This window comes from Prunus dulcis, chromosome 2, assembly GCF_902201215.1.
Source record: "Prunus dulcis chromosome 2, ALMONDv2, whole genome shotgun sequence".
Classification (NCBI taxonomy): domain Eukaryota; kingdom Viridiplantae; phylum Streptophyta; class Magnoliopsida; order Rosales; family Rosaceae; genus Prunus; species Prunus dulcis.
In genome coordinates this window covers 20062082-20167704 of record NC_047651.1, presented here as the reverse complement: position 1 = coordinate 20167704, position 105623 = coordinate 20062082, and the positions used below count along the sequence as shown (strand labels likewise).

At 37.3% G+C, this 105623-nt stretch overlaps 15 protein-coding genes and 1 pseudogene across 18 annotated transcripts; 12 read left to right on the top strand and 4 right to left on the bottom strand.

The window, feature by feature from the left end:
* Positions 1-8203: 8203 nt before the first annotated feature.
* Positions 8204-12242, top strand: LOC117617858 (phenylalanine ammonia-lyase 1). Its single transcript, XM_034347456.1, has 2 exons — positions 8204-8838; positions 10160-12242. Exons 1-2 carry the CDS (start codon positions 8429-8431, stop codon positions 11907-11909), a joined length of 2160 nt encoding a protein of 719 aa, XP_034203347.1. The 5' UTR covers positions 8204-8428; the 3' UTR covers positions 11910-12242.
* Positions 12243-13520: 1278 nt separating this feature from the next.
* On the top strand, positions 13521-17229 carry LOC117620089 (adenosine kinase 2-like). Its single transcript, XM_034350191.1, has 12 exons — positions 13521-13705; positions 14550-14603; positions 14912-14958; positions 15103-15134; positions 15238-15339; positions 15431-15498; positions 15776-15852; positions 15958-16055; positions 16165-16235; positions 16358-16424; positions 16514-16697; positions 16842-17229. Exons 1-12 carry the CDS (start codon positions 13623-13625, stop codon positions 16982-16984), a joined length of 1026 nt encoding a protein of 341 aa, XP_034206082.1. The 5' UTR covers positions 13521-13622; the 3' UTR covers positions 16985-17229.
* Positions 17230-18196: 967 nt separating this feature from the next.
* Positions 18197-18577, bottom strand: LOC117618348 (auxin-induced protein X15-like). Its single transcript, XM_034347937.1, has one exon. It carries the CDS (start codon positions 18575-18577, stop codon positions 18197-18199), a length of 381 nt encoding a protein of 126 aa, XP_034203828.1.
* A 1620-nt stretch (positions 18578-20197) lies between these two features.
* LOC117619621 lies at positions 20198-20666 on the top strand. Its single transcript, XM_034349621.1, has one exon. The coding sequence runs from the start codon at positions 20265-20267 to the stop codon at positions 20487-20489; it is 225 nt and encodes a 74-aa protein (XP_034205512.1). The 5' UTR covers positions 20198-20264; the 3' UTR covers positions 20490-20666.
* An 819-nt stretch (positions 20667-21485) lies between these two features.
* On the top strand, positions 21486-28875 carry LOC117618482 (probable lysine-specific demethylase ELF6). The gene is made up of 8 exons (XM_034348039.1): positions 21486-21732; positions 21817-23092; positions 23312-23390; positions 23547-23614; positions 24163-24313; positions 24579-25156; positions 25903-26100; positions 26198-28875. Exons 2-8 carry the CDS (start codon positions 21931-21933, stop codon positions 28621-28623), a joined length of 4662 nt encoding a protein of 1553 aa, XP_034203930.1. The 5' UTR covers positions 21486-21732; positions 21817-21930; the 3' UTR covers positions 28624-28875.
* A 487-nt stretch (positions 28876-29362) lies between these two features.
* Positions 29363-33924, bottom strand: LOC117619529. The gene is made up of 3 exons (XM_034349509.1): positions 32204-33924; positions 31328-31767; positions 29363-31179 (listed from the first exon to the last, which is right to left on the bottom strand). Exons 1-3 carry the CDS (start codon positions 33680-33682, stop codon positions 29688-29690), a joined length of 3411 nt encoding a protein of 1136 aa, XP_034205400.1. The 5' UTR covers positions 33683-33924; the 3' UTR covers positions 29363-29687.
* Positions 33925-37055: 3131 nt separating this feature from the next.
* LOC117618727 (probable acetyltransferase NATA1-like) lies at positions 37056-38975 on the top strand. Its single transcript, XM_034348434.1, has one exon. The coding sequence runs from the start codon at positions 37125-37127 to the stop codon at positions 37842-37844; it is 720 nt and encodes a 239-aa protein (XP_034204325.1). The 5' UTR covers positions 37056-37124; the 3' UTR covers positions 37845-38975.
* A 1011-nt stretch (positions 38976-39986) lies between these two features.
* LOC117618726 (lysM domain receptor-like kinase 3) lies at positions 39987-41607 on the top strand. The gene has a single exon (XM_034348433.1). The coding sequence runs from the start codon at positions 40218-40220 to the stop codon at positions 41415-41417; it is 1200 nt and encodes a 399-aa protein (XP_034204324.1). The 5' UTR covers positions 39987-40217; the 3' UTR covers positions 41418-41607.
* A 5491-nt stretch (positions 41608-47098) lies between these two features.
* On the top strand, positions 47099-48686 carry LOC117619018 (DNL-type zinc finger protein). Its single transcript, XM_034348836.1, has 2 exons — positions 47099-47286; positions 48080-48686. Exons 1-2 carry the CDS (start codon positions 47208-47210, stop codon positions 48571-48573), a joined length of 573 nt encoding a protein of 190 aa, XP_034204727.1. The 5' UTR covers positions 47099-47207; the 3' UTR covers positions 48574-48686.
* Positions 48687-49357: 671 nt separating this feature from the next.
* Positions 49358-54185, top strand: LOC117619889 (ATPase ARSA1-like). 2 transcript variants are annotated; one of them, XM_034349944.1, is made up of 11 exons: positions 49358-49596; positions 50920-51131; positions 51256-51318; positions 51485-51595; positions 51885-51959; positions 52034-52102; positions 52195-52260; positions 52886-52960; positions 53038-53136; positions 53441-53575; positions 53910-54185. In XM_034349944.1, exons 1-11 carry the CDS (start codon positions 49401-49403, stop codon positions 54045-54047), a joined length of 1239 nt encoding a protein of 412 aa, XP_034205835.1. In that variant the 5' UTR covers positions 49358-49400; the 3' UTR covers positions 54048-54185. The 2 variants fall into 2 exon arrangements, with proteins under 2 accessions (XP_034205835.1, XP_034205836.1); XM_034349945.1 differs by lacking the exon at positions 52034-52102 and having other exon boundaries at positions 49359-49596.
* Positions 54186-59355: 5170 nt separating this feature from the next.
* LOC117618347 (lysM domain receptor-like kinase 3) lies at positions 59356-60650 on the top strand. Its single transcript, XM_034347936.1, has one exon. It carries the CDS (start codon positions 59356-59358, stop codon positions 60499-60501), a length of 1146 nt encoding a protein of 381 aa, XP_034203827.1. The 3' UTR covers positions 60502-60650.
* A 113-nt stretch (positions 60651-60763) lies between these two features.
* Positions 60764-65436, top strand: LOC117618346 (annotated as a pseudogene).
* A 3083-nt stretch (positions 65437-68519) lies between these two features.
* On the bottom strand, positions 68520-70931 carry LOC117618345 (probable pectinesterase 56). Its single transcript, XM_034347934.1, has 3 exons — positions 70625-70931; positions 69966-70445; positions 68520-69199 (listed from the first exon to the last, which is right to left on the bottom strand). The coding sequence occupies exons 1-3, from the start codon at positions 70929-70931 to the stop codon at positions 68520-68522; spliced, it is 1467 nt and encodes a 488-aa protein (XP_034203825.1).
* Positions 70932-72947: 2016 nt separating this feature from the next.
* Positions 72948-80215, bottom strand: LOC117620136 (ABC transporter G family member 28-like). 2 transcript variants are annotated; one of them, XM_034350254.1, is made up of 14 exons: positions 79584-80215; positions 79305-79381; positions 78809-79081; positions 78537-78600; positions 78296-78442; positions 78103-78137; positions 77885-77958; positions 76754-77679; positions 75945-76241; positions 74921-75415; positions 74622-74770; positions 73922-74211; positions 73692-73825; positions 72948-73455 (listed from the first exon to the last, which is right to left on the bottom strand). In XM_034350254.1, exons 1-14 carry the CDS (start codon positions 79823-79825, stop codon positions 73299-73301), a joined length of 3360 nt encoding a protein of 1119 aa, XP_034206145.1. In that variant the 5' UTR covers positions 79826-80215; the 3' UTR covers positions 72948-73298. The 2 variants fall into 2 exon arrangements, with proteins under 2 accessions (XP_034206145.1, XP_034206146.1); XM_034350255.1 differs by lacking the exon at positions 79305-79381 and having other exon boundaries at positions 79584-79667.
* A 1720-nt stretch (positions 80216-81935) lies between these two features.
* On the top strand, positions 81936-85893 carry LOC117617814 (serine/threonine-protein kinase PCRK1). Its single transcript, XM_034347377.1, has 5 exons — positions 81936-82491; positions 83130-83535; positions 84099-84359; positions 84820-84942; positions 85160-85893. Exons 2-5 carry the CDS (start codon positions 83155-83157, stop codon positions 85682-85684), a joined length of 1290 nt encoding a protein of 429 aa, XP_034203268.1. The 5' UTR covers positions 81936-82491; positions 83130-83154; the 3' UTR covers positions 85685-85893.
* A 1397-nt stretch (positions 85894-87290) lies between these two features.
* Positions 87291-91723, top strand: LOC117617813 (OVARIAN TUMOR DOMAIN-containing deubiquitinating enzyme 9). 2 transcript variants are annotated; one of them, XM_034347376.1, is made up of 11 exons: positions 87291-87452; positions 87862-88232; positions 88329-88570; positions 88820-88893; positions 89679-89733; positions 90133-90207; positions 90325-90398; positions 90491-90539; positions 91053-91137; positions 91223-91279; positions 91386-91723. In XM_034347376.1, the coding sequence occupies exons 2-11, from the start codon at positions 87893-87895 to the stop codon at positions 91433-91435; spliced, it is 1101 nt and encodes a 366-aa protein (XP_034203267.1). In that variant the 5' UTR covers positions 87291-87452; positions 87862-87892; the 3' UTR covers positions 91436-91723. The 2 variants fall into 2 exon arrangements, with proteins under 2 accessions (XP_034203267.1, XP_034203266.1); XM_034347375.1 differs by lacking the exon at positions 87291-87452 and adding an exon at positions 87498-87516.
* The last annotated feature ends 13900 nt before the right edge of the window (positions 91724-105623 follow it).

Sequence of the window (105623 nt, the reverse complement as noted above, 5' to 3'; positions counted from 1 at the left end):
TAATTATACATGTGATTTTTTGCATGCTTGGTGAGACAACGGTCATAGTTATATCAGCTAGTAAAGATAGTGTGTCCGTCTTCTTGCACCCGAGTTTGAATTGCCCTCTAACAACATTCTTCATTTAATATTTGAAGATACGATTGACCAAGAAATGTGTCCACAAATATTCTTTTTCCTTGTTTCTATCATGTTTATGCACCTATCTCAACGGAAGAAAGCAAGAATACAAATCTATAACAGCCAAGAGAAACCATGTACGTCTGCTATTGCTAAGAGCCAACTGCGTTTTACTTATCTTTATTCTTGTTCTTAGCCTTACTAAAATTGTGGACGATTTCTTCCTTCTTCTTATTTTATGCTCGATGACATTTTTTTCTTGTTTATCCAGCTTTGAAATGTTTTATTTAAAAAAGATAATTACAGTGAGACCTTGGAAGTGTTGGTTTCTTGTTAGATTAGAATTGTCTATTTCTAGGTTCGTGTTCGTGTCAATATCTGAACTCAAACAGAGCAAAATGTCTTTGTGATACAGCTTTTAGCCCATATCCAACCCAGCTCCAATCTGTGATAATATCTCTCAGCTTGGGCTTTTCATTGCCTTAGAAAATCTACAAGCTCTTCTACTCTTTGAATATGGGCTTTTGGGTTTTTAGAGAAACTGCCAAGGATTCACTTTCCCTGTATTTTGTTTTTGTTTTTCTTTTGTAAGAGCAGTTGGAAGTTGGAGCCAAGTAGTTTATCAAGTGACAAGATTCTGCAGGATCTATCATTGTCTCTGTTTTCTTCTCTCTCTTCAGACTTTCAACTTTATCTGAATCAATGTGAAAGTGCAAAGCAAGCACTGCACATTTTGACATGTTCAGACTTGTACTAGGAAATAACCCAATGGTTTCCCATCAATTTCAATATCACACAACAACAAACCAGATTGTGTCTTCATGCAAGAAAATGAGAGACTGCAATTGTCATTGGAAAAATGGAGAAGAAGAAGAAGAAGAAGAAAAAAGCTGCTTTCCACTTGAGAAAATCATGAAAGTACTTGACCCAAAAGCACCTAGAAAGCATATTGGTGCTTCCACATGATAGCTTGAATTCCTGATCACAATCATAGAATAAGATGTGGGAATTGAATTACAAGAGCAATTAAGCAAAGCAGTGCACTTAAACAAGCATTGACCCCAACACAGAATTTGGGCAGATTGAATTCAATGAACACTTAATTACTCTCTGCAACAAGTCTTTTTTTTTCTTCTTCTTCTTCTTCTTCTTATTATGTGACAGTTTTTATTTGTTAATGCAGCTTCCATTGGGCTAAATAATGTTGTAAAATGAGTGCAAATTTTACAATTGCTCTAGCTTGACCTTGACCTTGACTTTGACCTCAAGTCTACCCAGATTCTTAAGGGAGCTAATCAGACCATGCCCCTGATTAACATTTGCTTTCAAATTAATAAATTTGAAGCTCAGTTTGGTTACTTCTAGGAAAGCCGAATTTCCATTGAAGTTCTTTGTTTTTTTAGATTGGTATTTGCATTTCTTTCTTTTTATTTTTTGTTGGTCTGAGCATTTCTTTTGACTAAGAAGTTTAGGTTGGGAATGTCAGCTCTTTGACTGTGTCTCCAATTTATAATTATATTTTACTCATCATTTATGTCAACTCATAGCCAAGTCACTTCAAGTTTCATTTTTTATTTGGTGAACTCATAACTATGATTGTTGTTTGTTGCCTCCATTTTTTTTTTTCTATTTTTATTTTGCATTGTTGTTGCCTCTATTTTATTTTATTTTTATTTTTTCTATTTTTATGTAGTAGAGGCATGGCCTTAATAATTCTTGTTATAGCTAACTAGCCCCTTAATTGGTTTTTTAAAATTTTTTATTTTTATTTAGCATTAAAAAAAGATAATGCATAGTTGTGTTTCATAAATATAGGACTCATTATCTGAAAAAAAAAAAATAATAATAATTTATAATTTATAATTTTTTTAATTAAAAAATTAATTAATTTATCATATTATCTTCATTTAATTTGTATATATTGATTACTCTATTTTCACACTAATAGCTGTACTTTAATGAATTATTTTGCAAACAAAGTTGCATTATATCCACCATAATTTGTCTTAACTTCCACATAGCTAAAAAGAACACACAAAGGCCAATAGGGTATAGATTAGTTGGTTGAGCTCTTTCACCTCCACCAATATGAACAGAGTTTCAAAACCCCCACAGCAAATTAATATTTATGTAAAACTCCCTTCCCCAATCGCTTGTGCTAAAAAAAATAAAAAACAACTACATACTTCTCATCTCTAGTCTCTACTTCTAGAAGTAGACCAAAACCCAAAACCCAAACTCCTAATTTTATTTTTATATTATATATCCAAGTCGCTTGGATAAACGTCACAGTCACGAGATAATCATTCTTAATGTAATTAATTCTTCACACGGCCTAAGATTCAAAATAGAAATAGTCTAAGAGTGTATGGTGGTGGATGACCTCTTCTTTTGTATTTTTATTTGAGTTTGCTAGCCAGCTACCATATGATATGAAGCCTTCAAGTTGCTAAGAATAAATGGAGACCAAGTTAGAGCTCAAAATGACAGGTTCATAAATTAGGTTGAGATTTCAATCACATTTGCAACCACGCATTTTGCAAATGAAAAATACTTCCCTCCTTATCAAGTAAGTAGGAGTTTTTACATTCCTGGAAATAGCAGTGTAATATGTATGAAGACATTTTTCTTTTTATGTTTTTAATTAATTATTTTTGCATATGTGTCAAACTGTGATTTGCAAGAGGAGTATCTCCTTACAGATAAGGAGGTAAATAATATCCTTTGCAAATTGAGTTTACCAATCCGATCCTTCCATTTTTTAATCTCCAAATTTAGAAAATTAGGACGCAGATTATGTACCAAATTCGGCTTTGTTTGTGTTATAAATCATGAAGAATATTGAACCACCATCTCAATCCTTATTGCATTACTAATCTTATTTATAAATCATTGACTTTTTATATCGTCATGCATGCTCTGTGGTAAACATTTTTTATTTGGTTAATCAGATTCTTTTCACTAAATAAATAAACTAGTTCTACAATTAATATGCTACAAAAATTCTGCGAGCCAATTAATATAAAACTGAAACTTGTTGCTTGAGATGATCTTAATTAACGTGATGCATGTTTGCATTATGCGCATCTAGAAGGTCAGTTTGTCAATTCCCTTTCTCCAAGGGTAGACCTACAAAGGGGCTTGACTAGGTTTTAGCTCATTGCTGGTTTTGTAGTTTAATCGTAATTGTACAACAAAATCCACTATAATAAGTTTAGCCGACTTATTTTAAAGCCTATCATAGTTACCCATATCAGATTTTTTTTTTTCTTCTACTCATTAAAATCCTACCATATTATAATAAATATATAATCCTACCATATAATATTAATTAGCTCAAAAATTCCTTGTTATAAAAGATCTCCCCAAAAAATATTTGGCCCCACCCCAAGAAGAATTCATGGATCAGCTATTGCCTTTCTCGTAATTAAGGAGATTTAGAGAGAAGGAAAAAAAAAAAAAAAAGTATGTCAAAACCATTTTTTGTGGTCATAAAAAGAACTATGACAAGTAGAGGACACTCTTTAGAGTCTCATATGATTTTTTTTTCAACGATCCAAACTGTCAAAAAATTTGTTTCAGTTTTATTAATCTCATTCTGATTTCCATCTGTTTTTAGATTTTTTTATCTCATTTGGGAGGGTTTTAGAAAAAGAAAAAAAAAGAAGTGGAGAGAGAGAAGGATTTGTGAATTCCAATTAATTATAAGACCACTGAAATTGAGATGTCAACATCGATCGGGGTCCCTCTCTAAAAACTCTGGCTGTCCATATCCCATCCACCTTATCGGCGCCATTGATACAAAGCTTTTTCAAAATTGAATTATGAGTACAATGTTTCAGTTTGGATTACAAATGCCTGCTTTCTGTTCCACACCATTTGCTAGCTTCTTGAATTAGGTCACATGTAGCCGTAGATACAACAGGATCATACATTGCTAGAGAGACACGTGACACAATTTTGGGTCATTAATAAATAATGTATGTATATTTTACTAAGAAGATAATAAGTAAAAATAAATAAATGTTTCTTCATGAAAATTTTGTTTTTTGAGAGCAGAGGTATATTAAAATAATAATAATAATAGGTACATTAGTTTATACTAAAACTTAATAGGTATATTAAATGTTTTTTCATAAATTTAATATACCATTACCAAAACGTGACTTTTTAATATTTTAAATTTGATTATATAAGAAATACGATAAATAAAATTGAAGCTTCATTAGATAAACTTGTTAAGTTGGATTGTAGTTATTGGGTTTTTTTATTATAAAAATTGGATTTTATTTTATAGAAAAATAAATTGATGGGCTACATGTAAGAAAAATTAATTTTAAAGGGAAAAACTAAATTTACTATTTTTTTAAAAAAAAAACCGTTGATTGTGTGAGTCTCACACCACATCCGAGAGCATAAGCCTGTCTAATAATTTAAATAAATTTGAGTCTCTTCACTCATCGTCAATTAGTTTTGGATCAAATATTACATTCTAATATGGTATCAAATTATTCACATATTGGGTCTAATAATCACACATGCTCCCATGTCCCCGACATATCTTGTCCAGGTGGTTGAGTGTGAATTTCACATTAGAGAATGAAAACATTACCTAATAATTCAAATGTCTTGAGTCTATTCACCTAATGTCAATTGATTGTGTATTGAATACTCGCATTTTAAGCTTCAAAAAAATCTTATCCTATCAACCAATTTTGCACTAAGGGAGGTTTAATAGATGCACATTTTAGATAAATTATGTGATAAATTGTAGCATCATCAATCACATATAAAATCGAATTCTTAACTAGAAAGTGGGGGAGTTTTCTCTAGTTGTTGAGGTAGGGCATCAATTATCCTTTGTTCTTCAATTAAAAAAACCTCCTTTGTAGTTAAAATAAAAATAGAAATAGAATAAGATTTTGTTTATATGTCGTGATTATAGACATAGATGAAAAGGGGGAAGAGGGTGGTGGGGTTGGGAGGAAAAGAAGATCTAATATCACCATTTTTAGTGTGGTATTGGTCAGCCTACATATGCTTATTGCTTGCAAAACGCAAAGTGGGTTGGTGAAAACGCTTCAATACCAAACACAAAACGCATTAAATTTTTTTTTTTTTTTTTTTTTAATGTCTTGCCTGAATGGATAATGAAGTTTTTTTTTCATGCTAGTCTTGCCCCAACCTCCTAATAAGATCCTTCCTCTACACTTTTGTTAGGTGCCTCTTTTCCGCTGTTCACACCTACATGATCCTCTCTCTCTCTCTCTCTCTCTCTCTCCCATATGTCAAAGTAAACAAGGAAAAGTCTTACCCGATATCCAATAAAAAAACGTTCCATTCATTGGAATTTGGATGTTTCATTTCACAATTAAGGAAACAACTAGGAATATCACCGCAATTCACAAACTACACGTTCTATTTATTGTTTGGTTATGTCAATTTGATTGCCACAATTAGCTAATCATCGCTCTAATTTCAGTTAATTACAATACATTAAATATGCAAACACAAATTACTTCAAGTTATGAGTTTTGCTAATCACAGTCGACCCACGCACGGTGTTCGCCTAAAAACGAGTACATATAAATGTAAAGTCTTTTTCAATCTTTTAGTAGGACTCAAGTTTGAGAAATTGGTTAGAAAAAATCATGATATATGTGGAGTAAATACCTCATAAAATGTAACAAAACATGATCAATTTCTCCTTTGGTTTCTTCACCTACCCCCCAAAAAAAGAGTGAGTGGTGGTTGGTAGTCGGCATGACTTATCCAAAGAGCTCCTAAGTTTAGTTTTTAATTAATTTCTTGTTGCATAGCCATTGACGTATTACCTTTAGTATAGTTTTGTTTTTAATCTAGTTTTCTTTCCTTATTGTCTTGAGTATTACATTTTGAGGCTCCAAAGCCTTTCGATAGGCAGTGTCAGCTTTGCTTAGTCAAGGACTCAAAACAAAAATATTTTATAAGATCTTTTCTTGGTCAAATTTGCCAATTAGGTCATCAAATACCAAATCATGTTATAGGACTCAATCAGAGCAGGGTATTATTGTCTTGAATTATCTGGTTTCATGCTAAGAGATATGTATATAAGAGTCATGCAACTCTTCAATGCTCTTAACAATAACTTTCCTTCTGGGCAACTCCTTTTACCAAAACCCTGTCTGGCTTCCCATATATAATGGCGAAGCTGCCTCCATAAATTCTGCTATACAGAACACCTCATAAATAATGTGACATTAATTTGTGGAATTTAGGAAGGAATAAGATCAGTTATATAACAGCCAATGGGATCCAGGGTTTTGGCTCGAGAAGAACTTACATGTAACGGAGATGCCATCGTGGCAATATTCCGAGCGTATCAAATATTGTCATGTCGAAAAGTTAAAACACATAACAATGAATGGTTGGTTTGGGATAACGCCATAGTGATATGCCAGGTACATGTAATTTTTTATTTTTTATTCCTGTCGGCTGAGCTTTTTCCTCTCAAGCAATTAATGCAATGTCTTAGCAATTAATGCTTTAATAACTTTTTAAATAATAATAACAATATCAAGGGTATTGTTGAAAAAATTATAGTCCTTAGACTATAGCTTTTACTAAAAAAAGAAGATAGATTAATTCATGGCAACAATTAATAAGGTGTGGAATTTGAGGAATATAAAAAGGCCACCATAGACTCCATGCCAAAATCCCACAAAACACAACCAAATAAATTAGAGGGATGGGGTTGGTAGGTTTTCCACTAACAACTGATGCATAAAAAGAAAGAATAAGTGGTCCTAAATTTGGAAATTTCATGCAACATAAGATTCAAACATACTCAGACCAAAAAAAAAATATTCAAATATATGCTAGAAATGAATAAAAGAGGAGAAAAAAAAAGTAAGAAATCAAGGAGAAACAATAATAATAAAATGGGTCATGTTAGGGAGACGAACTTTAGATACCAACTTGTGTACCATCTCTCTAATAGAGCGTGGAACCCATTGTATTGATGGGCTCCACCTCTATTAGAAAGATGATACACAAGTTGATTTCTAAAATTTATCTCCCTAGTATTTTCCTAATAAAATTATTCAATCACCTAGGTTCGATTGAAGCAAAATCACCCAATCATGTTTTCATTTATCTTCTTTTAGTTTTTGGGTTCGGTTTCCACTAGAAATGTCAAGCTAATAAAGCATGCAAAAGTAACTGAAGGCCCTGTCATATATATATATTAGAGATGATCAATAGTAGGTGAATAATCGTCTAATACAGCAACTATTAAGTGGGATATATTCTTTAGTTACATGACATGGAGGCATTTTAAGATCGAAAAAAACTTCACACATAAATTTTAATATGAAGTTAAGTTGAGAATAATATTGATATTACACGAAGCTGTATCACATAAACTGTAATAAGTTATATTTATAGTTATAAGGATATTATTTTCTTAAATGTAAATAGAGTTACCTTGTTTTCTACAATTAGTAATTTCAGTAAAGTTTTATATCTTTGTTTTCCACAACAGTGTATTGGGTAAAGATCCTCTTGCTAGATATTCAGAATCTATTATATGTTAATGTCATAAAACCATAAATCTTCACCATACAATAAAAATAAACCAAATTGATATATTCACAATTTAACAAAATAACATATTAAAATTGTACGAGATTACCTTATACATAAATAACCAACAATTTATTTTTACAATTTAACAACATAACATAGCAAAACCTGTATTGCTGACCTTCCGTTGTACCCAAAACTACTAGTCATTTTTACAAATAGTTTTGCAGGGAATTAAGGATGACGTGCTGCTTTCGTGCCCTCTCTCACAGCCTGCTCACCAACCCCCTTCCTTCCAGTTATCATTGACAAGTAAAAGCCCGCGTTTTTGAACCCCACCTAAACTACACATGTTGTTCACAAACACACAAATTCTCCACGTGTCGCGCTGTCAACCGTTCAAGATCATGAAGATCCAAGGGCCACCTGCAGTTTTCAACTAACCCATCGGCCTACCAACCCCAGAACTCTATGCAGGAAGGCCCCTATATAAACAAGGCGAATATGGGTGAACCAACTCAGGAAAATTTTCACTCCTCATACTTAGAAAATTTTCCATCCAAATTCATCACCCTCTTCCTTTCCCATTCTCTCTTTCCATTCCCATATTTTCTTTCCATTTTTTGAGTTATAAAAAAAACCCTTTTGCCCTTTGTGCCATTTTGTAATTTGTCCCCTTGTCAAATTGTGACATTTTTCCTCATCCGGCTCGTCAAGTTTGGCATTGTTTGTGATCTGGGAAGCAATGGAAATCGGCAATAAGGATCAAAACGGCAATGGGTTGGAGTCGTTTTGCGTGGGGCATGATCAGCTACATGGGACACAGGACCCATTGAACTGGGGCATGGCTGCTGAGTCTCTGAAAGGGAGCCACCTGGACGAGGTCAAACGGATGGTCAACGAGTACAGGAAGCCAGTTGTCAGGCTGGGTGGAGAGAGCCTGACCATAGCTCAGGTGGCTGCAATTGCAAACCACGACAGTGGAGTCCACGTGGAGCTCTCTGAGGAAGCCAGAGCTGGGGTGAAGGCCAGCAGCGACTGGGTTATGGATAGCATGAGCAAGGGCACAGACAGCTATGGTGTAACCACTGGTTTTGGTGCAACCTCACACAGGAGAACCAAGCAAGGTGGAGCCCTCCAGAGGGAGCTAATTAGGTAATTAACTCTAATTAATTCATCCATTCAACATATCAAATCATCTTGCTTTCACGTTCTCATGAGATGGTTTAGGAATTCCATTATAAATGCGAGTAGATACTCGTTATCTCGCCTGATCATAACAAGTAACAAATTGATAGGGACTTTTCTCTGTTATGATGGTTTTTGTTTTTTTTCTTTTATGAATATGCTTGAATTCCCTGGTGGGAGTTTAATATGATTGAATTGAATAAGGATAGGGTGTAGCCATAATTTTTGATATATTTTTCTTATGCCACCAGCTATTTTTAGGTGAAAATTGGTGACTGTCAGTGTCTCACCTTATGTACTTATTGATGGCGGTATAGGTAGGTGAAGTCTTTTGAAATGGCCTTACCACCACCCCCCAAAAAAAAGAAAAAAAGAAAAAAAAAAGGGAAAATAATCTAGAGAAGGAGAATGACCATTTCACCAAAAAATTATAATAATTTTTTTTATTTTTAAATACATTTATATAATTTTTCTTTTTATAAGATTTTATTTGTCCAAACGTGAGTCATCATGTGATTGAGTCTTTCACCTGAGAATATAAATTCACTCTCCAAACCAAATAAAATAAATATTTTTATGTATTTACTACTATAACTGGTTTTTATTTATTTATTATTATTTATAAATATTTATATTCAGAGTAGGTTGAGTTTTCTATTTAATAGCTCAATTCTCCGTTTACATTTACTCAACCGTAGTTGTTTTTACAAACGAGGATAGCACTCCCTTGCTATTAAAAAGATGAATAAAAACAATTTCTATTTGTCAAAACATTTTGATAGTCTTGTGATTTAATAAGGATAAAGTAACTAATATTGATAATAAAATAATTTTATGACCGGTCAAAATAATTGGGGATTAAGCGCGACACAGATACATTATATTTATACTATTATTTAAGAGAAGATTTTTGTCAATGATTTTCTATAAAATAGTGCTATTTTATTAATATTTGCACTATTATTAATAAAATAGTCCTATTTTACATTTGCTTGACATAAAAGAAAGCTAATATAATAAAAGTAGAATAGTAATTTATAATCATTTAAAAAAAATAAACACAAAATATTTTAATCAAGAAAGCTCTCATTTTTCACAACATGTTGAATTTTGTGCACATGACAGTCTGGTCCTCTTACACAATAACTATAGAGGTCTCTGTTTTGGGAAAGGTATTTCATCCTGTTAACAGTGTATGTAAGAAAACCACTCTCCCCCAATATCAGCTTTTATAAATAAAAAAATATGGTGTTAATTGAGTTTTTTTTTTTTTTTTGTTGTTGAACAGATTCTTGAATGCTGGAATCTTTGGCAGCAGCACAGAATCTACCCACACATTGCCTCACACAGCAACAAGAGCAGCAATGCTTGTGAGGATCAACACACTCCTCCAAGGCTACTCAGGCATCAGATTTGAAATATTGGAAGCCATAACCAAGTTCCTCAACAACAACATCACCCCATGCCTTCCTCTGAGAGGAACAATCACTGCATCAGGGGACCTGGTTCCTCTCTCCTACATTGCCGGGCTTTTGATTGGCAGGCCCAACTCCAAGTCCACAGGGCCCAATGGAGAAACCCTCACTGCTGCTGATGCCTTCAAGTTGGCTGGGGTTAATGGTGGGTTCTTTGAGTTGCAGCCAAAAGAGGGTCTTGCATTGGTCAATGGCACTGCAGTTGGCTCTGGTTTGGCTTCTATGGTTCTCTTTGAGGCCAACACTCAAGCAGTTTTAGCAGAAGTCATGTCAGCAATTTTTGCTGAAGTTATGCAAGGGAAGCCTGAATTTACAGACCATTTGACACATAAATTGAAGCATCATCCAGGCCAAATTGAGGCTGCTGCCATAATGGAGCACATTTTGGCTGGAAGTGATTATGTAAAAGCTGCTGAAAAGGTGCATGACTTAGATCCTCTTCAGAAGCCTAAGCAAGACAGATATGCTCTTAGAACTTCTCCCCAATGGCTGGGCCCACAGATTGAAGTGATCAGAGCAGCAACCAAAATGATTGAGAGGGAGATCAACTCAGTGAATGATAACCCATTGATTGATGTCTCAAGGAACAAGGCTTTACATGGTGGAAATTTCCAAGGGACCCCAATTGGTGTTGCCATGGATAACACCAGATTAGCCATTGCTGCTATTGGCAAACTCATGTTTGCCCAATTCTCTGAGCTTGTCAATGACTTCTACAACAATGGGTTGCCTTCAAATCTCACAGGAAGCAGCAACCCAAGCTTGGATTATGGGTTCAAAGGTGCTGAAATTGCAATGGCATCTTACTGCTCAGAGCTCCAGTTCCTTGGCAACCCTGTCACCAACCATGTCCAAAGTGCAGAGCAACACAACCAAGATGTCAACTCCTTGGGATTGATTTCTTCTAGAAAGACAGCTGAGGCTGTGGACATATTGAAGCTCATGTCATCCACATACTTAGTTGCATTGTGCCAAGCTGTTGATCTGAGACATTTGGAGGAGAACTTGAAGAGCACAGTGAAGAGCACTGTCAGTCAAGTGGCCAAGAGAGTCCTAACAGTGGGCTTCAATGGTGAGCTTCACCCCTCTAGGTTCTGTGAGAAAGACTTGCTCAAGGTGGTTGACCGCGAATACGTTTTCGCTTACATCGATGACCCCTGCAGTGCTACCTACCCATTGATGCAGAAACTGAGGCATGTTCTAGTTGAGCATGCATTGAACAATGGTGAGAAGGAAAAGAGTTCAAGCACTTCAATCTTCCAAAAGATTACAGCTTTTGAAGAGGAGCTTAAGACCCTCTTGCCCAAAGAAGTTGAAAGTGCCAGGCTTGAATATGATAATGGAAAATCAGCAACCCCAAACAGAATCAAAGATTGCAGGTCTTACCCACTATACAAGTTTGTGAGAGAAGAGCTGGGAACTGCTTTGTTGACAGGTGACAAAGTAAGATCACCAGGTGAGGAAAGTGACAAGGTGTTCAATGCAATCTGTGCTGGAAAGTTTATTGATCCTCTGCTGGACTGCTTGAAGGAGTGGAATGGTGCTCCTCTTCCCATATCTTAGAGAGTGCTGGTTATGGCTTTACTACTGCAAATTACTTAATTTTCTTGTCAAAAATTTATGTTTTTTTTTAATCCCCTTTCATACAAGGCTGTATGGCCTTGAAACTGGAAAATGTATGTTTTTTTCTTCTTTTATTTTCATTTTATTGCTTATATGTTGTCTACATTGTAGTCGATCTTCAGCAGATCAACAAAATGTATTATAAACAAAAGTCACAAAAGGTGGCTTTATTTCTTTAAATCTCTTTCTCTATATCTGAGGATGTCTTCTTTTGCCCAACCTGTATGAAAAAAGCTGAAAGCAAGGAAGCTGACCAACTGGTATTGGTAAATACATTGATCAATATGATAGATTTTGTTAACTTGAAAAACATGTAAGGTCTCAACCAGCCGGCCTGATTGATTTCCAGTTTTGTTGAATAAGAAATAATTACTTCCTACAAGTACTGTTTCTCTCTGTCTCTGTTTTCTCTACCTCATTTTCTCAAAATTGTAATCGTTGTAGTTTAACTTCATTTAAACAGAATCCACAGCACAAACTTTTGTTTAAAAAAATTAATCACTTAAAAAGATGAAACCCCTCATGGCATCGTGGTAGTGTCTGTAAGAAATCTCAATTTCCTGTAATTTAGACTATCGCTTGTACTAAAAAAAAAAAAAAAAGAGGTGAAACTCTTGCTTCGAGAGAGATGTACGTTCTCAATCAATAAAATCCATTTGAATCGATGAGATGGGAATGGTGGGAACGGAAATGACAGGATGCTACTCATTGCCTCTCTTAAGTGAGATATTAGATGTCACACCAACCCCATTGTTGTTTAACTCCAATTGGAACCTTGTTTAATAAGTCAAGTTAGATCAGATATTTCTTTGTAAATGTCATAAGCGTTACTCTCATGTACTGAATCTTCAAAACTCTTTGGTAGGTGAAGGTGAAGATAAAGCTAATTACCAACCAAACGAAAACATAAAAAAGGGGGGGAGAGGAGGGAGGTGGGGGAGAAGCAGAAGGTCTCAATCAAGGCTGGCCACAAATCAATAGCTTTAAAAGTAGGACTGGTGTTTGGTATATGTTCATATCATGTTTGCTTGTACCATGCAAAAGAATGTTTTTTTTTTATTGGTGAGTAAGCAATATAAGATCTACAACAAAATTAACTCTTTCTTTTTCTTGAAATATGACATGTTACATTTATAATTTTTCTTTCTACCAAGAGCACATGACTCGTCATCGTTACGATATAAATTTCACCTTTATATTCATACGGTATTTTATTTATTAATTTTAATTCAAATGATATTTGTAACGGTTGGATGAAAAATAGATCTATCCTCAGTTCTTAAAGGACTACAGTAAAAAAACTATTTGGCATATCGAATTTGGCTTACACACACACATCACATATTTTCTAATTATTTTAGCTCAAGTATTAAGATAGATTTATGATTGTCTAAAAAAACCCCAAAGAAAAGAAAGAAAAAAATCACTACATTGTGACATAGTGGGTTGGTGACTAATTAAAAAATAAATTAAATCAAAAGAAAATTCAAAAGGAGCTTGGGGGTTGGTGATATTGAGTGACATCTCTCCTCCAAATCCCCACGTATGTTGCTTAGAATAAATACCTCGCAAACCCACACTCGCTTTGTGCTTGGCTGCTCGACCTCTGTTTCTTTCTCAGAACACATTTCAGAACTCTCGCAAATTTCATCAATGGCGTACGAGCGGGTTCTCCTGGGGATGGGCAATCCTCTTCTCGACATTTCAGCTGTCGTTGACGATGAATTCTTGACAAAGTAAGCCTCCATTTTGGTATCTTACGTTTTTATATTCTCATGCTCTGGTACTGTTTGGTTGCTCAGAAAATGGTAGGAAAACTAATGATGTGCGATCTGTTATTAAGATTTTCAGTTTTCGTCCTGCTTAATTTGATGGGTTTTGCCTCCGTTGTCAATAACTTGTATTGGGCAAACTCGTGTAGATAGATCTGAAACTTTTTTGTTTTAAGAAACAGAGGATTATGATAAAGAAAAATAGATCTGAAGGATTTTTTTTCTTTGTTTTGTTTTATGGGCTTAACCCAAAACCTCATCTTTTCCATAATGGTAGCAACCCAGATGAGCAATAGTTGAGTTCTTGTAGCTGATATATATGTCACTGTTTTGGTTTGGATCTGATCTGATTAGATATAGTGCAACAAATTCACCTTGTCACTGATGATTGGGATTGTGTGCTTTTAATAGAACTTCAATGGTTTTTCTTATCATTTATGCGCTTTGACCATGCTCACTTAGTTAAAGTGGAAAAGGCCAATGTGGTTACTTGCTTGTTTGATTGTGTGATTTTTTGTATTCACGGTATGTATGACTATGAAAAATCCATTTTTAACCTTCAATGAAAGTTTCTTCATTTCCTCTTTAATTACTTCCTTTTTTATTCTTTGGCCAACTCTTCAATTACTTTCAAGTGTTATAGCCTCATATTAGTTTTACTTCAAGCTTAATTTGTTGTTACACTGGAACTATAATCATAGATTAATGTTGTATTTAAATGTTTCTATATGCTGATTGTATTTTTTTCTCTTTCTTTGATCTATGCATCATGCCGTATGGAGAACTAAGTTGACTTATTTGCTGACAGATATGACATCAAGCCGAACAATGCCATTCTTGCTGAGGACAAGCACCTGCCCATGTAATTTCAGTTCATTTTTGGTTCTCATCCTTACTTTCTTGTTTTCTTATTAAATCACCTTGGTTTAGAAAATGTTGTCTTTTATTTCCATAGCTTCCAGTCAGTAACTAAAACCAATTAGCTTTCCCTGTTTGAACCCCATATCTTCTTATTGGCAAAAGGTGTTAGTTTTCTAATCTGTAAGCTCTATGTTTATAAGCTCCTCTTAGAGGTTCATTTAAACATAACATCATGATTGGTTTCTGGCATTTGCAACTTCCTGGAATATTGCATTTGCTTATTCAATCTTTGTGGATGGTTTTTCACAGGTATGACGAAATGGCTTCCAAGTCCAATGTAGAGTATATTGCTGGAGGTAAGTTGATAAGTTGTTCTCTTTGGTATTTGGTGATGCCATTTTTATGATCTTGTCTACAAACTTGCTTGATAACAATGCCTATTTTTCTATCCTTTGCAAGCTGTTGACTAATGTACTATATGTTTATTGTGCTCTCTTTAGGTGCGACTCAAAATTCAATTAGGGTTGCCCAGGTGTGTTTATGTATTTTTAAGAGAATTTTGTATTTTATTTAAGATCTGATTCAATCATATTGTACTGATAACAAATCTCAATTTCTGTGTTATTTTGTTAAAGTGGATGCTCCAAGTTCCTAATGCGACTAGTTACATTGGATCCATTGGGAAGGACAAATTTGGAGAAGAGATGAAGAAAAATAGTAAACTTGCTGGTGTTAATGTGAGTTTCTCTACATCTTCACCTACCCTACTGATCCCTCAGCTATCAAATTATTTTGAGTCACAAAATATTTATTTACATTTGTAATCAGGTACAATACTATGAAGATGACAAGGCTCCAACAGGAACATGTGCTGTTTGTGTAGTTGGTGGTGAGAGGTCAGTTTTACATCTTTTGCCTGTTCAAAAAACTGTTGCATGCTGATCTTCATAGCCATCTTCATGCTGATCCTCTTTTACTTTTATTACTGGTCTGTGTCATGCATTTAGATTTTACTCATGGTTCCCATCATGATCCTTTTATCAGTCATAGGTCATAGATTTTTGGAACAAAAGGCCCCTGCATAAAGTTTTCTATTTCTTTTTCTCCTCAACTAGTCCTATGGTTTATTAAAACTCTGCTGGGATTAATTTCCTGTTACAAATAATTGTACAGGTCCCTTGTTGCTAACTTATCAGCTGCAAATTGTTACAAATCTGAGCATTTGAAGCAACCAGAAAACTGGGCTCTTGGTATTACTTCCTTTGCTCTCTTGTTAATTCAAACCTCGTCTTTTTTATTAGTTTTGGTCATTTGTCCTCTCAGACTCATCTCTACATAAACTGATGCTTGAACAGTGGAAAAGGCAAAATATTTCTACATTGCTGGATTTTTCCTTACTGTGTCTCCTGAGTCCATCCAACTGGTTGCTGAACATGCAGCTGCAAACAATAAGGTATCAAAAATGTAGTTTTTCTTGGACTGAGTATGGACAATGTGGTTGGAGTCTTTCTCTTTTTGTTGGTAAATTCAATAGCTTCAGCAGCCTTCTCTTGCATGTGTAGGTATTCATGATGAATCTATCTGCTCCTTTCATTTGTGAGTTCTTCAAGGATGTGCAGGAGAAAGCCCTGCCGTAAGTCACTTCTGCCCTCAACCCCCCACCCCTTAAAATAAAAATAAAAAAGTAAAGAAAATTAGTTTCTTGGTGTTCATGATGTCCCTCAATGGAGAGTACTGAATTTCCTTTTCATATAGGTACATGGACTATGTTTTTGGGAATGAGACAGAAGCAAGAACCTTTTCAAGGGTTCATGGCTGGGAGGTAACACTACTTGGTCTTGGGTATCTCAAATTTGACAGCATAACTTCTAATCTCTACCAGTCACTAATTATAATGTCTTTTGCAATCAGACTGACAATGTCGAGGAGATCGCTATAAAGATTTCCCAGTTGCCCAAAGCATCAGGTGCTCACAAGAGGATTACTGTGATCACACAAGGTGCAGATCCTGTTGTGGTTGCTCAGGATGGGAAGGTGAAATTGTATCCTGTGATCTTGTTGCCTAAGGAGAAGCTGGTTGATACCAATGGAGCTGGTATGATTTCTTACCCCTTAACTTTAAGCAATTATCAATGTTTACCGGTGAAACACTTGAGTGGGAAATCAGGATTACAGATGAAGAACAGAAGAGGTCATGTTCAATAATGATTAACAAAACCCATAATGTTTCTTGTGGCAGGGGATGCATTTGTTGGGGGATTCTTGTCTCAGCTGGTTCAAGAGAAGCCCATGGAAGACTGTGTTAGAGCTGGTTGTTATGCCGCAAATGTTGTCATCCAAAGGTCAGGCTGCACATACCCCGAAAAGCCTGATTTCCATTAGGCCCCATTTCTCAACAGTTCAGCTCCATGTAGTTCCATTTGTGGTAGAGTTGGATTTCATGCTGATGTAATTGTCAGAGCCGGCAGTGTTTATGTCCTAAACCCATTTATCTGGTATAGGAGTTTGTTTGTTTTGATGTTAATTTTGTTTGTGATCCTTGTCACATAAAGATGACATCGATGGCAATTTTTTTTACAGAACGTATTTTCCATATTAATATCAAAAAAGCTGAACTAGTTATCGCAGTCTCTTTTAGTAATTTTATTTTCATGGTTTAATTTGAGTACACTGCATTCCCTTCAAACTTGGCTGATGCCCTCAGAACTTTTTCAATTACGAATGTAAGTTAGGAGAGATTCTTAGGTGTCACCGGTTGTATACACCCTTGAGTGAGAGTGATTGCTACAATCTCTTTCTACTTCTATGGGTTTTCCCAAGATAATACTGTTGGGTCTACGATCTGTGTGGGTATACCGTATATGTACATAGGTACAAGTGTGACGAACAGTGGAAATTACATGTAAACCTTGCAATAGTTATATCAAATTATCCATTTATCATCGATTCACATAACTAAGTCACTTAAATCAAGCACTCTCGAAAAATGAAGAAAGCAAAGCGGCGATAAAATTACAATTCGTAAACTCATTCACAAGGTTAGATGGCTTCATTTGCCCAATTCTGGTTACAACTTACAATTAGCCTGGGAAGCACTAGGCTCCTTTAGCACTCTAATTGCAGATAAATGCTTTGACTTAAGGAGGCTCTGCTAATCTAAATTTGGAAATGAAGCATGCAAAAGCATATGATCAGTTGGAATATTGGCCTAATAAAAGTTGCTTCACCATCAAGGAACTTAAAATTGGGGATCTTACTCACTTTTAGCATCTACGAGATGGTATGAATGCTAAGTTTGAGATATTTATGAATAATTTCGGTAGCATTACGTAGAGTAGATTAGGCTGTGGTGGAGTTTTTGCAATTAGAGAAATAATGCTATTCCCCTACACAAAGTTACATCTCTATCATGCCAATCAAATCACAGTTGCCGCACTAAGTATGACTTGGAAAACTGAATGATGTGTCACAGAAGGAAGCTTGAGTTTTATTTATTATTTAGAATATAGCTATAGCCTGATTGACCCTCCATATAATTTGATCATCGAACTAAAAATCATGTGTAGATATTTGGGCACTTGAATACATGGCACCTCAATGATAATGAAGCCCCTGATCAAGTTCAGCGCCGATGCAGCAAAGAACGCTGAGGAAAATGCATTCGTTGCAAGGAATGCAGAGCTTTGAGTTGGTGGAAAACTGGAACACTTCCTCAGCGTGATCAAGCAATGCCCTGAACAAAGGGTGGCTGAGCAAGGCAACCTTGATGACATATCTTTTGCAATCTTCACCAACATACACCACCAAATGGCCTTTTGGGACATCTTTTGGGATGTAGTCCTCCTCATCAAAGCAGAACCACATGTATCTATGGCTAGTGTGACCCCAGATTGCACTCTTTAGGACACTAGCACCGGCTTTCCTGCATCTACGAAAGCATTGCTTGATGAGAAACTTGCTCTCTGTCGGCTTCATCGATGTTCATGACAACTAGACTGTGAGAGTGAGAGAGTGAAAGAGAGGGCACTGAGGATTGTATGGCAGCGAAGTTTAGCTTTATATAGCAGTATGTAAGTGAAAATTACATCCCAATGTAGATTGGCTACTGTTTGGGATATTCTAAAATAATAGATTATTTTGCCACAGTTGTGTTTGTGTGTGTGTGTGTGTGTGAGAGAGAGAGAGAGAGAGAGAGAGAGAGCAGTGGATTCTTATTACATTTTGGTGGGGGTAGTAAATTAGATCATAGTTCACTTGCAATTAGTGTTCCAATTATGGAAGTATATAGCTCATAATCAACCATCATTTTCATATTTCCCCAGTTAATGTACATCTGTCTGAACTAAATGAGAGGACTGAATCAAAAGTACAATAGAAAAAGAAGAAGAAGAGAAATTAGAAAAACCATTCCCAGAAATTTAGAAATGTACCAGCCAAGAATGATGCCATTCATTAAGTAAACCTAGTCTCAGTGTGTTTGTGTTTATGGAACAATCTGTCTGTAATTTTTTTGGAACTTGAAATTTGAATGGAACATAAAGTACACCAATGAAAAACTTGTTAAATAAACTTCAGAAGCAACTTTGTTTTCTTTTTGCTGCATTGTTTGAAGTTTTCTTGAGAATTGCATGTGGCCAATTGGTACAAGTCAATTTGAGCCATGGCCCATGAGCTATAGAGCACACAGATTTCAATTAAAATAAGTTTTCCTGGTAAGTTGGTATATATATATATATATATATATATGAAGAATGAGACCCTCAGCATGACACATCATTCAATTTCAAAAGCCAACGGATCTTCCTATATGGCTCCACTCTGCACCCACAGAAAGAGAAGAGAAGAGAGAGAGAACTCCCTGATTCTGCTGTTAGAGAGGTTAGAAGGTCAAATCTGGTTGATTTGGACAAAATTTGAAGTTATAGCACAGTATTATCCATGCATTATCTTTTTAGCCTTTGTTGGCAGAGTTTGGATTATTTTTCTTTTGTTAAAATGGAAAAGTGACAACATTAGTTGTTGAAGATGTTATCTTGTCTAACATTCCCCTTGCAACATGCATGTGTTTATGTTCAGGCTTTGATATTCTATACAATTCAGCTCTCGCCCCATGCACTTGTACATGGCAGCTTTATTTTTTGGTCTTCAGATTTGTGTTTTTGAGTGGCAATTTAAATTTGTGAACAATAATGAAAACAACCCATTTTCAATCCCCATCCCTCTCTTTCATTACTCAAAATAGGAGAAATTTTTATATGTTCCGAGAAGTCCAAATATCTCACATTGATGGGACCATATTCACCAATGGTTATGGCTCACAAAATCACTTCAAAATACTGAATTAGAGTGCTAGAAGCTAAACATAGAGAATACTAAATTGTATGATTAGCCACTTTAACCTATTTCTTGGGGGAAAAAAACCAACTAAAATATATGGCTTTTATTGTAAATTGCAATCCCAACCTCATATTTTCATCACCATGTTTTGCTCCAAACCGCCTAAAACATGAGGCACACATCTTTCTTCCCTAAGTATGTCCAACTTCTCACCCCTTATAAAAACCTAACCCCATCAATATTTATAATTTCATCTTCATTTTTCAAACACAATTCAATCAAAACCCTCACAAAAATTAAGAAAACACCAAAAAGGATCAATAATATGGCCAATAAAACTGCCATTCTCATTTGTGTGCTAGTTGTTGTGATTGGATGTAGCAGCATGCAGGGCAGTGAAGCAATCTCAGCATGCGCCAAGCCATGCATGCCAGTCTGCATGAAGGAGGAAGGGGCAAGCATTCCCATCTGTGAGATTGCCTGTGAGAACTATTGCAAACAGATCTCCGGCAACCGGAATTCTGACTGGAATCGATATCGCAACCTTTGATTGTTCATCAAGCAAGTTTCAGATTTAATTAAGTTCTAATTAAATTGGTCTAAATAAATGATGTAACTACTGGAATTTTGTGAATATTATAAGGGTAGCTGAACAATATTCCATTGTAGTTTGTAAATAAAAATGCAATATTCTTTACCAAGCATACTTTGTAATATTTTTTTACCATCAGTTTCTTTACTATCATATACAACATTCCCCTCACAAAATAAAATGAGACTCGTAATTAGCTCGTAGAATGTTAAAATAACAAAAGTGCAATCACCAAACGAATCGTCATCATCATTTTATTGAAAACTTTTTCATATTGGTCCCCTCACTTTCTAAATATAGTACGTGAAATCTTTGATCTTGTTGAAAGTAACTTTTGTTCTTTTCTAATTTCTATCTAAATGGTAAGGCATTTTGATCGTGACATTGAAATAACCTTGCAATATGTAATCTCTCCACTGTCTCTTATTGTTAATGTCAAACCCCCTGCGGGTCTTTTTCTCTCTCGCTCTTTATGTGATTAATTATATGAACTTCATGAAGAGATATATATATATATATATATATAAAGGAATGTTACACTCGTGATATGTAAGTGTTTCTCTAATCATACATGTATGTAATGAGAGTTAAATGTGAAGTCTTTCTCCACTCCCGAAGTATATGGATAATTCCAATTACATCCTAATTAATCACTTCTTATCAAAATTTTCTCCACAATTCACTTTTTATTTTGATTTCCTTTGTTTAATTTCAATTAAAATATTAATCATATCATACCCCTATATTGTTACACATAAATTATTAGTACAAGTTATCTGTGATGCTAGTGATAGCTTATCTTAGATTTAAAAGAAAATATCTGACAAAAGAAAAATAAAGGTTGACTTATATTCTTTTTTTGAGTTATAACTTATCTTGTTTTTGTGGGTCTGAAGGTATACTTATCTATTTGGTACCACCATTTCTATATGATATATTCAAGACCGTTGTATGTTAAAATGCGCACATACGCGCAATGTAACCCAACCCAAGTCGTACCGTCAGAAAACAACAGTGACTTCCTTCGTGCGCTGTGTCCCAGCCGCGCAAATTAGCGACCGCCCTTCGCCAAAACTCTATCCTGAGGCAGTTTCAAGATTGTCGCGCAAAACCTAGACAAAGCTCTCTCTTTCTGTGATTACACCACTTGGAATTGGGAGTGCTTCTGAAGGCTAATCAACCAGTCTCGTTGAATGTACAGGTTCTCAATTAGTCAATTTCTGAGCTTTATGTATGAATAATTGCTACAAACATATGCCAATTGACTCAAATCTTGCACTTTTAGGGTTTCGCTACTGGGTTGGTCTTGTAACTTCATTGATTACATGATTAGAAGCCAATGTACCAAAAGCTTATATCTTTTAGGAGAATAATGTTGTGGATGTGAATCTTGGGAAAAATGGGTGATGTTGAGATACCCAATTGGCTGAAAGGGTTGCCATTGGCGCCCGAGTTTCGACCGACTCATACTGAATTTGCAGACCCAATTGCGTATATATCGAAAATTGAGAAGGAAGCTAGTGAATTTGGTATTTGCAAGATTATCCCACCGTTGCCAAAACCCTCGAAAAGATATGTTTTTAGCAACTTAAATAAGTCGCTTGCTAAGTGCCCAGAATTGGGTTCTGATGTAAATTTGTTGAATGATTGTTCTCCCCTGAAAACGGGTTCTGGGGATGGTCGTAGTGATGGGGAGGCTAGGGCAGTCTTTACCACAAGGCACCAAGAATTGGGCCAGAGTGTGAAAAGAGTGAAAGGGGCAGCAGTTCAGAATCCGCCATCAGGTGTTCATAAGCAAGTGTGGCAAAGTGGGGAAATTTATACTTTGGAGCAGTTTGAATCTAAGTCTAGGGCTTTTGCAAGGAGCATATTAGGTACAATTAAGGAGGTCTCTCCATTGCTTATAGAGGAAATGTTTTGGAAGGCAGCTTCTGAGAAGCCTATATATGTGGAGTATGCAAATGATGTGCCTGGGTCTGCTTTTGAAGAACCGGTTGGTCAATTCCGTTATACTAATAGGCGGAGGAGGAAGAGGAATTCTTACCATAGAAGTAGAGAAAACTCTGATAGTAAGACAAGTGACCTGATTAGCAGTAGTGAAAGAGACTCTCATAGTATTGAAGTTAAAAATGCTTCTCCTAAGAATGTTTCAGATACATGTTTAGAGGTATCCAAATCATCTACTGCTCCAGAAATCTTGTCAGCAGAAGAAACCTCCCAATCTTCTAGGCGAAAAAATCCAAATGCATGTTGTGATACAGAAGGTACTGCTGGTTGGAGGCTTTCAAACAGTCCTTGGAACTTACAAGTAATTGCACGCTCACCTGGTTCACTTACTCGTTTCATGCCTGATGATATCCCGGGTGTTACTTCTCCTATGGTTTACATTGGAATGTTGTTCAGTTGGTTTGCTTGGCACGTTGAAGATCATGAGCTTCACAGCATGAATTTTCTTCACACGGGATCTTCAAAGACTTGGTATGCTGTTCCAGGAGATTATGCATTTGATTTTGAGGAACTTATTCGCACTGAGGCATTTGGTGGTAATGTTGACCGCCTAGGTATGTGAAACTCTTCATGGCTGGTTCATTGGTTGTTTCATAAAAGCTTACAATTTTAGCAGATTGGAAATCCAAAATATGGCATCTCCAAAAAAATTTTAATTCAATTTTTTTATGTGTTCTGTTCTTATAGGATTGCCCATTCCATTCTGAAATTTATTGAGTGTTATTACTTCTATAGCCTTTTTCTAACTCAGGTCCAGTTTCTCTTATTGCCAGCTGCTCTCTCATTACTGGGTAATAAAACAACTTTAATTTCACCTGAGGTTGTTGTTGCATCGGGAATTCCTTGTTGCAGGTGGGTTTTTCTTTTCTCGTTCTTGTTACTTCTGTGGTCCATTATAATGTTAATTTAGTTTGTGGATTTCTTTTACATGTTAAATATTTTGGCTTTGATCCGTGAATCGGAGTCTTTATTGGGTTCTACTTATGTCCATTCTGGTTTCTTCTTTAGGTTAATACAGAACCCTGGTGAGTTTGTTGTGACTTTTCCAAGGGCTTACCATGTAGGATTCAGCCACGGTAATTGTTTTATATTTTTGCACGTAGTACTTAATTTTGGAGGAGGATATGATAATTGTAACATTTTGGCCTGAACTCTGTTCTGACTCTTTGAATGCGCACAACTAGGTATTTGTGGCAGAAAGCCTAGGATATATATATATATATATATATATATATATATATATAGAGAGAGAGAGACACACACACACATCAAATCTACAGGGAAAGGTGTAAATACTTAAAGGATTCAATTCCTTTGTGAACATGTGGTGTTTGAGCCAAACTTAATTTTAAAATGCGTACTGTAAAAAAGGACCAAACCCTTGGAATAATTTCACCTCTGCCAATGCCTTATTGACCATAATTGCTGATATGGCAATGTTTTGACAAACTTACATTATTTCTGACAATTGCATTAGTAATTTTTATATTCATTTGTTACTGACATCGTGATCCTTTGTAACATGCGACATGATGTTTCCCATTTTCGTTTGCAAGTCATACTTTTTCATAAAGTTTCTCTTTATTCTATTTAAACATATTTTATTACCTATTTGGAATATAAGGTTTTAACTGTGGGGAAGCTGCCAACTTTGGAACACCACACTGGCTTGAAGTAGCTAAAGAAGCTGCAGTACGTAGAGCTGCTATGAATTATCTTCCTATGCTCTCCCATCAACAGCTGCTATACCTCTTGACCATGTCTTTTGTTTCAAGGTCAGCCAACCATCTTATTTGGATTATTTTGAGCGAAAGATAGTCTCAGTATGGTTGTACATGCTGCTTCTGGAACTTGTTCGTTGATGATTCAGTTAATCATGATTGTGATAAAGTTGTTCTTTTGCATTTGCTCTTCTACGCCTTAGTTAGATGATAGAACTGCATTATGACTTTGCTTGTTGTCTTGATAAAGTTGTCAAATGGGGCACCTGATAGACATTGTTTCTCTTGTTTTGGCTTTGCATTTTTGTTATTATGCTAGAGTGCCAAGGTCCCTACTACCAGGTGTGCGGGGTTCGCGTATGAGAGATCGGCAAAAGGAAGAAAGGGAGTTATCGGTAAAGAAGGCTTTTGTTGAAGATATGTTAAAGGAAAATAACGTTTTATCCGTCCTTCTTCAGAAAGAATCAAGTTACCATGCAGTATTATGGAACCCAGATTTACTTCCATATACAAGTAAAGAGCCCCTAACACCCAGTGCAGGTGCTCCTGTTGATATGAAGCCAAAAGAAAATGCTACCCATATTCAGTGTGGAAATAATAATAATGATCAGAACTTACTGTTTGATGAGATGAGTTTGTATATGGAAAATATGAATGATTTATATTTGGGTAGTGATGATCTGTCATGTGACTTTCAAGTCGACTCAGGGACATTGGCATGTGTGGCTTGTGGAATACTTGGGTTTCCATTTATGTCAGTAGTGCAGCCATCTGAGAAAGCATCAGTGAAACTTCAGCCTGAATATTTTTTGGCTCAAGAATTCCCTGGAGTTTCAGGACTTGAGAAATCTCATTTGTCTACAGGCCATCAAGCATTTGTCAAGGGCTGTGTTACAGGTATTGGAATATGGATCCACATCTCTTCCCTTGCCTCATATTTTTGGCCTTCTCAAATAACTTCCATTATCTATTCATTTAGCCAAAAAAAAAAAAAAAAAGGAGAAGTCATATTTGGTCAACAGTAAGGCTTATCTTAAAAGTATGTGACCATGTACCGTCTAAATGGGAAGAAATTATATTTCCTTTTAACCTGTTGTGTTTTTACCAGCCAGTAGTTGAAACTTTAGATTTCACCACCCTGGTTAGTGCTTCTTATAGGTTGATTATATGTTTAGGAAGTAAAATATAATTTCAAATCCCTCAAAATTAGCTCTTATAGTTGGATTATCAGGGAGTGGCAAAATTATCTCCAGAGCCCTTAAAAATAGATATTTTCCTATATAATTGGTACAGTTTCAGGTCTTTTGGGAGCCTAGTGCTGTTATTTTCTTTTGGCCAGCTGTGCAGATTTTGACAAAGTATTGTGGTACGCAGAAATGGAACTGCCTTCACACTTTCAGTTGTGAAGCATCTGCAGCTAATTTTTGAGATCTTCCTATGCACTCGTTTATGGTTTCTTCTTCTGTTTCTGACATAGGACCTTGAATCTGCTTGCTTTCAGACACCTGAATGTATTAATTGTTCTCCGTAGTGTATTGTCACATAAATAGGGTCAATATTTTCTTTATTGTATAGACTACATTGTTTCCAGATGTTTTCCACGAAACCAAATGTTCAAATCTTTTCTTTTCTTTGTTCTGCAGAGGATCCGTCTCCTGTTCCCAATGTCATGTCACCTGCAAAGGATCCCCTAATACCTTCCACAACCAAGCTTAATAAGGATTGGAATACTGTTAATAAATTTCTGAGACCGCGGAGTTTCTGCCTTGAGCATGCTGTTGAAATCGTGGAGTTGTTGCAGAGTAAAGGTGGAGCGAACGTGCTTGTAATTTGCCATTCTGGTAATCTGGAAAACACTAGTACTTGATATTCTCTCTCATTTTGCAAAATTGTTTTACTTGTGGGTAGTTGATTCTTTATTTATTTGGATTTCTGCAGACTATCAGAAAATAAAGGCTCCTTCTGCTGCAATTGCAGAGGAAATAGGTTGCTCTTTTAATTATACTGAGGTTCCATTGGATATTGCATCGAAGGAAGATCTGAATTTGATAGATCTTGCAGTCGATGATGAACATGATGAATGTAGAGAAGACTGGACCTCAAAGTTGGGTATCAACTTAAGGTACTGTGTCAAGGTCAGAAAGAATTCATCCTCAAAGCAAGTCCAGCATGCATTGACATTGGGTGGATTGTTCTCCAAACAGAGCCCGAGCTCAGATTTTCAGAGGGTCAAATGGCAATCCAAAAGATCTCGATCTAAAAAGCTTAATCATCCAGCACATTGTAGACCATGTGGGAGCATTGAGAAAAAGGATGAAGTGGTGGAGAGAAAGTCAGATGACACCTCTATTAAGAGGGACGAAAAAATAATTCAATATTCAAGAAGGAACTATAAGCTAAAAGCAGGTGATTCAACAGGAGCAGGTAGGATCTGTGGGTACCCCGCTACTTGTGGAGAGGGTGATAAACATAGTAGAATGGCATCAGAAAGTAACATTCGGGACATTGGGAATTCCACGAGCAGTTGTGAAAGATTTTATTCCTCCAAGTCAAATAGAATGTCTGAAACATATCCTGTTGTTCAGATGCTTGAAGCAACCAAGGATATCAGTTTGTACTCTACTCCTTCACAAGTTGCAGCTAAACTTGCGACTACTACATTAATAGCTGAAGGCGTTGAGGCACAGGTTGAGAATCACAGTTCGGAAGGAAGAAATATGTACGGTGAAGGTTGTGGTTTAGTATCAAGAGATAGTTCTGATATGCAAGATGAGATCGCGATCCCTGAAGAAGCCAGTGAGAACAAGTCTGAGGCACAAATGGTGAATAGAGTAATGGAGATATCTTGTATGAACAGTGAAGTTTGTGATTCCTTGACTTTGGGTGATGAAGTGCAGCCAGAAAACCAAACTACCAACAAAAGAAACGACAAGGCACCAGTTTCATGTAGTTCCCATCTGTCGCAGGATCCTACTTTTGCTGCGGCTGAGGACTACGATGGATGTCCAAGAGAGACCCACATTGCAGATGAGTTTAGCAAGGATGTATCTTTAGAATTCAAACTGGAAGAAGAAATTAAGAGTCTGAAAGAAAGAAATGAGGAACCCAGTTTAAGTCCTACCAGACAAATAAATGAGCCCTCTCCTGCTTCAATTGAAGGAACTTCAGAAGTTCCTAGAGAGCTCTGTGCTGCAGAAGATTCTTTCCCTTGTCCAATTTCATGTAGTGAAGAATTCCGGACTGCAGATAGAAGTGAGGGGGAACATGTCTCCACCTCAGTGACACAAATGGAAATAACTCAACCGTGTATCTCAATGGAAGAATCTTCTCAAGTTCCAAGGGGTTGCTCTTCTCAGGAAGGCCCAGACAATGGTGTGACTTCAGACACAGTTCAGCAAGAAGTACAGACTACAAATGGACCTATAAAGGAACCTATACTTGGTCTTGTCATAGAAACAGAAAATCAGCCAACACCTGGTTCAGTTGAAGAATTTGAGGTTCTGAGAGTGACCTGTGCCACAGAGAACATCAATGGTTTTGTGGCTTTGGATAATAAAGAACGGAGAAAAAACCGGACTACAAATAGTAGTGAGGAACTCATTTATAGTCAAGATATTGCCAGATGCCAGCCGTTACCTGCTTCAATCCAAACATATTCTAGAATTAAAAGAGAGCCTCGTGCTGCTCAAGGCTTACGCAACTCCAGTGAAGTTTGCTTATCACCACTTGATAAAGAGTTGGAAAGCAGTGGGTCTTCCATTGCAGACCCTGCACCAATCCCTGAAATGGGAAGAAAAAGAAAGAGAGAAGTGGAGCAAATAAAAGATGACAATTTCAATTTCAATGGATTTATTAGGGGCCCATGTGAAGGATTGAGACCAAGGGCTGGGAAGGATGCAATGAGTAGAAGCGGGATAGACAACCTCCACAAAGAGGTGGAGGAGAAGCCAGTGACAAAGAAGGTGAAGAAACCTTCAGATCCTCCCAATCCCAAGTATAAGAAAGAACAAGAAAGGAAGTCTCACAGGTGTGACCTAGAAGGCTGTCGCATGAGTTTCGGAACAAAGGCAGAGCTAGTGTTGCACAAGCGTAACTGCTGCCCACATGAAGGGTGTGGTAAGAGATTTAGCTCCCACAATTATGCAATGATACACAGCCGTGTGCATGATGATGATAGGCCCCTCAAGTGCCCTTGGAAAGGTTGCTCCATGTCGTTCAAGTGGGCATGGGCACGGACTGAACATATACGAGTCCACACTGGAGAGCGGCCGTACCAGTGCAAGGTTGAGGGCTGTGGCCTCTCCTTCAGGTTTGTATCAGATTTTAGCCGTCACAGACGGAAAACAGGGCATTATGTGAGCTAACCTGCCTGAAGATTCGTTGTTTTGTTCAGGTTACTTGTGTAACATATGATGGGTATAAGCAAAAGGGGTTTCTGGGGCCAAAGAGGCCTACAGGATCTCGTGTAATCTTCTTTTTTTTTGTTTTCGGTTAGAATCTCATGTAATATTGGATAGTCTGGTTAGGTGTAGATTAGTACGAATTTACTTTTTTGTAGCTGCAATTCACTCACCAATTATTTGAATGCACCGATAGTTTTCTGTCTATTTAGCCTATTTTGATTGGTTTGGTTTTGAAACCAGGTGCCATGATGCCAATGTCCTTGATGTCTCCATGTTCTTTCATATTTTGACACTAATCTCAAACCATTTTGTTCTTTTTTTATGCATACGTACATGGTACAGGAGGATTTGCTTTCAAATAACAAAGGGATATTTTGTCGGGCTTCTAATTTCATTGCTAGAACAGTTTATCTTTACATTCTTTTTTATTTTTACGAAATGATATTCTAACTACTCTGTATGGAACAAGCGTGCAAAGGACATGACCTTAGTCAACTGGCTTAACTCACATATGTAACAACAGTTTCGTGGAACATCACATCTGCATTTTTTCTTTATATTCATGAGGAGTTTCTTAGAACATCGATGCTAGATCACTAACTACTGAATATCTTCGTTGTTTTACTGGAGTATTGATGTTCCAAACTAGTAGAGATGCGACCTATTAAGCCATTTACCTCTCTATTCCAAACTCCAAATATAATCATCAAAATAAGCTTGTATTGATTGCAAAGGATGAATCAGCTTACAAATTATTACAATCTTGTGGTTACAAATCCAACCTACAGAGAATGTAAAACGCCCCAAAAATGCATTTCTTGATCCCTGATACAACAAAAGAATACAAGGTAAAAGAACTCGAGAGATATTTACAGTAGAGTTTATTCTGGGTGCAAAAAAATTACCCTTCTCTGTACGAACAAATATGGGGAGAAAAATTATAGAACAAAATGCTGATGACCTTCATAGCAGCACCGATGATAATCCTGATGTAAAGTACTTGCAAGGTAAAAATGAATAAATTTCTATGCCAAAAATAAAGCTTCCAAATAATCATCAGTATAAGCTAAGCACGGCCAGTGATCAGTTCGAATTCGGACTAAAGTTGAAACATCGGACACTTCCATTTGGAAGAGGAGATGGAACCTCGGTGGAAGAAATATCAAAATAAGAAAGCAACCCATGTTTCTTTTACGGATATTGACAGTACTGTCCCTTTCATCTTCATCGTCGGTGTACGTAAGATGAAGAGGGCCTCTATCAAAATCAGTCCCTGAGCTAGTAATATCAAGGGAAGAATCTGAGGCTGCATCCTTCCAGATGACGTTCCTAATGATTCCTGCATCCTTTACAATATTAACAAGTGGTTCACCAATCACACTTACCACAAAGGGTGCCAAGTAGCGCTCAGTAGCCTGAATCAAAGATGATGCAGGGACTTCAAGTAGCTTCACTGATCGCGTACCACTGATTGCTGTAACCCCTTTGCCTCCTTTCAATTGAAAGGTCTCCCGTGCAGTGTTGGCAGTACCACATGCCTCCCAAAGAGCAGTGAACAAGTCTAAGTAATAAACAGGTGTGGCATCTTCCTGGATGTCAGGCGGTACAATAGACTTGAGAAACATATCCTCTATGCCTACAGTGATACTGTGAAGCTGACCACTGATTATCTGACCATTTTCTGCATTTGTTTCAATGGAAACATCAATTAGACCAGGTGTTGGTTCTCGTGGTTCCAATTCAATTGCTACTGGAGCTCTAAAGCTTTCCTCTTCTCCAGATCCATTTTCTACAGGAACAATAGCTAATGAGGCTGTCTGACCAGACACATCAGTTTTTCTGGGAGGCTCACCAAGAAGAAAAGGTATATGATACGATGCAATAGGCCCATATGGTGCAGAGGACGAAAACTTTAGCACGGTTGCATATAAAGCAGGAAGGGCATCTAATTCATCTGAAACACCAGCAGGGGAATCAACTCCCCATATTCGACTGAAAGGTTCAGATTCAAACCTCAAACTACAAGATAGTCTAACCTTAAGTCCTGGCATATGTCTAAAATCAGGAATGCATGAAAAATGCCTCCTCAATGTTCCTAATATCTCTGAAATCTTTGAATCCGTCACACGCAATGGTTCCTGTGGTCGATCAATTATAGGAGCTTCTTCAATAATTTGGACATTACTACTGTCCTCAACATTACTACCGTCACCAATCTCACTATCCTCTATTATGGGTTCAATGTCCCTGATGCCTTCAAGGTAACCAGGTTCAGTACTTCCAACACCCAAAGATGATAAAGACAAGGACCAAGACTGTTTGACTAGTAGGGGGATTACTCGCTCAAAATGGACATATGAGGAGATATTCCTAGATTTCTTGAGACTCTGAGAAAAGCGAGGAGCCTGGACATTGAAACTGGAATGTGAAGATGGTGAAATACCGAGTTGTTCCCCAAGATTCAGCATGTCCCTGAGCTTCTTTCCCGGCACGCAGATCAAAATTCGAAGGTAGATCCTGCAAAAGGCCATGATGAATGAACAACATCAGCTAATAGTGGGTATTGACAATATTATGAAAATTGTATATTGTGCCCATACAAACAAAAAGGTAAGATCTGAAAGGAAAAAAGAAAGAAGAGCAGAAGCAAGTTTCTTAATCATACCTTGCATTGTCACGAACCTCCAAATCAGGAAAGTAAAGGCAAGTAAATGCCAAAAGACGAGATAGTCTAAGGAACAATCGAGAGCTATTGTGATGCATCAGCAAGGTTCGACAGATGCCAAGAACTCTGCTTCCCTGAGACCATGATCTCAGTCCTGTATATGGGCCATGTTTGCCAACAAGGAAGGCCATGAACTTAATAAGAAGCTCTAGCAATCCTCGAGGAGGAATTGTATCACTTTCGGCAATTCTATCAAATATTGGAAAGAAGGAAACCAAGTTATAATCCAATTTCACTTTTGGAAGCAAATGCCGATCAAATGTCTGAAGCAGGCGCTCTCCCAACCAACGGTGCTTTTGACAACCCAACAAGCGATCAGTCAAAGCAACTACCACTGGAACCAATCTCCGACACTCCAACATCAGGTCCACCAGCATCCCCTGGAAACAGAAATTTGGAGACATTAAAACTGGCACAGATATAAAGGTGAACTCACCTTTCACAGTTCTCCCAAATTTTAGACATCAACTACTGTGGTAGATGACCTGGCAATTTCTTAGTTGCTAAACATAAAACAATATTACATCAGCTTATATCAATAATTTGGTCCACCTTGTATTCCTCATAAACAATATATGCACATACAAGCACTGAGACGAATCCAAACACATCAACTAATCCATAAGCGGAACAAAGGAGCAAGATTGATTCTTCTGAGATTTTAATTCATTCCAATTCAAACTCAAAGCTCAGGGGAAAGCTAATGTATTATCCAAAACCTACTAACATCTTCAACTATAAATAGCAAATTTCACATAAATGTCTTTTTATTACAGCAGAACATATGCAAGGAAACTGAGGAAGAGAGAAAACTACCTGTATGGTACTGAAAGTGGTGGAGTCCATCAGACTTCTAGTGGTGGAAGGATCATTGTCTGAATGAGATGATGCCCCAATCAAGAACCTATGCAAAGTTCGAAATGCCACTGCAGTCTCAGTGCTCCCCGGAGGTAACCATTTGAATGCTGATACACAAACAAGTCCATCTTCGAACAGCTTCACCACCAACTTATCCTTCACCCCACCATTCTCAATCAAAACAGTTTCCGATTTCAAGACATCAGCACAAACCGAGCAAAAGGCAAGCAGGTCAAGCTTCATCGCTTTCAAAGCAAGCGGGTCGAACACACTCGGATAGAATCTCGAACCCATATCAACAATGGTATTCACTTTCTTAGCCTCCCTTTTCAACACCAACTGACCAAAACCCAACAACCAATGCACTGCCAGCAATCGAAAAACCAAGTGGTGCTGCGATTCTCTGGATAGTAACACAAGCCTGCTCACAATGTCACCTTCTTGCCCATCAAACGCGTCCCAGAACCTCGGGTACATGGTCAGAACGACATGGGCGAGCATAGGATCGGACGAATAAACCATCCCAAAAAATTGCACCTTAAGCATGGAGGCTTGGAGATCCAATGCCGCCGCGATTGGCATTATCAAAGCCAAGAACTCAACCATCGCACACGGCGTCAACACGTGCGGCCACTCTAGCAAAAACGCCATCGCCCTCCTCAGCTCCTTGTGATTCAACCCGCCCGGACCCGTCCCATTCTGCGGAGCACTAAACGGCACGAGAGGCACCGTCGTATTGAGAATCGAAACGCCGAGATTTCTAACGACGATGTTGTGAACGACGGTGGTGAACAAGAGAATGTAGCTCTGCGCAGCGTGAGTTCTCTCGTTCTGGGAGAGACTCCATAGATGTCCGCCGATTTCGGAGAGCAAGCAGGGGCGAGATTTCTCCAACTCGCGAAGGCACTCACACGCGAGCGCACGCGCCTGACGGTCGATGCCGTGATTGGGACGGTTGATCACCGTTAACAGAAGCTCCACCAAGCCCTCGACGGTGGCGATTGGAACGACGCCGTCATCGTCATCGAGGGAGACGACGATGGAGGTGACGGAGAGCATCATTTGCTCCTTGAGCGCGAAGGTGATGTGGACCCCATCGGGCGGGGTCTGGATCAGGGCGCGTAGGGTTTCGATCAGACGGTGGAGGACTTTGCGCAGCGAAACGATGTCGGTTCCGGAGCTGGCGGTGGTGAAGAGCGGGTCGCAGAACTCTTCGAGGAAGGTGATGACGTGGAGCTTGAGGGGAAAGTCGCGCCTGGCGAGAGAGGAGAGGGCTTGGTCGAGGAGGGAGAGGCGGATTGGGTGCGCGGAGGTCCATTTGTGTTGCCGTGCGCCGCCGTGCTGGAAGTCGTCAATCAGTGACTCCCAGTCTTGGAGCGAGAGCGGCTTTAACGGCGGCGACGACGGTGGAGCTGCCTCTGGCGGCTTATCGGTCATGCTTCAGCTACTGCCCTAGCCGCCGACCTCAACACAACAGTACTAAAGCTGAGCTTGGGAGATTCGGCTGGCTTGGCTCATGGAGATTTACATCAGATTGAGAGTTGAAATCAAAAGAGAGGGAATTTGAAAATTTTCAGAATTTTGGAAATTTGAGTCGAGGATTTTGGATTTTGGAGGGTGAGAGCGCCACACCGGTTCGGGAGGGTCGAGTGTGAAGAAGAGTGTGAGTTGGCTTTTTCCAGTGGTCTAATTTTCTAATTTTGGTAATATAGAGTAGAATTTGCCATTGCCGTGTCTTAATTTGGCATTTGGAGAGTGACTGACGATTCTCAATTCTATTTACATCCTTTAAATTACAACTCACATCCCCATTTTACCTTTATCATTTTCTACTTTTTATTTTCCAAGTTTTTAAAATTAAATTACTTTTGGAGCTATTATTGTCACTCAGAAAAAATGTATTATGCACTCAAGTAAGAGATTTATAGATCAAGTAATTAAGAAATTTAGTTATGGACGCACATTATGTATTCTGTTTGAATATTCTTTTTTTTTATTATCGCTTGTATTTATAAAAAAATCTTCATTACACTATTTACCCGTAATTTATTCTTTTTTTAATTGTCAACGACAATTTCTTTGCTTCATTTACTTAAAGAAGAGCAACATCTCCAACTCTCGAAAATGTTGTTATTCACTTTTCATTTCTGATTATTGTATGACGTATGTTTTTACATATGCAATTAGCTAATGAATTTTGAAGAAGCCAAATAAGACGTCGAGTGAATTGATGAATATGTGTAGTATTTTTCATGTTCTAAGTAAATAAGTCACTCCCGTCCCAAAAGGAATTGGTTTCTCATCCTATTTATCATAGACATGTTTTTTTTTTTGGCTTTTTATCATAAATGGTCTTTCACGTTTACGAAATTATCACAAATGGTTATTGAGGTTTTTTTGTGACACTAATAGTCCTTAATGTTTGGGCTTTTTATCACAAATGGTTCTTGCCGTTATAAATTCTATTAAGTGTAATGTGGAAGATAAGTGGAGCCCACATGTCCAATCATAATGTGACATGTGGATAAAAAATAATTAAATAATGAAAATTCCATTTATTTTTCTGCAACTTTTCATCTCCTTCCTTGCTCCGTCTCTCTCCTCCTCTGCCCCTGCTCTCCACCCTTTGCTCTCCATCTCTTCTCCCTCTGTTTTTTTTCCCTCTGCCACCTGCAAGAAAAAATATAAGATATACAGTTGCTCTCCATTTCTTCTCACAACCCGCAACCCATGCCCAACTCGCCTACCATCTCCCTTTGTTTTGCACTCCTCCTCTGTTTTTTATTAAACCTTCCAGATATTCAACCTTCCAGCTTCACTCAAGCACAACCCAGAAAAGCAAACCAAAAGAACTCACTTTCAAGTAGATTCCAACTCCACAAAGAACACGAAAATGAAAGTTCAACAGTACATGAGGAATATTGTAGATGTTTGGTCACTTTCAAATCCATCCATGGTTTATCACAACATATAATTTACATCCTGAGTCACAAAAGCTCCTTCGTCCTCCACACACAGCATGAAATGGGCAAAGTGGATTTGGAAATTTAAGTAGGATTGTGGAACATTACAAGGCCACACTTGAACTTGAAATAAAACCCACTTGCCTCACCATTATTTCGACTAAAATCTAAATGCAAAACACAGTATTTTTTTGTTTTTTCTCTATAGCAGGCACTTACAAGTTATAAAAGAAAAGAACCCAGACAAAGCATTGACGGTCATTTTTTTCCTAGCTAGTTCTCGCGCCATCTCTCTCATTTCCTCTGGTGACGGAGATCTCAGCGCTTCAGGAGAATACACAACATAAGAATGCTGCAGACCAAAACCTAATAGCTTGAGTGAAGGGTGGGCATGGGGTGGTTGGGTTGTAGAGGCAACAAAAAAACAGAGGGAGAGGGAAAGCATAAGGAGGAGAGAGGGCAGAGGAAAAGAAAGAGAGACGGGGGGAGAGAGAGAGAGGCTAAATGGTTTTTTAATGGATTTTCATTTAAAAAATTATTTATTTATTTATTTAATCCACATGTCATGATGTGATTGGACATGTGGGTTCCACTTATCTTCCACCTCAGACACTTAACAGAATTTATGACGGTAGGGACCATTTGTGATAAAAAGTCCAAACACTTAACAGAATTTATGACGGTAGGGACCATTTGTGATAAAAAGTCCAAACATTAAGGATTATTAGTGTCACAAAAAAATTTCAAGAACCATTCGTGATAATTTCGTAAACGTGAAGGGCTATTTGTAATAAAAAGCTTTTTGTTGTTGTTGTATTTATATTTGGGAAAAGGAATTGGCTTGAATATGTGTACTGGCCCAAACAGATACGTGGAATCAATGAATTGGTTGCAAGAAAAGAAAAAGGATAGGAATTAAAGAATTACAAAGTCGTATTTGAGCAAATATAATACTGCTCATAATTGTTGAATTTATTCACCTCTTAATATAATTAATCTATATTTGATAGTTTTTGTTGAGGTTGGCAAAAAGTTCTCTTATTATAATATAGAGATGCCAGAATCTGTGCTTAGACTTCTAAACAAATATAAATAAAAGAAAACAAAGTCTACTCCTACTTCCCTTTTCCCCTTCCCCTTTTAGAAAAAGACTCACGAAATTGTGGATAATGAAGCAAACTTTGATTCTACCTCTCAAGAACACCGGAACATAAAATTCAAGATCAACTGTTATTTCATTGTACCAATAAATTTTCTCTTAAGAAAACAAGATTAAATGAAGAGAATGTGAATATCATCCAATGTGTTTATATAGAGGGAAAATTGGTGTTGAATTTTTTCAAACTTTGTACAATTATGACATAAATTGACATTTTTATGATTAATACCTAAGAGCACTTCCACCTATTTGTCATTGTAAAAGGCAAAAGGAGGCAAGGGCTGTTTAAATTTATCATTAGACCGAATTGACTCCGATAATAAAAATTAGATTTTTGTTCAAATTTGAAGTAAATTTCTCATATACTGTAATAGCGAGATATAATTAAAATATCATCTAAACGAAACTATTTTGATTGTCATGAGTAAACTATTTAACGTAAAAGATGAATGGAAATACATAAAATTCCAAATTGAATGTTGTAATTCCGGTGGTGATGATTGCACATAAAGAAAATAAATCTCATTTATGCAAAGTTTCTCTTTATCTCTCGAATGCTTAGCTTAAAAGACACGAATTTGTTCTAACGTGGCGGGAGCAAAATCGTTGGATCCGTTTAGCGGGCAGGATTGAAAGCCTGCTCACAACGAACTCCATTATAATAACCGTTCCCACTTCTCCGCAGCCCTCACTACTCATCACCAGTACGATTTTCCCAAGCTCTCTGAAAACCGCAAGCGTAACCCAAAACCCAACAATGGCCGCCGCCGCACCGCCACCACCACCAAGCCCAGCCCCAGAGGCACCCAACGACGTGCCCCAAGGCTCGACCCCAAGGGGCCACCCACTCTTCGCCAGAATCCGCTTAGCCCACCCCACCGACGTCCCCCACATCCACAAGCTCATCCACCAGATGGCCGTCTTCGAACGCCTCTCCGACCAGTGCATCGCCACCGAGGCCTCTCTTTCCTCGACCCTCTTCACCTCCCCACCCTTCCAGTCCTTCACCATCTTCGTCCTCGAAGTCTCTCACACGCCTTTCGTCGAACACCTTCAGTACAACAACCCAGCCTACCCGCCCATCACCAAAGTCGTCAATCTGGACCTTCCGATTAACGACCCAGACCGCGATTTGTTCAGATCCAACGGTGGGGTTCTTGGCGGCGATGCCTGCGTTGCTGGGTTCGTGCTGTTTTTCCCAAACTACTCGACTTTTCTGGCGAAGCCTGGGTTTTACATAGAGGACCTGTTTGTGAGGGAGTGCTACAGGAGGAAAGGGCTTGGGAAGATGCTCCTTTCAGCTGTGGCTAAGCAGGCTGTGAAGATGGGGTATGGGAGAGTGGAGTGGGTTGTGCTTGACTGGAACGTGAATGCTATCAGGTTTTATGAGGAAATGGGTGCTAAGATCTTGCAGGAGTGGAGGATTTGCAGGCTCACTGGTGATGCTCTCAATGCTTATGTTAATGCCCAGCTCTAGCTCTAGCTTAGGTAATTTCCATACCTTTTTCGTTGGATTTAGAATTCAGGAAATGAAATGAAATGGAAGAAAATGTTAAAGGCTAGCCCGCCTTAGATTGTTCCTTCTTGTGTATTTTCTTTTTTCTTCTTGTCTGTTTGTTTCTGGGTTGAGATGGAAATGTGTGTGTGGGCTAGGAAGATTATGACTGAGGAGGCAGTCTTGTAGAACCCTTGTTGTTTGATTTGTTCTACTGTGTTTTTTAATTGCTTTGCTCTTTCGTTTCTGTGTGTTTTTTTTTTTTTGTTGATTTTGCCTTTTTGCCATAAGTCGAGCCATAAATGAAAATTCTCATGTTTGGACTTCTAATATTCCTTGATTAGTGGCTAGAACGTTCTTGGGAATTCTCTTTTTCTTTCGTGAGGATCAAAGTAAGTGAAAAGACCCAAACTTCATTCCAGAAAAAAGGAAAAAAAGAGAAGAAGAGGGGCCCAAACTTTGATCACCGGAAAGAGAAGAGAGACTTTCTCCCACCGCCCCCTCCCTTTTTTGCCCTTTTTGTTATTTTGGCTCGTGTTGCCGACGTCAAAGAAGTCTATGGGATATTTCTTCCTACCCTCTGCGGAACTGGCGAAGCCTGGGTTTTACATAGAGGACCTGTTTGTGAGGCAGTGCTATAGGAGGAAAGGGCTTGGGATCTGTGACTAAGCTGGCTGTGAAGATGGGGTATGGGAAATTGGATTGGCTTGTGTGCTTGACTGGAATGTGAATGCCATCAGGTTTTATGAGGAAATGGGAGCTAAGATGGTGCAGTGTGGAGGATTTGCAGGCTCAGTGGTGATGCTCTCAGTGCTTATGTTAACGCCTAGCTCTAGCTTGGGTAATTTCCATGCCCTTTTCTTTGGATTTAGACCTCAGGAAAGGAAATGGAAGAAAATGTGGATGGCTAGGCCTAGGCCTAGATTGTCTCTTTTCTTATTTTCCCCGTTTCTCCGTGTATTATGTTGCAATTTAGGCCCATGATATTGGCTCGTGTGGTCGACGCCAAAGTTTATGGGATATTTCTTCCCACCCTTTGCGTGCTTGCTGGGATTTATTGTAAAAATTATAATGGTCGAAAGAATATCTGTGTAAAACAGATATTTTATTTTATATTATCTATCTATCAATCCTCTTCTTTCTGTTGGCAAGTCAATCCTTTTTTTATTTTTAGGATCACTTAAGCTACAAATTTTTAATATTTTTTTTTCTTCTTTTGTTTTTGTTCATATTTAATACATATTTCAGCTACGCTAACACGATTCTATTTTTCCTCCTCTTAATAATTATGTGGCAATGGCAACGGTATGGTGAAGGTCAGTTTCTTCTGCCTTTTTTTTAAATTAGAGAATAATAAAAATAGTAATAAAAAATCTGCTTATTGTTCTCATTCTTGAGTCTTGACCCGAATGCGGTGCTTGTTCATCAAATTATTTCATCCCAGCCGCAGACATAACATAATAATGAATTTAGGATTTGACCGACGTAAATAAAAACCTCTTTGGCTGCTGCTACGTGGCATGCTAGATTTGAGCCGCGTCACATAGATATCGCCACGTTGCGTAGTTGAAGAGTCCTCTCAAAATATGGTCATCGCCCCCTACAAATTTTTGACCACATAGTATTTTTTATTTTATTTTATAAACACACCCCTCCTCTAATCTTAGTTCAAATTTCTCTTATTTGTTTTTGTTTTGTTGCTCTTAACAAAAAAATACTATCGTCTTTTGTAATTTTTTTTTAAAAAAACCAAATTATTAAACTGATCAACAATATATATCGTCATGAGTATTTATGCGAGTCAAGTTTGAGATCTTGAAGCAAGTTAAGATAAATACCATTAAATCAAATGTTAGTTCATCGTAAGTTAGGATTGTTTGCCTAATCTGTTAAATTATTATTATTAACAATATAGCGAATATATAGGAGAACTAATAATTATTGTTTTGTTGGACAGGAGAACCAATAATTAGGAAGATAAAAAAAGGCCATCCTAAGCCCAACCATTTGCCAACATCTTTTTTTATGATAAAGATTATTGTCGTCTCTCACTTGGTCACATGATGTGCATAAAGTAAGCTTGTAGTTTCGAATAATTTATAATATCTATTTTTTTTTTTTTTTTTATCCAAAGTGGTTGGTCTTCTTCTTCCCCTGAAGTCAGGTACTCGATCACAAAATATTGACAGGGACGCAACTCATATACTCTCTAATTTATTCATCACATCACATCCTATTTTTATACGTTTGAACAAAACCGGCGCAAAATTTAATCCGAAAATCCCAATTCTGCTATTACATGATGCCGTTGCCGCAACCACCACCACCACCGTCACCGTCAACCCCTTCGTCCTGATGTGCTGGACCAAAAAGAGCACGCAGGCGATTGAGCCCAAGAGCCCCAACAAATCCCGAACCCCAAAATCCTCCTCCTCCTTTCCTGTAGCAGAGCCCTACTCCACCACTTTCAGCGCCAACGAGAACAACTCCAGCTACAACTTCTCCTCCAAGTCCTCCACCTCCTCCATCGCCTCCCTCAAGTCCCTCAAATCTTCTCTCCCCGAAAACCCCATCATCTACGACATGTCTGAAATCCGCTCCGCCACCGCCAACTTCCTCGCCCGCCGCCTCTCCTCCTCCTCCACATCCTCCTCCTGGCGCTGCTCCCTCCGCGGCAAAGACGTTGTCGTTTTCCAGCGCAAGTCCCGCCTCCCCATCTCCCTCGCCGACCTCCAACACCGCCTCGCCCAAATCTCCAAATCCAACCACACCAGCATCATCAAGCTCCTCGGCGCCTCCCTCTCCGGCAGCTACGTCTACCTCGTCTACGAATTCGTCGCCGGCGCCACCCTCGCCGATTGCCTAAGGAACCCTAAGAACCCGAATTACACCGTTTTGCCCACGTGGCTCTCCCGGATGCAGGTCGCCACCGACCTGGCCCACGGCCTCGATTACATCCACCACAGCTTCGGCCTCAACTCCACCTTCGTCCACAACCACATCAAAAGCTCCAGCATCATCGTCTCCGACCAGGAACACGTCGTGCTCAACGCCAAGATCTGCCATTTCGGCACCGCGGACCTCTGCGGCGAGAACCACGCTCGGTCGACGAAGGTGGAGGGCACCAGAGGTTACATGGCGCCCGAGTTTCAGCTCAGCGGGACCGTGACGCAGAAGTGCGATGTCTATGCCTTCGGGGTTGTGCTGCTGGAGCTGATTTCAGGGGAGGAGCCACTGAAGTACATGATGGATGACAATGGCGGAGATGGAGTGTATAGGAGGGTGAGTGCGATCGAGACGGCGAGAGAGGCGATAAGGATCGGCGGCGGCGGGGTGAGGAGGTGGGTCGATCGGAGGTTGAAGGACTCGTTTCCGATGGACGTGGCGGAGAAGATGGTGATGTTGGCGTTGGAGTGCGTGGCGGAGGATCCGGACAGGCGACCGGATATGGGTCGGGTTGCGGGTTTGGTATCGAAGCTGTTTTTGGAGTCGCAGAGTTGGGCTGAGAAAATGGGCGTGCCTGTTGACATGTCGATTACATTTGGCCCCCGATGATATTGCTATTGGTTTTTTGGGTTCAATTTTGTTTTGGAGTTTTGGGTTTTTTGATATTTTTAGGTTCATCACAAATTGTGAAGAGGGATTGGGGGATGCTGTATACTTGTATATTTGATTTGATGCTGTGAATAATTTCACATGCAAAAATCATTCATTAAGCTCAAAGAACTGACTGAAAGTTACACAACTGTTATCTTGAAATGGTTTTTTTTTTTTTTTAAAAAAAAAAGTTTAGTTGACATAATTTTTAGCTCTAAACAGGCTACGCCACTTTTGTTAGCATCATTCTTCTCTTGAAATGTCGGTGTATGCATCGGCGGGAAGGAGGATTAGAATAGGTTAAGAGTTCAAGGCGGGAAGAGGAATTAAGATTATAATAGGATAAGAGTTCGGTTAATTTAGAATGATTAATTTTGGATTCTGGGAAGAGTGTTTAAGATTAGAATAGGTTATGAGTTTAGTTAATAAACGAAGCCAACATAGTCATTGTCTGGTAAGTTTATGCAATCCATGAATTAGAGATATTCATATATAAAAAATTAAAATTTTGAGAAAATCTATGTTGCTTCGATTATAAAATATAACTATGTAAAGCTAACGAGAGTTGGTTGAGTTGGTAATGATCGTTCTTTTCACTATTAAGGTCTAGATTTGAATCTCACTGTTAACAATCTCTCTTAGTAAATAATCTATAAAAATTGAAAAATAAGCTAAGATTCTCTTTGTAAATCCTTAAAAATGCATTGATATGCCCTAGTCTTAAGACGTGTCTACACAAACAGGTTGACAATAATGGAGGAGATGGCTACAGTAAGTCAAGTCTCTACGGTCTTGGGTATTTGTGGAAAAATAATAGCACCTTAAATTAGGAGCAACCATATAAATTCCATTTTGACTCTGCAAAATGGATAATAATTAATAATTAATGGCTGCGGCTGACAGAAAACTTGTTTAAGTTATTATGCTGCTTGCTAATCAATTGTTATCTATACGAGTATTCAAATTCAAGCATGCATATGTCATGAGTTTGCCATTTAATTATTCGGCGCACACCAGAAGCCTAATACAAGCAGATTGTGTTTCCGTATGAATATTTATATTAGCCTTTTGATTTTCAAATGACAATATTAGTCTGTTGGTATTGTCTACGTAATACCGTTTACATAACCGACTTTGAACCGCCAAAGCTTAAGAAATCGAGCATGGTAGCTCGGATGTTGCAGAGGCGCATAGGCTCGCTCTGGGGTTGTGTTGTTGGAGCTGATTTCATGGGGAGGAGCCATAAGCTAGCCATTGAAGTGCATGATTGATGGAAATGGCGTCGGTGGAGGGTATACGAGGGTGAGAGGGAGACGGTGATTAGCGGCGGCAGTGGTGGGTCGATCGTAGGTTGAAGGACGTGGGTCGGGTTGCGGGTTTGATATCGAAGCTGATTTTGGAGTCTTAAAGTTGGGCTGAGAAAATGGGCGCGCCTATTGGATTTTGGGAATTTTTATCTTTTTTAGGTTGTATTATTGATTTGATGCTTGTTGAGTGAGTTAATTAGGGTAATCAAAGTGATTTGTTTTTTTTAGATATGCCACATCAATTAAATTTATAAAGTATATTTAATAAAAAAAAGTTTATTTACCAATTTTTTTAAAGTGTTAATAAATTATAAAAGAAAAGAAAATGTTAAATAAATTGATGTGGCTATCCATCTCATTTGTAAGAACCCAAACCAAAATATCTAAAAATTAAGATTTCTTTATTCTAGCCAAAAGACGATTTTGCCCTCGCATATTTTAATGGAGGAAAATTTGACTTTTTGATCGGAAATGAATTTGAAAATTTCGTTTGCGCCGTTGCGTAGAGCACGGCGAAACGAGTCCGTAGACACGGAGTAGACCCGAATCGGAGTTCTAACGAAGAAAATATGATCAAAATACCGCGAAGGGCAAGATGGTAATTTGGAAAAGTCAGATTTTTATCTCTCCCTCTCCCTTCTCTCTCCTCAGTTCTCTCTTCTCTCTCCTCTCTCTCTCTCCTTCCCGCGCGACCCGCAGCCGCCCCTCCCCCTTCAGTTTCGTCGCGCCGCCGCCACAGGGCACGGCGACCCTCGCCGTCGGTGCCAACCGGACTAGCTCGTCGTCGCCGATCTTCCCTGACCAGTCGCCGCCCACGGGACGACCGGAGCTCGCCGGAAACTGGCGATTTCTCGCCGAAATTCACCCGAAATTCAACTCAATCGTTCTCCCTCATTTCGCCACCAAATCTTTCGAGTGAGGTATGGTTTTCCACCTATTTTGTGTGCTCTAACTGATGGTTGGCTGGGTTTAGATCGATTTCACCTCTAGGTTAGTTAATTTTCGAGTTGAAAATCGGCCAAACTTCGGCCGCTGTGATCGGCTATTTTCGGCCACTTTTTGGGGGTTGTCCAAGAACAAAAGTGACTCCAAATGGGGTGTTTTACCTAGGATAGGAGTTTGGAGTCTCGGTTCCAAGATTTTTCGACGCACCCTAATTGCTTTGGACACCCGATCTGCCCGCGCGTGTGGCGGCGCGTGGGCGAGGGTGGTGGCATGTTTCTGGGCAGTTTTGAGGTCCTCATGCCGTCACGAGCACGTAGGATTTCGCGGATCTCGATTCGGAGTCCGTTTGAGCTCCGAACGGATTTTCCATATCGCGCGATCCATGGGTGCAGTGTCGTTAAACCGTTGATCGCGCTGAATTTTGGATATGTCGGTCTACGTGATTTCAGGATCGCGTAGGATTCGACGGATTGCGAATCGGAGTCCCAGATACTCCGGAATCGCGAACCCTGGGGCTAGGGTTTGGGTTTTAAGCGATAACGCGATTTTGGCTAATCCGACCGTCCGATTCGGACCAAATTCGCAGAACATGGTTCCTCCTCCGTGAGAAACCTTCAGGGAAGCCCAGATTGGCCATCAGAGATCGTGGACCCCACGGGTCCCGGGTCGGCCGATCTGGCAGTTTATCACTTACCCGAGTGTCGGACCTTCTTGAATTGGTCCAAGAGTCTGAAAAGGGCTAATGCAGGCATAGGAGTAACTTGGGGTGAAATGCACGTATTTCTAGGAGCCGGGGGCAGGGTGTTTAATTTAAATTCTTTTATTCAACAGTCTATTAATTTATTATTCTTGGATAATCAGGCACCCGGAGTCCGGCTAACCCACAGGAGGGACCTTCGAAGGGTCCAGCTAGCTCGGACCAGCTATGAGTGGACTTTCTTTCATAAACGATTTTCTATGCATGAGTTACATAATTGAATTATATAAATAAGGTTTTTAAATGATTTTATAATGGTTTTCTACCAATAAGGTTTTATAAGTCAGTTTATATGAGTTAATTTCATTATTGGATTTTGAATAAGTTTTATGAACTATTCTTCTCGAGTATGATTTTTACTATTAAGTAGTTTAAATTATGTGATGCTTAATTATCGAAGCTCCAGTAATATTAAAAGCAGGGGTTGAGAACTCTATAAGAGGAGATAGCAGCAATATTTCAGTTTCACAGAAAGGCAGTGAGTTATTATATTTTTCTAAAAATAATTTATTTTCAAAGAAAACCACCGTGTACCCATTACTTTTGGTGATTACCCAGAGTCGGACCGATGTCTACGGACATCCAGTCTGATTATAGTTCAGTCAGTGCACTTGACTTGCCTCACGAGTTTCGGGGACGCTCGGACCGTGAGTGCCAGGATTTGCGGCTCGGCAGACTTGGTGTCCCGAGACCTGCCAGGATTGCGGCTCGGCTGACTCTGTGTCCCCGAGACCTGCCAGGATTGCGGATCAGGCTGACTACGGTCCCCTGTATCCTGCCTGAGCGACTCGAGCTGACTTGGTGTCATCGAGGACCTGCCGGCGGATCAGGCTAATCATAGTCCCCTGATTTCGCCAGTTTGCGGCTCGGGTAGCCTGTGTGACGCCCGAGACCTGCCAGGGAATTGACGGATAGCACAGGGGTACAATTAGGTGGCAGTTTTAAAGGATTTTTAAGTTTTTAATACAGTTATTATTTCATGCATTTCTATCAGTATCTTTGATACTCCGCATATGTTACTTGGTTATATTTTGCTTATTATGTGAACATTTATGTAGTTATGTTTATTTGTGTTTAATTGAATCTCTCGAGTTTGATTATAATCAAATAGTAGCTTTTATATCCCTATGTTTTTCAAATGGGGGTTATTATGTTCTAAATGGTTTTCTCGAACATTATTTTTGTCAACTCACAATTTTAACATGTTTTTCGCCCCCAGGCCGTAGAAGAAGGAAGGAAACGACCCGGGCCATCATCCTAGCTCCCGCCCCATCACCGAAGCGTAGGACCCCGTTTTAATTTTTCTTGGTTCTGTAAATTTGTTTAAACAGGCTCTGATATCTTGTTGAACTTGAGAAATTGGAGTTAAGATCTGTTTGTTGAATTAGTCTGGCCGTTGGTAGGATTTTTGAGACTGTTTGACAGGTGGAAGATTTTGGGTTTGGTCAAAATACAGGGGAGACTCTGCCGAATTTTCGGCAGAAGTCGGAAGAATTTAAAAGAAAGTGGAAAAGGAATGGGTAAAAGGTCATTCGTGCCCGACATTCGCCAGGTGTCGGACACGCACAGGATTCGGCTCGGATTCCAAAGCGAAAATTGGGTCGGGTCCTGTCATCATTTGCCACATAAGGTGATATGAGAATGTGGTATACAAATGTGATAAGAGTAGCATTCTTCTTTTCCTAATTTTGTTTTTTGTTGAGAAAATTGTTATATTTCGGTATGAATATTAGGCTAATGATTTTGGAATGACAATATTAGCCTAGAATATATATATATATATTTTTTATTTATTTATTTATTATAGTCCTTTTTCATTGAGAAATTCTTCAAATAATTTTATTTGCTAGACACATTTTAGAGTACAATATATATATATATATATATATGTATTTTTTTTTTCAACAATCCAAATTATCTATTTTTCAAGTCTTCATTCATAGATCATTCTTACAAAAACTCAAACAAATTTAAAATCATTAACACATCTAATTGCGAGCAATAAAACAGGCAAATACGGTGCTTCATTAAGACGTCTATTTTGTAGAGATGGTCTTTGAATGAATATCTACAAAATATATGGTTTGGATTAATGAAATACTATGCAGAGTGGGCCCTATAAGCAATGACAGACGCATGATTGTGACCTCATAAGGTCATAGTGTAAAAGTCCCAAAAAAAAAAAAAAAAAAATTTAAGAAGAATTCATGGCAAAACTAACAATACGAGCTAGTCGTAGACAATTTTCTCTCTAAAATATCGTTCCCTATTTCTACACATTAATTAATTCAATCAATCAATAATTTTGATCCAAATTATCATATGAATATGAAAATATCAACAACACACTAACAAAAAAATTCCAAACACATTATCAACATAACAATATCAATATACAAGATAGACCATAACAATATCAATCAATTCATTTATAAACTCTAATCAAAATAATTATATCAATATCAATAAATCCTAATTCATAAAAAAAAGAAGCCCTAATCCATAAAAACTTGGAGGGCACCCCAATCCCAATTATATATTTTAGATAAGTATAGAGAATATTTAATCTAGTATTAGCCTTTTTTATTAGTTAAGGACAAACTTGGAGGGCACCCCAATCAATTAAAGAAAAAAGAAAACACTTGAGGGCATCCCATCCTCTGTTGGTAAATACCGTCTATTATTACCGCTCACTTGACTTAAACCGACATTGAACCGCCAAAGCTTGAGAAATCGACCATGGCTGCTCGGATGTTGCAGAGGCGCATAGGCTCACTCTTCCTCAGCAATCAGCAGCAGCACGCCAAACTCTTCAAAGGTTAGCCTCCACTCTCTATTGCCCACTCAAAAACCCAAGAAATCATGTTTGCGAAATTGGGGTTTCTTAGTTGATTTTGGTGGGGTTCTGTTTTCATCAACGAAAAATATGAAATTTGATTACCATTACACATCCAAAAATTGATCAGGCTAGAAAAAGCCTCCACCTTGCTATATTTTGGTCTATATGAAGAAAATTTATCATCTTTGTGAGATCACCATCTATTTACAATTGGGCTAACTGGCATAAGAGATTAACTTGAAGAGCTTAATTTAGGAACTATGCAGTTTTCATGGTCATCCATTGGTGGTTCTTTCCCTAATTTCCTCATAGGATGAGTGTTATTTTTGGATGCCGGGTTAGGATTAGGAGGAAAATTTCCTGAGGTGAATGTACTCCAACAATATCTGTAACATGGAACACTTGAAAATTTGGCAGAATAGTTTGAGAAATAGAGTTCACAAATTGCATTTAAGTATTAGATGGTTTATTTATTGTATGTTAATCTATTCATGGTTTTAGGAAATTGGTGTTATTTGCTTGTTGACCTTCAAAAAACAGAGACATGGGCACCCATAGTTTGCGAAACTCATCAATTTAGATACAGAAGACTATGAGTATGTTGTGAGTTTTGTGACTGAACATTTGAAAAAAAAGAAGAAAAACTTGAAGTTCCTTTTGTTGATCTATTTCCATGACAGTCCTCCTTTGCCTCTCCCTTTGGGCTGAAGAACTTGTTGGGTATACAATTTTGATTAACTTTCGTTTTTCTTTATGCAAATTGTTGTTGCAGAGCAATTTGTTCCTTCTGTGAGTTCTGTACTCGGGAAATATGGATTTGACAAAAGGGATTTTCAGACGCAAACAAATGCAACCAATCTAGTTAATGAGGGTTTGGCAGATCATGGAGATGGCAGTTTGAAGCCTAGTTGTGACTCGAATAACTCTCCGTCTCTCTCAAATGCCATCAGCAGTTCTGATGTCAAATTTTCTGCTGCTGCCAACTTGAAAACATCCCCAAGGCATGACCTTGCCATGCTTTTTACTTGCAAGGTCTGTGAAACAAGATCTATGAAGACGTGTAGTCGAGAATCATACGAGAGTGGTGTGGTGGTAGCGCGTTGTGGCGGGTGTGATAATCTACACCTGATTGCTGATCATCTTGGGTACTTTGGAGCACCGGGAACCATCGAGGACTTTCTAGCTGCCCGCGGGGAGGAGGTGAAAAAAGGTTCTGCTGATACACTGAATCTGACTGTTGAAGATTTAGCCGGAAAGAAAATTTGAAATGATTGAACTTCAGCTATTATAATGTAGCATTCATATAAACATTTTAAAGTTATGTACAAAAGTTGAACCATAGTTTGATTTGGCAATGTCAAGTTTCACTTACAAAATCTTTTTTCTGTGTTTGATGAAGATTAACAAGGTGATCTATGCTCAGTGCTTCCATTTTGGGTAGGGAATTTATGAACGTAAAGGTACTTCGGCCTGAGAATTCATTGGCAGATATGTCATCTAGCCCAAACCCGATTGCCATTCGGGTGGTAAGTATGAAGCCAGCGTTTAGTGTCTGCTCAAATATATAATACAGCAAACCCAAAAAAGAAAGAAAAAAAATAAGAGGCAAAAGGGCGATTTCATCTAAATAATAGCAATGAAAAACAAGAATTTAATCGACTTAATTTGATGAATAGAAAACGCGTTAACTTGTTGGTTGTTTGATTTAAATGGCAATTTCTGTTCAAATTTGAAAAACAAAAATTGCTTCAATACTCATGAAAACAACAGTGAGTATCACCCTTGTCATTTTAGTGGAATGGCTTGGAGATTAGTTTTTATTCCGAGGAGTTTGCAGCACAAGTGGTTATGAGACGGAATTGAGTTTTGCTTATCCGTTTTCTCAATATTGTTTGTGTTAAAAAAAATTAATTTTTATTGTCTAAATTAAATAAAATCACTCTCAATATACATTATTTCCAAATATAAAAGTGGTTACGGATAACGGGTCAAGTACTTGAGCTCCATCTGGGTACCGAGTCTGAGCTTATATAAATGCCAACCGACCGAAGTAGCACTCGAACTGAAATTCTCTCCCTTACCAGAAAGAAACCATGGCGAGCAGTACGTGTATTCCCTCCACTTTTTCACCTATTCTTCACAACTTGACTACCAGAAACTCCATTACTATGGTGGGTTTGCTCTCTTATGCCCCCAAAAGCCTCAGGCCTCTCTCTCTTACCAAAAGCTTCAGCTTCAGCTCACTTTCCACAGCCAGAAAACTACCGGGAAAATTGTTCCAATTCCAAGGTAGTGCCTTTCTTCAATATCGACTGTTATTTATCATGTGGGTCTGAATTTTTTTTATACATTAGATAATATTTTTTGAGTCATAATTGAAACTTGTCTGTGATTTTAGCTAGTTGCTTTGACTTTTCGGATTGATTTTCTTCTTAATTGATGATTTTAATGGGCATTGAACTCGTGTGGTTTGAAGCAGTAGCGACATGGTTGTAATTTTATTGGTTATTCTTTTAGAGCAACTGGTTTAGCTTGGTAGAGAAGAAAATGTATTGGATAAATGACTGAAATTGAAGTGGGAATTAGTGAGAATAAGGAGATTTTCTTTGTGTTTTTTTTGGCTATGAGAAATATGGGTTTTTAGTAATATTTTGCTGTTGAATATGTGCCAAAGCTGGCAGAAGACGCGTGGTAAGGTTTCCACTAGCTGCAAATATAACTCATTGCAGAATCGTATTGGAATGAGTGGAGGTTGGGGATGAAAGTTTCCGCTCAAAGCACTTGCACTTTGGTATATTATATGTACTGAGTCTGTTTGTATCTTGGGCTCTAATTGAAGGAAACAGAGGAGATCATGGCTAAGAACTTGCTTTTCTTTAACCAATAAATTGGAGTCAATCCACTGTGTAGTGTGTAAGAATTGTGAATGACGAAAACAAAATGTTTACTCTTGAAACATATGCTTTAGGAAGAAGCCCCATTATCAATTTTTCCCCCTTCTGTGAAATTTCTGTTGATTTGACCCTTTTTGTGAAATTTCTCTCTCTTGCTGTGAAACCATCCACTTCCCATACAGGTGAAAATTATACTGAGGTTAAATTTCTTGGACTATTAGTAGGCACCTAATATACTGGTTGATCGGAAATTCATGTTTGGGTTTCTTCTATGTATAAAATTTTGCTGTGGTTCCTGACAATTATTGAAAACGAAAGAAGTTTGAATCTTTAGTTTTTGTTATAATGAGACCCAACAGATAATGTCTTCTCTCAACCAAGCCCTATATTGTTTAGAAATAATATCAGAAAATTGAGACTTCATTTCTCTCTCCCTCATGTTTTCTCTAAAATGAGTAAGTTCTTGATGAGTTTACTATAAATGTAATTGTTTGTATGAAAAGCCACATCTAATCATATGCTGGCTGTGATTTCCATCATGGAATTTATTTGTCCCTGTTTAGGCGTTAGGGCTTGTTTTATTCTAAGTGCCTCACAAGTTTAGAAGTATAATTTAGAAAGAGAAGTTTGTGATGTTATTATGGGATTTTTGACAGTGCAAAGTTGAGTGTGTCAGAATGAATCTTTTTCATTTATACATTGTCTTAATTTTGGTCAGTGAGATCAGTTGCCGCTCCGGCTGAAGCTGTTGCCGGGTTTGATGACATGGTTTCTGGGACTCAGAGAAAGTATTACTTGTTAGGTGGGAAGGGCGGTGTAGGAAAAACAAGTTGTGCTGCGTCACTTGCTGTAAAATTTGCTAATAATGGGCATCCCACTCTTGTGGTTTCCACTGATCCAGCACATTCCTTGAGTGATTCCTTTGCTCAGGTTTAAAACACTCTTACTTATTAATGTTTTAAAGTATTCACATTTCCTGCAAAGTAGAAACTGGTTGTATGTATGCGTGTATGTGCACAAATATATTATAATTGTATATGTTGTCTTGTCCTAGGATTTGACTGGAGGGACACTTGTACCAGTTGATGGGCCCGAAGCTCCGCTTTTTGCTCTTGAGGTGTGGAGTTAGCTTTGTATATGAGTTTTCTTCATGTAATTCTCTGTTTGCGGTACTTGTTTTATGAGATGACCACTACAATGATTAATTGGTTGTTAGTTTTTCTTAGTATGGTTTTGTAATCTTATACTTAGTGTACGTGGTTAAACTAATAGCTATACCACAGATAAACCCTGAGAAGGCAAGGGAAGAATTCCGTAATGTAAATCAGCAAAATGGTGGAACAGGAGTCAAAGATTTCATGGATGGTATGGGCCTTGGGATGCTTGCAGAACAGGTAAAGCTTTTATTTGGAGATATTGGTGTTGCAACTTGAGTTGTAGTTATCATCTTTTGATCCTATTTTTATGTGATATGGATGTCCTTAAGCCCTTAAAGGCCTAACTGATATGTTGCACACATGTGCATGCACACTTATATTCTCGCATCATGATCTAATTAGTATAGGGTTTACACATATAAAAGGATCACATGTACCAATATAGATTCACTAATGCTTTATGATGATCCTTGCTTCTCTCTTTAACCTTGGTGTTTTATTATTATCATTATTTCTACGGTTGAAGTTAGGAGAGTTAAAACTGGGAGAATTACTAGACACACCTCCTCCTGGTTTGGATGAAGCTATTGCAATTTCCAAGGTATGTCTTTTTTGGCTTGCCAACATGCTCAAAATATTTTTTTCTCTTCTATTAATGCATAATCCTCTTTCCAGGTGATACAATTTCTTGAATCCCCGGAATATAGCATGTTTACTCGTATTGTTTTTGATACTGCACCCACGGTGAGAAAATATTGATGCTTTTTCACCTCAAAGTTTATTTTTATTTTTAAAAATGTTGGAATTAGCTCACTATGATGGGATATTGTTAACAGGGTCACACATTGCGGCTTTTGTCCTTGCCAGACTTTTTGGATGCATCAATTGGCAAGATATTGAAGGTAATGACGGCAACTTAGAATGAATAACTATAGAAATGTGTGCATGTATTTTTCTTTTTGGAATTAAATGCATCATATGACTTGAAATTTAAATTAGGAGATAATTTATGAGCAGTTAAAGTCTGCTGCACTCCTTTGAAGTTTCGATAGAATGACTGCTATACCCAATGTTCTAGTTACTTGATTCTAGTTCCCAACAAGATAACATTGACTTTGTTTCTTGACTAATTGCTTGAGAAGTATTGTTGCTGGAAAAATGTTTGCCATTTTTTTGGTAGTTTATTTTCTTAGAAGTTTAAAGGTGTAAACGCTTGATGTAACTTATGGATAAAAGCTCTGATAACTGAAGTAAGCTAACTTTGTTGGTGTTGACGCTCATCATATCCAGGCAAAAATAAAAAAAATAGGCAATTGGAACGTGGAAGACAATTTCCCCTGGTTCTGGGATCACTTGATTGTAGCATATTGTATTTCCTCGTAAACATATGGCTAGTCTGTAACTGAAAAGACAAAAAATATATGGCTAATCTCAAATGAATTTTAGCATTCTTACCTGTGTAGACATGTTTGCTACTAATTGCTTGTTCTTTTAATTTGCAAATAGTTAACATTCTCTGTTACACAGCTTAAACAGAAGATATCTTCAGCCACCTCAGCTATCAAATCTGTCTTTGGGCAAGAGCAACCTCAACTGGGAGCAGTAAGTCTGATACTTTGAGCTGTTTTTATACTCTGCTACAAGTATGCTAATCCTTTAATTGTAAAACTTCAATGCAGGCTGACAAATTAGAGCGACTCAGAGAGAGGATGATTAAAGTGCGTGAGCTTTTCCGCGATACTGATTCCACAGAGTTTGTCATAGTAACAATACCCACGGTAAAATCTTTGAAAATGTGGTTTGATACTGGATGTTTGTGATTTTTTGTAAATGTTGTTTTCCTTTATGCTGTAATTTAATATGTTATCAGTTAACTTTGATAGAGATCTGTTTACCTGATTTATATTCTACAATGTAGAATTTAATCTTGTAAAAAGATGGATCTCTGCATATTATATTTCCTCTTTTTTCCTTCCTAGCGAGCATCATTTACTTGGAAGCTGGCTAAATATGTTCAATGTTGGATGAAAAATTTGATTCTCATCGATTGTTCACACGTTTTTTTTCTTGTTCTTGCACAAGGTGATGGCAGTCAGTGAGTCATCTAGGTTGCATGCCTCCTTGAAGAAGGAAAGTGTTCCTGTGAATCGACTCATTGTTAATCAGATTCTTCCCCCATCTGCCTCAGACTGCAAATTTTGTTCAATAAAACGAAAGGTATTAATCTACTCTCCTTTTAATTTCGAGTAGGAAATGCATTCACCCTCCGTCCTTTTGGCAGAATGTGTGTTTTTTATGGCATCTAGTAAAATGATGTTTTGATGAAACTAATAACCAGTTGAATGCAAGAACTGCCCAGACCGTGCAAAAAATATTGTGCTTCAAAGATAATGCTCTTCCATCTCATATGGATGGGGTGAGCCCCACCCATGTGCAAGCATTACATGTGGGACCCATGCTTTAGTTCGATTTATTCTGTTTCTTAATATTCTTACATGTTTGGTTGGGGCGGCAAGGAATTCTAACTAATTTTTCTTTCTAAATACCTCAGGATCAGTTGCGTGCTCTTGATATGATCCGGAGTGATACAGAGCTTGCCGGCCTGACATTGATCCAGGCACCACTAGTTGATATGGAGATCAGAGGTGTTCCTGCCCTTAGATTTCTAGGAGATATAATTTGGAAATGATCATCTATCTGCACAGTCATATAATCAATGATAAAAGAAAGGACCTTTTTTTCTTTAACTATTCATTCATTTGACAAAATGGGTTGAATTTGTATCCAGTAAAGTAATTTTCCGTAAAAACTGACTTCCCTTCGTTTCCCCATCCCAACCCATCTTACTATAATGCAATAAACCAATTTATCGCAGGTATAGAAATTGTGACGGGCTGCACTGAAGCTCAATCTGTTCAAATTCTTAGAATCCAAGCCTTCTTGGACATATGCTTTTACATGTGACCTAAGTTTTGGTTTCAGTTGGGGTTGAGTTTTTCACAACCAAGCTGAACCTCTGACACAACTCATAGCCTTGAAAAGGAGATAAGTTGATGAAGTGATCTTAAACATAGATTGTAGATGTTTGCTTATTATGGGCAGTTAAGAGCATAGGGTTTATCATTTTAGTTCAATTTTCAATCTTTATATATGTGATGTGCTAATTTGTAAAAGAAAACAAATAGTTGAATTTTGAGAACACCTCTGCATAGATTGCATTAAGATCAACAGTGTGTCTTGGGAAATTGGGTTAGATTGTTCACTGCCAAACCCTAAACCTAATCTCCTATAAGATACATCCTAGGCTATAATCCTGGTGCAAATGGGACACCGGTGGATGGCAGCCATGAGTTCCAACCAATAAACTTTGGTCACCGTAAAGGAATCGGCCTTGGACGCCTCGGTGATGACATGATAGCCAGGCCACTTGACCCGGTTTCAAACCGAGGCATCTGGGCCATTGTTCGTGTACTCAGCATAATACAGAGTGCTCAGAGCAGATTTCCCATTTCATTCCTCTGGCCTTATAACGTTACTCATAGATGACTTCATGAACACGGTACGTGCATATTTGCCCCACGGTCGACCCAAGTACGTGGGCGTAGATTTCACATTTCCCGCCAAATCAGAATCTGGCTATGGCTTGGTGCAGCCCCAATGGCATCCATTATTGGCTTGAATTTCCCTTCCCATCCTGTGAAACGGTGACGTCTACCGTCCGGGAGTGCAGGCTCATAAGGAGCAGGAGCTGGACCTGGAGCTGCAGCGGCATTATGAAGATGAAGATGATGTTGCTGCTGCACTTGGATCGTACCAAGGACCTCATCGATTGATTTGGTCACTTGTCTTAGGCTCTCTGCAACCTTTGAGTCGATGCCATTTTGAAAAGCTTCCACGCATGCCGTTTCTCTGGCTTGAGAAGTATTTAGCCATGTTCTCATATGGGAAACGACATCAGCTGTGCCATAGATATACAAATTTTCTTGTCAGTAATCCAACACTACAACAATAAATTAAATAAACGACGAATGCCATAAATACTCTCGTCTTATTTTACCAGCCGTCGTCTTGCAAGAAAAATATATATACATTACAATTATAGTGGGATAAACGAAGTTGATATTTATATGGCTACTATTAAAATAGTATGAAAACTAAAATAAGTTTTACATAAACATCATGTGTCAATGTCACACAATTATAAACTATGACTGTATTCCAATACACATATCATAGTATGATAAAGTGAAGTTCAAATAATATAGCAAGATAAAACAATGTATAAAAAAATCAAAGTAAATATGCATCTTGTCTTATGTACGTATATAAGCCTTTAAGATTAGTGGCGGATCTATTAAAGCTTAAGAAAGTGCAATTGCACCTCCCCTTGCCAGAAAAGCCATTGTAGGTGTTGCATATTGCACCTTTGCTCAGCTTGGGAGGTGCACTCTAGGTGTTCGATGAAAAGCCTAAACAAAGTCAGTCTACTGTTGCGCTGCTGTGTGTTACGTTTATGCGCAGAGGGCTTGTTTGTTGTTTGTTTTTTTTTAATTAAATCCTAGCCAAAATTACACCTCCGTTAAAAAAATTCCTAGGTCCTTTAGTGATCATCAATTGTGGAAGGGGACCAATCCAAGACTTCAGCAGTTTCATCAAGCAAATCCTCACAATATGAAATGGCCAAAGTAGTAGAATTTTCATCGTCTTCACCAGCATGCATATATGACATGGTAGAGGCCACATTTTGCACAAGTTCCTTGGTCTTCTCCAATGAGTTTTTTAATGCAGGCAAAGGAACATTTATCAAGTGGGGCTCAACATTATCACCACGGGGTCAATGGAAAGAGAAGAGAAACAAATAATGAAAAAAATGAAATGGCAGGACAACTTCATGAATGGACTCATAGCACCAGAAAAGGTAAATGACCAGGGAAAAAATATACTTAAGGTTATATTTTGAAGATCGTAAAAAAGGGTTAGAAGTCTTTTAGGATGTTCAAGTTTTGGCTAGTTTTAAAAAATTTCCCTTCGATATATTTCTCCCCTCTCAAATCCACCCATCTTCTTATTCCTTGACTTGCAAGCTCAACTTGTTCAATTTCTTGAAACCCACGGTATCTAAAGATAGATAGGCTTTACTTGTGACCATTTTAACTTTTCATTACCAAGCTCACTATATGACCCCAAAACTTATATCAAGTTGAATCTGAAAATCCACAAAAAAAGAAAAAAGAAAAAAAGAAAAACACAAATTGAAATTTAGTAAGCGGAGGTGAAATAAGGAGACAAATTATGCACTAGGAGGAAGAGGATACATTTAAAAAATAATCTTGAACATTAATTTCAGGACTGAAACATGGTCTTTGCTTAATGTGGGCCTTTACCTTTTCACAATTCACATGTATTTTCAACATAGATAAAAGAAATTGGGATTTGTTAGGCTTAAGTACCACGATTTGTAAGCCCATGGGCAGCTCTGCTCGGCCAGGATTTGAAATAATATAATGACCCGTTTAATATTAACAATGATATATTGCATTGAATACCCTTTTAAATGTAAAATAGTATTGACCCAATTGTTTACCTCAGTGTTGAGGTTCCTTGCCCTTCCCCTCCTTGGTCACCCGTTTGAATCCATGGAAAAGTGCCCCTTCCCCAATTCTCTGAAAAAAAGGAAGTAAACTAGTATTAATGATCCTTGCATTTAATTAATAATTACATATGCCTTATTTGATAAGGTCATATAAGCCCAGCTCTTTGGTCCGCATATGAGCACGAAAATTCTTGATCCTTAGGTAGGAGAGTATTTAAGATAGGGTTGGTCTGGCCTGGCCTATTCAACCAAGGCCAAAAAAATCCGTAACTGTAGTGGGTAGTGGCCAGGTTAATTCAACCTTTGCCGATAGACCAATCAATGGTGAATTATGCAAGCACATAAACTCGATCTTAAGTCTTTGCTTCGAGAGGGAGTTTATCAATACAAGGAGTAGGACCTGAATGAAAGCCAGTACAGTACCACTCTCTCCTTTGAGGAGAGGCAAGGGGATCTTGGAAGAGTTTTCAAGCAGTATAAGTAAGGTAGCGTAAACTAGTTAATTATATTGCTTGTGCGATGGAATTAATTTAAGCTCTCAGTTACTTTCTTGGTCTCGAGCTTCCTTCTTAAGGTTGGACTGACCCAATTCAACCCATTTTACATGCTTAGTTAGGAGATTGAAAGATAACCCTTTAAAATGGATTGAAAATTGAATGATGTTAAAGTCAGGTGACAAATAATGAATTTTGAAAACTTAAGTTGACATTTCGCTTAAATTTTTTTTTAAGATGACAAATTAAAACTAATATATAAATCAATGTGACATTTCTACAAATATCCCTTATAATCCACGAGGCGAGTCAAAGAAAGCCCTCGAAAAAACGAAGAATGACTCCTCACGTGGACCAAGGCAGAAATTGGCGATGCGTACTGAAGATTCCAAGTGAGGCTTTCTCAGGACCACTGAACTTCAACTTCGGAGAGTCCAACTGCTTATAATATTATTAACATACGTATTTTGGAATAGGCAGAACATGGTCATGATCGTGATCATGATGCAGAGTAAGAGTTTTTTCCTTCTTCTTATTTTAATATGATGTGGACAAAAATATTGGGTGTCCTTTTTATGTGACAGGCAAGTTTATCTCCTTTTTGACCGGGTATTATCGTGGCTGGCTGCTTTTAGAGATAATGAAGGGGCACATATAGCTTATTAGCATGCATGAGGGAGCACGGCAGAGAGAGCAAAGAACCAGGCAACGGAAAGGCAGTGAGGAAAAACAGCTGAGTGGGTGATAGAGAACTTGAGTTTGTGCAGTGCTGTGAGCAAGAGTTTTGTACCCAAATCCGACCTCGTATTCAATAAGTGTAAGGAGTGCATTCTATTGGATACGAGGTTGGTTTTGGATACAAAACGCTCTTGAACATGATGTAGGAAAATGGGAGACAGCCTTCACGTGTGGCCCTTCTTGTCTTTTGATTTTTGTGGTCGAAGGCCCCTTCTTCTTGTCTTGCTGAGGAATTTGGGGAGCCTCGACGAGAAAAACTTGCCTGTTACATAAGGGCTTCCCCAGGTAAGGAAAAACGGACACCTAATATTTTAGCCACATCATATTAAAACATTATCTCCTTTTTGACCAGGTATTATTGTGGCTGCCAGCTCTGTATCTCCTTATTTGACAGGCAGTTCATCTCGTTTTTGACCGGGTATTCTTGTGGCTGCCTGCTTTTGGAGATAAAAATCAGCTTCTCCTTTCCACATGGATTTAGTAGTCTTCTCCAAAATCCTCCTAAGGATGTGTTATTAGTGGGATCAATATTGACAACTAGGATTAAATGAAATAAACGTAATACTAAACTTTATTCAAATCAGATCAAGCCAAGTCCGTGTAACAAATGCCACCATGAGAGCGTCTACAGTAACTTGAGTTTGTGCTCAGAGTCACAAATTATGAACATGACGGTCGGTGGCGTCGTCCAAGATTTTTTGAGTCTGACGTGGCGTCTCTTGTGACTAGGTTTGGCGGATGTTTAAATTCCATAGGCGCTCGAACGCGCGTTTCTTTTTCGTGCTTTCCAAATGGGGGCTGCGTAACTGCGTTGTTGCACGTGCTGCGTAGGAGCGTGAGAGTGTGCTTCTGTTATGGACAATGGACATAGACTCATAGTATTGTTTTATCAGCTTCAAATGCTCTCAGCACACTTTCCCTGTCCTCCTATATTATCCACGATTTTGACACCTGTCCACCACCTATATAACGAATACGCGATGTCCTTTCACGTAAACAGTGTCTTGCGTTTCTAGATTCTAGGGTCAATAATTATTTATGTAGCAAACAAACCAAAATGGCTTCCTTTCCCTCTCTTGGACCCAATCTCTCCGTTTCATGCTCTCTGCGACTCGATGCTTCCTTTATCTACTGCAGTCTCACTCACTGAATAAGAGCACAACTAACTCATCATGTGGTGGAAGAACAAAAAGAATAAAAAAGCCAGGCAGCCGATTGAGCCGGAGACGCCCATCGAACCCAGATCCTCCTCCTCTGTCCCAACTGACCTTGACTCCGCCTATTCCAGCACCAGCGGCACCAACTTCTCCTCCAACTCCTCCACCTCCTCCGCCGCTTCCCTCAAATCCCACATCAAATCTTCCCTCCCCGAAAACCCCATCATCTACCACATGTCCGATATCCGCCACTCTTTATTAAGCCAACCCAGGGGCTCCTCCCGCCGCCGCTCCCTTTGCGGCAAAGACGTCGTCATTTTCCAGCGCGAGTCCTGCCTCCCGCTCTCCTACTCTGACCTCCACCACCGCCTCGCCCAGATCTCCAAATCCCACCACACCAGCCTCATCAAGCTGCTCGGTGCCTCCCTCTCCGGCGAATACGTCTACCTCGTCTACGAATACGTCCCCGGCGCCAACCTCGCCGACTGCCTCCGCAACGCTCTGAACCCCGACTTTACGGTTTTGTCCAATTGGCTTTCCCGCATGCAGGTCGCCGTCGACCTCGCCGATGGCCTCAATTACATCCACCACTCGTCCGGCGACAACTCCACCTTCGTCCACAACCACATCAAATCCTCCAGCATCATCGTCTCGGAGCAGAAAAACCTCCCGCTCAGAGCCAAGATCTGCCATTTCGCCACCGCCGAGCTCTGCGGCGAGACACAGCCTCGGTCGGCGAAGGTGGAGGGCACCAGAGTGTACATGGCGCCCGAGTCTCATCTGACGCACAAGTGCGATGTCTATGCGTTCGGGGTTGTGCTGCTGGAGTTGATTTCAGGGGAGGAGCCATTGATGGACGGCAATGGCGGAGGAGGTGGAGGGTGTAGGAGGGTGAGTGTGATCAAGACGGCGAGGGAGGCGGTGAGTACCGGCGGTGGGGTGAGGAGGTGGGTGGATCGGAGGTTGAAGGACTCGTTTCCGATGGAGGTGGCCGAGAAGATGGTGAAGGTGGCGTTGGAGTGTGTGGAGGAGGATCCGGACAGCCGACCCGACATGGATCGGGTTGCGGGTTTGGTTTCGAAGCTGTTTTTGAAGTCGCAGAGTTGGGATAAGAAGATGGGCCCGCCTATTGACATGTCAAATTCATTGGCCCCTCGGTGATATTACTAATACTATTGGTTCAAATTCGGTTGAACAAATTGTGAATAGGGAAGTTGTGTGTGGGATTGGGGAGGTGTATATACTTGATTTGATGCCGTGAACAGTTTGACATACGAGAAACTGACTGAGAACAGAATAGAAACACCACAAGTTACCGAAGTTTTTGTGAAATCTTTGTTGACATAATGTGGCTACCTTTTCTAGCAAGTCAATATCCAAAATCTTACTTGAAATGAAGTTGTTTGAACTATGTAAAGACCCAATGACTACAGTCAAGTCATGGGGCTTTGTGGGGGATGTACCAGTGGGGCTAGATGTGGTCGCGGCGACGGAGTGTGCTGCCATCCGTGAAGGTTTGATATTGGCTGTGCAGTTGGGGTTCAATGGTATTTTGGTGGCCACTGATTCGAAGGAAGTTGTTTAGTTGAGGATATTAGACGGCTCGATTGAATATTGGTTTTCAACCGAGACAAGGCAATGGGGTAGTTCATGCTATAGCTCAATATGGATTAAGGGAACAAAATCAATGTCACTGACATGGGAATGCTCAATTGAATAAGGGAATGCTGGAATCAGATATTGAGGGGGTAATTGCTTTTGTTTGGCTGTATTGGATGTCTTGGTATACTTTTTTCTTGACCGGATTTTCTTCATAAATTGGGGTTTCTTAAGGAAAGATTTTAACGATCGTTGCATCCATCATTTTCATTACTATTTGTAATTGGTTTCTATTGAATGAAGTTCTTCCATTTTGATATATTTTTTTTTAAGTCTTCGATCTTGGCTATTTGTGGAAAGATTTACCTCTTAAGTTTAAGAGCAAAAATATAATTTCCATTTTGACCGACTCATCAAACTGGATAATAATTATTATACTAGGCATTGTTATCTGTTCTGTACAAGTATTCAAGTATTATTCTGCGCACACCTAGTAAGAATCCATGCTATACCTCTGGGGTTCACTCCAGCATGTGTGCAACGCTTATCGAATTTTATAATGCATAATTGCATATAACAACTATTCTTCACAACTTGACAGCCAGATACTCCATTACCATGGGGCTTTTGCTTTCTTATGCATTCAAAAGCATCTTCCCTCTCTCTTTCTCTCTCTCTCTCTTACCAAAAGCTCCAGTTTCAGCTCACTTTCCACCGCCAGAAAACCACCCAGAAATTTTTTCCAATTCCAAGGTAGGTTCTTTCTTTAATATCAACTGTTACATATCATGTGGGTCTGATTTTTAATAGACTAGATTATGTTTTCTGAATCAGAGTTGAAACTTATCTGTGATTTTAGCTAGTTGCTTTGACTTTTAGGATTGATTTTCTTTTCAATCGATATTTTTAATGGGTTTTGAACTCGTGTGCGGTTCGAAGCAGTAACAAACAACAAGGTTGTATTTTTCATTAATACTATGTCTTAATTTTGATCAGTGAGATCAGTGGCCGCTCCGGCAGAAGCTGTTGCCGGGTTCGGTGACATGGTTTCTGGGACTCAGAGAAAGTATTACTTGTTAGGTGGGAAGTCAGTCACTTGCTGTAAAATTCGCTAATAATGGGCATCCCACTCCTTGAGTGATTCCTTTGCTCAGGTTTGAAACATTCTTACTTATTAATGTTTTAAAGTATCACATTTCTTTCCCTGCAAAGTTGAACTTAACTGGTTGTAATGTGTATTCGTGTATGTGCGCAAACATATCATAGTTATACATGCTATCTTGTCCTATTGGATTTGGCTGGAGGAACATTGTTTTTTTGCTCTTGAGGTGTGTGGGGTTAGCTTTGTATATGAGTAAATGCTATTTTTCTTCACGTATTTCTGTTTCCAGTATTTATTTGATGAGATGACCTTACAATGATTCATTGGTTGTCAATGTTTCTCATGATGGTATTGTAATCTTATACGTAGTACCATGTAATCAAGATCTATATAAGGAAATCTAGAATCCAAATAAACTCTAAACAGATAAGAAAACTCATAATCAAGCATGGGGTTAGGGCTTTAGAGAATCTCACCTCGGGATTGTCACTGAGCATTCATCTTCGAAGCAATAGGGCTATAGCAATTGTCTTCTAGCGAATGAGGAGCTGGAGTTCTTGAATGGTCCAGTGAGAGTGAAACCAGAGATTGCGAGAGAGGGAGATGGAGAAATACATCAAAGAGAGAGAGAGAGAGAGAGAGAGAGAGAGAGAGAGAGAGAGAGGTGATTATTCTGGTTTGAAGAGAAAAAATGAGGGGAAAAAAAGATATACTTTAAGGGCGTACGAAGTTGCTCCCATAATATTTTCTAAAAAAGTATTTATGATTCACGGTGTATATATAAGCATGCTCTAGACGCAAATTTTTTTTACCTTTCTAAGGGGTTCTTTGTAATATGTTGTAAGTATCAATTATTCACGACGCGCATGAAAAGCGTACAGTAAATCTCAAGCAGTAAAAGCTCCAATTTGAAGTAGTGAGTGTACGTAGTTAAACTAATAGCTATAACACAGATAAACCCTGAGAAGGAAAGGGAAGAATTCCGTAATGTAAGTCAGCTTTAATAGTGTAACAGGAGTCAAAGATTTCATGGATGGTATGGGCCTTGGGATGCTTGCGGAACAGGTAAAACTTTTATTTGGAGATATTGGTATTGCAACTTGAGTTGTAGTTATCATCTTTTGATCCTATTTTTAGGTGATATGGATGTCCTTAAGCCTTTAAAGCCCTAACTGATATAGGAGCCCTAAAAGGAGTATCTCTGTACCAGTATGGATTCACTTATGCTTTATGGTGATCCTTGCTTCTCTTTAACCCTCGTGTGTTTTTTCTTTTTCATGGTTGAAGTTAAGGAGAGTTAAAACTGGTAGAATTACTATACACACCTCCTGGTTTGGATGAAGCTAGGGTTGCCAACATGCACAAAATATTTTTCACTCTTCTATTTATGTTTAATCCCCTTTCCAGGTGAGCAAATATTGATGCTGTTTTTGTCACCTTAATTATTATTATTTAGTTGGAATTAGGCAAGATATTGATGCTGTTTTTGTCACCTCAACATTGCCAGACTTTTTTGGATGCATCAATTGGCAAGATATTGATGTCAACTTAGAATGAACAACTATGGATTGGCTAGTCTCAAATGAATTTAAGCATTCTTACCTGTGTAGGCACGTTTGCTACTAATTTCTTCTTCTCTTATTCAGCTTAAACATAAGATATCTTCAGCCACCTTTCAGCTATCAAATCTGTCTTTGGGCAAGAGCAACCTCAACTGGGCGCAGTAAGCGTGATGCTTTGAGCTGCTTTTATACTCTGCTTCCCAGACAAGTATGCTAACCTTTTTAAATCTAAAACTTCAATGCAGGCTGACAAATTAGAGCGACTCAGAGAGACGATGATTAAAGTGCGTGAGCTTTTCCGCGAAACTGATTCCACAGAGTTTGTCATAGTAACAATACCCACGGTAAGATCTTTGCAAACTTGATTTGATAATGGATGTTATTGATTTTTTTGTGTGTAAATTTTGGTTTTCTTTATGCTATAATTTAGTATGTTATGAGTTCGCTTTGATGGAGAGGGAGATGGAGAACGACGTCAGAGAGAGAGAGAGAGAGAGAGAGAGAGAGAGAGAGAGAGAGAGAGAGAGAGAGTGAACGTTTTGGTATGAAGTGAAAAAACGAGGGAAAAAGAAAAGAGAGATATTTTTGGCTGGTTGCAAATAGAATTATGATGTACTAAAGTTGCACCCGTAATATTTTAAAAAATATTTTTGATTCATGGCGTATATAAAAGTATACCGTTGAAAGACGCATAAAATTACCATTTTAAGGAGTGCTTAATATGTCATATAAATATCAATTATTCACCACCTGCATAAAAAAAGTGTGCCGTAAATATCAAGCCGTAGAATCTCCAGTTTGGTGTAGTGAGTACGTAGTTAAACTAATAGCTAAACCACTGATATGTTGCACACATGTGCATGCACACTTTTATGCTCACATTATGATCTGTGGTATGGAGCCCTAAAAGAAGCATAATTATACCAACATAGATTCACTTTTGCTTTATGGTGATCCTTGCTTCTCTTTAACCTTTGTGTGTTTCTTTTTAATGATGGTTGAAGTTAGGAGAGTGAAAACTGGGATAATTACTAGACACATCTCCTCCTGATTTGGATGAAGCTATTGCAATTTCCAAGGTATGTCTTTTCTGGCTGGCCAACAAGCGCAAAATCTTTTTTGCTCTTCTATTAGTTATTACTTTTAAGCTGGAATTGGTTCACTATGATGGGATATTGTTGAAGGAAGTTGAGGTTCCACCCCAAAATCAATTGATAATGGGGGGAGTAGTCTAACTCCTTATAAGCCCTTACTAGGTTTCTCAACGTTCCAATGTGAAACTTTTCACCTTCACATTCTCACAATTGTTAGCAGGGTCACACATTGCCAGACTTTTTGGATGCATCAATTGGCAAGATATTGAAGGTAATAATTAATGATGTCAACTTAGAATGAAGAACTATGCACTTTGCAAATGTTGGTTTTGTTTAAGCTGTAATTTAATATGTTACGAGTTCACTTTGATAGAGATCAGTTTACTTCTTCTTTTTTCTTGTTCTTCCCAAGGTGTGATAGCAGTCAGTGAGTTATCTGGGTTGCATGCCTCTTTGACGAAGGAAAGTGTTCCTGTGAATCGACTTATTGTTAATCCGATTCTTCCCCCGTCCGCCTCAGACTGCAAATTTTGTTCAATAAAAAGAAAGGTATTAATCTAACCATTTTCCTTTTAATTTCAGTTAGGAAATACATTCACTATCCTTTTGGCAGAATGTGCGTTTTTTATTGTGGCATCTAGTAAACTTATGATATTTTGATGAAACTAATGACCAGTTGAATGCAAGAACTCAGCAAATAGTATGTAGTGTTTATCATCAAGCCAAGGATTTGGCCTAGATGATGGATGGTGTGGATCCGAGACTCTGACTTTCTTGTGATCAATCATAGTTAGGCTTTTCCTTGTACTTTTCGTATTTTTAAGGTTTTAGTGTTATGTGAGAAAATAATATGCATGAATATAAATGACAAGAAACCGAAAATAGTTAGAAATCAAATGACTAAATATAAAGATGAATGATCTCTTTCTTTCCTTGATCCTTGGTTTAGGGTCGTTAGTGTAAGTGTATGCATTTTGTGATTTTCTTTTGGCTTTCATTGACAATTTTGTAATAGAACAATCATTGTAATTTCCCAAGCTCTAAGTTTAGATTAAGAATTACTTCTCTAGGTTTTCTTATTTGGCAAAAACAATGTGTTTTGACAAAGGTAAACTCTGCATTGCACTACATTGCATTCACTAAATTTTTGAAGATTATGAGTAGTCATCTTCGTATGACTAGTCAACTTTGTTTCAATTAGGATTTCCAGCTCACTGTTTCCAGCTGGGTCCTAACCATTTTTTTGTCATTTTCTGCGAAATTCTCAGCTGCCATGTGTACTATTCTGACCTAGGAATTTTTGGGTAAAAACCAAAGAATTCCTCATTTGGCAGTCGTCTCTTTGGTGGGTAAGTTTTGGAAAGCTTCTCAGAAAACTTTCTCTTCTTCTTCCTAAAGAGTGAGCCTTCATATTTTTCATCTTTGAGTTTTCCAAATTGATTTTTCGAAAACTGCATTTGAAATATGAAAATCTCATCTTGCTAGATCAAACACTCTCTCATATATATCTAGGTCAGATTCAAAATTGATTTCTTCAAGAGTATGGTTTCTTGAAGAAATTGGTCATTTACTCCTTGAATCCAAATTTCATTTTTGTCTGAGTTGGAGCTGGCTAGTTGGTGCCATGGGATGAAAGAGCTGAAGAAGGAGCTGCCATTGTCATGAAGGACTAAGATGCTGGTTTTGCACAAAGGAGGAATATGTTATCTTCCTACATAGATCTAGGATTTTTTGAGCTTGCTTGTGTTTCTTTGCTTAGTGGATTGCCTAGTCGGTTGATGACCCCCTGTTTTTCCCAGTGGTGGGTTTCTGGGTGAACAATTTCTTGTTTGCAGCTCTGTAATTTTCTGGGTTTGTGTTCTTTATAGTTGACTAGTCATCGCATGATGTTCATGTATTCCTGGGTTTGTGTTTTTGCGGTTGACTAGTCATCATTACATGTTGTGTGCTGTTTATTTGATTATGATGTGTTCTTGATCATTGACTAGTCATCGCATGATGTTCACGCATTTATGGGTTTGTGTTCTTGCGGTTGATTAGTCATCATTATCTGTTGTGTGCTGTTTATTTGATTATGATGTTTTCACACACTTTCACCATAGTTGTTGCTAGCACATGGGAGACATAGATTAACGTGCCCTTTTTGAGTGCCTAGGTTGTCATTAGTAATCTTCTAGGCTTTCTGGTGCAGATTGTTATGCTCTGTGTGTGTTCTTCATTATGGTTTTTCATGACTAGCAGTTGACTAGTCATAAGTATATTTGGTCAAGGATTAAAGTGTGTGAAGATCACTGTGTCTACTTGAATAGCATTTAAATTTAGCCCTCATCACCTGTGTACCAATTTCAGTTGGATCACTTGATTGTAGCATATTGTATTTCCTTGTAAAGATATGGCTCTAGTCTCAAATGAATTTAAGCATTCTTACCTGTGTAGGTATGTTTGCTACCATATAATTGCTTGTTCCCTTATACAGCTTAAACATAAGATATCTTCAGCCACCTCAGCCATCAAATCTGTCTTTGGGCAAGAGCAACCTCAACTGGGCGCAGTAAGCGTGTTGCTTTGAGCTGCTTTTATACTCTGCTTCCCAGACAAGTATGCTAACCTTTTTAAATCTAAAACTTCAATGGAGGCTGACAAATTAGAGCGACTCAGAGTCAGAGAGATGATGATTAAAGTGCATGAGCTTGATACTGGATGTTATTGATTTTTTTTTTTGCAAATGTTCGTTTTCTTTATGCTGTAATTTAATATGTCATGAGTTCGCTTTGATAGAGATCAGTTTACTTGATTTATATTCTACAATGTAGAATTTAATCTTGTAAAAAGATGGATCCCTGCATATTCTATTTCCTGTTTTTTCCTTCCTAGCAGCTAGCATCATTTGCTTGGAAGTTGGCTAAATATGTTCAATATTCACAATTTTTTATTATCTTCTTGTTGCCAAGTGATGGCAGCCTGTTTGAAGAAGGAAAGTGTGTGTTGGGTAATTGGGTTAGACTATGTTGGATTGGGGTTGAGTTTTTCACAACTTATAGCCGTGAAAAAAAGATAAGTTGATGAAGTGATCTTACATAGACTGAGTATAAATGTAACATGGCGAAAATAAAAAGAAAACGAAACGCACAATCATTTTTGTTTGTATTGGAGTTTTGTATTTTAGACCACATTGACCATATTTTAGTAATTGTGTTAAGTAATTTTGGTCACTGCAGTAATTAATTAGATAAAATTTAAAATTTTGAATTAGGAAACCAATCCGTTTGTTTTCAGGAGAAAAGTTGTTGGGAGATTGAATGACCGCCTTATGAGTTTCTAAAACTAAACTTCTATTTTAATTTTCGTGTTTATTTGATAGATAAATTGAGTCGTAGTACTTTTAGCATTATTAGAACTTATTTGATTTCTTGGAAAATCAAATCTTATAGACATGATCAACCCTTGAGTAATAATACTCTGAGTTTAAACAAAGTTTTTGTTGTCCGAAGCCAATTAGAAAAAAATTTCAAAATGATCCTTAAATTGGTAACAAATCCAAGCACAAGGACAAGAAAAATAAAATCACTATGACTAAAATTAAAATGTGGTTTAAAATTCATTGTTTTAAAGTAAAGTAAAAGACAATAATAAGCCTGGCTTTAAACCCATTAGCCAGAGACTGTCATTTTACCTATTTGCTTTGGCAATTGTTGGGCAAGCAGATTCAACCCAACAATGTATAAATATTTATGTTACTTCTAAGGGTAACAGAAGCACTTCAAACGCTTCTTCTTCCACTTTGAAAACCCTAATTAAACTAAATCCCCTATAAGATACATCCTATAGATCTGCTTTAAATGGGACACCGGTGGATGGCAGCCATGACTTCCCACCAATAAACTTGTCCACTGCAAACGAATCGGCCTCGGAAATCAAATGATAACCCGGCCACTTGACCCGGCCTGCAACCGAGGCACCCGGACCATAGTTCTTGTACTCAGCATAATACAAAGTATCAAGATTATTTTCCCCACTCCATTCCAGCCAACCCTCTGGCCTTATAATATTACTCATAAAAGACTTGATGAACACGGTACGTGAATATTTGCCCCAAGGTCGACCCAAGTATGTCTTCGTAGAGTTAACATTACCCACCAAATCAGACTCTGCTTCAATTCTGCAGAACTGGAACGAGAACCCTGACGAGTCTTCTGAAAGTCTACCATTGGCGGTGATTGTGTTTTGTTGGCCTTTGATGGCTTTCCTGGGAATAATTCTGGAGTGTTGGAAAACGGCTGTGCCATAACCAAAGATGAAGTCAACGGTGCCGCTGATTGTGCATTCTCGGTAGAACTGTCGGCCCGACAACACCAGCAATGTGTCTTGGTATCCACTTATCTTGCACCGGTAGAAAACCGACCGGTCGCTGCCGGATGAAAGCGCAACTGCCTGCCCTTTGCTTGGTCCTGCGGTGTTCTCAAACCCTATGTTCATTGCAAGGAATCCTTCGGCCCTTACATCTACATAAGCAATCAATTCACATAATTTTTAAATTACAAACAAAAAATAATAATTGGTTGCATGGAGTGTCAATTAAATAGAACATTAGGGTTTGACACATTTCGGTTCAGGTCTCAAATATGTTATTTAAAAGGCTAAACTGTTGAGGCAATCCAATTTAATACTCTCCCTCCCTAACGAATGACCGAAAAAAGAAGAAGACTAAACTGTTGATTTCCGCCTAAATTTGTACCTAATTTTTGATTGATCCTTTATCCCTTGTTTTTAGAAAATTAAAGATCTCAATTTTTTTTAGCCAATTTCTCCCTATCATTAAATTTGCTCATATTCAATCCAATTTACTGTTAAAAATGGTCACATTCCTTGCATGTGACACTTAAATAATTAAAAAAATAAAAGAAAATAAAAATAAAAAAAGAGAATGGCACAGCCCCAGCCCGCTTCCACCAAGCCCATCCTCCCCCTAGCCACCCCATCATACTCCCCAAAACCCAGGATCCCCTCTTTCTTCACCCCGCCCGCAACCTCCACTCAATGTGCCCATGTAGCCCATGGGTGTCTTGACAAGTTTAGAGGAGATCCTTAATTTTCTAAAAATAAAAAAAGGATTAGGGGTTAAATAAAAAATTAGGTACTAATTTAAGGGGAAATCAACAGTTTAGCCTTCTTTTTAAAAAAAAAGAAAAAAGAAAAAAGAAAAAAGAAAAAAGAAAAAAGAAAAAAGAAAAAAGAAAAAAGAAGAAAGAAGAAGTTTTGGTGTCTTACCAAATGTTGCTGACTTCATTGTTGCCCAACCACTAGCATTGCTTCTATCTCCAGATATGGTGGTAACACTCATGCCCTCTCCAATCAACACCAAGTTAGTCTTTGTTTTATCAATCTTCACATATTCTTTGTAAACTCCTTTCTTCACAAATATCACAAACTGCTTCTGGCTATGGCTTGGTGCAGCCGCAATGGCATCCATTATTCTCTTGAATTTCCCACTCCCATCCTGTGAAACGGTGACGTCTGCCGTCCAGGAAAGCGCAGGATCTGAGCCTGGAGCTGCAGTAGAATTATGACGATGAAGATGATGCTGCTGCTGCACTTGGACCATACCAAGGACCTCATCGATTGATTTTGTCACTTGTCTAAGGCTCTCTGCAACATTTGAGTCGATCATGTTTTGAAAAGTGTCCACGCATATCTTTTCTTTGGATTGCGAAATATTCAGCCATGTTCTCATATGGGAAACGACATCAGCTGTGCCACAGATACAATAATTTTCTTGTCATTTTAAGCCAATAAATATATGTATATATATACATATATGGCATCTATTAAAATAGTTAGACTATAAAAACTAAAATAAGTTTTACACATCTATAAACTATGACTGTATCCCAATACGCAAATCTAAGTAAATATGTAAGTATATGAACCTTTAAGATCATCAATTGTAGAAAGGGACCAATCCAAGACGTCAGCAGTTTCATTAAGCAAATCCTCACAGTACGAAATGACCACAACAGTAGAATTTTCATAATCTTCACCAGCATGCATATGTGACATGGTAGAGGCCACATTTTGCACAAGTTCCTTGGTCTTCTCCAATGAGCTTTTGAATGCAGGCAAAGGAACATTTATCAACTGGGGGTCAACATTATCAGCGCGGGGGTCAACGGAAAGAGAAGAGAAACAAATGATGAAAAAAATGAAATGGGAGGATGACTTCATGAATGGCCTCATGGCACCAGAAAATGTAAATGATGAGAGAAGGCAAAGAATATGAGTATATATACAGTGCACACCATTTTGTGAGACTGGTTGTGATGGAGAATACGAATTATGGATCACAGTACGAGTACGAGTATCTTTGCACCATTTTTCTTTTCTTTTTTAAAGATTTGTTTCCTAGTTAAACCTGAAACGTATCCTTCAAATGAACAAAAGCCAGTAAAGCATTTAACTTCTTACTTTGCATCAAATCCACCCACTGCATTGAAGATCAACTTGTTTCAATATTTCTTGAAACCCAATGCACCTAACCTAAAGACTGTTACCATTTTAACTTTCTATCACCAATATCACTATTTGACCCCGAAACCTTATAGCCCTACGAAATCCAATCCGAAAATCCACACAAAAAGGAAAAAACACAAATTGAAATTTAGTATGGAGAGGTAAAAAGGAGACAAATCATGCACTAACAAAAATCCTGGTGAGTATGGGATCCCTGTGGAAGGCAACAATAATATTATCTTTGAAGAATATCATTTATGGATCATGATATTTATCTTTGGATGACATTTATGGATCATAATATGATATACAATGCACCCTTTTTATTTTTTTAAAGATTTTTTACCTATTTACACCTGAAACATATATATCCTTTCAAATGAACAAAAGCCAGGAAAGCATTTAATTTCTTACTTATGCCACAAAATTTCAGACCCTTAAAATTTCAACCAAAATTCGGTTTCGAGCTCTATCAAAGAGATGGAATTTGAGCACTATATTAAGGTTATATTTTGAGAAAAAAGAAAAAGAAAAAAGGTTTAGAAGTCTTTTAGGATGTGCAAGTTTTGACTAGTTTTTCAAAAATTTCCCTTCAATATATTTCTCCCTCTCAACTCCACCCATCTTATTATTTCATGAACTTCACTGAAGCTCAACTTGTTCAATTTCTTGAAATCCAATGTACGTGTGACCGTTTCACCCTCTGAATTTTTCAGTGCCAAACTCACTATTTGAACCAAAACTTAGCCCTACTCCAAAGTCCAATATGAAAAGAGCATGGTTTGGCTCCTTAAAACAAATGGGGTTTTGACACTTACCAAATTCCATCAACATTAACAAAGTTTCAACAAAAAAGAAAAAGAAATATTAAAAAAAATTGACACCTATTAAAACCACATTGATTATACGGAGGAGCTCCTCCTCAATTTAAGGATCCATATGAAAATCCACAAAAAGAAAAAAACACAAATTGAAAGTTATAGAAATAATCCATTCTAGCCAACTTGAGTGCAGAGTGGGCAGCATAATCCACTCTAACCAACTTAGCTAGCGCCCATGTCTACTCCCTTATGCACTTTCTAAAACTATATTTCAATTTTAATATTGTCTTTATTTAATATGTGAAATGATAGAGGTCGCGTTTTGTATAGCTTGCATGGTTTTCTCCAATGACTCTTCGAATACAGGCAGAGGAACTTTTATCAAATGATGGAATGGAAGCCAACATTATTAGCACGTGGTTTAATGGACCGAGAACAAACAAAAAAATTATGAAAAAGATGAAATGGCAAGAGGACTTCATGAATGGCTGGCTGATAAGTGTACCAAAAATGAAATGAAAATGATGAAAAACTAAGATAAGATGAACCTCTCTTATATGCATACATCTATGTCTATGAAAAGAGATATGCCAAAGTTTTCTTGAGTAAAAGAAATTGCCAAATTTGATAGTTTTTTTTAATTATAAATATATATAAAAATACATGTTTTTAATTAAAAACGAAAGCATTTAATTCATTTTGTAGTTACAAAAATAAAAAAAATGAAATTGACAATAAAGACCCAATTATTTTAAAACTTAGAGCTTAAATCAATGAACCTAGTTGAATCAATTAGGAAATTGACAAAATACATGGTAGAAAAACTCGATATGTAAATTCAATTGTTACTTTTGAATCGAAAAATGTGACACGAATAATATTTAAGTGATGTTTTGATCCACTTTATAAAGTTGTGTGAATTACATATTTATTGTTTCTTTTATGTTACAATTGTGAATTTGAGTTCATATAATATTTTCAGAGCAAGCAAACCTCTCTTATATCGGTATATTTTGCCATTTTATACCATAATTTCTATAATAAAGAAACGGGGAAAATTTTTTAATAAAAAGAAGCTTCTCTATTATCTCGCCTGTCATTTTACCTATTTGCTTTGGCAATGTTCGACCAGATGATTCAACCTAACAATGTATAAATCTGTATGTTACTTCTTTGGGAACTTTGAGGGTGATATAAGCACTTCAAACGCTTCCACTTTGCAAGTCTTGAGAGCTGCAAAAGAATGGTGTGCTGATTGTTGATCTCTGATATCTCACTTCTTCTGAAAGGTCACCATGCAAAAGAATGCTACGGCTCGACTAACTATACCGATGAACGTTAGGATGATTATACAAAGATTCCAATCATGAAGATTATAGCCACTTTTCAAAAGCGACCCGCACCGCGTTATCAGCCATACTCCAGAATACCTGTAGAAAAAAAGGGGAATAGTAGATAATCCAGATCAAAATAACAATTCAGAACAATCTACTAGTAGTTATTGTTATAGTTATTAAATTTTTAGCAGGAGCCAACACTTCCATTTCAGTTCTCGGATTTACAAAGTTACTCTTTCATGAGCAGATGGATAGGGGTAAAGTTTTCACTTTCAGTAGGTAATAGTATTCTAATCATTTTTTCAGATATAAGGAAATTGGCGCAGTACCTTTCAGCATTTGCAATCACAAATGCTTCTAAAGCCCACCTAGGGTAGCAAAATTTAGCTAAAATCTTTAGAAATTCACTATCTTGTGGCCGTGTTGCTATAAGTGTCATCACAACTGGAAGAAGGACTGACGACTGCAAAGAACAGCAGTTTGTCAGTAAATATCAATGGAATGTGAAACACTGAACGAGCAGTTGACAATCTTTTAATTGAGCATTTCGATTACTTACCAGCTGGGCTGCACCTTGTTCAAAAAAGATTGCTAAAGCATAAGCTATACCAGTTACACAATACACAAGGCAGAGCAGAACAATGTAGTTATCAGCAAAGCTAGATCTTGGGTTGGTAAAGAAGTAGAACATGGACAGATACACTACAGGTTTGATCAGTGTATTAAAATGGTCAATTGTATCCTTAGCGAGAAAATAAGCCAAGCTGCTCATCCCAGAAGCGCTCTCTCTCCAATAGTGTAATCTGTCCAGAGAAAATGACCTCAAAGCCGCAATTTTACACAGTAGAGCTGAAATCGCAACAAGAAACATGGTAAGGAAGAAAAAACTTTACACATATTCATAATGGAATGGAAGTAGAGTTGGCATTAACTATTATATTGATCCATCAAAGTCAAAATCGACATCAAAATATAATGTAGGTATGCATCTTTTAGGCAGTAGTACGTAGTTTTTATATTAATCAGTAAGACAATATGAATTTCTCTTATAGGAAAAATACCAAAAGACAGATTTACAGTTCTGTGCCCAAGGAGAGAGATTAACTACGGAGACTAAGCTGCCTCCTCACCACGAGGATTTGATCCATCTTTCATACTGACACCCGGATATACTATATTTACTAAACTACTTATAACTTTGAGCTTCTCATGTGTAGATAAAGAACGAAACTTAATAACTTGTGATTGATTGTACTTACAAACTGCAATGATAGTATAAGTGTAACCAACTGCACCAAAGGTCTGATCGCTCACGTTAGCAAGTGATCCTAAGCAGGCTCCAGCAAGTAATAAAATCAAATAATCGACTGCTTGTATACGAGCTTCCCGAAGTCTCTGCTTACCAACTCTGACAAGACATCAATATAGAGAATATCAAACTCTTGGCAATAAAAGAAAAATTGTAATAAAGAAATTAAACGAAGATTTCAATAAACCAATTATCTGAAGAAAAAAATTTGTAATATTTGAATGCACCTGTACTATCTTGATTGTTTACCTGCCCAGGAAGTATCTGTATTGTTGAAATAAACCTGGAATTCTCCGGTTTGATAAATCCTTAGACTTCAGGAAATTGAGCCGTATCTTATCACGATGCAGTTCCACAGTACCTTTCACATCTTGCCATAACTCTCCAGCAAAAGACTGTTCCGCCGTTCCAGCACCAGAAGGATTTGTTTCATGATTTAAATTTTCATCCGTTGAGAACAATTCAAGTCTAGTGGCATTCTGTCTCATATCAGGGGGTACTGAGTACCCATTATGAAGCATCCATCTGACAGGAAGCTCTTCATAACTAACTCCCGAGCTTCTTTCCGTTGCTACCATACCCTCCAAAATGTCAATGAAGTGGTCTGGAGGGTTGACACGGTCTGGGACTTTGATCCCAAGGCCTGCAAAGTATTCTTCTACTTTCTTTGCTGATCCATGATAGACAGTAAGACCACCTTTTGCCAGGAGTACCAAATCATCAAACATCTTGAACAACGCATAGCTGAAGCAGAAATTTTTTGCATTAATGAATTGCAGAGAGTACTTATCCTATGAAAGAACACACTTGATCATATACGATGAGTTCTATTTCTCTTTAACCAAGGGTATGCATTAAAGCTTCTTGGAACATTCAAGGATCCAACAATAAGTAGAAAGAGTAATTTTATACACACCTCAACTTTACAGGGCATGTCAATTCATACTGTAAAATAAATCCCAGTAGCTAGCACTAAAACTATTAAATTGGCTTTCGGTTTTTTGTACTCATATGTGCATGCATATCATCATTGAGAAAGTAGGCCCACCAGCGTAACAAACATAAAATATTGCACAATAATAGGTAGTATTTTTATAAAAATGCTGAACATGTAAATTTTGCGTTTTTAGTAAGACCCAAAGGCCCCATTCCACCGACCTTCTTTTGTTCCTATACATTATTCAAGCAAAAAATATCAAAGAATACAAGAATGCAATGCACATTGAAAGATGGTGAATTTTCAAAGCATAAAGACCTTGTTTGGAAATGTTACCTAGGCTGGTGAACCACCATGCAGATGTTTACCCCTTCAAGAGCTTCCCGTCTAAGTGCTCTAAGAAGCAGCTGAGAAGAGGCACTGTCTAAACCAGATGTGGGTTCATCCAGAATCAAAAGTGAAGGTTCCATAACCATTTCTAAGCCAACATTTACACGTTTCCTCTGGCCTCCAGAAATTCCTCGCTTCTCTACTGTTCCAACCAAAGAACCACGCACTTGCTGAAGCCCCAAGGACTCAATAACTCTTTCAACCACTAAAACTTTATCCGGTTCTGGTAAGTCCGCAGATAACCTTCAAAAATTCGAAGTTCACCATAAAAAAGTAGCAGCAGTCGATACAGTAAGATTGACATACAAAAATTTTGGACATACAAATACAATATCCAAACAATGACCCTCTTTTGGTTCCACTTTCTATACCTCTAGCTATATCAGAAAGGAAAAGGTTTCAACCAGGAATAAATAAAAATGTGAAACCTTTTTTAACATTGAAAGTACTAACTATTCAAATTAGTAGTTTAAACCATGCTCTTTTATGGGCTATTATATTTGTTATTGTGAATTACAAACTGGCATTCAGAACATGAAGCAGGAAACACACATGTTTGCAGAAAATTCATACAATGCTACAAAGGTTGTGTGGGGTTCATGAATTTTGCATCATCACTTCATTGTAAACATTTCAGTAGCATTTTGACAATAAACTATAATAATAAATTTCTAAAATTGTAGCAAAGATGACTAACATGCGAATAGAATATTTTCTGTTGGAGTGGAATCTGTAAAGAGCTGTATGTGGCATACCTGCACTTTGCACTGAACCATAAATTCTCTTCCACAGTCAAGTTTCCATGCACAATATCATCTTGTGGCACAAAACCTATGATTTTCTTATATGAATGGATTGATATATTCTTTCCATTTATAAGAATTAAACCAGTCATATTGCATCCAATTGCTTTTCCGGCTAGGGCAGAAAGAAAAGTTGTTTTTCCAGCCCCTGATGGACCCATGACAGCAGTAATGCGGCCAGGCCTAATTTTACCAGTTACACACCTCAATAGATGCTTGTTTTTTGCTTTCAAAGTAAGTGTTAGGTCTTTGAAAGAAATCTCAATCAGAGGCCTTTTCCTTATTTCATGATTAGTAGCCATTTTAACCACCCCTGAGAAGGTAAGGTCCTTGTACTCTTGCTGCTGAGCCTTCTCTTTCTCAAGTTGAGCATAAGCATACTTGAAAATTTGGCTATGAGTATTGATTTGTTTTCCTTTTGGCACATTTCCTACATTTGTATCCTCAGCTCCAATACTGAAACCTTCGTAACAATCAGGATCCTCTTCAATTTTATGCATAATCTGCATGAGCTCACTAGGTTCCTTTTTCTTTCCTTCTGATGGCACAGGTGAGGACAGAGAGACACCAGATGTACTTGGATGTGGTGATATCGGAAGTCCATCATCTATGTCAGGTTTAGACTGATTCAAAATCTTAAGTTTCTCAGGATCTGGGGTGTCCTTTTTCCGAGAAAATGTACGTGATAAATGAGCTTGCAATCCACTTGCATGCTTCTTAGCAGCATCTTTTGCAGATTTCCATCTTTGTTGTGCTTTTGCTGTTTCCCTTGCACTTCTGGCTGCTGCTTCTCGGGATTTGGCCAGTCTCCTCCCTCTAGTGGTGAGAACTTGGTCAGAACAATTGTAAATAATAAGTAGCAGAGTACTCAGAGCTGCCTGCATAAGAAATGAAGAGCATAAGTATGTTTCACAAAATTAAAATATGTATAATATAGAAAGTCAGTAAGACAAAAAACTGGAGTTTTGGAATATATCAGATAGGTACTTTCATTAGGATGAGCAGAGTGTGCTTTAAATGAAAGATCAATCATGTGAGACTGAACCCTGTTGAGTTTTTGTTTCTATAAAGCGGCCAACTTACTATAAGCATTATTCCATATGCATGCATATTTTGATTTGCAGTGCTTGGATTGCAGGAAGTCAATGCGAAGCAGCCTGTAACATAAAACAATGAATGGTCAGCTGCTTTCTGCAGAAAGTAATAGATAAACTACAGTCCAAATTCCAGGTTAGAAGGAAAAGGGGCGCAAGCGCTTACAAAAATGCTGCAATTGAGAAATAGATTGAAATAAAACTTACGTTTCTCAGATGTAGAACCCATTCTGCAGTAGTGTCTGCAATTGGATGAACAAATATTTAATGGGAAGAACATATAATATGAAGGAAGTAAGGACAAATTGCATGCGTCGTATATAATTCAAGTATATGATGAGCACACAATTAACTAAAAATTGAACAAGTTTGATAAGTGATGTAGGGATGAACTTAATACCCACTACTACAAGGAATTCTTTTCACGGTGGTTGGACAATATGATCCAGCTGAACAAAATACTTCACTACTACTACCAACATCAGCCCATATATTTGCTCCTCCACAAGTATGGTTTGGTTTCCCTGGAGGTAGTTGGTAAATGTATCTGCAAAACCACATCAAAATATAGTTTTGACACATTATAGGCTGTGTTGAACAGCATAAATAAAGTGGTCATTAAAGCTAGAATCTGAACTTACGGTTCACACACACCAGTTGTTTTGTTCAGAGTTGCCATGGGACAATAAGAACCCGATGGGCACGCTTCAAGAAATTGGAAGAAAGAAAAGAAATAATCAGAAGCATCCTATAATCAAGGAAAATACATTACATAGAAACAAAGTACCACTTAATTACTGGGAGATATTGATTAAAAGGCCTTAAAGTAAAACAATACATCATCAACACCATACTTTGTCCTTTCCCAGAAGATTATTAAGAAAGAAAACACTAAAGGATTTAAATTACTTACGTATCATGCATGTGATGCCATGGGGACAGAAGAAACCCTCACAACATGGCTGGCAGGTCTGAGTCCTGGCAGGGATGTCCTGTGAATTTTCTAGGTCAATCTGCTGATTTGGGCCAACACTACAAGCCCATCCTGGCTCACACCCAGAAACCCATGAGGTTAAATTACAGTTCTTGTTAGGTTTTAAGTAATTTGCACTCTTGGATTTTTCAAAGAAATTGTTGAAGTAGAACTTCATTTCTGCTGCTGTACACAAGCGCCTTGTAACGTCTCCTGTTGAACCATCAAAACAACCAGGCAAAATAAGTTAAATATTCATTTCTGCCACTGTTAAATCTTTCAGCCACTCTAAGCTAGATATAATGAAGCAGAACAAACATCTACATTTGATTGCCAAGACACAAACAAAAATATTTTGAATTTGTCCATTTCCTACATTACTTAAGAACCAGACATAGTAAGATTCACTCTTCCTCCTAATTGCAAGTACTTATACCTTTAGTCTTTTGAATGCAAGAAGATAAGAATTCCACATTGGATGAAAAATTAAAAGCCTGGTTCCAATCAGCTTCCCTGAAACACAAATTTTATATCAAACTCTAAGAATAGTCTAACTGAGTAATTGCAATAAGTAAAAGAATAAACATTATGCTTCCATTGGTTAAGTTGAGTTGACTTCTCACAACCCATTCTTATAATTCAATCACCCTCTTCTTCTTCTTTCCATGCATTTTCTCAGCAACAAAACAGAGAGAGTAGAGTGAATAAAGCTTACGGGTCCTTTACGCAGAAGCTGGAACGATTGCTAATCTGTCGACTGAGAACTGCTGTGACATTGGATATGCGGCCATAGAGAATCTGGGTAATGAAAGGAAGAACAGCAGGGTTGTCAATTTGATCATTGTCACCAACATCTTGGCACTGAACCAATTGCCCCCAATGCACCAAGCTCAAAGCTAAGATGCCAAGTGAAGCAAATGTGCAAAAGTTGGTGCCTATGAGGCTCTTGGAGCTCATTATGAGAAAGAAATACCAAATTTCAAATGGGTTTTGGAAATTTAGTGGAAAAAAGTGAAAGAAAAAGAAAAGAATTCTGGGTTTAACCCCTTTCTCTCTGCTTAATACATTGACCCAAAATAAAAAAAGGATCTTGGTTTGAGATCTGAATGCGGGCTTGGAAACAAACTGAAGGGGTTTTCTGGTTAATGGGTGATAGAGAGAAGGAGAGAAACAGAGGCCATGTGCTTTGGGGTTGAGTTCAGAAGTCAAATGGAAGAGAGCTTGAGAGAAGCAAAGAACGTGGGTGAGAGAAGGAAGAAGAAGATGCAATGGGTGGGGCCTGAGAAAGAAGTAAACAAACGCACGTCCGAACTAGTTTTGCTTCGTGCCGGCTTTCAGACATGTCTTGTCTTATTGTCCGTGTCTGAAACAATTCCGCAGGACAAAGGTTTGAGGGTTTTGTTAAATCTATGCGCCATTTGGGGAGGCAAAAGCGTGTTTCACTAATAAAAATAATTATACAATAATTAATTGCATTAAGTTATTAAATATTAGTTTTATATAACTTAAAATTTTCTTTTTCTGATTTGCTCATCTAATTTAGAACTTCTGAATTACTAATGGAGTTCCCAAAACATGGGGTTTACAGCTAATACACATAGAATAATACATCCATAAGCTTAAATTCCTTAATAAAATCCCTAAGCAATGATTTTTTCAGGGTAATTTTATAAGGCCATGTTGCATGATTCATGCATCTTTCATAAAAATGGAACCCACTTTTACATGTGTGTCATCATCCTTACTTGTGGTACAAATAATAGAATTATACAAGAAAAAGAGAGCCAATCACAGTTGTTTCTTTTGCCCTTTTGATATAATTTATGACCAAAAAAAAAATATTAGAACAGGAAATCAATAAAAATAAAATTATTACCTGTTAAGAATATATTTTCAAAGAAGAAATGTGAACTATGGGTTTTCCTTTTGGCACAGGCCTGTGTTAGTTGCGATAAGCCTAGCTTACTTTTATTGGCCTGTATGTTAGGCCTTTGATCAAGAGTCAAGAAAAAGGTCCTCAAGCCCAGTCCATAATTATAGATATCTTTAAGTATAAATTAAGGAAAAAGTTCATCACTATTGCCCAATCAAAAGGGCTTATGCCTGCATGTCAGAGGTAGAATCAGAAGTATCAAGTTCGAACTTTAGTAGCATCTTAATTGTGTGTATGCTTAAAATCTCTATTCTGTAATTTAAACGATCGCTTGTACTTTTTAGTGATAATTGATAAGTCAATTTGTCCCTCTCGTATTGGCTGGGAATCAAATTATACATTAATAACATGCGCACGAATGTACAGATTATATATTTGCTTATGCAAAGAGATGAAGTAGAATATTCATTAATCTGGATTAGGTTATAGAAAATTGCAATGAAACTAAATTTTAAATGTAATTGTGAGAAGGTTCCTCTAGTGTATCAGAGCGGCCCACCCAATGATACAGAAGTACAGCCTTAAACTAGGCCAACTCTACCTTCCTCATCAAATGCATCTGGTCGATCATGTAAGAGACAATCTTGAGACAATCCAATATATACTCTCCCCTCCTCCTTCTTAACGAATGAAAAAAAATAAAACAAAAACTAATTTATTATTCAAATAATTGACAGAAACGTAAGCTTGATGAATGTGCCTTACTGTTAATTTGCTATGATTTTCAACCAAAACATTAGCCAAGTTTACACATTTCAAGATATTGGTTCTGCTTTTAGACCCAAAAAAAAAAAAAGCTTCAGTTTTAAGATACAAAATGAGCAGCTTAAACATGTTGATTTGCATTACAGATGCTTCCAACTTTCTGATTTGTCACTATTTTTTGTTTTTGGGTCAAATGATTTGTTACTGTTAAGAAAATTGAAAGCATGATAAATCCATATATTATATATGTGGCTGGAATTAAATAATTGGCAGCATTTGGGCATGGTCATGCAGCTTCTAGAATTAGATTTATTCTAACTTCTGAACCTTGGGATGTTCTATGGGCTAAGCTATACCCCACAGAATCAAGCAATTCTGGGGTGTGTGGTCTCCAACTTGCAACAACCTCTCTTTGTAAAAACAAGCATTTAAATATACAACACATATTATTATAAACTGTGCAGATGATGACTGGTTCTTCTTCTTTTGCTGCTTTGCTAGCATGATGACTCGTTCTTTGAGCAACCCACATTAAAGTTTACACCTTTTCTTTAAAATAAAGCTATCCATCCATCTCTCAATCTTCTCACTCGGTATTCGCTTTCATACATAACTTTCTTCCCCTACAAATACAATACAATCTCTCTTTTTTTAATATTTGGGGATCTTTTGCTCTCTCCCTTTACCAATATTTGTCTGTCTTTTGCTCTCTCTCTCCCCCTCTCTCTCTCTCCCGCTCTCGCAATATTTTTTTGTTTTGTTTTTTGTTTTATTTTTTCCATTGGGGTGCTTAGTTGGTGAGCTAGACCCCAGCTGCCTTGTATTGACTTGCCTTAGATCATGGAGTGCTCGTTGTTCCCTTGGATGCTCTTAAGCCTTTTTGCAGGATCCCAGGTCTCTCTTTAGAAGGACCAAGACTAACTGCATAGGGTGGCAAATTATTCCTGCAATGATATCTGTACGGCTTGAACAACATATGTGAGAGGTGAGTTCTCTTTGTGTACTTGAATTCTGTTTTGGCAAGTGAATTGACCTTTTTTTTTCTTATGCATGCCAATGAATTTTACTGTTTATGAGAATTCATTTGACTGGAAATGAAATGAGATTCTGGGTCTTGATGATAGTTTCCCCAAGAATTTGATTCTTAGATTTTTATCTTGGTTTGACTTTTTTCTTCTTTTGCCTTAATGTTTTGTCTCAAATAAAGGATTTGTGCAAATTTGACCAGAGTCAGTACATGAACGCTTAAATATAAGGTCTGAGGAAGTTTCTGGTATATGAGATGAAAATTTAGGCTGTGTTAGGTATTGATTTCATAATTAGACTGTTTGATTAGGTATTGTAAATATATAAAATTTCTGGGGAAATATTTTGGATATATAGGAAAAAGAGAGAGTTGTGAGAGCAACTGGCAGGTCAAAGTTTTCAAAGCCTTTTCTACCTTTATGGTGAAATTATTGAAACATTTATTTTAAGTTTAAGATATGACTGTTTTCTAATTGAATGTATGAAGAGAAAATTTTGGGTATAGTCCATTTGAATTTTCATAAACACCCGGGGTTTTCTTCTTTTTTATATGTGACATTCTTAAGATATGACAACAATTGTGTTTGTCTAATGCAGTGAGGCCATCAGCTTTCTGCAGGCAATGAAGTGTTTTTATTTCTACAACAAAGAGAAGAATGATGAAGCAAAGACTACGAAGTCTACTTCTACTCGTTCCACTTCCCCTTTCTTTTCACTTGATCGTGACCCAAGAAAATCTGGTTCCGAGTCTAATTCTCAGAATGCCACAGAATTTAGCACAGCATCCTCTGCCAAGTCATTTGCAGCATTGTCGCAGCGACAGAGTAATCTCCGAGAATTCACATGCTCAGAGTTAAAAGCAGCAACAAAGAATTTTAGTCTCTCCCTCATGCTTGGAGAGGGTGGGTTTGGTGGTGTGTATAGGGGTGTCATCCGGACCACAGAAGATCCACATAAAAAGATAGATGTTGCTGTTAAACAACTGAGTAAAAGGGGATTTCAGGCAAGTCTTCTTCTTCTGTATTGATACCGGGTCCAAACCTAGCATAGTCTACATCCGCTAATTTAACGGTGAGAGTAAAAAATTCTGATCTGGTAACTGTGACAGGAACTACTGCACTAGTTGACTTAAAAATAAGAAAGTTCTGATAAATAGCAAACTAATGGTTGTTGAGGAGAAATTAGCAAGGATTATTTATGTAAGGAAATTTACGCATTCCTGAAAATTGTCAAAACTCAAGCTTGGAAAAATTCATCGCTATAATGGTAATCATGTCCTAGTTGTCATTTGTCATGTTATAAATCCCTAGTTCTGCTACTTTTAGCAAGTCAACCCGAAGAAAACTTTTTATGGCTTCATATAAATCTACAAACAAGATAACGCAAAGTGTAAACAGCCAGTAGGATCAATTTTTTGAAAAAGAACAAAAAGGAATTGCTGTCAAATATTTTTTTTCCTCTTTTTTTTTTTTTTTTTTTTTTTTTCTTCTCTTCCAGTTCTAATTCGCACTATGCAACGCATTTCTTTAGATGTTTGATTTTTTTTTACTGTCTTTTGTCTAACAGGGCCATAAAGAGTGGGTGACTGAAGTGAATGTTTTAGGGGTTGTTGAACATGCAAATCTTGTCAAACTGTTAGGCTACTGTGCTGAGGATGATGAAAGAGGGATCCAGCGGCTCCTTGTATATGAATATATGCCCAACAGGAGTGTGCAGGATCACTTATCGAGCCGATTTCAGATAGCTCTTCCATGGGGTACAAGAATGAAAATCGCCCAGGATGCTGCTTGTGGCTTAGCATACCTCCATGAAGGGATGGAATTTCAGGTAATTTCTAATCCTTGGTGCAGTTATAGTAAAGATTGAAGTGTCTCACATAGAACATATACATTTTCTCTAGTAGGTTGGTATTTATTATGTGGTATAGTTTTTGTCAACACCAGTTCATTTCCATACAGAAATCTAACGGCAAAGCCACAATTTCCTTGTAGTGATCAATTTGGTCTGTTATTTGCTATACGCGATATGATTTTCAAGTGAAAATTAAGTACAGATTTTGGCTAGGAATGTTAAATTTTTTCTTCAATTTTGCAACAAGATTAACAGGAGAATAAGGCTATATTGTAAAGTCTCTCTGATTGAAAGATAGGACTATCTAAACTGTGATCGGGACACAAGGGAGCTGTATATCTTTTCAGGCTATAACTCTTCATTGGATGAGTTTCCATTCTGCTTCCACTGATTCTCTTATTTTGTTTTTTTTTTCAAATTATTATCTGTGGCACAGATTATCTTTAGGGATTTCAAGTCTTCAAACATACTTTTGGATGAACAATGGAATGCCAAGTTATCTGACTTCGGATTGGCTAGACTTGGGCCTTCAGATGGATTGAGCCACGTCTCTACTGCGGTATGTTTATGTATATACCTTAGAATCTTTTCTCAAATATTAATTAGGCATGTCAAGAAGGTGAAACAGATAGCTCAATTATGCATGCAAAGTTGATTCAGCAATCACAAATTATGTAACAGTTGAGTTTGACATTGTCATGAACTTATACATTAAGGGTCTCTCTGGTTTCTTTCTAACAATTCAAGTTACTTTCCAATTGATCATCTTTCTACAGGTTGTTGGAACAGTAGGGTATGCAGCTCCTGAATACATTCAAACCGGACATCTCACATCTAAAAGTGATGTATGGAGCTATGGAATTTTCCTTTATGAACTCATCACAGGCAGACGACCAGTGGACAGAAACCGACCCAAGAATGAGCAAAAACTCTTGGAATGGGTGAAGCCACACCTCTCTTCAGATCCAAAGAAGTTCCAGTTGATTTTGGATCCAAGGCTTGAAGGGAACTATTCCCTCAAGGCTGCCCAAAAACTAGCAGCTGTGGCCAGCCGGTGCTTGGTGCGACAGCCTAGATCACGCCCGAAAATGAGCGAAGTTGTGGAAATGTTGAACCGAATTATGGAGACAACGGATATGGGAAGCCCCGAATTCCCTCTGAAGGGTGTGGACTCCAAAGATGAATATTACAGAGAGTCCAAAAGAGAGGTTTTAAGAAGGATGTTTGTGGATCCATTGATTGGAGAGAATGGTTGCTTAAATTGGCAAACATGGAGACCAAAGCTTGTGAACACATGTTGAAATATGTTGGGGAGCACAATGGGAATTGGCATAATTGGTTTGATCATGCAATGGCTCATCTAACAATGATGCTTTTTTTTTTCTTTTTCTTTTTTATAGGATCATGTAATGGCAATCTGCTGTGTGCACTATGGAAACAGAAGTGTAAAATCCTCATTGACTGATGCCTATAGATAACATTTTATATCAAAATTCCCAAATTAGGTTAATTACAGGTATTGGTCAACCAGACTATCTCTATACAATTCTTGCTCAAACTTCCTTGACTGCTATAATTCAAAGGGGTTCGAGGGCTATGCCAAGGTCATATTCTTAAAACTCAAGAGTAGTTTAGAATATTGCTTCGTAAAAATAAAATAAAAAACCGAGTTTTCAAAATTGCCCAATTTCCCTAATAGGAATTGTACAAGGTCCCTTTAATTTATTAGATTGTTTAATAAGTCCCATAGCTTATTTGAAAGAGCCAAGAGGAGGAGTGGAGTGGGTGAGGGGAAACTCAAGTATCAGCCATTGGTGATCAAGAACAGTTCTCCTAGATTTGGACATGAAAAGTTAAAATTTATTTATGAGTTACAAAAACACTTTTTTAGGTGCTTCATAAAGAAGAACTTCCAAATGTTTATTTAGACAGAACGTAAATTTGTAATAAAAATTTCAACATCCTTATACTAAAAGTAGTTCCAATAAAAGCATTTATGAGGATAACTTGTTTCAGAAGCACTTTCAAATGAAGCAATTGCGTTTTGAGAATTTTTTATCAAATGACGGCAATTTTGAGTTATTAAAAATTTAAACATAAGGGTCTTCTAAAGAAAATTACATTATTCTTTTTTTTTTTTGGTCGATAATTACACTTTTTTCTTGTATATAATTTTTTTAAATATTAAATATTTCTAGATTTTGAATTTAAGGGTATACTGGAGAGTTTTCAATTTTTTTTTCTTCAATTGTAGTACGATTTAAAGACAATTGGACTAATTTAAAATGGCCAATACAATGATAAAGAAAAAAGAAGAACATCAACTTTTCTTTTTCTTTGACAAAGCAATATTCTAAACTATTCTATCATGTATGGAAATAGAAATCGAACTCAGGTGCAAGGAGGCGGCCTCTTGGCAAACTGACATATCCCACATCTTCAAGATCACATATTTTATAATTTGATTGAATGAACCACACTTACAATAATGAGAAATTTATTGCCTCTTATATTAATAATTTGGCTTTTAAAATTTAATTATTTTAATTAATAATTTCTGTTTACACGTGCTGATAATTTAAGTAAATTCATCACAATAATTCGTTTAATAATTTGTCCAACACGACTCTTTCTCTAGAATTTGAGACTTCAATCGGAGTCGTGCTACAATTTATATTTTTTTTCAGGTTATTTATTTATTTTTATACTCTTTTTTATGGAACCAAAGAAGCTGACGCATCCATCTCTTTCCCAAATCGTTCTTCAGCAACACGAAACGTGGCACAATCACCGGGAAACAGGCAAACCCCGGTTACCAATGCCCGCGTGCCAAATCATCATGGCCCGGTTTCCGTATGTACAAAAGCGAGCCATATATAAATACCAACGGGATTTTCGATTTTCATGAAAGCACGCTGAATCCAACGGCGGTTTCTAATTTCAACAAACTTCTTATCTTCCTTCCTTTTATTCTTGTCCTTATTGGCAAGGTGGCGCATGCCTTTCAACCTCTTTTCAGTTTGTCTCCAACATTATTTTGTCCCCAAAGACCATTCTTTTGATTTAAAGGTTCGTATAAATCACCATTGTTAGTTTAAATTAATTGTTTTTCATGTTGGTTTTCTGTATCTGGGTATGTTGTAAATTCAAAGTTTGAACCTTTTCTGGATTTGATTTCAGTAGTTGAGAAGATTCAAAAGTTTGGACTTTAGGGTTTTGTGAGTTGTGAAATTTCAGTTTTCTTAACGTTATGTGCAGTATATTTGTCCCCTTTTTTCTTTCCTCTGTTGGGTTGATTTAAAGTTCAGATTTTTGAATTGATAATGGGGTTAGTGATTGAAATTTGAGATAGATTTTAAGGCAATTGATTATATGATTATGAACTTTAGATGTTATGATTGCAAATTTAGTTTCCAATGTATATGATTATGCCCTTTACTCGTTTCTTTTAGTTATTGAAATATTTTGGCTTTGCTAGGTTGCTTCAGGAGAAGCTGGAGTTTTGTTAAATGTTACACAGGCTTATGACATCGTATAAGCTTGATCCTGACGTTGTTCGCTGGGGTCTCCATCTCTTGGATGATGTTTGTACTCTTTCGAATGATAGTTCGCACAGTACTGTTACTCGTTATGACCAGGATTTGAGTCAAGTAGAGTATGTTAGAGAAGGTTATGTTGAGCCTTGCATTGTGGAGAATGATGAGATTATAGCTCAGACGTACCAAGAAGAGTTATCGAGACTTGCTTCTGCAGAAGCATCAGGAGTTTCTGGTTGTGAAGATGGGAATTTGGAGTCGTCAATTCTAGGGCAGGATTGGCTTGGTCCTTCAAACAGACACAGTGGTTCTGGTATGGGATTCTGTAAACAGACATTCTCATTTAGTTCTATGATTTGAGGTTGCATACTTGTTCTCCTTATTGTAATGAAATGCTGGAAATTTGTAGGGCTTCAAAATGTTCAGGATACAGTGAATGATTTTGACATAAAGATAGACACTGATGATTATAGAGATAAAGAAAATGAGGCAGATGATCCTAGGAGACATGGAAGCGAGGAAGCAAACGATCATAGTGAAGGAGAATGCTCTGTCAATAGGGAAGACTTCTTACATTCATTGGACATAACAGATGAATCTACTCTTGATGGTGAAGTGGGGAGAAGATTGAATCAGTTGGTTTCTGTTCCTGTAAGTCTAGCTTTATGGAGTCGTCTTACTGGCATTTTACCATAGAAGATTACTTTTACTTGTGTATATCATCTTCTGGCCATCTATTGGAATATCCTTTTTCAGTGCTTTTGGTTATTCGGTCCAGCCACGCTGATTGTGTTTTGTATTGCATCCTGCCAATACAAAATTTTCATTGTCTTCCCTTTTATTACATTAAACTGGGAGTCTCACTATCATCATTTTTTTTTTTTTTTTTTTTTTTTGCAGCATATTCCTAGAACGAATGAGAACATACCCTCAGCTGATGAAGAGATATCAGATCATCAAAGGCTGTTAGAAAGGTATTTGTGTTATTTCCCCTGAGGGTTATGTACTTAATTTGTATGAGTAATGAATCACCTCCAGGGATATATTGTCAAATTTTATTTTGTCTATTATTTTATTTCATAGATTTACTTGTCATTTTCTTAAGCTATCAAAATGGATTTAATTGAGGTATGTTGAGCTATAGCATGATATTGATCTAGATCCTCTATATTGATGGATTCACTGCTCACTATGAAGTTGTACATTGCTGGTGATTTTTCTGAATTGATTTCTATCATCTCAACCCTTTAAAAACACTATTAAAAAGCGCTCGTCATAACTTTGGAAGGCCTATACTGGCGATTAGATTATTGTGTTTGGCACGCAATCAGAGGTAACTTAAAATAAGCTTAAAAAATTAAAACACTAAAATTAGCAGTTAAAATTAAAACACCAAAATAGCAGTTAAAATTAAAACACCAAAATAGCAGTTGTGATACATGATTCTTGGAGGGACGGAGTAGAGGAGCATATACATAGATTTAGGGGAGACAATAGTTTGTAGTTAAGGAATGTTTGGACCGTAGTGCATGGTTTCGTTCTTCTGCTGTATTGACATCAAGGGCATAACTTCAGTGTGTTTGTATGCCACGCCAGCAGTTGTGACTTTGCTTTCAATTACATTTTTATTGTCATTTTCTTTTGTTCTCAAATTGGATGTTCAGTGTGTTTTGTTTCCTGTTGGTTTGATTTTAACTACATGGAATGTTTCAGAAATGTTTCACTTCGGATGTCTGATATTTTCCTTTTTCTTTAATAGACTGCAGTTGTATGATTTGGTGGAGTGTAAGGTCCAGGGAGATGGTAACTGTCAGGTTGGTCTTATTTTGAGCTTTACTTTTAAATTCTTGTACTTGAAACTCTCAAAGTTTTGCATGACTACATGTTTTCCCTCATTGTTGTGACACAAATAGCATTGTTCTATCAGTTTCTTTCTCTTTAATGAGCAAAATTTTATTGGATTACATCAAAAGGTTTATTCACTGTGAATAATCTGATGAGATATAGAATGATGCATTACCTATGATTTGTGAATTGTCCCGTCTAGCCTTGCTGAGTGTTGCTTTCTAAATTGTAACTGCACCGCTCAAATTTATGTATTCTACATGTAATTTAGAGTGGAAACATATCTCACTCTATGTTATGTGTGTTATGACTTACAGTCCTTTACTCAGTTAACTTGATAGTGTCTCATTAGCATCTTATTTCCCCAGTTTCGTGCTTTATCAGATCAACTCTATCGTTCTCCTGAGTACCATGGCGTTGTAAGAGAACAAGTTAATCAACAGGTTGGTTGGCATTTCAGTAAATGAATCTTTAGGAGTTGAATTTAAATTATTTTTGTGATGCTGTTGCAGATGATATCCAATATTCTTATTGTTTGTACTCATCTTTTGATCTCTCAGCTCAGGAGTCACCCAGAAATGTATGGGGCTTATGTTCCTATGGCTTATACTGATTATCTAAAGAAGATGAGCAAGTATTGTGCTAATCTCTTAATTTATTCATGTTTTCCTATCTTACATCTATTTTTTGCTTATTTACTTGTTCTTCTTGATGTGGTTGAACCAGGAGTGGTGAATGGGGTGATCATGTCACATTGCAGGCTGCGGCAGATTCGGTATGAGGCACTATTTTTTTGCTAGGTTTTTTTATTAAAAGCATATCTGTTGTCTAGTTGCTAAATTGGTGCATAGATTGAACTTTTTACATGAGTGACTTTCCTGATTGGGGAGGTAGGCTCTTCTAAGTTTATTCTAGAGGGAATTTTTATTCTCAATTTTGCTGCTTATTTCTTCCTATATGATGAGATGTTACACAAGTTCCAGTTCTTAGTATTCTATGTAAAAGTGCAACAAGATGGTAATGATTTTATGGGACCCATTTAAATTTGCATATCTTGTGTCTGTAGGTCATACACTGGGCAATATGTTTGTTTGTTTATGTTGTTGCATGAAATATTACTTTGTTTTTTTTGTTTTTGTTTTTGTTTTTTTTTTGCCCTTTCATTTTTCTCTCACTTGTTCATGAAAAGTTGGGCCAAGTGGTCTATTGCTTTCACAAGGTGTCGTCAGTTCATATAGAAACTTAGTCATTTCAATTTGTCACTGATATGTCTATTATTGTACTGCAGTATGGTGTCAAGGTATTTGTAATAACTTCCTTCAGGGATACATGTTACATTGAGATCCTTCCGCATGTTCAAAAGTCCAACAGAGGTAACAGTACTTCCATCATTTTTCCCCCCGCTCCCCAATTTTCACCGTATTCGGTCATGTTTTACTTATAGTTTCACTTGTGCAGTTATTTGCTTGAGCTTTTGGGCTGAGGTGCACTACAATTCCATTTATCCTGAAGGAGGTAAATGAAAAGAAGCTTTTTCTTTTTACATTCATCTACTGGGAAAACAAGAGGAAAAATGAAATGATATAACTGGCATTAATAATTGTTTCGTTTTCATCTTCAGAACTTCCTCCGCCAAGCTTAAAGAAAAAGAAGAAATGGTGGAATTTTTGAAGCCAGGAATCCACATTTGCGAGGAGTCTCACTTTTCTGTTGAGGAAGCTTCAGTTTTGATGTGTTCTATCCTTTGCTTGTCCCCGTTGCAGCATTTGCACTGAAACCTGATGCTTTTCTGCCTTGGCTCCTTCGTACATATTACACATTCTTTGATTTAGATTTTTTTAAATATATATTTACATACCTTCGATAATGTTTGAGGATTTGCCATTCCTTTTTGTACATAAATAATTACTTAATAATTTCAGCGTTTCTAATTTCTAGTTCGTATAAGCTTTCTGTCCATTCATCTGTGTCCACCTTCGAATTATGTTGAGAAATGTTTTCTGTGTATTTTTTATTTTTAAATAGTAGCTGATTTGTTGAGGAATGCTAAATGCTGAAGCCTTATAACTGGGAAGGTTTCTTTGCTAAAGTTGGTGATTCTATTAGAATACCAGCTCCCCGCTTTTAAATCCAAAAGATCATAACATGGAAGAAGTAAGGAAGAAATTCTTCCTCCATGCCATAAGAACTCGGGTGCAACATGTTTAAAGGAATATTGTCCACATTTCTCTTCACGTGAAAAGAGATAAATCATCAGACTATCACGTGAAAAGAGAGAGAGAGACTATGTTTCATCAAACATATTGCATGCAAGTTTTTCTAGTTTGTTTTTGTGAAATAGAAGAAAATAAAGAAAAATCAGTGATTGTGCTGATCTTTTTCACATTTGAAATTTGAAGAAGAATAATAAAATGCGTATGTAGGGACGGATTCAGGAATCTTATCTCATAGGGTCATAGTGTAAAAGTTCATTTTTTTATTTTTTATAAAAAGATTAAAAATAACATTGAAAATAAAATTATAGTACATTCATTCATAATTCATATCAAAAAACAACATTACAAATTACAATTGGCCATGACGAGGTTTCATATTTTGAAAACGTAGTATTTATAACTTCATTTTGAATACAATCAAAAACATCTTTGTCAACATAAACAAGTAAGCTATCACTCAACCATTAATCTCCCATTTTGTTCCGAAGTGGACCTTTGATAATATTCATGACGAAAAATGTCCTCTCGACTGAAGCAGTATCAACCAGTAAAACTAGAGCAAATGTAATAAGCAAGTACACATAATTGAATGTTCGATGCATCCTTGTCTCCACCATTGTTTTTGCAAGACCACTAATCTCTTGCAATTCAGAGAAATCACTACTCGAACGTACATAATGAATATAAAGCTCAAGTTGATCTTCAAGTGCCCAAAGATCCCCATCTGAAAAGGCTTGAGGATAAAATGGAGCAAGACGAAGTAGCTTTTGTTTATCAAACGCTACAAATGAATCATTTGGACTCAAACATGCCAAACAAATAAGCAACTCAGTATTTACCTTCTTAAAACAACCATTTAACTTCGTAAGTTGCTCATCAATGACATAAATAAAGAGCTCCACACGATAATGATGACGATTTGTCTTTATTGGAGCATTACGCCTTCATTTCTCTGGAAGTACGAATGCCTCATTCATGTTAGGAACATTAATATGATGTTTGTCACAAAATGAAGACACCTCATCAACCAATGCATCAAACCCATTATTCTTCATCCAATGTAGCTTTTCCTTGCATGATTTCACTAAAGCCATTGCATTCACAATTTCTTGATCTTTCTTTTGCATGTGACACATCATTTGTGAGTCCCAATATAGCTTTCATTTAGAATATGTGAAACACAAACTGAAAAGTAAGCATTTCTCTTTGAATCTTATTTGCTTCATCGACACTATCATTGGGATTATCACCAATAATCATTTGAAGCACATGAATCACAGATGAAAACATAGAAACGATGCTAATAATGGTACCGTAATATGAGTTCCATCGTGTGTCACCGGCACGTTTGAGACTTGTTTTTTGATGCAAACCTCTCCTCGTTATAAGACAATCATTTTCAAAAGCTATGACAAGCTCTTCTTGGAGTTGCGCTGTAAGTGCATCACGCCGCTTACAAGATGCTCAAACATGGTTAACCACACTATTAGTGGTTGTGAAGAAAGAGGCAATATCAATATTCTTCTTTGCTACGGCAACAAGTGCTAGTTGAAGTTGATGAGCAAAGCAATGAACATAGTATACACAAGGTTGTTCTCTCAAAATCTTTGTTTTAAGGCTATTTAACTCACTTCTCAAATTGCTAGCTCCATCATAACCTTGTCCTCGTAGCTTGGAAAAGCTCAAACCATTAGAAGAAAAGAATGTGTTAATGGCATCCTTTAGTGAACTTGAAGTGGTGTCCGTAACATGTTGAACCCCCACAAACCTTTCAATTACATGCCCTTTGTCGTCCACATAACGCAACAACATAGTCATTTGCTCTTTCACTGAAACATCACGTGCTTCATCCGCCAATATAGAAAAGAATCTATCTTTTAAACCACTCATGATAACATCAAGTGTTTCCCCGGCACATGCATTGACAATATCTTTTTGAATCTTTGGAGCTACTAACTTGAGATTCCCTGGAGCATTTTCCAACACAACTTCTTAACTTTCTCATCATTGTCTACAAAGAATTGCAATAGTTCCAAGTAATTTCCTATATTGCTAGAAGTGGCACTTTCATCATTTTCATGAAAAGAAAGACCTTGTCTCAATAGAAAATTAGTGCACTTGATTGATGCAATTAAGCATCTTCGATATGCCATACGAGCTTGTTCGGAGTGTTTGCTCATAGCTGTTTCAATATGTGTATTTTGATTCATCAAATTTGTAGTAGATTTTCTAGCTTTATTATGAACACTACCAACCAGTCCAACATGCACTTTCATTATTTCTCTCCCTTTCTTCCAATTCTTAAACTCTGCTTCAGTGAGGGCTTCTCTACCCACTTGTTCAAAATTAAATTTAAAGAGATAGCAATAAAGACAAAATGCAGCATGACAGGACCCGACCCAATTTCCGCTTTGAAATCCAAGTCGAATCCTGTGCGTGTCCGACATCTGGCGAATGTCGGGTACAAAAGAACTTTTTACCCTTCTCGTCTTAAATTCTTTTCAAGTTCCCTTAGACTTCTGCCGAAATTTCGGCAGAGTCTCCCCTGTATTTTGACCAATCCCAAAAATTTTCCACCTGTTAAACAATCAATAAATTCACACCAACTGCCAGAATATCTCAAATAACTAATCTTAACTCTAGTTTCTCAGTTTTAACTAGATATCAGAGCATTTTTCTGAATTTTTCAGGGTTCAAGGGTTTTCTACAAAACTCTGCCTTATGTGGTGACGCGGAAACTTTGAATGGCCCGGTGGTGGATCCCGTGCACTTCTACGACCTGGGGGCGAAAAACAGATTGAAAAATGTGAGTGGACAAAAATAAGGTTCTTAGAAACAACTTTATAACCATAATAACCCCCATTGTAAAAATAGTTAAATAAAACTGAATGCGTACTCTCCATTTAAAGTATACTAAACTCAAGGCATTCTATATATAAATCATATTCAAGCTCGAAAAGTTTCGCACAAAAGCATTGAAATCAAAGCTTGTATAAAACACTGAAATCAAACTTGTATAAAAGCTCTGTGCTCAAACCTTGCATAACTGAACAAATATATATAAAGGTATCAATACCTGAAAAATCAGAGAAGCTGATATAGAATAATTGAAAGTCATAATTAAATAAGATAAAACCCAAAATCCTTTGAAAATACCACCTACTTGTACCCCTGTCATATCCGTCAATTCCCCTGGCAAGTCTCGGGTGCCACGCAGTCTACCCGAGCCGCATACTGGCGAAATCAGGGGACTATGATCAACCTGTCCCACCGGCAGATTCCTCGATGACACCAAGTCTGCTCGAGTCGCTCTGGCAGGATGCAGGAGACCGTAGTCAGCCTGATCCGCAATCCTGGCAGGTCTCGGGGACACAGAGTTAGCCGAGCCGCAATCCTGGCAGGTCTCGGGACACCAAGTGTGCCGAGCCGCAAATCCTGGCACTCGCGGTCCGAGCGTCCCCGAAACTAGTGAGGCAAAGTCAAGTGCACTGACATAAACTGAAATCGGACTGGATGTCCGTAGACATTGGTCCAACTGTGGGTAATCACCAAGAAAATGGGTACGAGGTGGTTTTAAAATAAATTCTTTTAGAAAAATCTGATTAATAACTGAAATCTCAAATTGTGCTGCTAATTCATCTGTTATAAGCCTCAAACTCTGTTTTCTATAACTCTTTAGCATGTGTAAGTAAGCAGCACAAAACTATGGACTATTTCGGTACTAATCATGCTCGGAAACATAATAAAACTTATTCAGATAAATTCATTTATAAAACCTATTTATATGGAATCACGATAAAATCATTAAGTAAACTCAGTTATATAAATCATTTATATAACTCATTTAGATAAAATCATTTATGAAAGAAAGTTCACTCACAGAAGGTCTGAGCTAATTTGACCCTTCGAAGGTCCCGGCTGCGGGTCGACCGGACCTCTGGTGCCTGATTATCCATAAATAATAAATCAATAAACTGCTGAAATAAAAGAATTAAATTAAACACCCTGCCCCCGGCTCCTAGAAATACGTGCATTCAAATCCAAGTTACTCCTGAGCCCACATTAGCTTTTTAGACTCTTAGATCAGTTTTGGAGGACCCGACGCTTAGTTAGGCGATAAGCTGTCCAATCGGCCGACCCGGGACCCCGAGGGTCCACGGCCTCCGATGGCCAATCTGGGCTTTTCTAAAGGTTCCTCATAGAGAAGGAACCATGTTCCGCAAATTTGGTCCGAAACGGACGGTCGGATTAGCCAAAATCGCATTATCGCTTAAAATCCAAACCCTAGCCCCAGGGTTCGCGATTTCGGAGTATCCGGGACTCCGATTCGCAATCCGTCGAATCCTACACGATCTTGAAATCGTGTAGACCGACATATCCGAAATTCAGAGCGATCCGACGATTTGATGATACTGCACCCGCGGATCGCGCGATATGGGAAATTCGTTCGGGGCTCAAACGGACTCCGAATTGAGATCCGCGAAATCCTACGCGCTTGTGACAACACGAGGGTCACAAAACTGCACAGAATTACTTCACCACCCTCGCCCATACGCGGGCAGATTTGGTTGTCTTAAGCGATTTCGGGTGGCCTAAAAATCTCGGAATCAAGACTCCAAACTCCTACTCTAAGTAAAACAGCCCATTTGGAGTTACTTTTGTTCTTGGACATACCCCAAAAAGTGACCAGAAACAGTAGTTTTTGGCAGCCGAAGTTTCGGCCAGAATTCAAGTCAAAAATTGATCGCTTTAGAGCTAAAATCGATCGAAACCCATACATCCATCAGCTAGAAAGTGAAAAATAGCTGAGAAAACATACCTTACTCGATCGATTTGGTGGAGAATTGAAGGAGAAAATCGAGCTGGAAGTTCGGGTGGATTCGGACGAACATCCGTCGGAAAATATGGTTTCCGATCAGCTCCGGGCGTCCCAAGGGTGGAGGTCGGTCGGAAAAGGTAGGGGACTCGATGGTGGTTCCAGCGCCACCGGTCCCGTGGCCGGGGGTGCTCGGAGGCGGGGCCAGCGAGCTCTGGAAGGCGGCGGCCGTTTTCTGCGCGAGAAGAGAGAGCTGCTGGGTTTTTATTACTCCAACCAATCAAATTCATCAAACCATTGGGGATTGAAGCGTCGATTAATTCCTGAGATATTATTTTGTGGGAAAGAATGACCTCTAGGTTGACAAAGTCCTTTTTGTAGATATGCTCTTCGAACCTCATCTCTAATATTAGCATCATATTCAATCATACGAATTCTTAGTCCCGGGCCTGCCTGAAGATTAGCCAAAACCTCATCTAACTCACTTTGTCTTGAACTTGAAGTTCTTGACTACCCACATTGTCCGAACTACCCAATGATGACTTTCCCTTAAAAATTTTTTTCCATAATTCTACATAAATTAATCAAAATAATAACTAAAATCAATTAAAGAGAACACCAAATTTATACCAATTAACCACAAAAAATTCATAAATGATACATCCAATAAATCAAAATAATATAATACAATCATAAATTCAATTTCAATTCAACTAATTTACATTTAGAGTTAGAATTTACCTTGAATTGTGAGGTGGTGGAAGCGGAGGCAAGCTTTAGGAGGCGACGGCCCGGCAATGGAGGAGATGGGGCTTAAAGGTTTGGTGGGGGAGAGAGGGTTAAATGTTTGGGGGGGTTGAGATTGGGGACTTAGGTTTGAGGGTTTAGGAATGGGGATTTTGGAGTTCTGAAGCCGGGAGGAGGGGTCTGTTAAATCTGTACTTTTTTTTTTTTCTTTCAAAATACCTCAAACAGCCATTAAAGGGGACCTCCTAGCTTGCTTTCATGGAGTCCATAGGGCCGTTTGACCCCATTGACCCCACTGTGGGTTCATCCCTGTGCGTATGTATAAGATGAAAAGTCAGTGTAACGAGATAAACCAGTAAAATGGAAGAAAATAATTAAATGCAATATGAGATGAAGAAAATAAAGAAAAACTAGGGATTGTGCAGATCTTTTTCACTTTTGAAATTTGAAGAAGAATAATAAAACGTGTAGTATGAGATGAAAAGTTGGTGCAATGAGATAACTAATTTTTATATAAAACTATTACTCATTCACGGGTGCATAGCTCAGCGGTAGAGCATTTGAGCTGCATGTTTGATTGCAAATCTTGAGGTCACCGGTTGGGCCCTTCTTTATTCAATTATTAAATAATTTATTATTATTATTTTAATGGGTTAACTGGTGATTTGCACCCTGAACTTGTACCTACATGCAATATGTTTCATGGAACATAGTCTTAGTCTCTCTTTTCAAGTACAAGGTTTTTTGGTTTGTGTTTGTGAAATGGAAGAAAATAAAGAAAAACCAGTGATTGTGCTGATCTTTTTCACATTTCAAATTTGAAAAAGAATAATAAAATGCGTATATATGAGATGAAAAGTTGGTGCAATGAGATAAGTAATTTTAATATAAAACTATTACTCATTCACGGGTCCATAGCTCAGTGGTAGAGCATTTGAGATGCATGTTTGATTGCAAATCTTGAGGTCACCGGTTTGAACCCGGTTGGGCCCTTCTTTATTCAATTATCCAATAATTTTTTAAATTTATTTTAATGGGTTAACTGGTGATTTTCCCCTTGAACTTATACCTATATGCAATATGTTTCAAGAAACATAGTCTTTGCCCCTTTTTGCAAGTAAATGTTTTTCTGGTTTGTTTTTGTGAAATGGAAGGAAATAAAGAAAAACTAGGGATGGTGCTAATCATTTCCACATTTGAAATTTGAAGAAGAATAATAAAATGCGTATGTATGAGATGAAAAGTTGGTGAAATGAGATAAGTAATTTGAATATTAAACTACTACTCATTCACGGGTCCATAGCTCAGTGGTAGAGCATTTGAGCTGCATGTGTAATTGCAAACCTTGAGGTCATCGGTTCGAACCCGGTTGGGACCTTCTTTATTCTATTTTTAAATAATTTTTTTATTTTATTTTAATGGGTTAACTAGTGATTTTTCCCCTAAACTTGTACATACATGCAATATATTTCGTGAAACATAGTGTTTGTCTCTCTTTCCATGTAAAAGGTTTTCTAGTTTTTGTCTGTGAAATTGAAGAAAATAAAGAAAAACCAGTGATTGTGCTTATCTTTTTCACTTTTGAAATTTGAAGAAGAATAATGAAATGCGTATATATGAGATGAAAAGTTGGTGTAATGAGATAAGTAATTTGAATATAAAACTACTACTCATTCACGGGTCCATAGCTCAGTGGTAGAGCATTTGAGCTGCATGTGTAATTGCAAATCTTGAGGTCATCGGTTCGAACCCGGTTGGGCCCTTCTTTATTCTATTTTTAAATAATTTTTTTATTTTATTTTAATGGGTTAACTGGTGATTTTTCCCCTAAACTTGTACATACATGCAATATATTTCATGAAACATAGTGTTTGTCTCTCTTTCCATGTAAAAGGTTTTCTTGTTTTTGTCTGTGAAATGGAAGAAAATAAAGAAAAACCAGTGATTGTGCTTATCTTTTTCACTTTTGAAATTTGAAGAGGAATAATAAAATGCGTATGTATGAGATGAAAAGTTGGTGAAATGAGATAAGTAATTTGAATATAAAACTACTACTCATTCACGGGTCCATAGCTCAGTGGTAGAGCATTTGAGCTGCATGCGTAATTGCAAATCTTGAGGTCATCGGTTCGAACCCGGTTGGGCCCTTCTTTATTCTATTTTTAAATAATTTTTTTATTTTATTTTAATGGGTTAACTGGTGATTTTTTTCCCTAAACTTGTACATGCATGCAATATATTTCATGAAACATAGTGTTTGTCTCTCTTTTCAAGTGCAAGTTTTTCTGGTTTGTTTTTGTGAAATGGAAGAAAATAAAGAATAACCAGTGATGGTGCTTATCATTTCCACATTTGAAATTTGAAGAAGAATAATGAAATGCGTATATATGAGATGAAAAGTTGGTGTAATGAGATAAGTAATTTGAATATAAAACTACTACTCATTCACGGGTCCATAGCTCAGTGGTAGAGCATTTGAGCTGCATGTGTAATTGCAAATCTTGAGGTCATCGGTTCGAACCCGGTTGGGCCCTTCTTTATTCTATTTTTAAATAATTTTTTTATTTTATTTTAATGGGTTAACTGGTGATTTTTCCCCTAAACTTGTACATACATGCAATATATTTCATGAAACATAGTGTTTGTCTCTCTTTCCATGTAAAAGGTTTTCTTGTTTTTGTCTGTGAAATGGAAGAAAATAAAGAAAAACCAGTAATTGTGCTTATCTTTTTCACTTTTGAAATTTGAAGAGAAATAATATAATGCGTATGTATGAGATGAAAAGTTGGTGAAATGAGATAAGTAATTTGAATATAAAACTACTACTCATTCACGGGTCCATAGCTCAGTGGTAGAGCATTTGAGCTGCATGCGTAATTGCAAATCTTGAGGTCATCGGTTCGATCCCGGTTGGGCCCTTCTTTATTCTATTTTTAAATAATTTTTTTATTTTATTTTAATGGGTTAACTGGTGATTTTTCCCCTAAACTTGTACATACATGCAATATATTTCATGAAACATAGTGTTTGTCTCTCTTTCCATGTAAAAGGTTTTCTAGTTTTTGTCTGTGAAATTGAAAAAAATAAAGAAAAACCAGTGATTGTGCTTATCTTTTTCACTTTTGAAATTTGAAGAGGAATGATAAAATGCGTATGTATGCGATGAAAAGTTGGTGAAATAAGATAAGTAATTTGAATATAAAACTATTACTCATTCACGGGTCCATAGCTCAGTCGTAGAGCATTTGAGCTGCATGTTTGATTGCAAATCTTGTGGTCATCGGTTCGAACCCGGTTCGGCCCTTCTTTATTCAATTTTTAAAATTTTATTTTATTTTATTTTAATGGGTTAACTGGTGATTTTTTCCCTAATCTTGTACATGCATGCAATATATTTCATGAAACATAGTGTTTGTCTCTCTTTCCAGGTAAAAGGTTTTCTAGTTTTTGTCTGTGAAATTGAAGAAAATAAAGAAAAACCAGTGATTGTGCTTATCTTTTTCACTTTTGAAATTTGAAGAGGAATGATAAAATGCGTATGTATGCGATGAAAAGTTGGTGAAATAAGATAAGTAATTTGAATATAAAACTATTACTCATTCACGGGTCCATAGCTCAGTCGTAGAGCATTTGAGCTGCATGTTTGATTGCAAATCTTGTGGTCATCGGTTCGAACCCGGTTCGGCCCTTCTTTATTCAATTTTTAAAATTTTATTTTATTTTATTTTAATGGGTTAACTGGTGATTTTTTCCCTAATCTTGTACATGCATGCAATATATTTCATGAAACATAGTGTTTGTCTCTCTTTCCAGGTAAAAGGTTTTCTAGTTTTTGTCTGTGAAATGGAAGAAAATAAAGAAAAACCAGTGATTGTGCTTATCTTTTTCACTTTTGAAATTTGAAGAGGAATAATAAAATGCGTATGTATGAGATGAAAAGTTGGTGAAATGAGATAAGTAATTTGAATATAAAACTACTACTCATTCACGGGTCCATAGCTCAGTGGTAGAGCATTTGAGCTGCATGCGTAATTGCAAATCTTGAGGTCATCGGTTCGAACCCGGTTGGGCCCTTCTTTATTCTATTTTTAAATAATTTTTTTATTTTATTTTAATGGGTTAACTGGTGATTTTTCCCCTAAACTTGTACATACATGCAATATATTTCATGAAACATAGTGTTTGTCTCTCTTTCCAAGTAAAAGGTTTTCTGGTTTTTGTCTGTGAAATGGAAGAAAATAAAGAAAAACCAGTGATGGTGCTTATCATTTCCACATTTGAAATTTGAAGAAGAATAATGAAATGCGTATATATGAGATGAAAAGTTGGTGTAATGAGATAAGTAATTTGAATATAAAACTATTACTCATTCACGGGTCCATAGCTCAGTGGTAGAGCATTTGAGCTGCATGGTAATTGCAAATCTTGAGGTCATCGGTTCGAACCCGGTTGGGCCCTTCTTTATTCTATTTTTAAATAATTTTTTTATTTTATTTTAATGGGTTAACTGGTGATTTTTCCCCTAAACTTGTACATACATGCAATATATTTCATGAAACATAGTGTTTGTCTCTCTTTCCATGTAAAAGGTTTTCTAGTTTTTGTCTGTGAAATGGAAGAAAATAAAGAAAAACCAGTGATTGTGCTTATCTTTTTCACTTTTGAAATTTGAAGAGAATAATAAAATGCGTATGTATGAGATGAAAAGTTGGTGAAATGAGATAAGTAATTTGAATATAAAACTATTGCTCATTCACGGGTCCATAGCTCAGTGGTAGAGCATTTGAGCTGCATGTTTGATTGCAAATCTTGAGGTCATCGGTTCGAACCCGGTTGGGCCATTCTTTATTCAATTTTTAAATATTTATTTTATTTTATTTTAATGGGTTAACTGGTGATTTTTCCCCTAAACTTGTACATGCATGCAATATATTTCATGAAACATAGTGTTTGTCTCTCTTTTCAAGTGCAAGTTTTTCAGGTTTGTTTTTGTGAAATGGAAGAAAATAAAGAATAACCAGTGATGGTGCTTATCATTTCCACATTTGAAATTTGAAGAAGAATAATGAAATGCGTATATATGAGATGAAAAGTTGGTGTAATGAGATAAGTAATTTGAATATAAAACTACTACTCATTCACGGGTCCATAGCTCAGTGGTAGAGCATTTGAGCTGCATGTGTAATTGCAAATCTTGAGGTCATCGGTTCGAACCCGGTTGGGCCCTTCTTTATTCTATTTTTAAATAATTTTTTTATTTTATTTTAATGGGTTAACTGGTGATTTTTCCCCTAAACTTGTACATACATGCAATATTGTTCATGAAACATAGTGTTTGTCTCTCTTTCCATGTAAAAGGATTTCTAGTTTTTGTCTGTGAAATTGAAGAAAATAAAGAAAAACCAGTGATTGTGCTTATCTTTTTCACTTTTGAAATTTGAAGAGGAATGATAAAATGCGTATGTATGCGATGAAAAGTTGGTGAAATAAGATAAGTAATTTGAATATAAAACTATTACTCATTCACGGGTCCATAGCTCAGTCGTAGAGCATTTGAGCTGCATGTTTGATTGCAAATCTTGTGGTCATCGGTTCGAACCCGGTTCGGCCCTTCTTTATTCAATTTTTAAAATTTTATTTTATTTTATTTTAATGGGTTAACTGGTGATTTTTTCCCTAATCTTGTACATGCATGCAATATATTTCATGAAACATAGTGTTTGTCTCTCTTTCCAGGTAAAAGGTTTTCTAGTTTTTGTCTGTGAAATTGAAGAAAATAAAGAAAAACCAGTGATTGTGCTTATCTTTTTCACTTTTGAAATTTGAAGAGGAATGATAAAATGCGTATGTATGCGATGAAAAGTTGGTGAAATAAGATAAGTAATTTGAATATAAAACTATTACTCATTCACGGGTCCATAGCTCAGTCGTAGAGCATTTGAGCTGCATGTTTGATTGCAAATCTTGTGGTCATCGGTTCGAACCCGGTTCGGCCCTTCTTTATTCAATTTTTAAAATTTTATTTTATTTTATTTTAATGGGTTAACTGGTGATTTTTTCCCTAATCTTGTACATGCATGCAATATATTTCATGAAACATAGTGTTTGTCTCTCTTTCCAGGTAAAAGGTTTTCTAGTTTTTGTCTGTGAAATTGAAGAAAATAAAGAAAAACCAGTGATTGTGCTTATCTTTTTCACTTTTGAAATTTGAAGAGGAATAATAAAATGCGTATGTATGAGATGAAAAGTTGGTGAAATGAGATAAGTAATTTGAATATAAAACTATTACTCATTCACGGGTCCATAGCTCAGTGGTAGAGCATTTGAGCTGCATGTTTGATTGCAAATCTTGAGGTCACCGGTTCGAATCCGGTTGGGCCCTTCTTTATTCAATTATCCAATAATTTTTATTTTTTTTTTCAATAGGTTAACAACATAGTTTTTGTCCCTATTTTCAAGTACAAGTTTTTCTGGTTTTTTTTTTTTGAAATGGAAGAAAATAAAGAAAAACCAGTGATGGTGTTGATCATTTTCACATTTGAAATTTGAAGAAGAAGAATAAAATGCGTATATATGAGTTGAAAATTTGGTGTAATGAGATAAGTAATTTTAATATAAAACTATTGCTCATTCGCGGGTCCATAGCTCAGTGGTAGAGCGTTTGAGCAGCATGTTTGATTGCAAATCTTGAGGTCTCCGATATGAACCCGGTTGGGCCCTTCTTTATTCAATTATTTTTTTCATTTTATTTTCGTGGGTTAATTTGTGATTTTCCCCCTGAACTTGTGCCACATGCAATATATTTCATGAAACATAGTCTTTGTTTCTCTTTTCAAGTGCAAGGTTTTCTGGTTTGTGTTTGTGAAATGGAAGAAAATAAAGAAAAACTAGTGATTGTGCTGATCTTTTTTCACATTTGAAATTTGAAGAAGAAGAATAAAATGCGTATATATGAGATAAAAAGTTGGTGTAATGAGATAAGTAATTTTAATATAAAACTATTACTCATTCATGGGTCCATAGCTCATTGTTAGGGCATTTGAGCTGCATTTTTTTTATTGCAAATCATGAGGTTACCAGTTCGAACCCAGTTGAGACTTTCTTTATTCAATTATTATATTTATTTATTTATTTTATTTCAATGGGCTAACTGGTGATTTTCCCCCTGAACTTGTACCTACATGCAATTTATTTCATGAAACATAATCTTTGTCTCTCTTTTCAAGTACAAGGTTTTCTGGTTTGTGTTTGTGAAATGGAAGAAAATAAAGAAAAACCAGATATTGTGCTGATATTTTTCACTTTTAAAATTTGAAGAAGAATAATAAAATGCGTATGTATGAGATGAAAGTTGGTGCAATGAGATAAGTCATTTTAATATAAAATTATTACTCATTCGTAGGTCCATAACTCAGTGGTAGAGCATTTGAGCTTCATGTTTGATTGCAAATCTTGAGGTCACCAGTTCGAACCTGGTTGTGCCCTTCTTTATTCAATTATTAAATAATTTTTTTATTTATTTTAATGGGTAAACTGTTGATTTGCCCCCTGAACTTGTACCTACGTGCAATATGTTTCATGGAACATAGTCTTTGTCTCTCTTTTTAAGTACAAGTTTTTATGGTTCGTTTTTGTGAAATGGAGGAAAATAAGGAAAAACCAGTGATTGTGCTTATTTTTTTCACTTTTGAAATAGAAGAAGAATAATAAAATGCGTATGTATGAGAAGAAAAGTTGGTGTAATGAGATAAGTAATTTTAATGTAAAAGTATTACTCATCCACGGGTCCATGGCTCAGTGTTAAAGCAATTGAGCTGCATGTTTTATTGTAGATCATGAGGTCATCGGTTCAAACTCGATTGGGCCCTTCTTTATTCAATTATCCAATAATTATTTTTAATTTTATTTTAATGGGTTAACTGGTGATTTGCCCCCTGAACTTGTACCTACATGCAATATGTTTCATAAAACATAATCTTTGTCTCCCTTTTCAAGTACAAGTTTTTCTATTTTATTTTTGTGAAATGGAAGAAAATAAAGAAAAACCAGTGATTGTGCTAATGTTTTTCACTTTTGAAAT

Coding starts and splice junctions, on each gene's coding strand:
- LOC117617858 (XM_034347456.1), top strand. CDS start 8,429: ATGGAAATCGGCAATAAGGATCAAAACGGCAATGGGTTGGAGTCGTTT. Junction 8,839..10,159: donor CTCCAGAGGGAGCTAATTAG/GTAATTAACTCT, acceptor GTTGTTGAACAG/ATTCTTGAATGCTGGAATCT.
- LOC117620089 (XM_034350191.1), top strand. CDS start 13,623: ATGGCGTACGAGCGGGTTCTCCTGGGGATGGGCAATCCTCTTCTCGAC. Junction 13,706..14,549: donor GACGATGAATTCTTGACAAA/GTAAGCCTCCAT, acceptor ATTTGCTGACAG/ATATGACATCAAGCCGAACA. Junction 14,604..14,911: donor GAGGACAAGCACCTGCCCAT/GTAATTTCAGTT, acceptor GGTTTTTCACAG/GTATGACGAAATGGCTTCCA.
- LOC117618348 (XM_034347937.1), bottom strand. CDS start 18,577: ATGAAGCCGACAGAGAGCAAGTTTCTCATCAAGCAATGCTTTCGTAGA.
- LOC117619621 (XM_034349621.1), top strand. CDS start 20,265: ATGGCCAATAAAACTGCCATTCTCATTTGTGTGCTAGTTGTTGTGATT.
- LOC117618482 (XM_034348039.1), top strand. CDS start 21,931: ATGGGTGATGTTGAGATACCCAATTGGCTGAAAGGGTTGCCATTGGCG. Junction 24,314..24,578: donor ACCATGTCTTTTGTTTCAAG/GTCAGCCAACCA, acceptor TTATTATGCTAG/AGTGCCAAGGTCCCTACTAC. Junction 25,157..25,902: donor TGTCAAGGGCTGTGTTACAG/GTATTGGAATAT, acceptor TTTGTTCTGCAG/AGGATCCGTCTCCTGTTCCC.
- LOC117619529 (XM_034349509.1), bottom strand. CDS start 33,682: ATGACCGATAAGCCGCCAGAGGCAGCTCCACCGTCGTCGCCGCCGTTA. Junction 31,768..32,203: donor CCACTTTCAGTACCATACAG/GTAGTTTTCTCT, acceptor TTCTGTTTCCAG/GGGATGCTGGTGGACCTGAT. Junction 31,180..31,327: donor GAGGTTCGTGACAATGCAAG/GTATGATTAAGA, acceptor GGCCTTTTGCAG/GATCTACCTTCGAATTTTGA.
- LOC117618727 (XM_034348434.1), top strand. CDS start 37,125: ATGGCCGCCGCCGCACCGCCACCACCACCAAGCCCAGCCCCAGAGGCA.
- LOC117618726 (XM_034348433.1), top strand. CDS start 40,218: ATGTGCTGGACCAAAAAGAGCACGCAGGCGATTGAGCCCAAGAGCCCC.
- LOC117619018 (XM_034348836.1), top strand. CDS start 47,208: ATGGCTGCTCGGATGTTGCAGAGGCGCATAGGCTCACTCTTCCTCAGC. Junction 47,287..48,079: donor GCACGCCAAACTCTTCAAAG/GTTAGCCTCCAC, acceptor TTGTTGTTGCAG/AGCAATTTGTTCCTTCTGTG.
- LOC117619889 (XM_034349944.1), top strand. CDS start 49,401: ATGGCGAGCAGTACGTGTATTCCCTCCACTTTTTCACCTATTCTTCAC. Junction 51,960..52,033: donor AAGCTATTGCAATTTCCAAG/GTATGTCTTTTT, acceptor TCCTCTTTCCAG/GTGATACAATTTCTTGAATC. Junction 53,137..53,440: donor TCATAGTAACAATACCCACG/GTAAAATCTTTG, acceptor TTCTTGCACAAG/GTGATGGCAGTCAGTGAGTC.
- LOC117618347 (XM_034347936.1), top strand. CDS start 59,356: ATGTGGTGGAAGAACAAAAAGAATAAAAAAGCCAGGCAGCCGATTGAG.
- LOC117618345 (XM_034347934.1), bottom strand. CDS start 70,931: ATGAGGCCATTCATGAAGTCATCCTCCCATTTCATTTTTTTCATCATT. Junction 70,446..70,624: donor TACAATTGATGATCTTAAAG/GTTCATATACTT, acceptor TCTGTGGCACAG/CTGATGTCGTTTCCCATATG. Junction 69,200..69,965: donor AATGAAGTCAGCAACATTTG/GTAAGACACCAA, acceptor TTGCTTATGTAG/ATGTAAGGGCCGAAGGATTC.
- LOC117620136 (XM_034350254.1), bottom strand. CDS start 79,825: ATGAGCTCCAAGAGCCTCATAGGCACCAACTTTTGCACATTTGCTTCA. Junction 74,212..74,621: donor TTATACTATCATTGCAGTTT/GTAAGTACAATC, acceptor TTGCGATTTCAG/CTCTACTGTGTAAAATTGCG. Junction 73,456..73,691: donor GTGATTGCAAATGCTGAAAG/GTACTGCGCCAA, acceptor TTTTTTCTACAG/GTATTCTGGAGTATGGCTGA.
- LOC117617814 (XM_034347377.1), top strand. CDS start 83,155: ATGAAGTGTTTTTATTTCTACAACAAAGAGAAGAATGATGAAGCAAAG. Junction 83,536..84,098: donor TGAGTAAAAGGGGATTTCAG/GCAAGTCTTCTT, acceptor TTTGTCTAACAG/GGCCATAAAGAGTGGGTGAC. Junction 84,943..85,159: donor TGAGCCACGTCTCTACTGCG/GTATGTTTATGT, acceptor ATCTTTCTACAG/GTTGTTGGAACAGTAGGGTA.
- LOC117617813 (XM_034347376.1), top strand. CDS start 87,893: ATGTTACACAGGCTTATGACATCGTATAAGCTTGATCCTGACGTTGTT. Junction 88,233..88,328: donor AAACAGACACAGTGGTTCTG/GTATGGGATTCT, acceptor GGAAATTTGTAG/GGCTTCAAAATGTTCAGGAT. Junction 90,208..90,324: donor GAGAACAAGTTAATCAACAG/GTTGGTTGGCAT, acceptor TTGATCTCTCAG/CTCAGGAGTCACCCAGAAAT.